This window comes from Hippopotamus amphibius, chromosome 3 (genome assembly GCF_030028045.1).
Source record: "Hippopotamus amphibius kiboko isolate mHipAmp2 chromosome 3, mHipAmp2.hap2, whole genome shotgun sequence".
NCBI lineage: Eukaryota > Metazoa > Chordata > Mammalia > Artiodactyla > Hippopotamidae > Hippopotamus > Hippopotamus amphibius.
The window spans coordinates 180,043,668-180,187,846 of NC_080188.1; the positions used below are offsets into that span (position 1 = coordinate 180,043,668).

General features: G+C 38.6%; 1 non-coding gene across 1 annotated transcript; it reads right to left on the reverse strand.

Moving 5' to 3' along the window:
- Nucleotides 1-69,221: 69,221 nt before the first annotated feature.
- Nucleotides 69,222-69,328, reverse strand: LOC130850680 (U6 spliceosomal RNA). The gene has a single exon (XR_009053023.1). It is a non-coding gene; the product is annotated as a U6 spliceosomal RNA (small nuclear RNA).
- Nucleotides 69,329-144,179: the final 74,851 nt, after the last annotated feature.

Consider the following 144,179-nt stretch of genomic DNA (forward strand, 5'->3'; position numbering starts at 1 on the left):
ACTATGGAAAACAATTTGGAGGTTCCTTAAAAAACTACAAATAGAACTACCATATGATCCAGTAATCCCACTCCTGGGCATATACCCAAAGAAAACCATAATCCCAAAAGAAACTTGTACCATCATGTTTATTGCAGCACTCTTTACAATAGCCAGGACATGGAAGCAACCTAAATGCCCATCAACAAATGAATGGATACAGAAGATGTGGCATATATATACAATGGAATATTACTCAGCTATAAAAAGGGATGAGATGGAGCTATATGTAATGAGGTGGATAGAACTACAATCTGTCATACATAGTGAAGTAAGTCAGAAAGAGAAGGACAAATATTGTATGCTAACTCACATATACGGAATCTAAAAATGGTACTGATGAACTCAGTGACAAGAACAAGGAAGCAGATACAGAGAATGGACTGGAGAACTCGAGGTATGGGAGGGGGCGGGGGGTGAAGGGGAAACTGAGAAGAAGCGAGAGAGTAGCACAGACACATATATACTACCAACCGTAAAATAGTCAGTGGGAAGTTGTTGTATAACAAAGGGAGTCCAACTCGAGGATGGAAGATGCCTTAGAGGACTGGGGCAGGGAGGGTGGGGGGGGACTCGGGGGGGGGCGTCAAGGAAGGGAGGGAATATGGGGATATGTGTATAAAAACAGTTGATTGAACCTGGTGTACCCCCCCAAAAAAATAAAAAAATAAAAAAAACAAAAAGTTTATGAACAAAAAAAAAAAAAAAAGAAAAAAAAAGAAAAAACCACATTGAGATATCACCTCACAGCGGTTAGAAGGCTACTATAAAAATCATAAGAGCTAATAAGTATTTTCAAGGATGGGAGAAAAGGAAATCATAGGGCACTGTTGTCAGGAATTTAAAGCTATGGAAAACAGTATGGAAGATTCTCAAATTTTTTTTTAATTAAAAATAGAACTACCATATGATCTAGCCATCCTACCTTTGGGTATATCCAAAAGAATTGAAATCAGGATCTAAAGCAATATCTGCACTTCCATGTTCCTTCCAGCATTATTCAAGATCACCAACACATGGAAGCAACCGAAGTGTCCATCAATAGATAAATGGATAAAGAAGTTGTGATATATCTAGCTATAGCTAGCTAGCTAGCTAGCTAGCTAGCTATAGATAGATGATAGATAGATAGATAGATGATAGATAGATAGATGATAGATAGATAGATAGATAGATAGATAGATAGATAGATAGATAGATATCACAATCATAAAGAAGAAGGAAATCCTGCCATTTGTGACAGCTTGGGTGAATTTTGAGGGCATTATGCTAAGTGAAATGCGAGAGAAGAACAAATACTGTATGATCTTACATTCATAACCAAAAATAAAAAGCAGTGTGCTGGTCACCAGGGGTTGGGGGTGGGGGAAATGGAGACATGTCAGCTAAAGGGTACTAACTTCTAGTTATGTGATGAATATGTTCTGGGGATCTAATATTCAGCATGATGACTATGGTTAACAATATTTTATAATGTACTTGAAAGTTGATAAGAGAGTAAATCTTGGATGTTTTCACCACACACACAAACAAACTTGTAATTATGTAAGGTGATGGATGTGTCAACCTTACTGTGGTAATCATTTCACAATATATACGTGTATCAAATTATCACATTTTACACCTTAGACTTAGTGTTCCATGTCAGTTATATCTCAATAAAGCTGAAAATAAATTAAGAAATAGATAGATAGATAACTAAATAAATATTCACTCTAATACTTAATTTTCCATTTGTATTTCTGCTTTCTTTCTCCTAAAACTGTTCCCCCAACTTTATAAACTTCAGGAACCAAAAACATCTACAGATATTGATGAAAGAAATCAAAGATGATACAAACAGATGGAGAGATATACCATGTTCTTGGATTGGAAGAATCAACATTTTGAAAAAGCAAACTACCCAAAGCAATGTACAGATTCAATGTAATCTCTATCAAATTACCAATGGTATTTTTCACAGAACTAAAACAAAACATTTTACAATTTGTATGGAAATACAAAAGACCCCAAATAGCTAAAGCAATCTTGAGAAGGAAAAATGAAACTGGAGGAATCAGGTTCCCTGACTTCAGACTATACTACAAGGTTACAATGATCAAGACAGTATGGTACTGGCACAAAAACAGAATTATAGATCAATAGAACAGGATAGAGAGCCCAAAGATAAACACACGCACACGTGGTCACCTTATCTTTGACAAAGGAGGCAAGAATATACAATGGAGAAAATGTAGCCTCTTCAATAAGTGGTGTTGGCAAAATTGGACAGCTACATGTAAAAGAATGAAATTAGAACACTGCCTAATACCATATACAAAAATAAGCTCAAAATGGATTAAAGATCTAAAGGTAAGGCCAGACACTATAAAACTCTTAGAGGAAAACATAAGCAGAACACTCTATGACATAAACCAAGGCAAGATCCTTTTTGACCCAACTCCTAGAATAATGGAAATAAAAACAAAAATAAACAAATGGGACCTAATGAAACTTAAAAGCTTTCACACAGCAAAAGAAATCATAAACAAGACAAAAAAAACAACCCTCAGAATGGGAGAAAATACTTGCCAATGAAGCAACGGACAAAGGATTAATCTCCAAAATATACAAGCAGCTCAGGAAGCTCAATATCAAAAAAACAAACAACCCAATTCAAAAATGGGCAGAAGACCTAAATAGACATTTCTTCAAAGAAAACACACAGATGGCTAACAAACATGAAAAGATGCTCATCACTAATCATTAGAGAAATGCAAATCAAAACCACAATGAGGTATCACCTCACACTGGTCAGAATGTCCATCATCAAAAAATCTAGGAACAATAAATGCTGGAGAGGTTTTTGAGAAAAGGGAACCCTCCTGCACTGTTGATGGGAATGTAAATTGATAAAGCTACTATGGAGAACAGTATGAAATTTCCTTAAAAAACAAAAAATAGAACAACCATATGACACAGCAATCCCACTACTGGGCATATGCCCAGAGAAAACCATAATCCAAAAAGAAACATGTACCATAATGCTCATTGCAGCATTATTTACAATAGCCAGGACATGGAAGCAACTTAAATGCCCAGCAAAAGATGAATGAATAAAGATATAGCACATATACACAATGGAATATTATTCAGCCATAAAAAGGAATGAAATTGTTATTTGTAGTGAGATGGATGGATCTAGAGTCTGTCATACAGAGTGAAGTAAGCCAGAAAGAGATAAACAAATACCCTATGCTAATGCATATATATGGAATCTAGGGGAAAAAAATGGTACTGATGAACCTAGTGGCAGGACAAGAATAAAGACGCATACCATATAGGATGGATTTGAGGACACAGTTGGGAAAGGGGAAGCTGGGATGAAGTGAGACAGTAGTATTGACATATATACACTACCAAATATAAAATATATAGCTAATGGGAAGCTGCTGCATAGCACATGGAGATAATTTGATGCTTGGTGATGGCCTTGTCGGAGAGGTGGGATAGGGAGGGTAGGAAGGAGGCTCAAGAGGGAGGGATATGGGGATATAGGAATAAATACAGCTGATTCACTTTGTTGTACAGCAGAAACTGCACAATATTGTAAAGCAATTATACTCCAATAAAGATCTGAAGAAGAAAAAAATCTACACTTTCCCTTGCCTCCATCTACCCCACCAAACATATCTTGGACCACTCCTCACTTTACTTACTGCACTCCAGACACATTCATTCTTATTTTGGTTCTTGATTAGTTCCTTCCCACTTTGGGGTCCTTGCATTTCCTGTTCCCTTTTCCTGAAATACTCTTCTCCTTTGCTCTCTGCAGGGCTGGCTTTCTCTCAATATTCAGGTCTCGGCTTAAATCTAAGATCCCTTCTAAAGTAGCCCTGCCTCACACATTTAACACAAACAATTCTGTTGTGTCACATGTTAGTTTCTCTGACATTACACCTCTGAAATCAACTGTTGTCCACTTTTTTGTGATCATCTCACTCTTCTCCCACAACCATCACCCTACCTCCTTCAAGCTGGTTGTGTGCTTTGTGATTGCAGAGATCGTGTTCAATGTTGCATCCCTGCTGAGTGGTACCATGGCCCACAAATACTTGAATCAATGTTTCACATCTGAAATTCTGATTTTATTCCCAAGTTTTCCCATATAAATGACTTTTCCTGCTAGTTTATATTGGCAGAAGTGTGACCAGGAGCTTGGTACTCTGGCTTGGTGTCATTCTTCCACATTCTAAAGAGACAGTTTCAGAAAAGGAACAGAGCTTTGAAAGAGCAACAACAAATGTTGTATAAATAAATGAAATAACAAACATTCCCCTTTTCATCCTCACCTTGCCCTTCTGTCTTCTTGTTCACAATTTAGCAAACATTTTGCCTGTGTCTGTCCTGTATCCTTGGATTATCATAATAAATGGCCTCAGTTTCTTTCTGTCCATATTCCCCTTCAAGCAACAAGGTTTCCAACATCTGCAGGGCTGCAGTTGGAAAACTATGGAAATATTAATTTCTTTTAGTATTTTGTCATAGGTAGACCCTGATTATATCATCAATTGTAATACAACTATTTACTATGTGTATAATTATATATATAAATTCATAAATGTTACAGAAAAGGGAATAATAAAAGGGAAAACACATCTTTTTAAAGGCCATTTGTTTACATCTTCATTGCTCCTTTTGATCCCCACTAGTCTATTTTCTGGTAAAGGAGGTGAACTAAAGGTGTTTTCTCTTACTAATTTTTCCTACTCATTTTTCCTCCCTAAAACTAGGAAGTAAGAATCAGTGAGGCTCATAGTAACTGAGGCTCGGAACTCACTTCTGATAGGATGCATGAAAACCTACACGTCTCCTTTGATAATCCCTTGCCCTGAATGCACTGGGTATGGAAGATTTACTCCTTTATTTTCATAAAAATGAAATCAATTCTTCATGTTCCTTTGAGGAAGTTTTTTGTATATGGTACCTATGTGTGTAACAACCCATACTATCAGTTTCTGTTGATTCCACTTATAAATTGTCCCAATTTAATCTGATTTTACGTTTTCTTGGATTTGTTTTTGGTAGTTGGGTGATCATTTTTACTACTGATTCATTCTGGCAGGTTGCCTCAATCTGATTTCCCTCCAAAGCATCCTGCCTAGTTAGTGAAACTGATTTTGTGCCATTTTATTATTAAATCAGCTCATCTCCCAGTGTGCTCTGAAACTGCCACCCAATGCTCTAAGACCTGATGCCACATTTTACTTTATCACTGAATCAGAGGACATGTGGGAATAAAAGATCATTTGTTACAAGTCATTGCATTTCCAGCTTTTTGCACACTATTACACAGAAGCATGGATATGCGAGAACTTTAAATACTGAATAGATTATATTCCATTTAAAGTTACTACAAAACTATGGCTGTATTTCCCTGTGCTGTATAATGCATACTTATTGCTTTTCTATTTTATACATGATTGTTTATATCTCGTTTCCATACCCTTTCATGCCCTTCTTCTCTTCCCTCTCCCCACTGATAACTGCTAGTTTGTTCTCTCCATCTGTGATTCTGTTTGTGTTTTGTTATATACATTCATTTTATTTTTTATATTCCACACATGAGTAATAACATAGAGTATTTGTTTGACATATCATTAAGCATAATACACTCTAGGTCCAAACATATTGTTGCAAATGACACAATTTCATTTTTTAATAGATGAGTAATATTCCATTGTACATATTTAGACTATGGCATTTTTATCCATTCAACTGTGATGGACTCTTAGGTTGCTTCCATACTTTGGCTATTGTGAATAATGCTACTATGAACATTGGGGTGCACGTACTTTCTTTTTTTTTTCTTTTTATAAATTTATTTATTTATTTTATTGGTTGTGTTGGGTCTTCTTTGCTGTGCACGGGCTTTCTTTTAGTTGCGGTGAGTGGGGGCTACTCTTCGTTGTGGTGCACGGGTTCCTCATTGCCGTGGCCTCTCTTGTTGCGGAACACGGGCTCTAGGCATGTGGGCTTCAGTAGTTGCAGCACATGGGCTCAATAGTTGTGGCTCACGGGCTGAGTTGCTCCGCGGCATGTGGGATCTCCCTGGAGCAGGGATCGAACCCATGTTCCCTGCATTGGCAGGCAGATTCTCAACCACTGCTCCACCTAGGAAGCCCTGCATGTACTTTCTTGGACAAGGATTTTCATTTTCTTCAGGTACATACCCAGGAATCAAATTACTGGATCATATGGTAGTTTTATTTTTAGTTTTTAAGAAACTTCCGTACAATTTTCCATAGTGGCTGCATCAATTTACATCACCACCAAAAATGTACTAGGGTTCACTTTCCTCCACATCCTACCCACATTTGTTATTTGTAGATTTTTATGATAGCAATTTTGAAAAGTGTGCAGAGATATCTCATTGTGGTTTTAACTTATCTTTCTCTGATGATTAGCAATATTGAAATATTTTTCATTTTTACTTTGGCCATCTGTATATCTTCTTTGGGAAAACGTCTATTCAGGTCTTCTGTCCATTTTTAATCATGTTTTTTTAAAATATTGAGTTGCATGAGCTGTTTATATATTTTGGATATTAACCCCTTATAGGTCATATGGTTTGCAAATATTTACTCCATTAAGTAGATCATCTTTTCAATACTATGTTAAATAGATGTGATGGGAGTAGGCATCCTTGTCTTGTTCCTGATTTTAGAGGAAAGGCTTTCAGCTTTTCACCTTTGAGAATGATGTTAACTGTGGGTTTGTCATAAATGACCTTTATTATGTTGAGATATGTTCCCACCATACCAATTTTGATGATAGTTATCACGGATGGATGTTGAATATTGTCAAATGCTTTTTCTGCATCTACTGAGAGGACCATGTGGTTTTAATTGTACCTTTTGTTAATGTGGTGTACCACACTGATTGATTTGAGACTATTGAACCAACTTTGCCTCCCTGGAATAAATCCCACTTGATCATGGAATTTGACACGTTACATATTGTTGGATTTACTTTGCTAATATTTTGTTGAGGATATTTGTATCTATATTCATCAGCAATATTGCCCTGTAATTTTCTCTCTTTTTTTTTAGTATCTTTGTCTGGTTTTGGTATCAAGGTAATGCTGGCCAACTAGAATGAATTTGGGAGTGTTCCATCCTTTTCTATTTTTTGGAAGAGGGTGAAAAGGATAGGTATTAGCTCTTCTTTTATGTTTGGTAGAATTCTCCTGTTAAGCTGTCCAGCTGTGGCCTTTTGTTGGGAGTTTTTGTTTGTTTGCTTGTTTTGTTTTATTACCAATTCAAGTTCACTACCAGAGATTGATCTGTTCTGATTGTCTATTTCTTCCTGATTCATTCTTGGCAGTTTTTGTGTTTTTAGAAATTTGCCCATTTTTTTCTAGGTTATCCAATTTTTTTGGCATATAAGTGTTCATAGTATTCTCTTATGATTTTTTTTTTTGTACCTCTGTAGTTGTTATTTCTCCTCTTTCATTTTTTATTGTGTTTATTTATGCCCTATCTCTTCTCTTCTTGATGAACCTGGCTAAAGATTTATCAATTGTATTTGTCTTTTCAAATAACCAGCTCTTGGTTTCATTGATCTTTTCTATTTTTTCAATTTATATTTTGTTTCATCTTTGATCTTTATTATTTCCTTCCTTCTGCTGACTTTGAACTTTGCTTATTCTTCTTTTTCTAATTCTTTTAGCTAATAGGTTAGATTGTGGGTTTGCAGTTTTTCTAGTTTCTTGAGGTAGGTTTACGTCACTTAAATTTCCCTCTTAGAACTACTTTTGCTGCATCCTATAGGTTTTGGAAAGTTGTATTTCCATTTTCATTTGTCTCAAATTATTTTTTAATTTCCTCTTTGATTTTTTCATTGACCCATTAGTTTGTTATTTGAATACTGTTTAGTTTCCATGTATTTGTGCTTTTCCAGTTTTCTTTCATGATAGATTTCTGGTTTCATGCCATTATGGTCAGGGGAAAAAATGCTTGATATGATTTCTATCCTCTTGAATTTGTTGAGATCTGTTTTGTGGCCCAGCATTTGTTCTATCCTGAAGAATGTTCCATGCACACTTAAAAAGAATGTGAATTCTTGTTTTTGGATGTAACGTCCTGTAGATATCTACTAAGTTCAACTGTTCTATTGTGTCATTTAAGATCACTGTTGCCTTATTGCTTTTCTGTCTGGATGGTCTATCCATCATGTCAGTGGGGTGTAAAGTCACCTACTATTATTTTATTATTGTCAATTTCTCCCTTTATATCTGTTAATATTTGTTTTATATATTTAGGTACTTCTGTAATATGTTCAAAAATGTTAACAACTGTAATACCTCTTCTTGTATCAATCCCTTTATCATTATGTAATGCCCTTCTTTGTCTTTTGTTATAGATTTTGTTTTGAAGTCTATTTTGTCTGATATATGTATTGCTACCCCTGCTTTCTTGTTGTTTCCACTTGCATGAAATATCTTTTTCCATCCCCTCACTTTCAGTCTATGTGTCTCTTTAGCTCTGAAGTAGTATATGGCTCTGGATTTTTTATCCAATCAGCCACACTGTCTTTTTATCTGGAGTATTTAGGCCATTGAAATTTAACATAATCATTGATAGGTATGTACTTATTGCCATTTTATTACTTGTTTTCTGATTGTTTTTGCAGTTCTGTTTTTCTCTTCTTTTTGTTTTTTCCCTTGAGGTTGTCATATTCTCTTCAGTGGTATCCTTGTGTTCCTTTCTAGTTTTTGTGTATCTATTGTAGGTTTCTTATTTGTGCTTACTACATGTGGGGTTTATACATGTTGGCCTATAACCATATCTATTTGTTTAAATAAGTCATTTAAGTTCAAACACATTTTAAAAAGTCTGCCTTTTTACACCCCTCCCCAATATTTTGTCTTTGATATCACAGTTTACTTCTTCATGTCTATCCTTCCACTGTTTATTGTAGTTATAGTTGCTTTTACAATTGTTTGTCTTTTAATTGTCATAATAATGTATTTAAGAGGTTGATCCTCAGTTTTTACTATATATTTGCTTTTACTAGTTGGATTTTTCCTTTCCTGTAATTCCTTTCTTTTTTATTTTTAAAATTGAGGTAGAGTTGATAAACAACACTTTCTCATAGTTTCTTACTTCTTGATATAGCCATTTCTTTTCCATTCAGAGAAGACCCTTTAACATTTCTTTTAGGGTAAGTTTAGTATTGAATTATTTTATTTAGTTTTTGCTTGTCTGGGAAGCTCTTTATCTCTCCTTCTATTCTAAATGATAATCTTGCTGGGTAGAGTATCCTTGCTAGGTAGGTTTCAAGTTTTTCCTTTTCAGCACTTAGAATATATCATGCCATTCTCTTCTGGCCTGTAAAGTTTCTGCAGAGAAATCAGCTAATATCCTTATGGGGATTCCCTACTTTATGATTCTGTTTTTCTCTTGCTGCCCTTAGAATTCTCTCTTTATCTTTCACTTTTGCCACTTTAATTATAATGTCTTAGTGTGGCTCTGTTTGGGTTCATCTTATTTGGGATCCTCTGTGCTTCCTGTACCTGGATATCTGTTTCCTTCTTCACTTTTGGGAATTTTTCAATCATAATACCATGAAATATATTTTTGGCCCCCTCCTCTCTTTCTTCTCCTCCTAGGACCCCTATAATGCGATTGTTAGTATGTTTTATGTTATTTATTTATTCACTTATTTATTCATTTATTATTTGCTGTTCTGATTAGGTGACTTTCATTATTCTATCTTCCAGATCACGTATCCATTATTCTATATCATCTACTCTGCTATTAATTCCTTCTAGTGTTTTTCATTTCAGTTATTGTATTCTTCAGTTCTGTTTCTTTTTTATATTGTCTAGTTCCTTGTTAAAATTCTCACTGTTCATTTATTCTTTTTTGCATCTTTATTACAAGTGTTTTGAATTATTTATTTGGTATATTGTTTAATTCTGTTTCATTATTTGTTTTTAGGCATTTTCTCTTCTGTTAAGATCAATTACTCTTTCTTATTATGCTTAACTTTTTTTGTCTCTATGAAGTTAGATGAAACAGTTACCTACTGCAGTCTTGAAGAAGTGTCCTTATGTTGGTGTCTGAATGTGCCATTGCTTTGGTGAGAGAGCTGGATTTTGAGATTAACACAAATCACATCTTTCCTTAGGGTGTGCTGGCAGCTAACACCTTGGTAGGAGGTGGGGCTATAGAAAGAGTAGCTAGAACCAGAGACAGGAGTGAGCTGGGGCTTCCCCTCTGCTCAGCGGCTGTCACCACTGTATCAGAGGTGGGGTCAGGAAGGAAGTTGCTGAAGTAGAAGCCCCGAGGGTTGGGTCCAAGCTGGTTCTGTTCCCTTTAAATGTAAGTGCTCCTCCCACCCAGCACAGGCACCCTTGCTCTTTAGAGGAGCATTATTACAGCTAGAGGGGTGGTGGGGCCTCTTGACATGTGATAGGGTGTGGGTTGCAGCAGTCTGTCCACAAAGTTTAGGACTGCTTCTGATGTGCTGCCTATGCAAGTGTCAGTAATAGCTGCCCCTGCCCTGCTCAGATGCTGCTCATGTCTGAATCTCCTTTACCCCTCAGAGTCAGTCTCTCCCCTTGGCCTCTGCTATCCCCACCCTGGTGTAGAGCTGTGCACAGGACAGGCAAGGCCTATGTGGTCTCAAGGGGCAGGCTGTGGCAGTCTGGCTGCAGCCAGAGGTCAGGGCTGTTTTTGATGTATTGCCTGTGTAAGCACCAGTAATGGCTGCTCCCCTTGCCTTCCCACTCAGAAGATGCTTTGAGTCTGATCAGTCTTTGTGCCTCATGGCTGAGCTCTTTCGTTGGTTATGGTGGCTCTTGCTCCAGTGTAGAGCTGCAGCATGAAGAAAGTAGGGTTGGAGACTTCACTCAGTTTAGGCTGAGGTGTTTGCAGGAAACCAGTCAACCACCTGCACAGTTTCAATCTGCCCTCTTTGCCCTGCTTCTGGAGCAAGGAAGTATTTTGGTACTCCTCCCGAATGGACTCTTCCCATAGCCCTTCTATTAGTCCTATGGGCCCTCCAATCAGCCAAGGGGGTTCATCTTTCCATGTTGGACCTCAGGGTTGAGGCTCCCAGTATGTGGCTCAAGACACTCCTTCCCCCAGGGAGGATCTCCACCCATATAATCTCCCTTTTGCTCTGAGCTCCCTCCCTGGGGTGCCACCTGATCCCTCCTCTTCCTTTCCTACAGCCTTGTTATATAGGAGGCTTTCTGCCAGTTTCCAGTTAGTTTTCTGTGAGAAGTGTTCCATATGTAGATGTATTTTTGATGTATTCATGGGGGGAGATGAGTTCCACATCCTCGTACTCTGCCATCTTGATCTCTTCTGGCACAACCTCTCCTTTTAAACTTTTACAAATGTGTTTGCCTAGAAATCTTTAACTCATCTTTTATTTCTCAGCTCAGGTATTTATCCCATCATATTTCCTGCTTAATGTCATTAAATATATTACCTTATGGGGTTAGTATCATTATAATCATTTATTTATATCTCTGTACTTCCCATTCCTTGAGATTGTGCTCTTTACCAGTTTATCTTTGACCCCTAGAAGAGTTCCTGTCACAAAAAGTGACTCAAGCTTAAATGTTTGTTAAATTTGCAAAGCACTTTTATGTATTTTATGTCATTTCATAACATAACAATCCCCATAACAATTCTCTGAGGCATGTGTTATTATCCCATGTAAGAGTTGAGGAAATTAAGGCTTAGGGAGATTAAGTGAGTAGGACAAGGGGTATACAGTTAATGAATGTCATAAATTTGACTGTAGCCAAGATCTTCTAAATACCAAAGCCTGTATTCCTTCCATTATGCACAGTTGCCTTTTGAGATGTCATTTCTCTCTCAACTGAGGAAATAACCATCATCACCATTTTGCAGGTCAAGAAAAGCAGACCCTGAAATCCTGCCAGGTAATTCAGCTCTCTGGCAGCAACAGGAACCACGAATAGGAAACAAGCATTACTCTTCTGCCTCATAGCCACTTCATTTGCATATAACTAACACTATGTGTTTCTTTATCAAATGAGCCTTCAAATAAGATGAACATGGACCAACATACCAGTCTAAGTCTTCCTCACAATTTGCAGAGCTTAGTATTTGTGCTGGACATAGAAGAAGTATTTATAATAAACTTTGTTTCCTTTTTCTTTTTACCTAACACACTTAGGAAAGTAACAATCATGTGCTTGTAATGACTTCTCATCCCGTGATATACACATTCTCCTGTCCTCATCCCCTCTAACTCCACTTTCATGTATATTTCACCTTGGCACCACTGGGCATGAGGAACCTCATTCTGAGTTTTAAAACCTCTGAAACTAGCTTCTGAATTCCTTCAGTTTTTATTTAAAACTGGGATTTATAACAAAAGCAGGTCTATTCTATTCAGTTCCTTAGTTGGGGGATTCTAAAGAGAATATTCAGGGATCCTGAAATATTCAGGGCGTGAAGAGCATTTTTTTTTCTATCTAAACCATCAGAGATCCTTCTAGAGTAAGGCAGAACTCCCTGGGGCCCCACAGAGCCCCAGGACCCACTTGAGTCCACTCTCACCTCAACTTCCTTAGACTCTCGGCAGTTCCTGGCACCTGTCCTCTGTAGCTCTGTCTCAAGCCTGATAATCAGTAAGTTCATCCCTCTACTTTGACTTATACAATGGCCCAAAGGGCTTAGCCCCAGTCACTGCTACAATGGTCAGCAAGAAACATAGGAGCTACATGGTCTCATTAAAAATCCATTTTAAAACAAAAAGTGGTCCCACACATCTGCCTCCTTGGCTTTCATTTTGGAAATTAGACATTGACTCACTACTAATTCTGAAGAATATGTTTGGCTTTGGGGTCAGAGAATTTCCAATGAAAAATTGAGACATGGTTTCCAAAACATAAGAGCCCTGAGTTATTAGTTAACATTTTGCAGTAAGAATGTAATGAAAATTGGCAAAAATTATCCAGAATCTGGTAATAAGAAAGAGAAAGTGACAAGGAACAATAAGATGTTCAAACTTAGGAAAGAATAAGTGATCATCATGACCATGACACTATGTTTTGTCAAAGACATCTAGAAAACAGACTTCAAAGAAATCCTGGAATCCACTAGAAATTTTATAATTTCAAAAACTGAAAGATTTGAGAATTGACCAAGAATGTGAATGACAGACAAAGATGAAAGATAGTTGTCAAACAAGTGTTTGGGGGCATTCCACTCCCAAAGCTCAAAGGTAATATGATTCAGAATAAAATTATAATATCTTGAGAAGGATGAACACATTTTATGGTGCCTAGTTCACAGAACCTCTTGTCTTTACACCTGGATTGGTTTAGTGAAGTGATTGGCCAATGCCCTGTATTGTGAAGATCTAAAGGATTCATCAGATTTATCTGAGAACCTGTTAGGAATTCAATAAATGTTTGTGAAATAAATTAGGGAGTGAATAAATGCAGAAGGGTAAGAAATTCTGATCCCACTAATGAGACAGTTCTCTGCCTTAGGAGGAAGAATGTAACTAGTTAGTACTTGAATACTGATCACCACTGTGCTTAATAATTAATTTTAGTTCTGCCTATATTACTTTCTGTTACCTTCATCACATGAATATTTGTTTCATATGCTGGAAAGCAAATGTGTTGCATCTGTTCAGGACAATGTTCACCAAGCACCTCCTATGTATGTGTCACCAGTGATACACAATGTTATCTTTATACTGATTACACTTTAATGAGTAGAAAAATAAACAGAATATCATCATAATAGCGGTTAAGATCTATAATAGCAGTAAGAGCACTGTTCAGTACAAAACAAAAGAGAAATACTTAGCCCATAATCTCACTCAATTTTGTTTCTCCCATGCCTAGTATTAGAATAAAAATTTTTGACAAATGAACGGAAAAATGATCGGTGTTGAATTTAAACAAGCCACAAATTTATGCAAATATGGCTAGGGCAGTCTTTCTTGGGGAATGCTGGGACTCCTATTGAATAGAAGGTCAATTCAGAGGCCTCACGTCTCACCCTAGTTCATTGGCAGTATCTGGGGTAAGAGGCATTGGTTTTCTCCTAAGACCCCAAGGTGGTAAGGTAGGGAAGACTTCTCCTCAAGGGAACCTGAAGGTTCACCAGACCCCTGCCTCTCCAGGAAAGAAACCAAAGCTGAATCCGTCCTGGAGAATCCTCTACCATTTAAAATTCTAGATGACATACGTAGAGCAGTATTCATTTCTCAGAAGCTCTAACAGATATACAGCTGGGCTTGTGTGTCAGGCCTTGTTGAAATCCATACATTGGGAAGCACCCAGAAATTAAAGGATCCCACAGAAGTAAATGTGAATCCTGGAGTCTGACTTGGGTAAGTATGCCATTTTCATCATCTCTTAATTGAGGGCTGGAGGGAAGGGATCAGATCAGTGACTCTTCACATTTCCAGCACCTCCTAATGACCTTTAGCAGATATACTGGGGGTAGAACCAACCCTCCATTCCTTTTCTAAAATTATAGAATCAATGTCACATCAATACCACAACATGCGAATATGAGCTCAGAAAGCCACTGCTTATCTAACAATCAATCCCACCCCTGAAATTATAATTTTGACTAGATGACTAAACTGGTTCCAGGCAAGTATCCTGGACCACTCCCTTCTCATGCTCTCATCCTTATTACTCTCTTCTACTCACTTATGATCTATTCTTCTATCCTCCCCTCATCTTTGACACATCTTCTAATCTCCTTGGCTTTGCAGACTGTCACATTCCTTTAAGAATTTGTGACCTTCTGATCCCCCTCAGTTTTTAATACTAGCTTGTTCCCACAGTTTTGGTGGCCTTTTCCTCCTCCACTCTTTCCCACCTTCTACCTCACCCCAAAATCTGGAGAGAGGTCTGGGGTACCAGGAACCACAGAAATGCTTCCATAGCAGTCTGTTGGTGGAACTCAGGATCCCAGGCTCAGAAGTAGTCGTGGTCCAGTAGAATCAGCAGATAGCAGATACTCTGAGACAAAGGACCTGGGTTAACTGCTGGCTAAATCAGTAGCTGTGTGACCTTGGGCAAAGTCAAGTTTTTTTTCGAGATAGAGTGACCTCATGCATAAAATAGCAATGATTTAATAATAATAATAGGTCCAAAAGATCTCTGCAAAAGAATAAGATGTATGAACATGCTTTCTCAGAAGTATTCACTCTTATTTGGTACTCTGACCAGCTTGAAATAGAGATTATGGAAACGAACATCTGCACATTTGGTTTTGATAGGGAAGAGCAGGTAGTAGGATGCCCCTCAGCTGATATTAGGTGATTTTAAAGTAAGATTAGAGTGAACAAGCTGGACAGAAGAACTATACTACATTGAAATAGACTTCTATGAAGAAAATTAGAAGAAACTATTATTAGAAAGATTAAGGAAGGAGAAGAACTAAGCAAACGTTTTGAATCGACCTCCGGAAGAAGGAGCAGATTTGCAAACAGTGATTAGCACAACGGCAGACCAATGTCAGCCCCCAGCAGTGGGGCTAGAAATAGAAATTACCTACACCGTGATCTCTTGAGACTCATCCACCTACACAGAGTAGAGACATCAGAAATGACATACCAAAAGACAAGCGCTCTGTGATGGTGGAAAATCAAGGACTAAAATTCAGGAAGCTGCTGTGCAGCCCCAAGGTTGTCTCACGGGCTGGGCTCAGAGGGGCCAGCTTCCAAGCCAGCACCTTTGCTTATCATGCCTGGCTGCAGCCAGCACTATCAATCAACCATTTTGAGAAGCCTAGCCTCACCATCAACTTGGAAAAAGAATTAATGTGGTGATGTTTGCCACTGATGAAAACACACTGGCAGGTTTGAGCGATTTCATCTCAATTTGCCTCTATTGAGTTCACATGTGCAGCAAAGCAGTTGGCGCCTCATATCAGTTACAACATATGGATTTTGGAAAGTGAGAGCATGGCAAAAAAAGGGGGGGTGGGCATTAATTGTAAATGTGCTTCGTAAGCAGCCCTGAATCATAAAGGAGAATTATTTCCCCACTGGGAATGTGTACATGGGTACACATGTGTGCACATGCATGCATGCACCCTTGTACGCACACAGCCCCATGCACGCACACACACACCTTAAAACACACGAAGTATACTGCATCTTTGACCTCTCTCCTCAGAAGGAATATACCAAAGAAATCTTTTCCCCTATTGCCTACCTGGTTCAAAGTTTCAAAGCAGCATCACAGGGGCAGGGAGGGAAGCTAAACACAAAATGAAAGATTCTATTTTCTTAATGGTGACCTACCGTCTGCACGAAAGCTTAGGTGGTTACATCACCACCCACCATGTCACTTTGGACTTTTGCTTATGTCCTTGTCTTACACCTTCTCCACCAGAAAACAATTTAGGGTAATGAGCAATAGTTTCAATTCAGGCTGGAAAAGGAGAGGGCCACATTTGATATTTGACAATAAGAATAATGGTTTGGCTCTACTCAGAAGACAAAATGCTTTCCATGTTATCAAGAATCCTTGAACAAGAATTAAGTTTGTTGAGGAAAATCCTAATGACCTGGGCAGAATCATGTCTACGTAGCTGAAAGTGTGAGGAAAAACATTTTCTGAATTTGGTTATCACTATTAGTATGCTTCTTAGGCCCTCAGCCTCAGAAAAAAAGCAAAACACATTATCTTCTGGGTCAAAACCCCTCTCATTCAGTGTATGTCCCTCTGTAAATTTAATACTTTTACATAATCATAACATATCAACATTATTAATAATAAAAGCACTTATTTTCAATGCTTAAAACATGCAGGTGCCACGACTATCACTTTATATACATCATCTCTTTGAATCTTCACATTAACCCCATAAAGTAGATGCAATTATCGACATTTACAGATGAGAGTGAGGTTCAGTTAAGCAACTCTCCTCTGGCCACACAGCTAGCAAATAGCAGAGGCAAAATTTGAATCCACAAATTTCCAGCGTTAAAGCCTGTGCTCTTAAATACTACATAATTCCACCTATAAATACGTTGACTAATGATGTGTGGTTGATTATATGTAACACATAATCAACAGTCAAAAATGAGAACAGTGAGGAAGCCCACGTTGCACGTGTGGTGAGGTTATTATGACCTTTTGGCTCTATGATTACATTATGGCAGCCAGCCGTCAACCCCACGGGAAAGAGAGTTTCTCACTCCTGGTGCCTGAGTCTGAAAACCTGGGGAGGACATTGGCCAGAGGAGCAATAGACAGCAACTCCAGTAGGGTGGGAACAGTTTGGAGCCATCTCCAATTTGTTAGTCATTTCTTCTGGAGAGCCATCTCCTGGCTTGGGGTTTACTTCCTCTGAGTAATGGGCTCACAGTCTGGTGATGCTTGTCCTGGGTGCCAGAACAACCACTATCTGCTTCCATGTACTGACCCCAGCAAGCTTGTTACCCAAGAAACAGAAACTTTGACCTCCCTAACATTCCTCCTAAGAGGCTGGATGTCTTGATATTGACTACAATTGTAGGCATTTCATAATTGAGTGAAGGCAAAAGAGTGATGAATGAAGATGAATGCTAAACACAAATATTTAAATATCAAGAGACTGTATTTGTAGCAAAGTTGTTATCAGCACATGGTGTCTGTGTATTTTTTTTTGGGGGGGGGAGGTCAGTGCATTTCCTTAGTAGGGCAAGATTTGAATACTACCATCATTGTACTGTGACCAGAGGCAACTAGCTAGTATTCATCAGAGAAATATTAAGACCCAGGCCCAACGAGAGGCTGAAGAAAGAAATGGATGTAACCAGTTGGTGCCAACCCCCAATTCCCCAGGTTGTTGATAGAAAAATCAGTCAAATGACTCTCTGTTGACCTAGTATTTGAGAGGGAGGTATTGGATGGCAGTTATTCCTAAAACGAGATCAGTATTAAAGATGAGGAAAGGCAGCTGGTTGAGTCATTAACCACTATGGTTTCAAAGCCTTGGTATTAATATAAAGCCTGGTGCTTCTTTCAAATGTAACCTAGAGTTCTATAAAAGACTAAACAGTCTCTGTAGAATTAAGACAGCCCTGGTTGAAGAGATACATATTCACAAATAAAAAGGATAGTTTTTACCTATTACAACTATCAGCCAGGAAGCTCATAGAATATATTTTCAAATCATTTTCTTTAAGCACTTCAGAACAGTTCACAGCAGGTGTGTCTGATTATTACTCTGTGGCAGAGAGGCAAACCCAAAACCATAACTCTAAATAAAATAACTGTCTCTGAATCTCGTGGTGACAAAAGGATACTTCAGAAAAGGGATACCATATGACACGGAGGGCCTGAAGCATCTGTGAGAAGCAATCTTTATTTCTTTTTTCTTAATTGGAGTATAATTGCTTTACAATGTTGTGTTCGTTTCTGTTGTACAATGAAGTGAATCAGCTATATGTATACATATAATCCCTCTTTCTTGGACCTCCCTCCCACCACCCCCATCCCACCCACCTAGGTCATCACAGAGCACGGAGCTGCACTTCCTGTGCTTTATAGCAGGTTCCCACTAGCTATCTATTTTACACATGGTAGTGTATATATGTCAATCCTAATCTACCAATTCATCCCCTTCCCCTCCCTGTCTACACATCTGTTCTCTACATCTAAGTCTCTATTGCTGCCCTGGAAATAGGTTCATCTGTACCATTTTTCTAGATTCCACTTATATGTGTTAGTATATATTTGTTTTTCTCTTTCTGACTTACTTCACTCTGTGTGACAGACTCTAGGTCCATCCACCTCACTACAAATAACTCAATCTCATTCCTTTTTATGGCTGAGTAATATTCAATTGAATATATGTACCACACTTTCTTTATCCATTTATCTGTCGATGGACATTTAGGCTGCTTCCATGTCCTGGCTATTGTAAATAGTGCTTCTATGAACATTGAGGTACATGTGTCCTTTTGAATTATGGTTTTCTCAGGGTATATGCCCAGTAGTAGGATTGTTGGGTTATACAGTAGTTCTATATTTAGTTTTTTAAGGAACCTCCATACTGTTCTCCAACAGTGGCTGGATCAACTTACATTTCCACCAACAGTGCAAGAGCGTTCCCTATTCTCCACACTCTCTCCAGAATTTGTTGTTTGTAGATTGTTTGATGAAAGCCATTCTGACTGGTGTGAGGTGATACCTTATTGTAGTTTTGGTTTGCATTTCTCTAATAATTAACAACGTTGAGCATCTTTTCATGTGCCTATTGGCCATCTGTGTGTCTTCTTTGGAGACATGTCTATTTAGGTCTTCTGTCCATTTTTTGATTGGGTTGTTTGTTTGTTCTTGATATTGAGCTCCATGAGGTCTTTGTATATTTTGGAGATTAATCTTTTGTCCATTGCTTCATTTGCAAATATTTTCTTCCATTCTGAGAGTTGTCTTTTTGTCTTATTTATGGTTTTCTTTGCTGTGCAAAATCTTTCAAATTTAATTGGCTCCCATTTGTTTATTTTTGTTTTTATTTTCATTACTCTAGGAGGTGGGTCAAAAAAGATGTTGCTGTGATTTATGTCAAAGGGTGTTCTGCCTATGTTTTCCTCTAAGAGTTTTAAAATGTCAGGTCTTACTTTTAGGTCTGTAATCCATTTTGAGTTTATTTTTGTGTATGGTGTTAGGTAGTGTTCTAATTTCTTTCTTTTACATGTAGCTGTCCAGTTTTCCCAGCACCGCTTATTGAAGAGGTTGTCTTTTCTCCATTGTGTATTCTTGCCTCCTTTGTCATAGATTAGGTGACCATATGTATGGTGTTTATCTCTGGACTTTCTATCCTGTACCATTGATCTATATTTCTGTTTTTGTGCCAGTACCATACTGTCTTGATTACTGTTGCTTTGTAGTATAATTTGAAATCAGGGAGCCTAATTCCTCCAGCTCCATTTTTCTTTCTTAAGATAGCTTTGGCTATTCAGGGTTTGATTTCTGAATATGAAGAGAACATAAAAAATATCATGCTATTTTGCAGGACAAGAAATGAGCCTTGAAATCAACTTACATGTTAAACAGTCCCCAAGAGATAGCACCAATGAAGGAGTTGAAAGGGAGTCCCAAGTTCTCCAGGACTGACTGTGTCAAGTACCAGATCTCAGCTTTTTTTCTGGATCCTGATGTCAGAAAAAAAAAAAAAAAAAAAATCGAGTGTTGCATATGGGGGTGTGAAGATGAGTAAATAAGAGGGAAAATAACCAGTGACTTTTGGATTTGGAAAGGACAGTCGTGTTCATGAGTAGGAAGAGAGAGCAACAGAATGAAGCAATTTATCCATAGGGTTAATTAGTGACAGGAGCAGTGGCCTTGTTTGCTGATATGCCCCATCCTTAGTCCAAAACAATTTCCAATTTCCACTCTGTTGGTTGCTTCTGAAGCTTTTCTAGAGAAGATGATTCACAAAATGACCCAGAATTCATCCTGCATGGGTGATAGGACAATTACGCCCTCTGTTTCCCCTCAGGTCTCAGCCCATGAAAAAACAATTTTCCTTTCTCTGCCTACCCCACCCCAAACAACCAAACTGGGTTTTGGCAACAAGTGGAGCTGTTCCCTGTGCCTGGCACTGAGAGCTCAGGGCTTCACAGACACCCCTCCAGTCCTCCCCCCACCCCACCCTGGGAAGGAAATGGAGAATGGGTGCGATACAGAAGCAATTCTCCTGGGAGCACCTAAGAACTCAAGATTTATAATTTGTTTGGTTTTTATTGTTGTTTTTTCAAACTCCTAACCCTTAGGCCACTGGCTAACTGATTTATCCTCTCTGGGCCAGAGAACAGCTTCTGTGGCCAGAAAGGGGAGGGCCTGCTTCATGAAATTGGAATGTTGGAGATTTTTAACATTTTATCTCTTCACCCTCTACTGTAATCTCTATCTAACCACAAACATGTGGCAGCTTTGATGCTCTGATGTTATCTTTCTCCATCTTTCACACTCTCAGGAAGGAGTCTTTAGTTCTCCAGGCTTCACTGACATACAAACTAGCTCGTCACCAGCATAGATTTTTCAATCCCTTTCCCTCTGCTCCACACAAGCATCTGACCTCTGGTTCAAGGGCTTTCTCCACTCAATTATCATTGCTTATTTGGCAGTGGGGATTTTAGTAAGAATCTGCAGAGCCCTCCCAGAGATCCCAAACACACACCCACACCTCTTACACATCTTTCACCCAAGTTCTCTCTGTTGGGAAAGGCAGCGGACCATCACTGATCGTATCTGCATCACTAGTTGGGGACATTGTAAGACATCCCCAGCTCCCCATGGAATGCATGGGGAAGCATTTCACCCTGGACAGCAATGTGAATTGCTCCCAGGAAGATGAGCAAACAGAGAAGTATTTGTATTCAGTAATTGTTCCCCATTCAGTCACCTGCTTCCCTACTTGGGCTCAGGAGCTGGCTTGGCTCCCTTTTGTCACCATACTAGTTCAGTTTCCCCTGGGAAGATTGCCCAACAGCCTTCCTGAGTGGTTTCCTAGGAAAAGGAAGTAGTAGTTTCTTAGGGCAAAGGGGTGCCCTAGAGATCTTACTTACAGAGGCCAGGGTCCATGTGCCCCTGTAGCCTGTTAAAGAGATCTTTTCCTTGATGGGATGCGAATGCCTCTTTTTTTTTCTTTTATTCCTTTTTCTTTTTTTAAGAAATACTACAAACTTGTAGCTCACAAGTCTGATGAAGTATTTACAAAAACCTTCCCCCATCCCAGGAAAGCTGGTGCTCATATCTTAACTGTTTGTCCAAATACTTGACCTCAACTTCCTCTTGGCATGTACTCTATCTCAAAGAGAAGGAAAAAAATAAACCAAACAGTTCATTGCTTATAGGTTGGTAGGAAAAGGCCTTCACATGATAAGCCCAGACTCCTATTTTAAGGCTTTATTTTTCCAAATAAATCCATATAAACAAGGGCTTTGGAACCTAAACTAGTCATCGAAAAGCTACGCTCCATGTGGTGGCTGAAGCCAAGGCTGGGGTTTGCTGGGCAGGATTCTGGTAAGACAGGCTTTAAGCTGCAGTAAAAAAAAAAAAAAAAAAAAAAAAAATCCAAAACCCTCTCTCCCTGTATCCTCATTCTGAAGTCTTCCCCTTTAGCTGGCAGAGGAGGCTGGATGAGCAAGAACAGAGGGTGCTCCAGCTCTTCTCTTTACGGATGCTGGATCTGTGTGAAACTGTGTGCTTGTGGGGGGTGCTGTCCCTCGGGATGAAGGGGTGTTGAGAAAGGACAAAATGTGGGTTTTCACAAAGCCATCAGTGGGGCATCCTATAAAAATATTGTTTATAAAATGGAAAAATGCCCATGCTCATATCTCTCTTCAGTTCTGCCCTCCCACCTCCCCCCTCCTTCTCATTCCAGTAAAGAAAAATAAAATTAGTTTGGGGAGACTGCCTTTGCTTTACTGTGAAGTGCGTACACAGAAACAAAAGTGAGAAAGCCATTCTCCTCTTCACCCATCCACCCAAGTGATGACTTCACTGTGGCTTCTTTTTGTTCCAAAATCTTTAACTTGAAAATTGTAAAAGTAAGCTCCTGAGGTAAAGTTACAATTATCTGTGCATTTTGAAGAAGTATTAGACTTGAGTCCTGCCATCAAGGAGGTTATTGTCTAGAATGGTTACTCTCTTTAGTATGTTCTAGGTGCTTCACATGCATTTGCTCATTTTATCTTCACCACAACCCATAAGGGTTTTTTTCCACATTATCCCAGAGGAAACGAAAACTCAAGCTGTATAGGTTACTTACCTGAGGTTACTCAGGTAGTTCCTTAAAGGAGCTTGAAACTCAAACTCATGGCTGTCTAGCTCCAAAGTTGGTATTTTTAAAGTTTTAGTTGTGATAAAATATACATGACAAAATTTACTATTTCAACCATTATTAAACATACAGTTCAATAGGGCTAAGTACATTCACACTGTTGTACAACGAACCTCCAGAACTTTTTCATCTTCCCAAACTGAATCTCTGTACCTATGAAGAACAGCTCCTACTCCTCCCTGTGCCAAGGCTCCGGTAACCACCATTCTACTTTCTGTTTCTATGAATTTGACTACTCTAGGTACCACATATAAGTGGAATTTTATACAGTGTTTACCTTTTTGTGACTGGCTTATTCCACTTAGCATAATGTCTTCAAGATTTATGCATGTTGTAGCATGTGTCGTAAATTTTATTTGTAATGTCACAGATTTCATTTTTACAAATTCTGTACCTATTAACATAGATTTATAATTATGTTTATGCTTTTGTCTTCTAGATCCTATAAAAGAATAAAAAGTCGAGCTACAAACAAAATTCCAATAATATAAGATTTTGTATTTATCAGTATATTCCACTTTGCCAGAAATTTCATATTTTGTGTGATTCTTGAGTTACTGTCTAGTGCCCTTTTGTTTCAATCTGAAGGATGTTAACATTTCCTGTTGGACAGGTCTAGTGGTAATGAACTCCCTTAGCATTTTTTTTTTTTTTTTGTGGAATGTCTTTAATTTCTCTTTCATTTTTGTTTATTTATATATATATATATATATATATATATACACATACATATATATATATTTTGGCCTCACAGTGCAGCATGTGGTACCTTAATTCCCCTGCCAGGGATCAAACCTGCGCCCCCTGCATTGGAAGTGCAGTGTCTTAACCACTGGACCGTCAGGGAAGTCCTCTCCTTCATTCTTGAAGGACAGCTTTGTCATATTAAATTCTTGGGTTTCTTTGTTTGTTTCTTCATTTGTTTTCTTTCAGCACTTTAAATGTATCATCACATTGCCTTGTAGCCTGCAAGTTTGCTGCTGAGAAATCTGCTAAGAATCTTATTGAGGAAACCTTGTACATCACAGTCCCTTTTCTCATGCTGCTTTCAAGATTCTTTTTGTCTTTGACTTTCAACCATTTGACTATAACGTATCTGTGTGGATATTTTTTGACTCAACCTACTTGGAATTTGTTGAAATTCTTGTATTATAACTCATATCTTTCCTCATATTGGGGGAGTTTTTAGCTAGTATTTCTTCAAATAAGCTTCTCTCCCTCTCTCTCCCTCTCTCTCCCTCTCTCTCCTCTCCTCTCCTTCTTGGACTCCCATATGCATATACTGGTCCACTTGCTGTCTCATAAGTCTCTTAGGTTCTTTTCACTTTTTTTCGTTGTTTTTTTCTTTTTGTTCCTCAGACTCTATAGTTTCAAATTACCTATCTCCAAGTTCATTTATTCTTTCTTCTACTGTTAAAGTCTTCTGATGAGCAACTCTAATTAATCTTTTCAATTCAGTTATCATACTTTTCAGCTCCAGAATTTCTATCTGGTTATTTTTTACAATTTTTGTCTCTTTATTAACAATCTCACCTTTCTCATATGCCATTTTTGAGATTTCCTTTAGTTGTCTGTCCACGTTCTCCTTTAGCTCATTGAACAAATTAACATAGTAGTTTTAAAGTCTTTGTGAAGCAAGCCTGAGGCTTGTATTTATTTAGGTTGGTTTTTTGGATATGTATTTTATTCCTTTGAATGAGCCATGTTTCCCTGTTTCTTTGTATGTTTTGTGATCTGTTGTTGAAACTTGGGCATTTGAAAGAAAAACCAGCCACTGCCCCCAATCTTTGTGAACTAGTGCAGGAGAATACCTTCACTAGTCAGCCTGGCATGAAGGCTGAAGGTCCTCTCAGGCCTTTCTGGGCATATGTCTTCCCTAGGCACATGTATGTGCATTTTACCCCCAATTCCCCTGTATACATGATTGCTTTTATTTATTTATTTTAATTTTAATTTCTTCTTCATGGATTTATTTATGTAAATGTAATTATTTTGAATACATGGCTATCACTTTTTGGCATTTCTCAATTATTTGGGCTAGGTTCTTATCCAAAAGAGTAATTATTATGGTAACTTCTCAATACAAAAGGTTAATTATTATAGTTATTTCAGTGTTTTATCCACCAGATCAACAGTTACTTTTGTCTTTAGTGAGCGTCCCAAGGTCTTTTTTGAACTTACTGATTTTCTACTCCAGTCTTCTTTTTCATTTAGTCTCTCAATATTAGAACCCACCAGGAAAAAAAATCAAATCTGGTAATACATTCAGTGACTTGTTTTTCCTTCTGACTTATCTAAAGAAACTCCTTTCTGTCCAAATGCTTAGCTTTCCATTCTGTCCCTATAACTGAGAATTCCACAAAACGCTCATCATCTATGTAAACTATGAATCTGCCTTAAACTGCACATTTACACACTACATTGCTAAATGCAGGCTTTGAACACTCATGATGTTATTCCAAGAGCAATGAGTGAAGATTTTTAAAAGTAAACCACTGACACACATGATTGCTTTTGAATATCTTAATTTCCCCTCAAGTCTCACCCCTGCTTCTTCTTAGGGCGTTGGATGTTCTACTGTATCCTTCCACCCCGTTATCTTTGCGCCCAGGCATCCACAGATCTACAGTCCCCCTGCAGATCCCATGTGTCACAGAAACCACCACGGCTTTCAGTGCCCTCCAATGCAGTATCTAAACGATGCCCCTGTTCCCACCAGCACTCTACATCAGGTAAAACAGATACCACTCCCTCGGGTAGCTTCTAGACAAGCAAGAACATTGTTTAAAACTTCCATCCTTTACTTTCCATCCTGAGGGAGGCACTGGGAATCAGGGGGCTTGTTCCTGATTGTGACAGCTGTGTCGGGGAAGGAGTGGGGCAAGGGTGAGCAACAATGCCACAGAATCTGTTTACCATTTGGAAGGCTTTTGGGGGGTTTTCATTTTTGTTTTTGTTTTCTTGGTTAGGAATTTGCTTCGTTGCTGAAGATTCTTAACTGTTTCCTAGCATTCTCACAAAGCTACTTTGGTCTGTGTGTTGCTGTTTACTTGGTATTTCCACTGGGGAACAAGGACCCAAAGACTCCTAGTTTGCCATCTTGCTGACATCACTCTCAAGCCCATAATTTTTCAACTACCCTATGTCGCTTGCCATCTGAAGTCAGAGCAACACAAAACAGAGCCACTTAAGCCGCTGTGTAATTAAGAAGAAAATCATGAGGCAGTACGGGGTTGAGGAGAAAGAAATGATTAAAGCTAGAATAATAAGAATAAACTTCATGGAAGAAAGGATAACTGGCCCAAGCCTTACAGACACAACACACACACACACACACACTCTCAAATGCACATCACAGGAACAGGTTTTGATTGTTGAGGATCTTCCATAAAGGAAGAAACCCTGAGTCTCCAGATCCTTCTAAAATAATTCTGAGATATTTTTTATCGAGTCCAAAGATGAGGAAAGGAAACTGGTTTCACCATAATTAAAGGGTGGGACCAATTTGTTTGTTGTTTTGCTTTGTTTCGTTTTTGTAGACTGGCAATTGACATCTAGAAGTAAGCTCTAGGGTCTTCAGTACCTGTGGGGACATAAACATTATGAAAACCCGTCACTCACCATGCAAGAAACTCTGTCATTAGAGAGGCATGAGTGGCTGCAGTATTATTGCCTGACATATTTTCAAGCATGAATAAATTGCTTGGACTAAGGTTGAGCTGACATTTGGAGTCTGAGATGGTGCTGTGGTTGGGGTTTGACAGCTACTTTGAAAGGCTTGTGTTTTACTTCATATTGTTTCTAATTGTTCCATTTTCCAGATGTTTATTCCTAGATCTTTTCCCACAAAAATAGAGGAACTCCTTTTGAAAACCTGGATGGCTCAGATCCCTTTGGGCCCGAGGTTTTAGACTAAACTAAATAAAACTAGGAGGGAAAAAGGTGCTTGCAATGTGTTTGAAGATTCTGAAGAAACCCTCTGTACAAAAACAACAAAGGCGGGACCAGGAAACAAAGTATTAATTTCATGTTCCCCCATTAGCTTACCACCTGTTCTTTCTGATCTTTACTCAGCAAGGAGAGGGGAAAAGGCTAATCTGTAGCACATTTATATCAACAAACTTGCACAAAACTCTGCCTAATTATCCCCTTGAACCTGTGTCCTCTCAGTGGAGGGCAGGTCCCCCACCTGGCGGAGAGCCAACAGCGGCAAGCTGGTAACCATAAGCATGGCTAACGACAGCCCACTTTCACTCCAGGAGCGCGGTAATTGCCCAGAGCAGTTTACAGATCCATTATTTTATGGCCATATTTCAGAAGAAGGAGTCGGAGGTTGGCGGAGTGGGATTCCTAGTAGTGCAGTGTATGGGACCAGCTTCACTTTGGACCCCAGATCATTTCCTGGTGAAAATCCCATAGCCTTCCATTCCCCAAATAGCTGCTTTCCTGACAAAAATCTATCAAGGAGCCGTGGTAACCGGGAGGTGATATGTGGGAATAGAAGGAGCACTTGACAGGGAGTCAGAACCCCTTTATCAACCACTCACCAGCCCTATAAAACCTGAGTAAGCCACAGAATTGTAGAGCTCAAAAGCTCCTTTACTTCCAGACCTGTAGTTCTGTTAGATAAGGGATTTAGTGAGCAGAAGCAACGGAATATCTGTTGTGAAACCCGTTATGTTCCAGAGACTGAGCTCAATACCCAGACTACAAAACAGAATCCCTGTCCTTTATGGGACATACAGTCTCATAATAGACAATAAATAAACATAGACATGATATGATGTCAAGTATTGTAGCGCTATAATTAGTGATGTGAGGAAATAAAGGAGACTAAAGGGAAAGTATAGAAAGAGAAGGGGGCTGTTATTTTAGACATGGCTCTGAGGGACATCTCCCAGAGGTGATATTTGAACAGAGACCCAACCTAAGGAGAGAAAGAGCTATATGCGTATATAAAACAGAGGGAACAGTCTTTGGATTCTGTGACCTGAGATACCACGTCTTTTCCTAAATGTTTCCCATGATTGTGCAAATGATGGTTGCTGTGCTTGAGACTTTCTCCAGGTTCCTTATCTCTGTTCTAAAGCAGTGGTGATCACAGTGCCCTTTAGTTATACAGTGCCCTTTGGGATGCCAGGTCCAGAGATGCCATGGTTTTGATCAGTAGCCATATCAGCTCAGTTCAGCTGTTGTGCCCTTCTAGAAAAAGATATTTTGTGGCACTTTTGACTGAGGTCCCACAGTGAACTGATTTCCTCAAGGACGGTCTTACAAAGATACCCAACATCACTCTCTTGAGTCGCAGCTGAGACTTGTTAGCAGAATCACCACCCTGTGTTATTTGTCACAGGCCAAAAAGACCAACAAAAATAGGTTGCAACATGTGTGAATGACACTTTAACAGTGAAGAAGAAACAACTCAAATTGTAGAGTAGGCTACTGATGTGTCATTCATTGCTACTCCATGGAAAAAGAAGTGCAGTTTGACATTTGAACTTTTGTCTTTCTGTATCAGAATATATCTAAATCTGTTGTCATCTGATGATCTAGCTTTACAACAATATTCATTCACAAGTATTTGTGTGAGTCTAGGTACTGGGTATGCTGATAGACAAATCATTTATATAACCTGGGGTGTATGTACAACATGGGATCAATTACATTACAACAGCAAATTGAATTGTTTGAAATTTCCCTTCCCCTCCCTTTCTCTGATATGCATTCCATCTACTAATAATGCTCCTTAAGTTGCTTAAGAAAATAAATCCATGTTTCAAGTGTGAGTCACTTATTCTTCTGGTGTCTACTGTTAACAAGCTTCACACTCCACTCTCCTGTCAATCAAGGCCTCCAAATCATGGAGTATGACAGCCTCTCATGGGAACAGACAAGAAAATTACCCTGTTCCAGGCTTATGGATGAATAACTGTGACTCCTTCTCTTTCTCCTGGATCAAAAGATCATGAACCCCAGGTTCAAATGAACTACTGGGTCATTTGCAGCACTTCTCAAAATGTCAGAATTCCTTAAAAATAAGCCTCAGAGATGGAACCATGAGGAGAAGGAAGAACTTTTCCACAAAATAGGAAGTCAGTTTCCTAAGGTAACCTCTAACCTGTTTCAACCTGTCTCCAGGAAAGAGAAACACAAAGTGCAGGTGACCCAATGGTTAAGGTGGAAGCTCAGTAATTCTCGGTCATCGCATCCTTGTCACCCTCTCCCAAAGATACCAACTTCTCAGAGGAATCCAGATAAGAAGAAGGCATTACAGTCTCAGCCCTTAAGGCATTCACATTTTTATTGAAAATAAGCACCTAATAAGTGTACTAAAACAAGGCAACAACAGTGATGTGAAATTCGTAAGACCCAGTATAAGTGCTGCTGAAGTTCCAAGGAATCCAAAATACCAGGATGATGTACAAGGTGCTCTGACACTGAGTCTACACCTTCTCTGGCCTCATCGCTGCCATCCCTTTGTTGTATCCTGTCATGTTCTAGGCAAACCAAATGAGTTGTAATAGTGCCATAGAGCTGTCTCCTATATAGGTGGCTGCTAAGAGATGGGAGATGGGGGCAAAATAAATGGAAAACAAGATTCGTGTCTCAAGGAGTTTGTGCTTGAGTGGCAAGGATAGGTCTAAGAAGGAGATTCCCAAAATTTCAACTGGCACGTTGGTCTGAAAAAAAATTCCTTTCAAAATTTGGACCATCAGCTTTATGGTTCCAAAATGCAGATAGGAAAAGCAAATGTGATGTCTACGTTAATCTAGGGGACTTCCCTGGTGGCACGGTGGTTAAGAATCTGCCTGCCAATGCAGGAGGGGGTTTGAACCCTCGTCCAGAAGGATCCCGCATGCCACGGAGCAACTAAGCCCGTGCACCACAACTACCGAGCCTGCACCCTAGAGCCTGCAAGCCACAACTACTGAGCCCATGTGCTGCAATTACTGAAGCCCACTCTCCTAAAGCCCGTGTTCCGCAACAAGAGAAGCCCCTGCTCACCACAACTAGAGAAAGCCTGTGCACAGCAATGAAGACCCAACACAGCCAAAAATTAATTAATTAATTAATTAATTAATTAATCTAAAGGCTCTGCACCTTGGGTTAATGTGGGTAACGTTGATCACTTTTTTTGTCTTTTAGGAAATGGACTCAGTTTCAAGAATATTATTTCCTTCTGGTGAACTCAAGTCTCAAGTTAAACCAAAAACAAACCTCTCCTTGCAGCACGCTACTGATAAATTGATAATTTCTCTGGATATTGTCTAGTCAGGTTAGATTTCAGATCAAGTTAACCTTGTTTTAGCTCAACATTCTCAAGAGTAATACCAAGCAAAATAAGAGCAAAATGTTTTTTGTTTTTTTTTTTTTCCTAAACCACATCAGACACTCAAATGCCAAAATCACAGGCTTAAATATACCATTGAGTATAGGAAAGTCTGAAAAATTCATCAATATCCCAAAGGTATTCCAAGATATTTTCTCTCTTTCCTGATATTTTAAGCCAGGGTTTCTACAAGAAGTTTGAGGTAGTGCAAAGGGTGACACTTTTCCTTACAGCCCATCTTTTTCCTTTGGTTTCATTCCACACTGATTCTGGTGAAGTCATAATAATTTTACTGGTAAAATGCTTCGGTGTTTCAAGAATACATTTGGGTCTATATCATAGGAGATAACACCTTAAAGAATTGGGAGGTGAAATGTTATTTTAATGATGATGTATTCAACTTTATTTCAAAAAGTCAGATTGCTTGATGAAAATAAATGTTTTCAATAAACTTGTCTTTAGTTTTGTATTTCAAAGTATCCACCATGAAATGATCTCTTTTGTCTCTCTGCACTCTGCTGGGATTATAGTTACTATAGTAAAACTCCAGGAGTTATGTACTGTACATAATAAAACTGATAGTTTATTAAGTTCAATAATAAAGCTATGTGCAAAACAAAGGCTGACATATTAGAGAGGTAAACCAGGCTGACCCAGACTATACCTTTATAGATTTTTAGCATCTGTAGGTAGTTATGGGGGCTTTTACTATCTCCAGTTCAATATAGTCTTCTGATTAAAAACCTACTTACTACTATCTGGTTATTCTTTTATTAGCCTGCAGTCAGCATGCGTTTCAGAATGTAATTTAGTTAGACACCTTGTCTAGGAGCAGATGGAAGAATGCTTTGAAAAAAATGAGCAGTTATTCATTTACAATATAAAAAAGAAAGTTGAGATGCCAAGGGGAGTCATGATCCTTTGAGAAGTTTGGCTTTAGGAGAAATCTATCCTTTGGATCGGGGATCTGCCCTCTGCAGCATGAACAAGTTCTTCAACTGTTCCACTGGGACTAGGAAGAGAGATGTGGCTTACATTAAGCAACAGCTGAACCCAAGATGCCAATATTGCATGCTGGCACTCAGTCCACATGCCCCAGTGTCTCCACACCTGTTCTTTCTGCCAATGTTCCTCGTGCACACTTAGGGGTGAAAATGAGGGAGACTGAGGTCTAGTGGGAAAGTCACCAAAATAAGACTGTACCTGTAAATGCATGTGTCTATGAAATGTGAGTCTAGCTTTCAAGGGCAAGATCAAGGAGGCTGGTCAGCCCAAAGACCCCCTGCAACAGACCTGGGGATTTTTTCTTTATGCAGATGAGAAGGGAGGAGGTGTCTGCAGAGAGAGAGGGAGAGGGAGAGAGATTTCTTTTAAGGAATTACTCTTACAATCCTGGAGGTTAAGAAGTCCCATGACCTCCCATCTGCAAGCTGGAGACCCAGGGCAGCCAGTTCTACAATTCATTCTGAGTCCAAAGGCGTGAGAACCAAGGGAGCTGATAGCATAAATCTCAGTCCAAGGTGGAAGGAAACTAAGGTTCCAGCTCAAACAGGCAAGAAGGCAGAAAAAAGGATGAACTCCTCCTTCCTCTGCCAATTTGCTCTATTCAGGCCTTCAATGTATTGGATGGTGCCCATCCACACAGGAGAACAAAATCTACCTTATTGATCTATAGATTCAAATGGCAGTCTCACCTGGAACACTCTCCCAACACATACAGAAATGATTTTTAATCTAGACACCCTGTGCCACAGTCAAGTTGACATGAAAGTAACCATCAAGGATTTTAAAGCACATTTACCTCTATTATTAAACACTTGCATCAGCCCTTAAAGCTACATTTCAGCTTTTTGATTTGAAATTGAGATTCAGGTAAGTTGCACACGTACAAGCGTTATTATTTTTAAAAAATCATAGAATTTAGTTAAGAAAATTTGAAGAAATTTAAAGATTATCTACTTCAACATCCTTAAGTTACAAATACAAAATCTGAGCCTCTCCTCATCCCCCACTGGAGAGCTTAAGGATTTATGGTTAGATGGTCTGTGATCTTGCAGTGACCTAGTGATTGATCCAGAATGGAATCCAGATATCCACACACCCTGTCAAAGGATCTTTCTGAGGCCAGAGACAAGGTGATGTGTAAGTGCTGGCTACGTACATACTCCCTTTATCCTGGCCTGAGAAATGGCATGGGCTTGATCAGGAGGTACTACAGGAGATGGTGGTGGTCAAGGGATCATTCCAAGTTCCATATTTGCCACCCACTCAGAAATAGCTCTTTCATGTGGACACAAAAACTAAACTAACTAGAGTCCTGCCTTTATGGTTGCATAGGTCAAGTTCCCAGAGATGCTGACTCAAAGATGCAAATTAATATGCAGGAAGTGCTCCCTGGACAGATACACCTGTGAAAGAAGGGAAGGCAACAGGGCTGGACCAAGGGAAAAATTAGGCTGTGATGCAGTCACAACAAAGGCCGTAGCCCATCCCACAGGGGACCCTGCTGAAGCTGCAACAGCCCTGCAACCCCAGGCTGGGGTCAAGGGATGAAGGTTTTGTACCCTGCCATTGTCTGTCTAATCATTGGAGGTAAGCTGTCAGCGAGCATAGCAGATCTCTTTAGCTGTCATCCATCCCCAGAGAAGGCTGATAACTGAGGGCTGTCAGCCAGCAGCCTAGGAATAAGCCTGTCAGTCCTGAAGGGGGCAGGAGTGAGGGCTGGGTGATGCATCACAGTGTCCACCACACGAGATGAGTGAAAAACCCCGAGCATCATCCACTGCCCTGTCCCCACATTATCTTTCATGAGCTTGGCTTTAGATGCTAAAAAAGCCTTAAACACTTTCTTTGCTGATTACATGACATGGTACATATTATGTACTTAGACATGTTTCTTGCACATTGTAAGCACTCATTAAATACATGGTTACTATTACTGTTATTATCATTATTAATAAATGCCTTCTCAGGACTGCAAGTTGAGTCAAAGGAGGAACATGGACTCACTGGTAGCCCTATTCTCTTTATCATGGGCTCCAAGTGCCTATGAGTGAGAGAACACACAGGTATATGACGATAAGCTATTGTGACAGCTGCCTATGTGACTTTGAGTTTATATTTCCATTGAATGGAGGAAGAGGTACAGATCACTGCTTGTGTTTAGCTATATTTTTATTTTGTGAGAAACAGATTAGTGGAGATAAATTAATTCACTTTATGAAGCTATAGTCAAATACATGCCAGGAAAAGCACACATACAACTATTAACTACAAGTTCCAAAATGCCCTTTATTACTGGGAAAGCATTTGTTTCTGTCCAAGTGTGAGCAAACACTTAGCAGGGAGGGGCCATGCACTAGGGCTTAAAAACCCATACTGTACATCTGTTATTTTTGACTACCCACCATCCACTCCCCATTTTTCTGGTACTGGTGCCCTTACTGTGCTCTGGGAAAAAAATCCTCTCATTGCTCCTTATCACTCAGTCCATCACAGACACCTTCCCTTCCTCCAGTGAGGCCAAGGCAGGAGGTCCAAGTCAGGCTAGCCCATCTCTATTCTTCTCCAAGGAATTTAATCTACAGATGAGTGAGACAAGGGCAGAAAGGGTTGGAGTTGATTCATCTTATTTTTTTTTTTTTTTTTTTTTTTTTTTTTTTTGGCACACAGGCTTAGTTGCTCCGCGGCATGTGGGATCTTCCTGGAGCTGGGATCGAACCCGTGACCTCTGCATTGGCAGGCGGATTCTTAACCACTGCGCCACCTAGGAAGCCCTGATTCATCTTATTGGTGGTTGCCCAAATAAACATTCCATTAGTTCCTATTCCCTAAATCCCTTGTTCCTGACATTTCTGAAGCCTGGTTGTCTAACATTCTTATTGATTCTGTGAGAGTCCTTGTACCCTTCCAATGAGTTCCTCTTTCTCTCTTAAATTAACCAAGCTTAATTTGTATTGCATGCACCCAAGACTGTAGGATGAAAAAACTAGATTTCTTAAACCAATCAAGTTCTTCCCTAAGGCTAACACCTTGGAAAACATACTTTCAATAAAGTAAGGAAACATAAAATTGTAGCTTATGCTTGGCTTCTTCATCTGGAAGATTTTATAAGTAATCTGAAGTGAGGGCCTGAAAATACAGGACACCACCACAAAACCCTTGAATGAAGATAGACTTTAATTATAGCATGCATTTTATTTAAACAAATCAGAATTTTTTCCTTTCCCCATGTACAGCAAAATCTATAGATCAACTGATATTCCATTAAAAGGGCCAACACTGCCCATCAACAGTGCAACATTTTGTGTGTAAAACTTCAGTTGTATCTAAACTGGTCTAGATATAGACTGGCTGGAATTCTGGAGCGTCTGGGTTTACCTATTAGAAATGGGCTTTTTCCAGAATGTCCTTTGCTTAGGAATATGCTTGCATCCCACTATGGATTATTTAATTTCAACAACCACATTATCTGAGACAAGACTTGTTGTAAAGGGAAGGTTCCAACATCAAAATATCTTTCCAAACCCTTAACCTGCAACAAAATTCAATTCAGTAATCTTTATGGAGCATCTATGACCTGTGTACAACTTGCTATAGTAGTTTCTTTGGGTGGTTTTAAAGTGTATAAGACAAAATCTTACTTTAAATAAATTGCAAGATGCATATGAAAAGTCAGGATTGTAAGAAACTAAGACAGGTAAATCAGTATTGTCTTCATGAAAGAAATAGCATTTGAGCTAGGACTTGAATAGCATTTGAGCTAGTACTTGCTGAATAAGCAGAACATTAGGAAATAGAGAAAAAGGATTAGAGTTTCCAGAAATAAGAAATAGCATAAGGAATTACATGGTGTTGAAAAAAAATCCAGTCCTCTGGATTATCTAGTATATGCAGGAAAGTGATGTTAGGTTAAGGTGCAAGAGCAGATGGGCACAATCCTGAAGAGGGTCATAAATGCCTCAGTGTTGCTTTTGGATGCATTTCTTCTTCCAGTTAGACAGGACCTGGGGTGTCCACAAGGTTGCATCAGAACAATTGATGCTAGTTCCTCTGGACGTAAAATTTGGGCTGAGGGAAACAGGCCTCTTTCTCTGTCATCACACACAAAAATTAATTTGAGATACAACATAGACTTAAATATAACAATTAAAACTTTATGAATGACCAATTCATATATTAAAAGTTACATGACACTTTTAGTCATGAAGAAATGCAAATCAAATCCACCAAGAGAGAATACTGCGTGCCTATTAGGATGGCTAAAATTAGAAAGACTGACAACACAGAAAGTTGGGAAGGGTGCATAAGAACTGGAACTTTTATCTATAGCATGTGAGGTGTAAAATGGTGCAACCACTTTGGCAATAACATGGCAGCCTTGTATAGAGTTAAAAACACACCTACCCTGTGAGTCAGCAATCACACTTCTAAATATTTATCCGTGACAACTCAAAACATAGGTTCTTAAAAAGATATATCTAAAAAAGCCTCTCCCATCTTTATTCATAACAGCCCCAAACTAGAAATAACCCAACAAAAGAATATATAATATGGTACTTCATTTAGCCTTGGGACAATTACACTATACCCTCATGAGAGGATTAGTGAAAAGGCAAATGGCATGTTTTTATCATTATAAAAATAGTTTTTTAAAGTTTTTTTTTTTTTTGATGTGGACCATGTTTAAAGGCTTTATTGAATTTGTTACAATATTGCTTCTATTTTACATCTTGCTTTTTCGGCCCTGAGGCATGTGGGATCCTAGCTCCCCAACCAGGGATCAAACCTGCACCCCCTGCGTTGGAAGGTGACATCTTAACCACTGGACCGTCAGGGAAGTCCCTATAAAAACACTCTTGACTTCATGGACCCCCTTGAGAGACCCTCAGTCACTGAGAGTCCCCCTCCTGGGGACCCTCAGTCACCAACTTTGGGAAGCACTATTGACGCAGAAAACAACATGGATGTTTCAAACACATATTGAGCCAAATAAACCAGACACAAAAACGACAGATTGTATTTCTCCATTCATGTGAAGTTTTAGGCTAGGCAGAACTACTTTATAGTGACAAAAATCAGAATGGTTGTGGCCTATGGAGGGTGAGGATTGAGCGGAAGAGGAAATAAGGAACTTGATGGAAATGCTTTACATCCTTACTGGGGTTACATCAATATAAACATTGAATCTATGTATGGATAAAAACTTATAGAATTGCCCACTTAAATCTGTGTACTTTACTGTATATTTTACCTTAATTCAAAAAATCAAGAGAAAGCCAAATACTAGACTATAGTAGAACATAAATGTAATTGAAGTTAAACATTTTCTAAGGTCTCTCATAAGGAGGGTAAAGAGATTTGTTCAATCTCATAATTAAAGGAGGGTACAGATATTAATCTTGCACTTTTAAAGTAAAATATGCATGTTAAAATTTCTAGAGGAAGCATTAAAAGAATATAGGTAGAGAGTGTAGTTTCCAAAATAGCAGGGGGTTGGGGTGGAGAATGGAACTGGTGAGGATGGGATGACACACCTGCAGGCTCCTGATTTTTCGATACATTCAAAATAAGCAAGGCGGGGGAATGGTAGAGGGAAGAAGAAAGAGAAAACAAACGACAAATAGAAAATACAGAATAACGTGGTAGAAGTCACATCACTGTGGCACAATGAAATGAGCTCAGCCCATGTCATTCCTTAACCACAGGTATGAATTTGGACCCGTCCCTTGAGGTCCCTTATAAAATAGAGTTTAAACAAATTCATCTCTAAGTTGTTGTGCGTTTGGGGGGTTTTTGTTTTTGTTTTTCTAAGTTAACTCAGGGCCTGATTCAGGACAAGTTCTTACTTAAAGAAGACAAAAATCTCCATGCAGACAAATAATAACCATAATTTATATAAAAATATTCACCCTTGTAAGCTTCAAATTGCCTTTTTTTTTTTTTCCAGAATGTAAACGCTGAAGCCCTTGGTTTATCTGAGATTCCTTAACGTACCGAAAGATTTGGCTTGAAAATGCTTTCAACCAAGATGAGAGATCGTCACATTAACACTCATTTAAGAACCAGATAAATAAATCCTTCACTTCCTCACTCACTCAGTCTCACTGGGTCTGCACACACCCCTCCTCCTGCGCCCTCTTTCCTAATGTTTGGCTCATTAACAAATTCATTTGATACTTTCCTTGGGAATTTGCCACCTTTGCTGGGTGACTTGGGGCAAACAACTTATGAGAGTCCTGCCTCCCTCCCGGGTGGTTCTGGATGGTGTTTAGAGGGCAGCCCAGCTCCCTCGAGGACCCCGATCTGTCCTTAATTAGTAGCGTTAGCGGAAAGACTGTAAGCCCTCCCGGATGGTATCAGGAAGTTCAGTGAGTACATCTAGCTGCTCACCTTTCAAGGCAAACTGGGGAAAACCGAATGGTTCCCTAATGGCAACTCAAAGGAGAAAACTTACAAGTGTTTGCTATGAGCATTATGAATTTTTACTGGATTTTTCTTTTGGGTTATTTCTTTACTACAAAGAAAATGCATACACATCAGGGAATCACAGCACAGTGTTACATGAAGAGATCAAATATTTCACTTATTTTCTTAATTAATTAATTTATTTATTTATTTATTGGTTGTGTTGGGTCTTTGGGCTTTCTCTAGTTGCTGCAAGCGGGGCTGCTCTTTCTTGTGGCTCACGGGCCTCTCATCGTGGTGGCTTCTCTTGTTGCAAAGCACAGGCTCTAGGCGTTCAGGCTTCAGTAGTTGTGGCACATCGGCTCAGTAGTTGTGGTGCACTGGCTTAGTTGTTCTGCAGCATGTGGGATCTTCCCAGACCAGGGATGGAACCCATGTCCCCTGCATTGGCAGGCGAATTCTTAACCACTGCACCACCAGGGAAGTCTCTTATTTAATTTCTATTTGCCTTTCTGGGAAAACATGGCTTAATCTTTCATGCATGTTTCCCTACAGAAAAGATTTACAATTGGGATTGCTGGGAGATTCCCTAGGGATCAGCTCTTCTCAGAAAGCATTAGTAACTACCAGTGTGAGTCCCCTCTTCGGTGAGCAACAGCCTGGCTTCCACCAGTATTTGTCTTATAAATTCTAGTATATTCCATTTAGTTAGCATATCCCATTGAGTTTGAAATTAACACCACCTAATCAATATCTCATTCATAGGGGAGGCAGCCATCCTACTCATTCTGGTAACAGTCTTAATGGGGACCCGCCAGGATCAGGTGGTCCAGAAAGTCTTTCCTCTCATCAAAAGTAATCTCTAAACCACAAAGCCTTAATTATAATGTTTTCATCAATAACTGGACATCTTACATTAAGCTATGATTAAAATATATAACAACAATTTACAGTAGGTATGGGTAGTTGATACTTTTTTTTAGCTGCTTTTAAGCAATGTAATGTATTTACAAACTTTAAAAAGTCAAATTATATTACAAACTTTGTAACAAAAATATCTACCTCAGGGCCACTGACAATACTATGGCCAAAAAGTTAATTTGAAAGAAATGTGGGTACCATTCAGGGAGCAGATGCAGTGTGGCTGCCCCTGGAACGCCAGTGTGGGGAGTGAGGGCTTAGAGGGTAGAGGGCAGTCTGCTTATAGTGTTTCCATGCCCTCAGCCAAGAGGACAGGGTCAGCTCAGATTCAGAACCAAAGGGACGTGTGGATATATTTTCTTCTTTCTTGCTTTTACAGTAAGAGAGCAGCTTAACAAAAAAGCCAGAGGACATACAGCCATAGAGATGACTGCACTGACCTGTTGGGTAGAAGGGTGTGTTTGGAAGAACAATGGTTTCCGTACACAAGCCAGGCTGTGTGCTCCACACCACAGCACACCTCACAGTTTCTCAGCCATAGCTGCCTGGCTTCTCGGCTTCACTGCTATGTGGCAAGCATGTTTTCGGGCTAAAGAACTATGTAGATTAAACCCAGCTTCTGACTCAATCATTCATTGAGGAGTATATCAGAAGTTGTTTCTTTTTTTCTTTTTGCAGGCTTTATTTCTCATTGTATATTAAATCATCAAACAAACACCATCCCAGGTGGGAAGAATACTCCAAAATTTTGCCAAATACATTCTCGTTGGAATGGATATTACTGTCAGAAGCAAAGCATCCTCTTTTCCCTTGGTCCTTACTGTAAATTCTACTCTATCATACAGTTCCATATTTGTATATGCTCAACAAAGCACTTAAGGCACAATGATAAATAGATCCCTGTCCAAATACATGCCTTTCTATTCACATCTTCCACCCATTCACCTCCCAGGGTGTCTTTCTACCAGCTGATGAATTTTGTGATTTTTAGCACTATAGTGCTGTACAAAGCTGTTTAAACCAATGATGGATGTGTCTACCTACCCTCAAACTCACACTGACAGGCTATTGTTCATTCCTGACCACAGTTACCAAGGCAATGAGAAGAAATCTGAACATGACAGCAATTCTCAAGACCCTCTGATAAGAGCTACACAGGTCTGGCTGTTTCTGGGTCCAGTAGGAGCTTTTTCTATCAGACCATGAAAAGCTACTGGGAAAATTCTTCCTGGGAGGTGTGGATATCTCCGTGCACTGATTCTGTTCTAGGTAAAATAGAATTAACCAACTACACCTCAAATCTCTGAGTCCAATGGTTCCATTCCAAACATCTACATCGTATGGACCAACAATCAGGAGAAGTGAGAAAACAGGATGTCCTGTCCGTCTTGACTGTCCTAACACTGATCACAGTTTTAGTTCTCCACATCATGTAGTTAAGCACATGGGGTTTCATGCATAGAGCTGCTTCCAGTAGAAGGAATCTTGACTCTGTGATGTGAAGATAACAGCATTCACAATGGAGGACTGCTTCTACTCACCTCTTCAGAGTGTTCAAATTGCTTTCACTTACGTTTCCTCATTGCTTCTGATAACAGTGCTAGAAGAAGGTGGGTATTACACCCCACCGCATTTATGAGAAAGGAGGACAAACTATTCAAGTGATCTGCCTTAGGCTACACAGCTTCTGACAGGCACAACTTTGGACCCCAACCTGGGAAATTTGAGTCCAAATTCAGGCATCTTTCAACTGCACCAATAATTCCATTAAGGTTTATCAAGCACCGGATAAGTGCCAGGCACCCTACTAGGTGTTCCCAGTAAGGCAGTTCTTAAGTTTTCACAACCCAGAGAGGACTAGTGACTCTACCTAAGACCTCAGAATGTGCTTTATTATAACACTTAGCATCTTCTACTCACCTCATTATTTTCCTGTCTTTCTCCTAGGACCTTGTGATTTCCTCAAAATCAGGCACCCTGTCTTATTCAACTGTGTATCTTGAGCATTTAGCCCAGTGTCTGGAACACAGGAGACAAGAGATGTGCAGAGTAATTAATAACTATGCTAATAAAATAGACTCAAATATAAACAGAGCTCACATAGAGGCATGAAGAAAGTCTTACGGAAGCAGAAAGGGGAAAGTGACTAAACTACAAAGTAGCTCAGGAAAGCTTCACAGGGAAGGTGACATTTGAGCCAGGATTTCATGAAATAGGAGAGGGAAAGACATTCTAGATGTAGGAACTTCATACACATGTCAAACTCATTAAAAGTGGCCCTGTGTGGCCTAAGAGGGGGTACCGTGCCTGAAGGGGAGGCCCAGATGAGGACAGAACTGTAACTACCATAAAGAAATCAATTAATTAAACAAAATAAAGTTTAATCTAAGTAACTAAAATAATGTAAGCAAATCAACAAATTTAAACAAATGAACATATTTTAATTTACATTGATTTTCATCAGTCAGTTAATTAGAGTGAAAAAAAAAAGTCTCGAATTACATACAGCTTCAAAGTATATTAAGTAGGACATTTAATAAGGGGGAAAAAATCCATATGCTGTAAGGCTGAAGATGAGGAGGCAGAAGCAGGCAGCCTGTGGCACCAATGCCCCCTCCCCCCGCTTCCTCCTCGCTGGGGCTCCGCCCCTGCCGCTGCCTGGGAGGCGTGGTCCGACCTCCAGGTTGGCCGCGGCAGGACGGCCACACCTGGCACGCATTCCCGGGGCTGCAGCCGCACCTCGGGGGCAGGCCTGCGTCTGAGCTGCAGCGCCTTTAGGGATCCCCAAGGCCCTCTCAATCAATAACCCCCGGGGTTTTTTATGAGGGTTGGATTATGAGGATTTGAAAAGGGGACGATTAAGCAGCACTTCAAAGACGAGCTCCAGCCGCACCTGCAGCATTTATGAAGATCTATTAATAGAAAGCACACGATTTAGCAGTAATCCCTAATTCAGAGAAAATCGATGATTTATGCGTTGGGGCCCAGGAGGCACCGAGGACTTTGGTTCATAGGCTGCCCGGAGGCAGGCTGTGCTGGCCCCACATCTGGACACGGCTGACATTGGGTCACCGAGGGTGGTGTGGGACACTTTCGGTCCTACCAGTAAGTGAAAAACAGTTCTGCAGACTCGCAGTCAGTCCCCACAGGACAAAATCTTTTTCTCTCTCTCTTTTTTTTTTTTCCCCAATCCTAGAATGTCATCCGTTTTGGTGCAGGATCTAGGTAAATGGCTCAGGCCCTGGCGATAGTAAGTTTAAGGCCAGTTTGTGGGGAACTCGCAGCCAGGCCGGGGGTCTGTTTCTTGCCAAGCTCCCTTCCCCGCCTCCTTCCTAACCTGGACCTCCGTTTTGTGGTCTGGAGAACTGTGGAAGTCGCACCAACAGTCATCAGAGTACCTTGTGAGCGGCATGGGCATTCTAGAATTCGTCTGGGTCCTATTTGATCCTAAAGGTTTATGTTTTTGAATTCCTTATTAAAAGAGTCATAGAACAGTTTCATTAATTAATTACTTAGTTCATCTCAGAGAGTCAAAGACCAGCTGCCCTTTGGGGATACTTTTGGGAATATAACAAAAAGAGATAAACGTTTAAATCATGGAAGGAAGGATTCAGGTTATATAACACTAAAAAGAAAATTCCTCAAATAGCAAGGATAGTAAAATAACCTTTTGTCAGTTTTTAAGAAAGAAATATTCAACAGTAGGTGAGGGGTAGAGGAGTGGATATTTTCTTACTGAGACCAGAGGATTGTTCATATTCACAGTATGATAGAGTACAAAAAACGCAAAGATACATTTCATCAATAATCCATTTAACTGTTTATAAATGAACAGGTGTGTATGGACAATTCTATTATTTAAAGTCTTCATATCCCCCCCCCCACACACACACATAAATATATTCTCTACCTCTTACCGTTCATGTTAAATCCTTTAATTAAATCATCATGTATATCTTAATTCAGCCCCCAGGTAACACCTCAGTCTTATGAACAGAAATCGGATACACAATACCAAAACTTCAAAGCATCATAATTTAGGAAGTGATTAGCCTACTGCAAAGAAGTCTGCACCATCCGAGAGTTCACCACAGGGCTCCTTTCTATGGGCGGAGGTAAGTTTATAGAGCACTGATATGGAACAGGAGGGAATTCAGGGGTTGGTGGAGGGGGGCAAGTAGAACCCCCAGGCCATGAAGAAGAGCAGCCAGCAATGAGAACAGCAGTCTCAGGATGCAATGCACTTAATGGGAAAGAAGAAATCAGATTCCATCACATCATCTCCCTTCACAGTGAAATTTTTCCTTTGTTATAAACATTTTATTGCAGACTGATTGAGAATCAATGGGTTAATATATGTAAAGTGGTTAGAACCTGAAAGTAACACCTGCTACATCATAAAAGTTATACAGTTTTTGGTTGTTGCTAATATAATGAGGCAAGCTTGCCCAGCTTTTTTCTGATTTATCTAGCTTTCACCCTGGCACTGCAGCCAGGCTGACGTTTCAGAGTATTTTTTTATGTATTTATTTTTTATTGAAGTATAGTTGATTTACAGTGTTGCGTTAATTTCTGCTGTACAGAAAAGTGACTCAGTTATACATATATATGCATTCTTTTTAGTATTCTTTTCCATCATGGTTTATCACAGAATATTAGGTATAGTTCCCTGTTTCAGAATATTAGTCATTGGTCATCCTCCACACTGGGTGCAGCTGTGGGTACCAGAAAGGTGGCAACCATGGGGCTCAATTACCTGGACTCCCTTTTCCGTGACACTGTCATCCTTTTTGGTGTTTAGAGGTTCACAATCCAAAATAACATTACTGAAGACAGAAATCCACAATCATTTCTTCCTTCCTTTCCTCTCTCCATCCTCCATCTCTCGTGGCCACACCCCCACCCCTTCCAGCACAGGTCTTCCTCTTCTCACCACACACTAAGATAAATCCTCAATCCCAAGTAGATCCAGAGGAAAGAAGTCAATCCTGGGTCCATAAGACCTATCTTTGGAGTCATTTCTAACCATAATGTCCAAGGGTTTTTGTTACTTTCTCATACAGTGTTTCTTTTGTTCTCCTCAGGGCTGTGATTTATGCTTTAGGCTGAATTCTATTTGGGGGACATTATGCCTCCTTTTACTGAAGGGATTGGAGGCAGAAGAGGAAAAATATACTATACATGACTATCTACAGGAAATGAGGCGGGCTCTCTCTCTCTCTTTGGAGAGCTACAGTTTGGCAAACACCTCACCTCAGGATTGCTGACATTAATGAGGTAGCAAGGAGTGGAGGACTGCCTGCTGAGAGCCAAACTTCAGGGAGATTGCACAGAGCATCTTGTTCAGCAGAACTGATAAGATTAAACCAACCATAACCCAGTAAACAAAGCACTTGGGAAAGACAAGAAATATTTTATGGTTTTGCTCCAAGAAACATAACTTTGGTGCTCTGTGTGTTGGACGAATTGAGTTATGTGGAAGAGGACTAGGTCAGAAAGCAAACCAAGGGCCTGTTTTCCTGTTTAAAACTCTGCAGCCTGGGATTAGCTTTTATAATCTTGTGGAATAAAACTCACAGGAAAGGAGACTCCTAAAATAGTACTGCTGAGATCACTCTTTCCTCTCTGCACTCTCTCCCTTCTCTTTCTTTCTTTGCCTTCTATTGAGTTCCACACACCTCTCTGCAGGCCTAAGGCTAAATTCCCAGCTGGCCCTAATCCAGGCAGATATTTTTATAGGGTAATTCTATACTTTAGGTACTCCTTTCTGTCTAAATGAGACAGCAAGCCTTTACCAATGTTCTGTTTATTTGCCTGCTGATAAAGGGGGTCATGTTCTCTCTTAAAGACATGTGTAGATATCTGTGGAGTGGCAGAAGGGCCTGTACTCAAGTGCTGTTTCTGGCTCTACCAAGAATGTGGCAAGGGGAGGCCACCAACCCTCACTTACCCATCTGTAAAATGGGACTCCTGCAAGCCAAGCCTACTGTATAGCATCCTTGTAAGGGATTAAAAGAGATCATGTTTGTATGAAGCGCTTCATAAATTGGAATGGGTTCTTCCACATACCACACCAGCTATTCCTAAAACCAGCTGACTCTTCTGGGTCAAGCAGTCCTAAGGAAAATCTTAAATTACCTTTCATTCCTGGCCAGATGATATGCCCCAATCATTTGTCCAGTCTCAGTCTTAACTCGCCGGCTCTGTGGGTTGGGCTTCTCCCTTCCTTTCCTGAAATTGTTTGTCCTTAATGCTTTTCAGAGCATTCTTTCCTTCTGACAAAATTAAAAAGTCATCAGAAACAACTTAGGTCTATATTAGCTTTGAATGTCAAATTTGCTGGTCAGTTGACTTCAGAGGACAATGTATCTACACACCACGGAAGAGAAGTTAGAAGTAAATATGTCTAGCTCTGAGAGGCTAATTTTCAGAAGCGCTTTTAAATTCTCTTCTTGCCTGAGACAGTAATTGGATGTCTTGAGGCCAAAAAATTAGCAGTAAAGCCATGGTCACTTGTCAAGGTACATTCAGGGGAGTATAAAAACTCTGTGGGTCAACAAGCTGATGATAACAGGAGATGCCTGACTATTTACCCTTGAACATTTATTCCTACATCTCTTTCCCATCTGAGCCACTCCCCAACCTTGGTAATTATAAAGTCATTTGATGAGTGATTAAAGGTAAATCCAGGAACAGAAGATTTGCTTGGTCGAATGAAAGCAAATGGAGGTAGTTGATGATGTTTTCATAGTACCAAGGGCTCTCCAAACTGGATATCATGATCTTCCCTCCCTTTTAATTTACAAGGAGCGACAGATATAACATGACTTAACCTTTTTACCCATCTCTGAAGAATGCTACCTGATTGGGTACATGACACGCCCTGGGAAACATGAGTTTTCAGACTGATATACTTATTTGCCTGAGGAATGTATCCACTGTAAAAACACACAACCAACCAAAGAACACAAGCCTCTAGTAACAGAAAAGTTGGGATGGACAACCAATAATATAAAACAAACACAATAAAATACTACAATAGACAAAGATATTAATAATAAAAATCAGAAACAAGCAATCATAACAAGAAACAAGTAGAAATATTAAGTATAAAAAATGTAATAGCTGAAATAAGGAATCCAAACAGGTGAAATCAATACAGAATGAATAATGCTTTGGGATTAATTAGACTTGGGTAATCAGAAGACAGTAAGAAAAGATTACTTTCTTTTATACAAAATGTAAAGGAAAGGCTAAAAGATATGGAGGGCACAAGTAGAAGTATCAATGTACAGATAATGAGGGCACCAAAATAAGAGAAATAAATACAGGGGAAAAACATTTTAAAAAATCATGATCAACTTTTCAGAATAACAAAAAATGAAGTAATTTAGTTTTAAAAGGCTCACAGAATGCCTAAATGTACTATAATAAAACCTAAAAATATCAAAGATAAAGAAATTATTCAAAATGCTTCCAAGAGTAAGAAAAAATAACTTAGGAAAAAGTCAAACATATCATCTTATTTGGTAGCAACTTGGATACAAGAATTAAAAGAATTTTTCTAAGGAAAATGACTTAGAATCTTAAATTTCATGTTTGGGGTATTTTCACTTAAATATAAGGATGTAATAAAAATATTCTCATGTATATGGGCTTTAGAAGTTCTTTCATATTCTCACTTCGAAAGAAATTACTGAAAATGAAACTAAGTAGGGCCCTGCAAAACCCTCCAGGGTACAAAAGACTTTCCATGCCTCTGCTTCTTGTTTGCAGAAAAAAAATTTCAGCCTCCTAGACCCTCCCTAAGTTCCAAAGGGCAGATTCAAACAGTTTCTTTTTTTAATTACTTTATTGGAGTATAGTTGATTTATAGTTCTGTGGTAGCTTCTGCTGTACGGCAAAGTGAATTAGTTATACATATACATATATCCACCGGTTTTAGATTCTTTTCCCCCATAGGATATTACAGAGTATTGAGTAGAGTTCCCTGTGCTATATAGTAGGTATAGTTTATTATACCTTAAAATAGATAACTTATTAGTTACCTATTTTATATATAGTAGTGTGTGTTAATCCCAGTCTGCTAATTTATACCCCCTTCTCCCTTGGTAACCATAGGCTTGTTTTCTACATCTGTGACTCTATTTCTGTTTTGTAAATAAGTTCATTTGTACCATTGTTTTAAATTCCACATGTAAGTGATATCATATATGTGTCTTTCTCTGTCTGACTTACTTCACTAAACAGTTTCTAATTAGAGAAGTGAGGGAATGCAGAAACAAAGGAAAAGCAGTCAACAAACAATAGTGCAGCAGTAGAGCTGTCTTAGTTCCTTCTCACTGGATATTCATAACAGTCTGATACATATCTTTGAGTTCTTCTACAGGAACTAAAGTCCCCACCCAGGTAGAGGAAGGTAAGTTCAGGCTGAGGATAAGATTCCTCGAACGTTACCCTTGTACCTCACCATGAACCAATCAAAAGAAAGTCATGCAATCTACAGCCTTCCCCCCAACAGTTTGCCTTCGGGAGTTCTGGTCCTTTAAGTATGAGCCACTCATATTCCTTGTTTGGCTCTTGCAATACACTTTTCTCTGCCCCAAACTCCAACATTTTGGCCTCATTGTGCATTGGGTACACAAACTTGAGCTTGATAACATAAAGAGTATGCAAATAAAAGGATAAATAAATCAGAATGATGCTATTAGGGATATAAGAATTAAAGCTGATCAGATAGATGGTTTACTTAAGTGGGAAAATTTTTAAAGAGTAACACAGAAAGAGAAAGAGATACCATATCCATAACAATCAGAATTAAAATTTTAGACAAGTCAATATAATGGAGCAGGGACAGGTGAAGAATTTCTTTGAGGTAGTTAAGACACACCAAGATATTTGTATTATTGATAATTCTGTAGCTTTACATACAATTATCATGAAATTTTAAAAGTTGAAAACATATTAACAAGGAATTCTACCCAATGAAACAAAAAGGAAGGATTTAAGAAAGATAAAGATAAAAATTAATTAAAATGGATGAGTGAAAAAATGGAAAAAAGACAAAAAATAGATTAATAAAAATAAGCAGGTTCTTTGAAAGAATTAATTAAAAACAAACTCTATCAAAACTAATAGAAAGATGATACAAAATAAAGAAGAAAGAATGGAACTATAAACCAAAAAGTATTAGAATAATAATGCTTGTACATTTCTGGAAAAAATAGAATGTGGCAAAATTGAAGGAAGAAAAATGGAAAACATAGTCTAATAAGCATTAACACCCTCAGTTTCAGACATCTTTACAGATGAGTGCTAGCAAACTTTGAATTGGAAGATTTATTCTTGTTTTATGTAGTATTTTCCAGAAATTAGAAAAAAAAGAAAAAGATGTGCAGCTCATTTTATAAGTTAGTCTTGATTCTAACACCAAATAAGGAAATCAGACAAAAAGTCCTATTTCACAGGCCCATTTCCATGTGAACATAGCTATCAAAAATCTTAAATGAAGTATTAACTAACCAAATCCAACAGTGTATTTTTAATTACATCAAGATTAAGTAAAATTTATCTCACATAGGCAAGGATGGTTTAACAAGAAAAAAATTCAGTCAATACAATTTACCCTATTAATAGGCTAAGGAGAAAATTCGTAGGGTTATGTCAATTGGTTGGGGAAAAATATTGAGTAAACCTCAATATGGATTTATAATTTAAAAATAGCAACAAATTTGGAATAGGAAGAAACTTTATTTCTAAAGGTTATGTAGCAGAAATGCAGCAAAAAATGTTATTTTATACAGAAATTTTAGACACATTTGATCAGTAACAAGAATAGAATGCCAAATATCATTGCTACTATTATCTGACATCTATAATGGAGTAGATACTCACTGTTATCCAGCAAATTATATGATGCAATAAAAAAGCAATAATAGGTGTAAGAATTGGAAGGGAAGAAATGTAACAGGCATTATTTGCAGAAGAGTCAACGTCACGGGCATGCCGCCTCTGCAGTGGCACAGGGCTCTTCACTCAGAGGGGCCCCATGCTTGGTTTAGTGCTCTGCTCATGCTTGAATTCTGAATAATTTTGTTTATGAACTATTAAGTGAAATCTAATAGGACAATGGGACATGCATGGATCAGAGGGGTGGTGTGCAGTACACTCTTTCTCCCACTGCATTTGCACATGGAGTTCACGATGCCTCACGTGCACAGAATTCTGGAGCACCCTTGATGCACAGGAGCTCAGCAACACTCACAACAAGTAAAAGGTAAGTGTGTGATATCGATGACCCAGTAAGTGGGGTCCTGACAGCCGGGAGAACACGTGCTTTCAGTTCAAACACAGAACTTACTTTAAATGCAGAAGGAAGGCAAAGATGTTCTAAGAAATGTGACTGGCTAAAGAAAACTATACCCTTTTATTCATGTTACTTCCCTGTATTCACTAAACACTCATGCTGAAAATTATGACACAGAAGAAAAGGAAAAGATAGGGCAACACATAGTTCCTTTTCCTTTCAATCCTTTCTTACCCATCAGTAAACAGAAGGCCGAGAGTGTTGGTAGAATGCTCAGCACATACCGAGAAGTGAAATAAAAATAGATGAGTTGTTTCTGTGCATATCATTTCCACTGTTCTGGTACCCTATGCACGTATAAGCTGTGAAAAAATGAACTGTGTAATTCTGAATACAAATTAAATGCTCTTATATTTGCATTGTAAATTGGCATTGCACAGTATAAAGATGAATGGTAAAATCTGTGCTGATGATTAAAAATTTTATCTTCACTCTACTTAGAACAACATTCAATAGCGAAAGTAAAATACTTTGGCAAACCAGAAGAAAGACCATTGGAAAAAAATCTTACATTTTTACTATTCTTATCCGCTCTTCTCTTTTTTCCTGCTTTTTACATAAAGGCCCATGAATTTGCATTTTGTGCTGGGCCCTACATGTTATATAGCTGGACTTATTTGCATATAATATGATTATTTACATAGGGAAAAAAAAGAATCTCCAGACTCTTAGCAGTAATAAAAGAATGTGGGATATAGGATGAGTTTTTTAAGATCATTTTGCCAAACTATCAATAATCAATTAGAAAATGTAAAACATTTATATTTTATAAAAATATATTATTTACAGAAACTAATAAAATATCCAAGATCTAACTTAACCTAAAGTACACAAAGCTTCTAGAGATAATTTCAACATCCTAATAAAGGATCTAAAAGAAAATCTGATTAGTTGGACAGTCCAAGTTCTTGGGTGAAAAAACAAATATTATAAAGATACCAATTCTCACCTAATTAATCAACAAATTTAACACCATCCTCATCACAATCCTTGCTGGAGATTTTTACAGGTACTTAATAAATTTGTTTTAAAATTATATATGAAGAATAAAGTTCCATGAATAGCAAAGGCGAATTAGTCAAAAGTGAGAACTAGCTAGAGTAATAAAAACAAAAAAGAACAAGCAAATAACAGATCAGTGGAACTGACTAGAAAGCTCAGAGAGATCCATGTAAAACTTAATATGTGAGGGCTTCCCTGGTGGCGCAGTGGTTAAGAATCCTCTTGCTAATGCAGGGGACATGGGTTCGAGCCCTGGGCAGGGAAGATTCTACATGCTGTGGAGCAACTAAGCCTGTGTGCCACAACTACTGAGCCTGTGCTCTAGAGCCCTCAAACCACAACTATTGAGCCCATGTACCACAACTGCAGAAGCCCACATGCCTAAGAGCCCATGCTCCACAACAAGAGAAGCCACTGCTCTCCACAACTAGAGAAAGCCTGCGCGCAGCAACGAAGACCCAATGCAGCCAATAAATAAATAAATAAATAAATAAATAAATAAATAAATAAATAAATTTATACTAAAAAAAACTTAATATGTGATAAGAATGGTACCATGAAACAATGAGGAAAGAATAGGCTGCTTAGTAGATGGCTTGGGGGAGTTTTGCTCACTGTATGAAAGAAAAAAATATGAAAAACTATTTTACACTTTATACAAATGTACACTCCAGAGAAATTAAAACCTTAAATGTGAAAAGTAAAATAGTTATATTCACAGAAGATGACATCAGAACACAGCTGGCTTCATGGGCATGGGACAGGCACAGGGGCCAATACGCAGAAGTGCCCAGTGCTAGGTTGAATGCCCTACTGTTACCATCTTGAAATTCTTAATAATTTTTGCACAAAGTGTTCCATACTTTCATTTTGCATTGGGCTGACAATTTATGTAGCCAGTCTTGCATAAGACTATATATTTGTGACCTAGGGGTGGGGAAGGAATTATAAAATTATAAAGCAAAAGTTGATTTTTGCTCCATAAAGAATAACATGGATAAAGTAATTAGACATCATGACAGATTGGGAGAAGTTATTTTAAGGTCTAAAACTCACAGGACACTTATACCTAGAATGTACAAGGTAGATGGTAGCCACCTACCTTAATTAAGTCTTTCCAAACTTTCAACTTCGTTTTCAAAAGAAACAATAATTGTTTTATATTATTGTTTGTGATGGGTTTACATACTATTTAATTAAATTACCTAATTCCAATAGCAATTACAACTGACATCCACACACTTGAGAGTAATCATGCAAGCATTGCACTCGACTGGTGAGAGCAGCAGTAAGAGGGCATTCTGAAGTGTGACTCACCACCTAGAAGTTCAGTGTGCTTTGGGCTTCAGAAGTTAGATTTTACGGAGGGACTAGAGTGTCAGTTAATCCCATGAGTCAGTTAAGGGGAAATCATTTAATACTGTTTCAATTATAAGTCAAAAAAATTTTAGATTTCTAAAAGCTTATGCTGGTTCCCAAAACTTCCCCTTAGAGATTTTGACTTGTTTTTAATTTTCCATGAGTCTGTTGACTCCCAGTATGATTACATTAGACTCTGGGTCCCATGGTCAGTATCAACTGCATGGCTTCCACACAGCATAAGAGCCCACAGAAACATCCAAGAGTGCATTTGAACTGTTTTCCTGCAATAAAATATGCACTAAAAGCCAACTATGAATTTGTTCACTCAGTATCACTTCCTCCTGTGAGCTATGCTCCATAGGAATGTTTTAGCAAATTACAATTATGTAAAAAAAAAAAAAAATGAGCATTGCCTAAAGAACAGTTTTCCTTCCTTAGAAGGGAGCATTTTTAACGTCACACACACACACACACACAAACAGGTAGTTACTTTGGTTAAAATGTATGCACAAGTCTCATTTGGAAGTTACGAATGGAATAAGAATGCTTTGTGGAAATCCTGGCTGACTCAATGCTTTTTATTTTTCCAGTCAACAAGTTGTCTCTTGACAAATGTCATTTTGGTGGCCTCTCATGTATTATCCTTTCTTACTGCCAACGGGAATGCTTCTGAAGTTCACGCTGTAGTTTGATGTTTACAGTAGTTTCCTGGTAATTATCCTTTATCAAACTAAAGATAATTTATTTATATTCTCTTTTTTTCCCTTTTTTTTTTTCTTTTTTTTCCAAGCAGCATCTCACAGCATGTGGGATCTTAGTTTCCAACCAGGGATGGAACCTGCCCCTGCAGTGGAAGCTGGGAGTCTTAACCACTGGACCACCAGGGAAGCCCCTTTACATTTTTATTAGGATTTTTTTCAGGTAGGCATTGGGGTCTCTATTAAGATTATTATGTATTTTGGGGGTCTTTTACTCTAGAAATGTAAAACATTGCCTTATACTCAACTTTTCCTATGTTGAGCCATTCTTGCACAGTATATTCCTCTTTATTTTACAAGCTGCCTGATTTTACTTGCATATATTTATTCATGATGTTTACATCTATGGTCATGAGTGACATTTATCTATTAGCTTTTTGATACTCTCCTGTTCAGTTATAGTGTCAGAATTATGCTAGTTTTGAAAAATGAGTTGGAAAATATTCCATATTTTTCTGTGCTCTAAAAGAGTTTAAATAACAGAGAAATGACATGTTTTTTGAAGCTTAATAGAACATGCCAGGAAAATCACTTCAAACTTTTCTGTAAAGATAAGTAGATCTTAATAATTACTTCAACCTTTTTTATGATTATTGTTCTTTGCAGGTTTTATATGTATTCTGGAGTCAGTTTTCTTGCTTTATATTTTTCTAGAGTCATCAGTTTCATCTACATTCCAAATTCAATGATGAAAAAATAAGTATATATATTCTCTAAGTTTGAAATCTTTTTATATCTGTTTTTTCCTTTTTGTTGATTTATAATGTGATTTGTGGGGTTTTTAATTAACAACTGACATGTATGGATATTTTACAATGTACAATGTACTAATCCATATTCCAAGTACTTTTTGGGTTTTATATCATTTAATGTTTAAAATAACCCTATGATTTATGTTGCAAGTGGAGAAAGGCTTAGTCACATTCAATAACTTGAACTTAGTAATGTTCAAGGTCCCATAACTGCTAAATTGCCAAACCAGGGCTCAGATATTAGCAATCTAACCCTAGAGACCATGATCTTAACCTCCAGGTTATGCTACTTCTCTTGTCTGAGTTTTCTTTTTCTTTTTCTCTCTCTCATAAATGATTTAAACACTACACCTTTTATTTGTATACCTCTAATGATAATATGTAAATTTTCATCAATCATACTTCACCGTATTTTCAAACAAAATGGATAATTACTCAGCATCTCAACGCATCCCTTCTAAAGTATGTGAGACTACCAGCATGCTTACTCCATTGTTCCTATGCTTAAAGTTTTGTTGGCATAATCTAGCATTTTTATTTCAGGTTGTCATATTGTTATTAATTTTCCTGTTCATTATGTTTTTTCAGATTGCTGGCCAATAACTTCTGCCTTATATTCTGGACAGTTTTACCCACTTAATTCCTCTATGACTAATATTCTTTGTCCATGTCCACTCTGTTACTTGACCCCTTTCATCTAATTTTTGGAAATTGATTGCAGGCCCATTAATGTTTTAATTTCCTAAATGTCTTTTTCTCCTCTGATTTTTCTTTTTCTGTCATAGCAATATGTTCTTGGTTTGGATGATATAGTTTTTTTTAATTTTCCCAGTGTTACTTGGTAGAATTTTTTTCTAGTTCTCTCCTTTCTTATGCACTATTTCTATTTCCTCCAATGCCAGTTATGTTTCTTCATTGTGTCTTGCTTAACTGCTGTACATTGTTCTCAAATAGTTTTTTACTTTGCATTCAGATTTATGACTAAGATAATTAGTATTGATATCTGCTATGGGTTTTCTCTGCCTTGTGGATGTTTGTTTTACCAACCTGGATAAGGGAAAGAAGACTAGTCTTTGTGTAAATGGGTAGGTATGCTAATAAGTAGGCTTCCCTTCAGGTGCACGAATGAGAAGCAGGAAATCCCCCATTATCAGAATGAAAAAGACTTTCCTTGGAGAGTGTAGTGTTTTATGGACTATTTCACTCCTGAATATAATTGAGTTTCCTTTTGTCACCCTCTGCATCATTTTGGATTTCTAAAGTTAACTCAAGATCTGCTCCACTTTTCTCCTGAATGTTTCCAGTGTGGGTATACTAAAATGTCCCCAGATGATACATGATATTAATCATGATGATGAAATAACTTTGAGCATTTTCTCTAGAACATATGTTAAGTGCTTTATTTGGATGATCTCACTTTAGTCTTAAAACCACTCTATGAAATTTGTACTTTTATTGCCCGTGTTTCACAGATAATGAGACCAAGGCTAAGAGTGGTAATGAAACTCATGAAGATTAAATACCTCGTCCAAGTTTACATACCCAGTAAAGGAGGGAGCAGAGATGTCTATCCAAGCAGGCTGACTTAAACATAGGTACATACGGCCTCTCTCAGACATGCTGCCACTTTTCTCTAATGTAGTGTGGAAAATGGAACTCTCTTTAACCTTTGATTGGGTCATGAGGCTTAGAGGAACATTCCAAGAAAAAAAGTCTGGATGAGACAAAGGAATGGGTTATAGGAAGGAGTGCCTTATGCATTGAGGCATGGAATCCTTATATCTGCAAAGGCCGACTTCTCCTAATAGCTTACCCAGGCCACACTTTGGAGATTTAGGGGTCTGTGATAGCTCAGTTTCAGGCTGTTGTTATGATTTATAGCCGGGATTCGGCCCTGCACATAGCAGTTATGTGCCATTCTGTTTAGACTCGAGTGCTCAAAAGATTGCCTCTTGTCATTTCAACCCCGGCTTAGTAGGAAACACAAGCCACCCTTGAGATGACAAACCTATTGACTGGTTGGATGTTCAACTCCTCAATTCCGCAGAACTTGAGCTTTCTATTTTTAGAGTTTAGTGCAGCTGAAGACACGCTGGGTGAGCTTTGTTTAAGGCCTCCTGCCAGACTTGGCTTGCCGCACAAACCATCCAAAGAGGCAACACAGCAGGCCAATTAGCCAGCAGCTGTCTGTCAACTGAATAAATGAGGTGAGTAGACAGCAAAGGGCTGCTCTGCCACAGACAGTAAGCAGAACACAAGGATTAACTCTTCTGGTCTTAGAGCTCTGTAGGGTAACCTGCCATTTATTCTATCAGACTCCTTGATGTTTATTAGAGAAACCTGATAAAACTACCTTTGGCAAAGTAAAGAGATCTCACCTTAATTGCCATAGAGAAAATCTGTTTTCCAGAATATCACAAGATAATGCTAACATGAATCTGCTATTAAAACTCTGGTTGTGAGAAATGATTTTTATCCAGAGATACTTTAAAATTGTATAATATTATAGAATAGAATGCTTTAAGAGGATGAACTCCACAATCTATCTGCCTGGGCTAATTATCTCAACTCCCTTCTTCCCTAGTTTTGTGGTTTTGAACAAATTACCTGACCTCTCTAGTTTAAGTTTCCTAGTTGGTAGATGGGAATAACAGTTCCCACGTAATGGACTTGCTTTGAGGATTAAATCAGATAACCCATGTGAAGTGCTTAGAGCAGTGCCTGGCATAGAGGAGGAGTTTAATGGAGGTTGACTGTTGTTATTGCATATTCTGAATTTCAACCAAGTATAGAACCAAAAAGGTAGTATTATCATCACAGCTTTAACAAATGATCTAACTAAGGAAGAGGAAGTAACAGGATCAAGTTCACACATTTTGTGTTTAACTGAACCAGGACTCAATCCTCAGCTGTTTGATTCTAAAGTCTTGGAATTTTTCATAAGATTTACTGAAATTTACTCCTTGTAGAACAGCTTTTACTGACTTGTTCTTTGGCATTATGCCAACTACCCACAAGAAAGACAGACTCGTTACATCTATGATTGGAGCTACTGAAAGGATTGTGTTAGGACTATTGTCTACCACATCACATAGCAGTTTATGCGTTCATGGGAGAAATTCCTTGGGAATCAGTTTTCGATAAAATTGTGCTCTTTCTGAATAAGTGGTTTGTTTTATTTTTCTTACAGAGAACTGTGACTAATCATGATCTTTCTTTGTTTTGGCTGTTAAGAAGCTCAGAGTCAAATTTGTTGCCTTTCTCTAGTACTTCCAACTACTAATCTTATTCCAGATTTGTAATATCCCCTTTCTTATTTCCCCTTAACTCTCATTCCCTTGATAATATATTTTATCCCATTGAACACTGTATATTTTTATACACTTCGACAGTGCCTTTTTGGGATAAAACAAAAATGAATGTACAAAAAATTCTTAAAATATAACTCAATATATGTTCATCTCATTTCTTGGGTTTGGTCTTTGCTAGTCCTGTTGGGTCAGATGCCATTATTTTCCCAGGGTTGGAAAAGCCCTACTGGAACATATGAACACAATTACTTAGAGCATCATGATATCTAGTGCGTTAATAACAAGCAGAGGCTAGGCTGATTAAAACTACTGAAGCTGATGAAAGAAAAAAAATTTCATAACCAACCATATGCTAATGTATTTCATACACAAATGATTGGCTGCTAGGGGAGTAGAAAATCAAAGATAGGGAATCAGAAGAGGAAGCAATTACATCAACTTATGAACAACCCTCTCTGTCCATTCAAGGCTGGATCAGGTTCCCCTTCACTGTGCTCTCTGCTATCTTGGTATTTATTACACTACAATGTAAAAAAGTATTGTTTCTTGGTTTTTATTACTTTCCTAAGGCCCGGGATCATGCATAGTGATCCATAAAGAGATGATAGACACAGATAATACAGATTCAATACATGTTTCTTGAATGAATGAACCAAGGATGCAGAGAAAAATACTCAAGAGAGTAGGGTAGGAAGGAGACTTAGAGTATTTCTGTCTTAACAGAGACATATACATTGTGTCTATTAAGTAAAAATATGTAAGGCAGACAAAGAATAATAAGCAGGAAACTCTAAGCAAAGGAAATAGTGTGTGCAAAGTCACAAAGCTGTAGAAAGCATGATGTGCTGGGGGAATTGCAAATGATTCAGTTTGTCTCTAGTCTGGGTTAAGAGGGACTAGAAGAGATGAACTTGGAATGTGAATTTTATCTTGTGCCTTATAGAGAGTCATTGATGAATTTTAGGTAGGGGAAGGGGCAGGTTATAAGATGTTCACATATGTGTATTAGAGAGATTACTTTGACTCCAGTGAAGACTGTGGATTGATGGCAGACATTTAGGAGGCTATTACATCAATCCAGGAGGGAAATGATGAAGCTTTTAATTAATTAGGTAGTGGGAGTTGTGATGGAGATGCCGGGTATACTTGAGAGGTTTTAAGGTGGTAGAATCAACAGACTTAGTGATCAATTGCATAGGGAGAATGTAGGAGGGGGAAGAGTCTGTAATGCTTCCCACATTTCTATGTTGGTTAACAGGATGGATGTTGGTGTCATTTTCCCAAACAAAAAATTAAAAAAGAAGGTGAGGGGAGGGTGATTAAGTGAACTTTGGACACATTGCACTTGTGATGCCATGGGTAAAGCCAAATAAAGCAGGCTTTTAGACACAAGGATCCAGAGCTCCAAAGATTGATCTGGCTAGACACTGCATGGCTTGGGAGGCATCAGTGTATAGCTGATTGCTGAAGGCATGAGCAGAATGTGTTTTCGAAGCAGATTAGAAAAGGGCAAAGGATAGAATACTGTGAGACATTAACCTTTGGGAGATGAGCAGAAAAAGAAGATCCAATGAAGAAGGCTAAGAAAAGAGAGCGAGAGGGAAAAATTAGTGAGATCTCAAGCCAAGGGAGAAAAATTATCAAGAAATCAGGAGAGTCTGGAATTTCCCACAATTTGACAGACCAGATATCTGGAAAAAAAAATAATGGACAAAATTTTTTAAATATTTTCAGATGAATTGCTGAACTGGTAAGTAAGGAATCCCCAGAAGCAAAAATTGCAATGCAGGCTTGGATCCAGAGAGGCAAGCTGGCACTGAGGCCCACTTTCTTAGAGAAATAACAATTGAACTCCAGAGACCTTGAGCTTTCATTATAATAGCCATGTAGGGTACACTAAGTAGGAGACAATAAGAGGAAGAGTCTAATAGGAGATGCTGTAGAAATATGAGGATCCTAGTATAAGAGAGAAAATAAATAAATCAGCCCAGCAGAGGAGGAAACCCAGAATTTTGCCTAGTTTGAGTTGCTTCTCTTCAGTAAGAAGGGGAAAATATATCACCCTGAGAAAAAAAGTTTCTCCTAAGAATTCAGAATTGCAAACTAGACTTTACATTGTTTGAATATAAAATCATTGTAAGACAAAACCACAAAATACTAAAACACAAAGTAAACATCACACTGAAACAATAATCAACAGAAATAGCAGAGATCTCAGGGAGGGTTGGGGGGGAATGAATTGGAAGATTGGGATTGCCATATATACATTACTAATAAGAAAAAAAACACCAAATTTTACACTCTAAATATATGCAGTTTATTGTATGTCAACTGTATCTCAATAAAAGTTCTTAAAAAAATATATATATATAGTGCAGATTAAAAAAAAGAAAAGAAATAGAGATCTGCTCTCATGTTAACAAAGATTATATATTCTAAAATTATCAAGCAAAGAGCAACAACAAGATATTTAATGTATTAAAGAAATGAAAGATGTATTAAAAATACAATAAAAAGTCCACAATATTACTATTCAAATTTATGGAAGGAGGCAAGTAAGCGGCTGAAAGAGAGGTAATATTTGAAGATATTATGGCTAAAATGTTAAAGAATTGATTAAAGAAACCAATCTTTAATTCCAGGCAAGCTACAAATTTCAAGCAGAATGTGTTTTAAGACACAGTAGTGATATGCAATATACAAAAGACAAAGAAAACATCTTAAAAGTAGACCGAGGGAAAAGAACATTCATAAAGAAAGAGGGAGACCAACATCTGAATTCTCAGTAAAAATAGACAGTAAAATAATATACTCAATGTACTGAGAAAACAAAGTTGTCATTCTAGGGTTGTTTATTCTCTTTCAAGAATAAGGACAAAATATGAAATTTTCAGATAAGCAAAATAATGGTTTGACATCAATATGGCTATATTTAAGAAACTTCTAAAATACATGTTTCAAAAAGGAGAAGGAAGTGGCTCCAGATGGAAGGCATGAGATACAAAAAAAAAAAAAAAAGTACAAAGAACTAAGTATGTAGGTAAATATAAATTATTTATTCCTTAAAAACAACACTAATATATATTTATAGGTTAAAAAAGATAAAACTGAGATAAAGGACCAAAAGATGCATACAAATTTGATGAGACTGTTTGGAGTGTTCTTAGATCATTCTATTACCTGAAGAGAGATAACAATACTGATTACCTTTACAGTTTGTTAAGTACATATGTTAAATGCCTAGAGAACCTCTAAAACACTTTACAATTTTTACTTTATCTTTTTAAATTATTTGTAATTTGACAGGACACTTTACATTATTTCTGGAACAATATAGATAACACATACATAAACCAACAAATGTAAGAGACTTAAAAATAAGAGACTGACCAACAGTGCTAAATGCACAAGTACATCAAGTAAATTAAAGAGTAAAGTTCTCCTTAAATTTGGAAAGTAGAAGATTCTTGGACAGTTCTTGTTAGAAACCTTCTAGTTAGAAACTTGGAAGGAAGGAGTGTCAATGCTATGGAATGGGTGGATATTTGACTATATGAGGGGGCAATTGTAGGTAAGGAAATAGAGACAGAGAGTGTCAATCATTTTTTTAAAAGAATTTTGGCTATAAAATGAAAATTAAATAGAAAAGTGACTGGAAGTGTATTCAGGATCAAGAAGAACTTTGTTTTAAGCTTAGAGAGATTTTGAGTTTATTTATAGGCTAAGAGCAACAACCAATTGGCTGGGATTAGTTGAAGATGGAAAAAGAAAGATAATTGAAGAACATGATGCAGAGTACAAGTGGAGAGGATGGACCAGAAAGATGACACCTCTCTATTAATACAAGGATACAAGATAATATGAAAACAAATAGACTAAGAAATGAAAGGGGAGATATTATAAATGAGGGGAGCTATTATAAATGATACCACAGAAATACAAAGGATCATAAGAGACTACTGTGAATAATTATACACCAACAAACTTGACAACCTAGAAAAAAAGGTATTAATTTCTAGAAATATACAACCTTTCAACATTGAATGATAAAGAAATAGACAATATGAACAAATTACTAATAAAAAGATTGAATTGGTAATCAAAAACCTCACAAGAAACAAAAGTCAGGACCAGATGGCTTCCCTGGTGAATTCTATCAAATATTCAAAGAAGAATTAACACTAATCCTTCTCAAACTCTTCCAAAAAACAGAAGAAGAGGGAATGCTTCCCAACTCACTTTACAGGACCAGTGTTACCCTGATACCAGAACCAAACAAGGATGCCATTAGAAAAGAAATTTACAGGAAATATCCCTGATAAACATAGATGCAAAAATCCTCAACAAAATACTAGCAAACCATCATATTCAACAATACGTTAAAAAGTTCATACACCATTATCAAGTGGGACGTATTCTAGGGATAAAAGGATGGTTCAACATCCACAAATTAATCAATGTGATACACCACATTAACAGAATGAAGAATAAAAAGTCTATCTCAGTGGATGCAGAAAAAACATTTGACAAAATTCAACATCCATTTTTTGATAAAAACTCTCAACAAAGTGGGCATAGAGGAAACATACCTCAATACAATAAAGGCCATGTATGACAAGCCCATAGATAATACCATACTCAATGGTGAAAAGCCAAAAGTTTTCCTCTAAGAGTCAGGAACAAGACAAGAATACCCACTCTCACCACTTTTATTCAACATAATATTGGAAGTCCTAGCCAGAACAATCAGGCAAGGCAATGAAATAAAAAGCACCCAAATTGGAAAGGAAGAAAAAACTGTCACTATTTGCAGATGGCATAATATTATATATAGAAAACCCTAAAGATGCCACCAAAAAACTGTTTGAACTAACAAATGAATTCAGTAAAGTTGCAAGATACAAAATCAATGTAAAATTTTGGTTGTGTTTCCATAAAGTAGTAATGAACTATCCAAAAGAGATTAAGAAAGCTGTCCCATTTATAATTGCATCAAAAAATGAAATGCCTAGAAAGAAATTTAACCAGGAAAGATCTACACACTGAAAGCTATAACATATTAATGAAAGAAATTGAAGAAGACACAAATAAATGGAAAGATATTCCATGTTCATGGATTGGAAGAATTAATATTGTTTAATCATTCATAACTACCCAAAGCAATCTATAGAGTCAATGTAATCCCTGTCAAAATTCAATTTTTTCACATAGAGAAAACAAACCTAAAATTTGTATAGAACAACAAAAGACTCCAAATAGTCAAAGCATTCTTGAGAAAGAGGAATGAAGCTGATTTCAAACTATGTTACTAAGCTATCATAATCAAACAGTATGGTATTGGCATAAAAACAGCCACATAGATCAACGGAACAAAATAGAGAGCCCAGAAACTAACCCACACTCATATGGTCGATTAATAGACAACAAAGAAGTCAAGAATATGCAATGGGGAAAGGGACGGTATCTTTAATAAATGATACTAGAAAACTGGACAGCCACATGCAAAACAATGAAACTGGTCCAGCATCTTACACCATACACAGAAATAACTCAAAGTTAATTAATGACTTGAATGTAAGATCTGAAACCACAAAACTCCTAGCCTAGAAGAAAATATAGGTTATAAGCTCCTTGCGCAGGTCTCAGTGAGGATTTTTTTTAATATGACACCAAGTGCAATATAACAACACAAAAGTAAACAAGTAGGACTATATCAAACTAAAAAGTTTCTGCACACCAAACATCAATGAAATGAAAAGGCAACCTACTGAATGAGAGGAAATATTTGCAAATCATATAGCTGATAAGGGATTAATGTCCATGATATATAAATGACTCATACAACTCAATAGCAAGAAAACAATCCAATTAGAAAAGCAGGCAAAGAACCTCAATAGACATATCTCCAAAGTAGACATAAAGATGGTCAATGGGCACATGAAAAGATGCTTATTGCTGATCACTAAGGAAATGCAAATCAAAATCACAATGAGATAGCACCTAATACTCCTCAGAATGGCTAGTATCAAAAGACAATTAATAATATGTTTTGGTGAGGATGTTGAGAAAAGGGAACACTTGTGCACTGTTGATGGGAATGTAAATTGGCATAGCAACTATGGAAAACATTATGGAGTTTCCTCCAAAAACTAAAAATAGAACTAGCAATCATAGATCATGTGATCTAGTAATTCCACTTCTGGGTATTTAACTAAAGAAAACAGAAACACTAACGTGAGACTATATATGCTCCCCACCCCCATCCATTTTCTGAAGAAATACATGTATATATGTATTGTTGGTTTGGGGTCAGAAGTACAAGGAAGTTGAGTAGGAGTAGAGAGACGTTCATAGTGAAGCTAGTGAAATTTCAAGTCCAGGGTCTCTGATATGCATGCCCACAAAGACCCACAGAGCATTCACATGGTCATAGGGTTTCTTAAATCTTGCAAAAGTAAAATACTTAAATGGTTAAGGCCAATCTCTTTTTCCACTCTATCTTGGTCTGTCACACTTGCCCTCCTGTCAGGTCATAGGCATTTTTTGTGATCCAGCATAAGGGAAGTCAAGTTAAGGGTTAGGTTTTGTAGAATACGCTTATGTGATTCACAAACACTTAGACATATAGTTAATTCCAGGGTCAGATCGGCTTTCAGAAAATTCCCAATGCTCCTCATCACCTGAACTGTGATATAGATTCAGGGCCAAGAGTCCTCCTGGGATGTGTATGTGTCCTAGAGTGCCCGGCACCTAAAGGATATGGAAAGTGATTAATGAGTGTTGACAGTTCAGAGAGCATTGAAAATTAGTCATTGCAAAAGAAAACCTGAAACACCAAGATATCTTAAAGCTCATAAATGAAAGAAGCTTGATAGAAATTTCCCGCAATTTGTCAAAACTCCTAAAAGTTACATGACATTACCATAACAAGTTATAAAGCTCAAAGAAAACTTTCTAGACTATTAATGATTAAAAATAAATATTGATGAACCAAACTAGGTCTCAGCCTGCATTTGTAGCTCTCACATTCACAGTGATTCTACCTGCCAGCAGCTCACTACTTTATTTTCACACTATTTGTGCCTGCATAATTATGTATTGAAATTGTTTTATTTTAAATGTTTCTCTTTTATTATAGTTAGGGCATTATATTGATTTTTTTAAATTGTGTGTTATCTGAAAAAAAGAGTACAACTGAACTTATCTACAAAACAGAAATAGGTACAGATATAGAAAACAAAATTAGGTTACTAAAGGGTAAGGAGGGGTATAAATTGGGAGATTGGGATTTGCATATATACACTACTATATATATAATAGATAACTAATAAGGACCTACTGTATAGCACAGGGAACTCTACTCAATACTCTGTAATGATCTATATGGGAAAAGAATCTAAAATGGTGGGAGGGAGTCGCGGGAGGGAGGGGATATGGGGATATATGTATCAATACAGCTGATTCACTTTAATGTACCTCAAAAACTGACACAAGAGTGTAAAGCAATTATATTCCAATAAAGAGCTTAAAAAAAAAAAGAGTGAGTATATGTATATGTATAACTGATTCACTTGGCCGAAACTAACACAACCATGTAAATCAACTATACTCCAATAAAATTTTTTTTAAATTATATATTCAGATAGGTTATATTATTTATGATGATTTCAGGGTAATGAATGGGGTCTGATGAAATATTTGGTATAAAACAAAGCATTGATTCTCATCGGATTGAGAGCCACTGGTCTAGGCCAACCAAGCACCTGGGGCTTAGATTCAATTCTCAGGATTCTGCTCAGTGTCTTTTCACCTTCACATGTGCCTCCTTTAACTTATGACCTTCAACCAACGTCTCCAACTTGGGAAGGGCAGGGCTGTGTATAGAGGTCTTCCTCAGGACATTCTAGTCCTTTCTTCCAGTTGATATAAATCCATCTCTAACCACTTTTCTCTCACTCTTTCTGTCCCTCAAAGACATTAATTTGCCCCAGGATGTTTGCATACTCTTCTCCCCAGATTTTTGCACATCTAATATCTTCCCATTTTTCAGTTCCAGCTTTAATATCACCATTGGAAAGCCCTTCCGAATGCCCTATTTAAATCTGCCCCCACATACTCTCCCTTACATGATCCTGTTCTGGCTCCTTCATCACACTTACCACTCTTTACAATTAACTTATTCATTCACTTACCTTTTTAGTGACCTGTCCCTCCCGCTGAAATGCAAGCTCTATGACAGCAGGGAGCCAGTTTGTGATTTTCAGCTCTGTACTGCCAGCAACTACACAATATCTGGCACATAATAAATGTTCAACAAATATCTCTTGAGTGAATTAATAAGCCCATGTGTGTTAGTCTTCTTGGAGCTCTAACAAAGTGCCACAGACTGGGTGGTTTAAACAGTAGAAGGAAGTTCAAGATCAAGGTTCCTGCAGGGTTGGTTTCACCTGAGGCCTCTCTCCTTGACTTATAGATGGCCACCACCTGGATGACTCTTCACATGGTCTTCCCTCTGTACATGTGCATCTAGTATCCCTCAGTGTGTGTCCTAATTCCCTCTTCTTGTAAGGACACCAATCATATTGGATTTGCGCCCCACCCTTAACAGCCCTATTCTAACTTAACCTCTTCCAACCTTACCTCCAAACACAGTTACATTCTCACATGCTGGGGGTTTCGACCTCCACATATGAATCTGGGGGGCACACAATTCAGTCCATAACACCAAGAATGGCCCCCTCCCTGTCCTTAATGCACTTTCAGTGTGGGAGGCAGGAATCACTTCAACCTCAGGAAGCCTTAGCAAGCAGCCTGAGCCAGCTAGTATTCAAATGTTTCCAAGAACCTAGGATGAGAGCAATGCAGTCTTTAGGAAATTTCTTTTTTTTTTTTTAATTAATCAATTTATTGGCTGTGCTGGGTCTTTGTTACTGTGCCCAGACCTTCTCTAGTTGTGGCAAGCAGGGGCTACTCTTTGTTGCAGTGCTTGGGCTTCTCTTGTTGTGGAGCATGAGCTCTAGGCGTGTGGGCTTCAGTAGTTGTGGTACGTGGGCTCAATAGTTGTGGCTCATGGGCTCTAGAGCACAGGCTCAGTAGTTGTGGCACACAGGCTTTGTTGCTCTGCAGCACATGGGATCTTCCCAGACCAGGGATCAAACCCATGTCCCCTGCATTGGCAAGCAGATTCTTAACCACTGTGCCACCTGGGAAGCTCTAGGTAGTTTCTAATTCATCAGACGCACAGCTAGAAGGGATTTTGTAGAGACAGTTCTGAAGCATAATAAGGAGCACCACCCCTCCATTCAACAGTTGTCTCCTGGGCTGAAATCCATAGATCTTTGCCCCTGGGTGGCTCTCTGTGTGCTTGACCATCTAGTGATATGTTGTAAGGGGCCACACACTGCAGAGAGCTGCCCCTGGTGGGGAGGTCCAGCTGGCAGCGTGCAATCAGCCTGCACCGTCTGCAGCTGTCTAGGGATCGGGTTTCCAAATCATCTGCTCTGGCCCAGGCTGCAGGAACTGAGCTGTCAGACAATGCCTGGTAATTACCCCAGACTCATCTACACCTTCCCTGTCTATGTCCTAATTGAGGTTTAATGGCTTTGGTCACAGGAGGGGGCCTTTTCCTGCCTTCTAGACTTAGATTCTTTCATCTGAGCATCAAGCCAATTAGTTTAGCATCTGGGGTAATTGACAGAAGTCAGGCCTGACTGCATGGAATTCCCAGCCTAGACAGGTCTCTGTGGTTTCTGTTGGTGATGTGCGGTGTCTGTTTTCAATGTAACTGGGGTGCAGTTTAGAAGATAAGGAAGGAGGCAGAGATGAGGGAAGTTGGAGGATATGAAGCATTTATGATTTAAGCTGCACACGACCTTTATTTACACCATCTGTTTCTATCTTAAAATGCTTCTTCTACTTTGTAGGCAATAGAGTCATTATATAAAATTGAGTATGACTCATTTGAGTGTCCTTCAATTTTATCATTTTAGCATAATTTATAATCCATTTAGAGACACAATTCAGAGACCTAATTATCACACTGAGTGGGGTATCTTCTTGAAATTATTTATCTTCATTATTCTGTCCCCTTGCCTTTCCCTTTTGCCACTCTCTCCCCTGCTGCCCAGTCATGAACCCCAGCAAAGGCAGTTCAACTAAACACATTGCTTGAAATTAGATGAACTGAACCCCGGACTAGAAGGAACCAAACTCTAACTAAAAGGCCTGGAGACAGAGACCTTGATCTCCTAAGTTTTCTTACCTGCAAGACAAGAACATCTGTGGAAATACTTGGCCTCCTAGAACCTTCGAGTCCCCTGTGATGAATGGAGTCATTGGCAAGCACGCATTTGGGGTTCATACCAGTCTCCTGAATCCCCTTTGTTTGGGTTGGATTGAATCCACACCAGAGACAGGCAGCCGTTTGGGAGATGGATTATTGCTGGGTAAAGTGATGCCCTGCAGCAAGTTCCTGATGAGATTTTGGTTCTGTTCTATTCCCTGGAACCCACACTGTGGGTTTAAGCAACTCCTAAAATAGTCTAACCAAGAGTGAGATGATTATCACCAATAGAATTTGGCTCTGAAGCAACTGGTTAGCTCAGATTTTCCTTCAAGTGTGAAACAGAAGATTATAACCCTCAGAAATACTTCTTTGAGAACAGGGAGGTGAGCACGCTCACTGAATTACTGGGTGATGTTCCAGTACTCAATGGAAAAAGGAAGTGGTGGGTGGGCTTCGGAAAGCCTGTGAATGAGTGTGTCCTCTGCTGATACACATATTTCAAATTTGAGCCCAAAGTGGCTGTCTCATGGGTCATGTTACAGGAGGAAGGTAACAAACACGCACGGGCTTCTTGTTTAATATTCAGACATAAATGAGTAAAAAACCATGAGGGTCATATAGTTAATTCTTGAAAAGACCATTCCAATCAATCAACCTATAAGTATTTCCTAACGTATTCGAATATACTTGGGGTGCTACAAAGCAAATGAAGAAGGATAGCACACAGTACCTGCCATGACTGTGTTTACAACATCACTGGGGAGAAAAGACTAGCTAGGGTCAGTTAAATGTTGAATTATATAATTTACAGCAAAAGTACTCTAGGGAGTTCAGGAGGAAGAGAGAGATGACAATAGTTGCTAATATTTATTGAATGATTCCTACATGTCAAACACTTTGTAAATACCTGGCAGGCATTAACTTATATTGTTAACCCTCACAACTTTCTATAAAGTGGAGACTATCATCATATCCATTTTACAAATGAGGCATTGATGCATAAAGAAGTTAAATAACTTCTACAAAGTACACACTTAATGAATGACATTCCTTTTCTTCTGTGAAATAATTCAGTCATACAAAAAGATATAGAGAACTATGTTTAAAAAAATACATGTATATCTATCATCCAGCTTGAGACCTGTTACTAATAGATGAAGTCTGCTGAACATGCCCTCTCTAATCATACCTCTTCCTTCTCTTCCTAGAATTAACCACACTCCTAAATATAGAGTTCAGATTCTTAACTACAAACTTAAACTATATCCCAAAGAAATCAACAAGGATGCTAGCCCTCAGAAAGATAACATGGAAGTGGTTCACTTGAATGGTGACTGGGGCAGAGAGAAGGGACTTTTGGGCAGGAAGAAAGTATGAGGAAGGACCAGAAGGTAGGATTAGGGGAAGGAGATCTGGTACAGGATTGACTAAAGGAGCTGGGACAAGTTGGCAAGTGGTCAGAATTACAGAATTTGTAGAAGAAGATATACACAAAAAGTCAGATCATGAATGGGCTCTATTGAAGCATATGTATTACACAGGAAAAAATGACAGAGCAAAATGAAGGACTTATGAATAAATTATGCTTCCTCGAACTTCACCGGCCAATCATATCACTCTTGTTTAGCACTGTACAGAAGGCCTCACTCAGGACCTGACACATAGAATATGTTCAACAAATGTTTGTTCCATGAAAGATTACTTAAAGAACTTCTAGAAAACCTGTGTGTTCCTCTGGTTCATCAGAGTTGCCAGACATGAGAAAGAGAAGGAGGGAGAAAGAGGAAAGGAGGGGAGGGGAGAGGAGAGAAGTAGAGGGGAGGGGAGAGGAGGGGAGGGAAGAGGAGGCTTGCATTATTGGATGTGAGGAAATTTATTGGGCAGTCAAAGAAGTTTGCTAAGAGGCAGATGCAGAAAATCTGGACCTTTTCCTGGGAAACGTCATCACATCTCAAATGTGAATCTGAAAGGGATGAGTCTTTATTCCATTGACGGAAATGACTTGACAGCCTTTGGCGACACCTGAGTTCAGCTCCAAGAATTAGGCTTCTTTGCTCCCTAGAAGGACCTAAAGAGCAGATGCAGCCATTCCCAAGGGGCTCCAAATCCAGATAGTTCCAGTCTATGGTCTCTTGTACTTTCCTTAATATTCTATCATCAAATTATCTAGCAGGACCTTTAGCCAGCATCTTACCTTCATGACTTTCCATTGTTAATGGACTAAATTCCAAATTTCCTAGCATGGCATATAGCATGAAAGAATCTTTACACTTTAGCCCATGTTTACCTTTGCAGCTTCATTGTCTCTCATTAAATTTAGGCCATGCCAGGGGGCCTTACTCTTTCCCAAGCAGGCTAGATTCATCCTACCTCCAGATATTTGCTTATATGACTGTCTCTAGCCAATATGTCCCCCACTTCCTTTAACATCTACAGCAATCCTATATCTTTCCCAAGGTATAAATTGGATGACACAGCCCTTATGATGTTTTCCTAACATTCCTCAAAGTTTAACTTCTCCCTCCTCTGGGAACATATTTTTATTATAGCATATATCCCATTGCATGATAATTATTGGCCCACATGTCTGCATAGCTAGACTATGAATTCCTCAAGAGTGGAGATTAATATCTGAAACACCAATAACTCTTAGCATATAAAACATTACACTTATTTCTTTTTTTAAGCTCTTTATTGAATATAATTGCTTTACACTCTTGTACCAGATTTTGAGGTACACCAAAGTGAATCAGCTGTATTTACACATATATCCCCATATCTCCTCCCTCCCGTGACTCCCTCCCACCCTCCCTGTCCTGGCCCTCTAAGGCATCACCCATCAAAAATATGGAACACTTCACGAATTTGCATGTCATCCTTGTGCAGAGGCCATGCTAATCTTCTCTGTATCATTCCAATTTTAGTATATGTGCTGCCGAAGTGAGCACTACACTTATTTCTAATTAAATGTATTGGCACATAATACACAGCATACATACTAAGTTCTACGGCAGTGTTGAAGTACTTAGACATATATCCAGAATCACTCTTTACTCACTTGATCAACCTTCAGTCTACTCCAAGAATACCCCCTTTCTTGTGGTACCGGCTTTGAAAAAATGTTACCATAGCCTGGTAGAGACTGCACCTGGGAGTGTGTATGTCAGAAATTTGACGCACAGACTGCACCACCCCACCCTATCAGACACAGATGGGTCTGAGACTGTCTTCCCCCTGAGTCAGTGCACAATGAGGGAATTATTCTCCAGGGCACAGTACATGATTCAGCTCCATGAAGCCATAATTCTGATTTTCTAGAATCCTCATGAAGGCCTGGGATTTGGTTATGATCAAACAAATGCAAACAAACTACAGAGTCCAACTACTCACCAAATACAACATCAAGGTAACAAATGTTAAAAACCATCTGTATATGATGCCAAGCAACTTGTGCTATGCATTTCCCCCCAGTGAATAAACCTATATAACCATTTCTGGGGGCTCTAGCTATAGCCATAAATTCTTAAATTTTTAAGGACAAAGTTTTTCAATTGCAAACACCTAAGATCTTTATGGAGGCAATTGAGATAGAGAACTGTATAATGGGAAGTACAAGGTCAGTAAAATACAGATCACCTCTGATTTACCAATGACCTCAGTGAACATAGTAGGAGCCATGGAACTCCTTTTTTTATTCTCTCCACCTTTGGGAATGCCGTGCACTCTTCCACTCATGCCCCATCAGCTCTTCACTATCTTGGCAGTAACTCAAATTTTGGAGGCCTAAGGAACTCAGTGCTGGGACAGAGGGCTGCTTAGGTAGATTAGTGGCTCTAAATTATAAAATTTCAGCTTTGCTTTCAGTAGATTTTCACGGGTGATTTTGGGAACCTAACCTGGGCTTGTGGCACTGTCACTATTGGAAGATGCCTTTTCAGTTGCAAACAATAGGTTTATGAATTAACCCTTTAAAAAACAGAACCCATTTCTAAGGCTGCCTGCATCCAACCACATAGGAAAATAAATGCACTTGCCTCTTGCACCCTGTACTGAAGAAAACTTTTCTTTCTTTTTTTAATATTTATTTGTTTATTTATTTATTTAGACTGCTCTGGGTCTTAGTTGTGGCACATGGGCTCTTAGTTGCGGCATGTGGACACCTAGTTGCAGCATGTGACCTCTTAGTTGTGGCATGAGGGATCTATTTCTCTGACCAGGGATTGAACCTGGGCCCCCTGCATTGGGAGCGTGGAATCTTACCCACTGGACCGGTAGGGAAGTCCCTAAAGGAAACTTTTCATAATACGACTTACAGTAGCTGACTCCTGCAGTGCATTTGTATGACAGAGAGTTGTTCATTTTGGCAGCAGTTAGTACTTCTGCCCGGGAACAGATTTTTACATTGCTAATGAGACATGTGACACAATATTGAGGTTCCTGAGATTTCAGTAAGTCAATGTCCTGTTATATAGCTAAATGCAGGGTAACCAGTTCAAAATAAATGACTCTATTTGCGGTTGTGGAAGATATGCATTTTCAGAGGAAGACAAATGGTTGATTAAAAAAGAATGAAGACATCTGGGCATCTGGTTCCCCTTTGGGAGCCTTCTTAACGTCAAAAATAAACATCTTTCAATTTTCAATTAGCAATAATTTTGAGATAGAGTGATCTGTGTGAGGACTGAAATAATGGGTTCAGAACTGTCACTCTGACTATTGCACCCTCTGTCAAAGGTCCTCCTAGGTGTCAAGGGAAAGACTGTCCAGAGATTTGGAAGTTACTTACCTTGTGTGAGAGGAAGACAACATGTGAGTAAAGCTTCTTCAATCATAATTTCCAAGAGGAGAGACTGAGGTTGTCTGGCTCAACTTGGGAGGTGCATCGCCTCTTTCACAAGTCATTGTAAATGATTAACCAGGAGGAGGCAGGAGAAGGAAGGGAAAAAGAGGATAAGGAAGAGGAAGAGAAAAATGCAGAGGGAGAGGAAGGAAGAGGGAAAAAAGAAAACTGGACCACAAATAAGAATGTTTAACCAGGACTTTCCTGGTGGTCCAGTGGTTAAGACTCTGCACTCCCAATGCTGGGGGCACGGGTTTGACCCCTGGTTGGGGAACTAAGATCCCGCATGCTGGCATGACACGGCCAAAAAAAAAAAAAAGAAAGAAAGAATGTTTAACTATAAACTTCTTCATACTTTTCATCTGGAGAATGTAACTAAATAATATAATATTCCTCACTTTTCAGGCTCTATCTTATTTAAAAATTTTCTAGGAGTTCATGATTTTCTTTATAATCCTTAGGAAGAAAGCTTGCCATTGTGACTTGATGTGTTTAGTTCTGGTAAGTCATCGTTGGTTGTAGAATAGTTGAGTCCCTTATTTTTAGAGAGGGAGAGTGTTTTCAGTGAGGTCTCAAAGCTAGCTAGTGGCAGATAATACTTTTTCTCCAATTAGATTGTAAGTTTCTTGAGGAAAGAACAGGTCTTCCAGTCATTTTTGAACCTGTCCCATGCGAGCACTGTCTCTCGTCTATCATATAGAACTGACCAAATCTCACTGAATGAGCAGAGATCCAATTCCGATTTGATTTACCCCAGAAAACTACCAAATGCAACTAAGACTGGGAAATTTGGCCCTTCCAAAAGTACAGGAAATTATCTCCCTAACTCATAACATAATATTTGCCAATATTTCTTATATGTGAGGTAATGTTCCAAGTGCTTAATGCATTCTAAAGCATTTAATCCTCACAACAACCTAGATGATGGGCTCATCCGTGTGAGGACAGAAATAATGGGTTCAGAAGTGTCATCATCACAACGATCAATATTATCAACCTTGTTTTACAAATTAGGATGTTGGGGGCAAAAAAAGAGTTTAAGTAATTTATCCAAGACCACATAGCAGGTAAGTGGCAGAACCGGGATTTGGACATAGGCAGTCTGGTTCTAAGGGTCTTGCTTTTAAATACCATACTATTGCCTCTTAATACAACACTTGTGAGAATGGAAACATTCTCAGAACAATGTTGCTGTTGCCAACAACACAATCTCTGGGTTTAAAAGGAAATAATCTAGTCCTGATGAGACATGGGCAGGTGCTCAAAATTATGACTCATTCTATCAAATTTGTCTACGGGAGTTTGACACATGTTGAATTTGTGTACTTGTTGGTTTGCTTGTCAAGTTTGCTATAGTGCCCAGTCCATGCAGGGCTCTGATCACACTCAGCGTTTACTGATTTAGGGAATCCGACAATGTCTCACACTAACAGACAAATACAGGCAATGTCAGTCCGTTTGACGCATTGTCTTTTTCCAAGGGATAACTTGAGAAACAAAAATATTAATTGCATGTGCCTCTTACATATGTAAATGTATCTTCATATGTATATTTTATCTTATATACATATATGTAACGTGTAATATATAATCTTTGCCTACTAGATATGGAGTGCTTGCACATTTTATCTTATTCATTCCTCACTTAACTAAAAGATAGAGTCAATTAAGTGATGCAACAAAGGATCAAAGTAAAGACTGGCTTCAGCTTCTGTGGGTCCCCAGTCACCTGGAGATACGGTCTTTATTAGTTGGTTAGCAGTCTGTGCCTCTTACTAACTCTGTCAGTTTAACCAAGTTACCTAACTTTTGAGAGCTCAAGTTTTCTCATATGCGACTTGTAGATGATAAAGGCTACTCTCTCATATTGCTGTGAGGATTACATAAGATCAAATGGAACAACATTTTGCATATAAGAGCCAATTAACAAAAGTTAGCCTTCTTATCAATAAGACATTTGAAATTCCCAAAGATCTTACTTTGTTTCCAGTGTCTCCCTCCATCTTGCTTCCTGATTCATCTACCCAGAAAAAAATAAATAGAAGGAGGGCTGAGATGTCTTTACATCTTCAGAAAACCGTTGAAAAACCTAGGCTTTCAATAGAGTTGTGCTCAATTGCATAACTAAAGCAGATGGTCCACAACTCTATCTTATCCAAAGGCCACATCATCCCCAAGTCAGCAGTTCAGTCAGCAGGCCCTGACTCACTGATGGGTCATTAAATTCATGTACTTCATTGTTACCGGCATTTTTTAAGAATAAAATAGAAGAAAAATGAAACCAAATACATTTTGAAATGTCAGAGTTTATGACACACTGGTAGATAAGAGAAGATAAGTTTCATTTTGTGCAACTCTCATTTCAGTTGTGTTTAGTCTATGTACACTGCACTGCAATGTAATTCTGATTTCAACTCATTGGTGGTTTCTTGGAGATGAGACCAAGGGACTGCTAAAATCAGGGGACTGTTAAAGAACTTCTTTTGTAACCTAGGCCAATACAAGTTGACATCCCTATATTAATTTGGTTCAGAAGTTGCCTAAATCTTTTAGCAGTACTGATTCACCGGTGTTGGAGTTTGAGATCCAAAATTAATTTATTAAAGAGTTGGAATCCAAAGGCCCAGGAGAATTGGTGTCTGACTTCTTATTACTGATTTCTGGTATAATTCCTGTCACTTACCCTCAGTATTATTCAGTAAATTTGAGAGGGCTTTATAACTTGATGGACCTGACAAGGATGTTATTGTTCCCAGTGCATTTAAGGTTCTTTCTTCGTGATGAAAGAATTTGGATGAAGATTTATTTAGAGAGAAACTCACTCCACAGGCAGAGTGTGGGCCATCTCAGAAGGCAAGAGAGAGCCCCAAAATTTGGTGTGGTCAGTTTTTATGGGCTGGGTAATTTCATAGGATTATTCCAATTATTTTGGGGAAGGGGCAAGGATTTCCAGGAATTGGGCCACTGCCCACTTTTTGCCTTTTACGTTGACCCCAGAACTGTCTTGGCACTGGTAGGTGTGTCATTTAGCATGCTAATGTATTACAATGAGCGTATAATGAGGCTCAAGGTCTGCTGGAAGTTGAATCTTCCGCCATCTTAGACCTAGTTGGTTCTAGACAATTTTTGTCATGTCCTATGACTATGTCATTCTTTTAAAGGTTGTGCCTTGCCCCCTTCCCTCCTGTTTCTTTATGAGAACTTAACAGGTGTCTGTTTAAGAAGTGCTTTAAAACCAAAACCCTTACGTTTCACTAAGATAATGTTCATGTTTTCTCAGTCATCCTTCATTCCCCACCACCACCCCACCCTTTAGTTGTGTCGCATTTCCAAATCCCAGCACAGTGCTTGGTACAGTCTAAGAGCTAATTAACATGTATTGAATGAATTAACAGTAAGTCAAGCTTCAGATGGCAAAACAAAATGATCGCCCCTAACAGTCTAATCCATTTAGCTACCTCAGTATATTTCTTGTTCCCTTAAAGAATGAAGAATTCAGCCAAAATTTTCTCAACCAGAAATAGCCCTAACAGTACAAGAACAAGTTAAATGACACCATAAGGAAGCAATCAGTCAAATCGAAAGTATGGTTCATTAAAAAATAAATTAATTAATTAATTAAAAAAATTTTAAAAAAAGGAAGTATGGTTCATTTCTACAGAAGATAAATAGGGGTATCACCAACAAACCTATAGCATAAAATTTTTAAAGGCGAGGAAGAAGAAGAAGGAGGAGGAGGAGAAGAAAAAGAAGGAGAAGAAGAAGTAGAGGAAGAAGAAGGAGAAGAAGAAGGGGGGGAAGGAGGGGGAGAAGGGAGAGAAGAGAAGGAGGAGGAGACAAGAAGGAGAGGGAGGGGTAGGAGGTGAAGGAGGAGAAGGAGAAGGAGAAGAAGGAGAACTACTGTTGTGGAACCAAAGAGATTAAGAAAGAAACAACTAATATAATGAATGGACCTTGCTTGGATTCTGAACTATAAAAAGACATATTTAGGGCATCTGGGAAAGTAAATATGGACTGGGTATCAAATGCTTTTAAGAAATTATCACTAAGTTTTTAGGTATGATATTGACATGGTGATTATGACAAAAATAGAACACCCTTATCAGTTAGCAATGCGCACAGGACTGTTTACAGGAAAAAAGACATAACATCTGTGATTCATTTTTAAATCTCCAAATAAAGAAGATGTGTATGTGTGGGAGGAGGATTAGGTAATATAAGATTAGCCAAATATTTGTTGTGAAAATTAAAGAACAGATACATGCAGGTTCATTATACTATTAGCTTTACTTTTGTATACATTTGACAATTTCCATAATAAAAGGTTAAATACAGTTAGCCCCAGCAGAGCAGAAACGACAATGTAAAATTTCAGGAGTACAATTTCATGCTTTCTCACACAGCCTTATTCCAGGGGGACCCAAGACAGCATTTACTGGGTTTTGTGCATTGACTCTGAACATGTTCCAAATGTGATAATCTGGTGCAATTCACTCATTATTTTTTTCAAAAATAAAAGATCACATGCACTGTTAGCAGCATCAAAACTTCATTCTATTCATCTTGAGCAAAGAGTTCCTCCCAGTACAGCTTTTTCCTTGAAAGAGGAGGAGGGCAGAGAGAGGCTGGGGTGAGAGGTCGGGGAGGAGAAACAACCATTGAGTTTTCCACGTTCGGGAGAATGGCAAAGTCCATGGGGAGACAGTAAATTGAAATTAAGGCTGTTTCAGGCAGCCTACAGGATGTGCCTGCAAATGTAGACATATCTAAATGGTGAAAAAGTCTGTTTGTGCCCATTCATATGAAGTGAATGCCTTGTAATGTGCTCCAGCCCCTGGGAATGGTGGCTGGGTTGAGGAACGGAGGCCGGAAGAATGGGATGGATTTGACATAAGTACTTTTAAGTGCTCTGAAGGCTGGGCTCCTCCCTGCGGTTTAATAGCATGGTCCCCTGGGAGCTACAAGGAAGGAGCCCAGTGAATCCCTACAGCTTTTCGTTTTAAGGATAACAAATCTTAAAACAGGTGTGAGCTCAGAAAGATCCTCTTACTCCTTATTTTCAGTCTGCTGTGGCTAGTCAGCTCGTTGTGTATTATTGTCATTCCACAGAATGAGGTCTGGGGTAAGGGAAGGGAGGAGAGGAAAGAGAAGCTGAATAAACAAAAATTGCTTGGAGTGACTAATATTCATTAAGTCTGCTGGTCATGCGCTATGAAATTTATTAAACTGTGGTTTCCAAGAGAATGTATTAGTGGAGCTAACGAACACAAATGAAAAAAGAGGCCTCCAGGAAATGGTTTCCCGGGCCTAGATGAGATTGCTGAGTAATGTGACAAGAGATTATAACGTCAAAAGCTTCTGGGATAGTCTAGAAGGCTGATTATTGGAAGGGGTTGCCCTCATTGGGGGAAGGGAGATAGGCAAGAGACTAAAAGTCTGACTTGTTTGAAAAGGGGGCCTAAAGCTTTTCATTTGTATTCGTTAAGGAAGGAGGCTCTGTGCTGAAGGCCAATGAACTTTAGTGCTGCCATCTGGTGGAAGAGGTGTTTGAGAGGCCAGGAGTAAAGGTGGCAGCCACCATCTTTAGGATGTCAGGAATTTGAGTCACAGTGGGGGAGATCCTTTTGGAGTCAGGAGCAAAGACTAACACTCCTAAAGTCATCAGCTATGCCTAATCTGATTTATACACTGTATAAAGAGAGCTCAGGTATCTGATTCTGCTGTTCTATTCCATCAGGAACTTAGAGATTAATTTTGTATGATTAATTAATTTTGTAGGATCCTACCTAAGGTATTAGACCTCCGAAGAGCATTTGTTTCATAATCTAGTTTAGTTTCCCCAGCCAGAAACCTTGGGGCCATCCTTGACTCTCCTCCTTTTTCCCATACCTGTCATCTAACCCACCAGCAAATCCTGCTGATTCTGGAGTCCCAATATCCCAGGACCACTTGTTACCATGTCCACTTCTATGACCCTGATTTGAGCCACAGGCATCTTTCTCCTGGATGATTGCAATTCCCCAGCCTATGCTGCTTGCTTCCAACCTTACAATCTACACTCTGTTCTCCACCAGCCACCAAATGAACCACTGGAATGTGTGAAATCATTTCACTTCTAGGCTCAAAACCTTCCCATGACTTCTAAGCTCTCTCAGAGTGTATCAGGCCCTGAATGATCTGACCCCAGCTCCCACAAACTGCATCTCTTATGCTCTCCACTCAGTCTGTTCTGGCCACATCCTCTTTGCCCGTCCTCAAAGAGGCCCTGCACATCCCTGACTCAGTTGCCTCCGCTTGGAATGCTCTTTCCCCAGACATTGCATGGCTCTCTTTCCCTTTCTCCCAGGACTTTAATCAAACATTACCTTATCAAAGAGGCCTTCCATTACCAACCCTTTTTAAAATAACACCTCCTCCTATTCCCCTCAGCAGTTTTTATTTCTTTTCTTTGATTTCTTTTTAGTGACGGCATTTATCACCTCCTAAAATGTTATATATATTTATGTGTTTATGTCTTTATTTTCCATTTTCCCCAAATCCTCTACAATAGAATTTAAGTTCCATGAAAGCAGGGGCTTTAGGGGAATATACTATATTTAACATGGTTCTTTTTTTTCTGAAACTTCGAAAGCAGACCAGCCTGCTCAAAATCCTTATAGACTTTTGCTAATTATCAACCCCATATGGGCAGGTGTTTTGTCTGACTTAGTCTCCCTCTATTACCAGTGCCTTGTAGTGTGTCTGACAAATGGTATATATACAATAAGATGTTTTCTTCTTTATTTAACACCTTTATTGAACTATAATTTAATTTTCTCACTATAAGTGTACAAGTCAATGATTTTTTTAAGTCATATTTATAGAGTTGTACCATCAACACCACAATCCAGTTTTAGAACATTTACAAAACTCCAGAAAGTGCACCCATGCCCATTTGTAGTTCCTTCTCACCATCCCCCTCAGCCCCAGGCAATTAATGTCCTGCTTCCTGTCTCTATACATGTGCCTTTTCTGGAGATTTTATTGATATATATCTGGAATCATACAGTATGTAGTTATTTATATCTGGCTTCTCCAAGTCAGCATCATATTTTTGAGGTTCGTTCATGTTGTAGCATGAATTAGTAGCGTCCTTATTTCCTTTTTATTGCTGAATAAGTACTGCCTTATATTGACATGTAATTTTTTTAAAACTGTAGATTCCTAGCCGTGAAATCGATGTCATGTAAGTTTATGTTTAGCTTTTTAAGAAACTACTAAACTATCTTCCAAAGTGACTGTGCATTTTATATTCCCCTCAACAAGGCACAGTGATTCCAATTTCTCTACTTTCTCACTAACTCTCAGGATTATCTTTTTTTGTAGCCATTTGCGTCGATATAGAGCGATATAACATTGTGGTTTTAATTGGCATGTCTCTTATAACTAATGTTGTTGAACATCTCCTTTGGTAAAATATTTACTCAGATCTTTTGCCCATTTTTATGTCAGATTATTTGTCTTCTTATTATTAAGTTGTAAGAGTTCTTCGTATATTTTAGATACTAGTCCTTTATAAAAAACACGACCTGCAAATGCTTTCTCCCTATGTGGGGCATGTCTTTCCATTAGCTTGGTGGTGTCTTTGGTAATACAAAAACAGTTCAAATTTTGATAAAGTTCAATTTATCAGTATTTTATGGATTGTGTTTTGGGGTCATATTTAATAATATTTAATAATTTTTAATAATTTTTGCCTGCTCACAAAGATCACAAAGATTTTCTTCAATATTTTCTTCAAGAAGTTGTATAGTTTTAGCTCTTACATTTTGGTCTATAATCCATTTTGTTAATTTTTGTGTGTGGTGTGAAGTACGGTTCTAAGTTCAAGTTTTTACATGAGGAATACAACTGTCCTAGCATTCTTATTGGAAAGACTATTGTCTCCCCATTGATTGTCTTGGCATCTTTGCTAAAAATCAATTACCCTTTAATGAAATGGATCATTTATGGACTCTCAGATCTGTTCCATTGATCTATTAAGTGTATCCTTGCACCAATACCACACTGGCTTTTTTGTTTGTTTTTACTATGATGTTATAGTAAGTTTTGAAATGAGGTAAAATAATGCCTCAAGTTTGTTCTTATTTTCCAAACTAATTTTGGCTATCTAGGTCCTTTGTATTTCCTTATACATTTTAGGAAAACTTTGTCAATTTTTACAAACATAACTGCTTGTACTTTGACAGAGATTGAAATGATTATATACACCAATCTGTTGAATTGCCATCTTAATCATATTGTTGCATGCTTTTGATTGAGTTCCAGAAACATTTGTTTTTATCAACTTTGTTCAGCTTGATAGTTGCCTTTAGAGAGAGGATTTGCCAACCCCATCTTGCAACCATGTATGTGAATTCTATAACCCCAAATAAACTCTAAGCTCTAGAAGGCAGCTACCATACTTTCCACCACTTTGACACTCATTAAATAAAGTACATTGCTTTTCTCTATCACATAATGTCCTGTGATGGAAAGGATTTAAGAGACTTTAGTAACATTGGAGAGGATACTGCTTGGAGATATGGCAGAAAGAATTGCAAAACAAGCATTGTCAGCATTATTATCTTCAGAAAGAGAGGAATGTCTGACAAACTTCACTAACTAAGGTCAGGCAAGGCCCAGGCAAGAAAAGTCATGGATACCAATCCAGCGTTCCAGAATTCGCCTCCTTCAAAGACAGGAAAAAAATAAATAAACTTAAATTTCTATGCAATGGAATTTGGTTAGTTTTACAGGGACTTCTGTAGAGGAAAAAACATAGGAATATTTTTCTAAAGTATGTTGAAGAAAATTTATCTAAGGCAACATTTAAGAAATGGAGCTATAATTTTGTTTCTGTCATGTTTCATATTGAGATATGTCTGAAGCTTGGGAATGGGTTAGAGGGCCTTTCAAAAGCCCCTCCTAAGAATCTTCAAATCTTGATTTATGTATCCTCCTACCACATCCATATCCATAATTGTATTTTCTGAGTTAAAGCACAGAAGATTTATCAGTTTTCAACATACAAGAACCTCACACATTTCTCTCTCAAGTGTCGTGATGGTGGACTTTTCACAAGGCCCAAAAGCTTGGCACAGACTTAGAACTGTGTTTTTATTTTTATACCTTTCCTGTATTGAAAGACACATCGTGGAGAGAAACACTAACTCTGTAAGAGAGAGAACACAGCTGATAACCACGCTGGGCCACCCAGAATGCACCCAGATTAATGACAATTTGGCCTGACAGCATCCTGACCACAAGAAATGAAGTCACCCTAGGAAATGTTTTGTAGAAGAAAATTAAATCCGCAGAGTGAAAAGGAAAAAAAAATTAAAAGCATAAAGTCTGAAATATACATTGTCCAAGTATTTTCCCCCATTAATTTTGGAGGCCCTTGAGTGCTTCCAGGGAAATTTAATCTACGTGTTTCTGAGCCATTTACGCTTAACTTACCACAACATTGTTTTGTAAGAGTTATTTGTTGTCCAAGAAGCCCTCTGAACCTTGTTCATAAAGGTTTTCATTGAAGTGATTGTTTTCTTTTTCCTTCAAATGAAATTATGCTTTTCCAGATTGAAATGAACGTTGAAATGAACCCTAAATTTAAAACTTGTTAGGTATAAGAGGGAGCCACTTTTGATCACAGTATATCCCCATTCAGGTTTCCAACACAAGGTGTTTTGGTTTTGGCAGCATTACAATAAAGGGTTGAAAAGACACAAGTTTATTACTCTTGGATAGCCAAAGTGAGCCCTCTCAGGCCTTTTTAAAAAAGCAAGGCTTTTAAGGAATCCAGCCAGTCTACCAATCAACCCTGCTTTAGAATCCATCACAAATAAAGCTCTGAACTTGAGTACAGGAGGTGAGACCCTGGGAGGACTAGAGATGCTTAATGATCTTAAGGGCTTTGTAGTCCAAGGGACTAAACTGCAAAATGAGGGCTGCAGTAGCTTCTACCTCACAGGATTGCAGTGAGGATTAAATGAGATCATCGTGTAAAGTGCTTAGTATTACCTAGGACATAGTAAGACTTCAATATATTTTAGCTAAAATAATAATAATTATAATTTATCTTTATGAGTGTTTGCATTGACAATCAAACCCTAAAACAAGTCATCTCATTAGGATAAAAAAGACCACTCTACATAAATGCTCATTCATGCATTTACTCACCTGCAAGCTCCAAATAACCCTTGTGAGAATAAATAACTTCTGGGGCTCAAAATCTTTTTGTATGGAATTTTTAAGCCATGATTGAAAATCTAACTGGAAAACCACGATGAGAAGAGCCATTATTGTATTATGAGAATCAGATTAATTTGGGCTCATGAATCAACTGATGTAATGTACATGTACGATATATCAAAAGATGACATGAATGTAGGACTATTTGTACCATTGAATTGTTAATATCAATAAAGAGTATTCAAAGAGCCCTTTGTTAAATCAACTATGCAATATTGATGTATTGTACTCTAATGATCATATCTGTGATAGTTTTATGTATCAACCTAGCTAGAGAAGGACTTAGAGTTGTTTAATCAAAGTCTAATCTAGGTGTTGCTGTGAAGGTATTTTGTAGGTGTAGTTAAAACCTCCAATCAGTTGACTTTAAGTAAATGTGGATGAGTCTCATTTAATCAGTTTAAAGGCTTTAAAAACAAAAACTGAGTTATCTTGGAGAAGAAATTCTGCTTAAGACTCCAGTGTCAATTCCTGCCCCAGTTTCCAGACTGTCTACTTGCCCTATGGATTTCAGACTCACCGGCCCCCACAAACTGATACAATATCCACCCATCTTTAAAGATGCTGATAATTTCTCTATTAGAGTAGAGCCATGACCCAGAAAGTAATACGCTGTTTTGCCTGTTAACTTCTGAAGCAACCTAAATTGTTTCACTTTTCCATTTGGAGGAAGCAGCATTGTCTTCATTGCCTGTCTGTCACCATTCTGATCCAAGGGTATAGAAGTTTGCCTGCCCAGTTTGTTGCACAGTATTACTGAACAGCACATGATACAACATTGATTCAATCAACAAATGTTTATTGAGTGCCTCCTCTGTGCCAAGTACTCAACTAGACACTGTGGAATAGAGCTGTGAAAAAAAATCAAAAAATCCTTGCCCTCATGAAGCCTTCTCATGGGCAGGGGGTGGAGGAGGGAAAACAATGTGTAAACAAATAAATAAGTAAAATATATTATCAGTCTGATGGTGGTAAGTCCTTTGGTGAAAAACAAGTCAGGGAGGAGACAGGCAATGCTAGAGGTACAATGTCACTTTAAATAGGTTGGTCAGTGGAGTCTTCCTTAAAAATATGGCCTTGGAGCAAAACCAATGCATCAATTATGCTATGTAATATTGCCAAATATTTCTATTTAAAAATAACAGAAAATTCTGATTCAATATGGGTTTAAACAGTAAGGAAGGCTATTTTTCACATCACAAAAATAATAATAGCCAGTGTTTGTTGAGCATCCATAGTGTGCCAGTCACTCTTTTGAACGCCTTATATATATGAGTTCACTTAAGCTTTATAGGGTGGGTAATTTTAGTACCCCTGCTTCATAGGTGGGGAGACCAAGGCTCAGAGAAAGTAAAAATTTTCCAAATGTTATGTGACTGGCAAGTGGCGTAGCTCTGCAAATTTGTCCCTTGCCAAGTTTCTTCCCCGACTCAGATGCCTGCCCACAAGAGGGAAGGCAGGTTCAAGGTAGAACGTATCAGGGCTCTGTCTCAGGTTTTCCATGTGTCTCTCTCCTAGCTCTGATCTCCTCTCTGTGTTGCCTCATCCTCAGCTGTAGTGAGATGGCTGCAACATTTCCATGGGTCACACCTAGACACAAGGAAGAAAGAGACTGTCCTTCCTGGGTCTCCCCAGGAGGCATCAGGACACTTCCCTTCACAGAGCACAGGCTAGCAGTGGGCCTTGGGCCCATTCCTAGACCAATCACTATTAAGGGGGAATGGGATTAACAGATTTAGGTCCCTAATTCTTTTCAGGAGTGGAAGAGGTGTTGGGGATTCAGAAGAAAGTCTTCTCCAGTGATGTATTAAGGGTTTGTGTTTGTGTTACTTTCATAAACTGAAGCCATCAAGAGAAAAGAATAAACATCAGGTCTTTCACAGCTAGAGTATGTGGCTGTATCTTACTGCCCACCTTGGAGAAACTGAATGTTTGATCCATTTGACTCTGCTGTAGATCTGAGACATGAATCCAGAATAGGCAGTGGTCATATAGGAAAGGCCACAGCTCCATTTGGCGCATGTGCTGCAAATTCTGTTCTCAATCCTCAAGATTTTAGTGTTGAGCTGCTTTTTAGTATCTCTCCTAACTGACATCACCAGAAGTGTTGATAACAAGAAGGGCTGTTTATTTTGACCTCATGCTTCAAAGTGGCTGAATTTCTTATCAATATTTTCAAAAGCTTTTAGTCTGACTAAAGACCATCAAGAGATTTTTGGCTGTATGCTAAAAGTGAGAGCAGAGAAAGGCCACTGGGTATATTTCTGAAGTCACACTTGGGTGAAAAAGCAGGAACTACACAAGTGGAAATTATTCCGAAATTTATCTGAAGATAGTACATGATTATTTCAACAATAACTTATTTTATAGACTGTGCTTGATACTATTTATCTGGTCCATTATAAACCCAACCATTAAAATTCCTAATCACCCATCCAATTTCATTTGATACCAAACACTAATAGGGAGATTTTCATTATCAAGCAAACTTGGGTTTTAGCCCTGTTCAGCATTTGTCTCCAATCAAACTTACTATCTCCCTTCTCAGTTTGGCATGGGAACATGAGTATTACAAATATCTATATTGTCCCAGCAACCTATAATGGTATTACAATGACAATTTTATTAGATCCATAAAAATTTTGCAACTTCCCTGCAGCACACTGTAATTTCACCAACAGTTGTAAAAGGTCTTAAATTATATTTGTGCAAAATTGAGATGAATGGGCTTGAGCATTAATGCATTTCTCATTGTGTAATAGGGACTTTTTCTTCCCTCTCTCTTTGCCAAGTACAGAGAAAAGGCTATCCCATTCAACTATTTGTCAACTCCCATTAGAAACATTTAATACTAATAAAATTTATGGATTCAGTTTCCAAAGGATACTGCCAGAAGACTTCACGATTACTACATCGGCACTTAAATACACCCATTGTTCACCTTATAAAAATCTATATGCGGCCTGACAGGTATAAAATGTAGCTTTGTGTGCTGAGTCAGCATCAGAGAGTTTTTTGGTTGAAGTAGAGTTCACGAAATAAAAGTGAATGTGTTCTCGAGCCAGTGAGGAAAGATTGATCTGAAAACATTCCCCCAATAAATATGAAACTGACAGGCTATGATGCTATGTGCCTATTCTCAACAGAAAAAGAAATAAAGCATGATTCAATTGACTCCATAGGTAGGAAATAAGTTGTTACTTTCTCTGAAGCTCACGTGCTGCAACCACTGAGCCCACGTGCTGCAACTACTGACGCCTGCATGCCTAGAGTCTGTGGCTCCACGACAAGAGAAGCCACCACAATGAAAAGCCCGCACACCGAAAATGAAGAGTAGCCCCAGCCCACTACAACTAGAGAAAGCCTGCACTCAGCAACGAAGACCCAATGCAACAGCAACAACACTTAATCAGCTATTTAATTAAACATTTTTTTCAAAATACATTTATTAAGCACCTACTACATTCAGGCACTGTGCTACTTACACTAAAATATGATGCCTGCCATCAGGGATCCTTTAATCTAGTTCTGTTTGAGTATAAATCTACATTCTATAGCCAGGAAATGTGAATTTTCAATACAGGAGCAAACGGATAAATCAAGTCACTGAACTAAGCTTGAGCCCAGATTCTGCAGCCTGATTATCCATTTCAATCAAATTAACCAAAATGCTAATAAATGTATACTTCATGGTCAGATATCTGTACCCACATATGACATCTTTTTTTAAGTAGAAATTAGTCACACAACTGGAATTCTTGAGAATGACACTTGCTTCTTAAGCAACATGATACAACACAATAGGTTGTCTTTAAAATGATCAGTAATTGCACCATAATCAACTTTCCCAAAAACTCTATGACTAGTGTCAAGCCAAAAATAAAATGTAAAAAATTTACCCCTGTTTAACTCAAATCAAATGAGCTGGAGGGCTGCCAAATCCTGCTTTGTTTTATGCTCTGTGGAGACTGACTTAGTCCCTCATCTTTTCAACATTTATGGGAAGTAGATCGCTCATAAGTATTATTCTCCCCACATAGATCCAGGGAAAACAGTTCTGTTCTTTGCTTCAGTCAGAGGATAAGTTGAAAATGTGGTAGTAAGAAAATCCTACCCAATTCCCTTCTTAAACAACAAAAACAACAACAACAACAAACAGGGCATCAAATGAGGAAGTGACCTAAGAGAGAATCAATCTTTCAAATTACAGATTGGGAAACAGAGGCTGCAGGAAAGTGACACCTCCCAGGGAACCAAAAGGCAGCAACACAGATGATTGGTTTTTTTTTAACTTATCTCCTGGTACCCAGTTCTTTGCTTTAACAATTTAATCCTCCTAGGCACTTCCCTGGCGGTCCAATGGTTAAGACTTTGCCTTCCAATGCAGGGGGTGTGGGTTTGATCACTGGTCAGCGAGCTAAGATCCCATATGCCACACGGCCAGAAAGCCATAACGTAAAAAAAAAGAAACAATATTGTAACAAATTCAGTAAAAACTTTAAAAATGCTCCGTATCAAAAAAAAAATCTCAAAAAAAAATTAATCCTCTTGAATCTAAGCGGTTAGAAGTGGAAAATTCATCCCAACAGTAACTTAGAATCCCATAGAGCAAAGCAAAGAAGTGACTGTTGATTTCAATGGTGGTTGAATGTGCTTACGACAGTCAGCATCTACATTGTCTGCTAGGAGTCTGGACAGCTGTTCCAATACCTTGTGACTGCTGTCCCTTTGGTGAGGAAAATCAGTAATGACAGCAGCTAGCAGAGACCGTCCCCGCATTTCTGAGGTCTTTCCCAGAGCAGGACTCTTTCTCCTAAAAGAGTACATTGACCATTTATGCCTCACTATTTGGGGGGAAAGAAGGTGGTCAGCCACAAAACAGTCTGTGGAATCCAAACTAGGATCCGAACACAAGGAGGAGGAGAAAGATGAGGCAGAAAGAGTTGCCCAAAACTTCCACAAATCTTCACAAACTGGAAAAACTAGGAAAAGAAATCTAATTTCCAGAACACGCTGGGGAGAGGGGAAGGGATGTAGAGATTTTCTATATGCCTTCCCAACCAAAATTCCACTTGCAAAATGGAGTTGTTACAAAAGTAGATTTAAGGATAATGGGGGCCTTGTAGTTGGGGGACCAGGAAGGTACAGCTGACCAAATTTAGAAATAATAAAGACTTTCACAGTGAGGTTTTTCTGTGTTTTTTGATTATCAATGACTACTCTGATATTTTATTTCCTTCTCAATATTCTCTACAGTAAATCAGAAACCACATGACCTTTCTTTCTCTTGCTGTAATTTACAGAGATGCAGTATAGCAAGAAAAACAAATGATACTGACTCAGATTCTAAAGGGCCCAAGGATCGGATTTCCAAGCAATAGTTATGAATAGCATTTATCCAGCCATATAATGTTTTTTCAGTGTATGACTCTGTGTGTGTGTGTGTGTGTGTGTGTGTGTGTGTGTGTGTGTGTGTAAGCCTGGATCTAGCAAAGAGAGGGTGGAAATAAGAGGGTAAAGGGAATAATAATTTTAGTTATCTGAAGAGAAGGTTTTTTTATGCTTTACATAAATGCTGTAAATCCCACCAAGTTTACTTGGGGCTCGGGAAAGAGAGAAGGGGAAGAAAGCATGAAAAAAGGAGAAAAAGGAAGGAAGGGAGGAAAGGAGAGAGGGAGGGAGGGAGGAAGAAGAGAGGAGGAAAGAAGGAAGAGAAAGAAAAGGGGCCCAAAACAAAAAGACATATTTAGGTGAAAACCACTACTTGGGAGACAAACAAAGTGAGGCCACATGTTGGGGAATAAATGTGTTTCCACATGTGAACGCCAATATATTATTGACTTACCCTGAGTCATAAATATGACAATTTGCCTCATTTCATAGTGAGGTCAGGCTCAGCCCAAATAAGCAGCCGTCCTCTGCTTACTTAATGTTCCTAAATATGAGCTTTCCCCAAAGCTCTCAGCGCATATAATATAACGCCATGTGCATATGCAGTGGGGGGGAGGGATCCGGGAGGTGACAGAAAGCAAGCTGTGAACACAAAGATACTTTTAAGCTGAATACTTGTACATGATATATAGAACAGAGGATCGTCCATCATGGTTATTGAAACTGTGACCAGCAAAGCTATAAACCTGACACGAAAGAAGAGAAAATATGACTTGTTAGGTTGAAAAAGCACCAAAGAGGGAATTATAAAAGGGAAAATTTCATGACAAATTAGTTTGTATTTTTTGTTTTCATTTCTGACACATGGTAGGAAATGCTATATGTTTGCTTAAGGAAGTGCAAATTTCTCCACTTCATCCATTTAAAATCCTCACCCTTAGGCCTTTTGTACTGAAGCATAAAGTTTGGAGACCTTAAATAGTCATAATGTGTCCCCGAAGAATTTGGCCTCAGAAACATACTGCAATTCAGAAGGGCTGAAAAGGAAAACCGTTTTGCAGCAACCTGGCGATGTCCGCTTCAGATGGCTCATAAGGAGCATCGATTCATTCTCATGGTTTCTTTACCATATTTGATGAAATATTAGATGCGATTGGAACAAGCGGCTCAAGCAAGAAAGCCATAAACTTGGAAACGGTGCTGTCAAACAAAAGAGCGCTAACGTGAAATAAGTCTCAGATTGGAAAAAATGCCCAGTGGCTTGCTCATAGAATAGTCATTCAATGGGCTGGAAGTTACAGATGCTGAGGGCCAAGCTGCTCTTTTATACACATTCCCCTTCTGGGAACTCACATTTGGAGTTTATGAATAACCATTCCCCAGCTCTAGGGAGCAGATAAAGCAGAGCAAATAAAAGAAGGAAGCTCAAGTTCAAGAGAGAGTACTGAAAAGTCCCTGTTTTAAATTTCTGTTGGGCGGGGGAGGTGGGTGAGAAGGTGGGGGTGAAGAGAAGACAAGATGATAACAAGGAAATTCCTCCAAATGCAACATATTAGTGGCTACAATAACAATAATACTGTATTATTTGTAGAATAATAATACCCTTTCAGTTACAGCTGCAATTTAATCTTTAGACGTCAATTCTCCCTAAATTGATCTACAAAAAAATTATGGAATTCTACAATACCGATCAAAATCTCAACAAAATGTTTTTTAACTTGAAAAATAATTCTAAAATGTAGCTAAAAGAATGAACAAGCAGAAATGGTTAGAAAAACTCTGACAAGGAGGATTAATGGGGGGAGGGGTACTTTCCCTAACAGATATTAAAATTAACTATAAAATCACTATCACTAAAACAGTCTAATTTTCAGGCAGGAATGGAGCTGAGTATAAAAATAGTACCAACAGTAAACTTAGTGTCTATCAAAGATGGGGTTTCAGATCAGTGCAAAAAAGATGGCATATGCTTATAATAATGTTGGAAAAATCTGTTAGTAATTTATAAAATAAATTAAGCTGCATCCCAACTTACTCCTGATTCCAATATAAATTTTAAATGAATCAAGTATTTAAGTAAAAAGAAATGCAAACATAAAATCACTAGGAAAATATGGGTGAATACTTTTATAATTTTGTGATGGAGAGAGCTGTTCCAAGCATAACAGAAAATTCAGAAACCATAAAATATAATGAAATTTTGCTGCATAAAAATAAGATAAAATGTTGTGCATAAAAAGAAATCAATAAAGCCAAAATATTAAAGACAACAAACTGGGAAATACCTAAGAATATTATATTTTTTATTTTGGCAAATTATGTTACATAAATGAATTCATGCATTTAAGTTAATAAACAATATATAAAGAGTTCTCAGAAATAAATAAAAGGATGACTCAATAGAAAAACGTATGAAGACTATGTACATACAATTAACAATGGACATACAAATATCCAATGTAATTTAGAAAAATATTAAACTTCACTATTAAAGAAATGCAAATAAAATGCCAAAGAGACATCATTTTTATCAACCAGATTAGCTGTGATTTTTAAAATAATTATAGGATCATTAAAAATCTACCAGCAAATCCTTCTCACCACCTTGACAGCTACCAAGTCCAGCAATGCTTCCCTCTAAGCTCTTGTAATAGCTTCTGAAGTGTTCTTCTATGCTTGCCCTTCTATAGGCAATTCGTCTTATGAGGCATCATTTTAAAATATAAATCACATAATCCCAGGATCTGGAGCCTGACTACTTTGGTTTGAATCTTAGTTCTGCCTCCAACTCATTGTGTGAATCTGAGCAATTCATCTAATCTTTTTGTGCTTGTTATGTTATTCATAAAATCGAGTTGATACCAATAGTATCTAGTTCTTGCACTGGAAGGATTAAGTGAATTAATACATGGACAATGCTTGGAACAACATCTATCATATGGCAACCACTTATTAAGTATTAGTGATGAAGAAGCTGCTGCTGCTGCTACTGATGATGTGAATGGTGATGGTGCCACACCCCTGCACAGAATCTTTCAGTGGCATCCCGTCCGACTCAGAATAAAATGCAAAATGCTCTTTGCAGCCTAGGAGGTGCTACAAGATCTGGCCCCTGCATATCTGCAATCTAACTCCTGGGCCTCCTTTGCTCAGTTGCAGCCACACTTGCCAACACCTCATACACCCCCTATTCTTAGTGTTTTGTAATTGCTTTTTTCTAGCCTGGACCCAACCATGGCACATTGCCTCCCTCCTCAGGTCTCTGCTCAAGTGTCACCTCTACAGAAAAGACTTCCTGAAACACCCTATCTAAGACAGTCCCTGCCTCCACCCCAACCATGCTGAATACTGCTATACATGATTGCTTAAAACATAAATTTTCCAGGGAGCAATTTAGCTATATATGTTATAACCGTAAATGAACATCCGGCAATCTCACTCCCAGGCAATTATGCTAAGGAAATAATCTGACACGTATGTGAAGATCTATATAAATATTTTTCATCAAAGCATTGCCTATAATAAAGAAAAACTAGAAGCAATCTAAAGGTTCATCAACAGGGTCGTCAATTATCAATTTGCTGTAAAAAAGGCATCCCAAAACTTAGTGACTTCAACAATAACCATTTCTTCAGCTAGTGCATTGTGGGTTAGCAAGTTGGGCAGAGTTTAGCTGGATGGTTCTTCTGTTTGGCTGGCCTCACTCATAGATATCTATGATAGCTGTCAGCTGGGCTTGTTCACGTAGCAGTTTGGCAGGACTGCAAGAGAACAAATAGAAGCATCCAAGGTCCCTCGAAGCCTAGGACCAGATCTTGCATAATATCATTTGTATTTCATTCTTTCAGCCAAAACAAGTCACAAGAACAGCCCAGATTCAAATGATGGAGAAATAGACTCCGCTTCTTCATGGTAGGAGCGGCAAAACCACAGTGTAAAGGAACACAGATATAGGGAGAGAAATTATGGCCATTTTTCAATCCACCAAAATTAAAACCTGATTGAATAAATTATGGTAATAATTACACTAGACTATTTTGCAGCTATTAAAAATGGTGATGTTGATCTATAGTTATTGGTTAGGAAAGCTGCTTATGGCATCCTTAGAAATAAGCAAAGCATATTGCCGAACTTCTGATTTACCCTACATACAAACATACCTATACGTGTAAAAGATATTGGGAAGGATGTTTTCCAAAATATTAACAGTACTTAGCTTTCACTAATAGAATCTGTTCGTTCTGCCTTCTTTCCTTCCTTTCTTCCTCATAGCTTTTATTCATTCCTGATATATTTGTTCTTTTCTTCCTTCCTTCCTTTCTTATTTCCCTCTGTCCTTCCCTCTTTCTACCTCCTACCTCCTGAATTCCTAGATCCAGGCATCCCTTCCTAGGTTAATGTGACTAGACTCTGCTTCTTATGCCTTATCCTATAGTAGATTAATCTAAAAATTTTCTTTATGACACAAGAAGAACAAAAGTATTAGCATAAGCTTGCAGGCATGTTTCAATGCTCTGCCTGTATCAGAACTACTAAAGGAAGTCTCATGGCCAAACTCAGAATCATGGAGTGAAGAAACAGTCTCCACCTCTTAATGAGAGGAGTTACAAAGGTACACGACAAAGGGTGTGAGTAGGAAAAGGGTAAAGAATAGAGGTCATTAATGCAATCAACTACAACAAGGATAGAATGTTAATCTAGTTGGAAGGAGAGGGCTAGAAGATTGTGTCTTAAAGTTGTGTTTGCCCAGCAAACATACTGCTTTTCTTAGAAAAGTTACTTGCTTAGGAAATGGTAGAAGGCTAAAGGGGATTATATAAAGTAAAGCATCCCTACCATGGTTTGATGTCCATGTCTGTTCAGTGTTACTATAAAAATAAAATGAGATAAATTTTAAAGTGATTTGAAAAACTTAAAAGCAATGTACAAAAAAATAAATAAAAAATTAAAACAATGTACAAATGATTATTCTGTGTTGATTTCTAATTGCCAGTTCATTCTTTTGGGCCTCCTTTCCTTTCCTGGGAATATTTAGGCAATACAAAAATCATTTCAGTAATAGAGTAAGCCAAACATGATTGGGTACATAAATCTCTTGCTGCAAAACAAAGACAACATCACACAATGTCTCCCAAAACCAGACACAAATTACTTTGGGAAACTTTACAACATTAGTGTGAATAATTGAAATTTACCTAAATTATTATCATTATCCTTTCTAATACTTGCATCTTATGCCTACCAAAGATCTTGGTGATATTTAAAAATCACATAAATTCCATTAAACTATTGCTTCCATTAACATGAGTCTCTTTGCCAGCAGGGATTCTAAAATGAGTCATTCTTCCTTGAAATACGGCCAGTTGCTGTAGCAGCTGTAAACTGTGGGAGTTGATACTCCTTAATATTGAGGTGAAAGAGTCACTGAGCCCCACCCTTTGGAAACTACTTTGGCTACAACACTTATACAAAGTTCAAGGCCTTCATGATGAGGCCTAAAGCCTTTAATTAATCTATTTGCCTCTGCAGCTCCTGTGGTCTCTGAGTACTCCACCACTGCATAGCAACAACCTCTTGTATTTACTTATCCTTTTTCTCTGAGCAACAGTACACACTTTTAGATGTCTTACCCAATGTCTAGTCGTGGAAAAATAAAACTCTGCAAAAATATCATCAGGAAGATTTGTGCACCAGGATAGGAAACACAGAATTTTTTTTTTAAAAACCCTCCTAAGATATGAGTTTCTCCCTTCACCCCAGATAACTATCTAGCCTTCAACTGCTTGTCTTTTCCATTCATTTTCTTTCTTTAATTAATTCAACAAGTATTTATTGAGCACCTTCTCTTTGCTAGACAGGGCGATAGGCACTGGCAGTAAAATCCTTGTCATAGTTTAAATTAAAGCCTAGGAAGATTTCTCAGATCAGTTCTGTCTATGTTGTCACTCAAGAATACAAAAAAGTTTTATCCCTTTTCTCTAATGCACTGTTGCTTAAAATTTTGTAGAATGTAAAGGGCAAGGTGTTACACTTTTCTATACCTTGTATGAGTAACCAAGGTGAGCTAGTAGCCAAGGGGAACTAGTGCACTAGGCAATGTCATAGGTATACTGCCTCTCACATCTGTCTCTCTGGATCTGCCTGTATTTAGTATAGCTGCCAGGAAAGGGAAGGGAAGGGAAGGGAAGGGAAGGGAAGGGAAGGGAAGGGAAGGGAAGGGAAGGAAAGGAGGAAGGAAGGAAGGAGATAGAAAGGAAGGAAGGAAGAAGAAAGAAAGAAAGAAAGAAAGAAAGAAAGAAAGAAAGAAAGAAAGAAAGAAAGAAAGAAGAAAGAAAAAGACAGGAAGGAAGGAAGGAAGGGATGGAAGGAAGGAAGAATAATAAGTGATCCAGCTGTAAGTATTAAAGAGAAGGTAAGATAAATTGAACAGGTTAAACTGCTTTGGTTTGAGATTATTTGGGACTAGCTATCATAAAATAAAAAGAGCCTCTCATGTGGTTGAATTTTCTGATTAGAGTTCTGTCTTGGAGTTTAGAGCTAAGTTCTGTCTAATAACAAAGTGTTGCCTAATCCCCTTACTTGTCAGTGTTCTTGGTATAGATTTTACCTAGAGACACATTGTCTGAGATCTGGAGCAATTCAGGGTGTATAATTGGTGGTATAAAATTGGTGGTATAATTCCATCCATAAAGGCTTTAATCTCACTATCATTTCTAACACTATGAAAATCACTTCCTTCTGTACATACCTCCTTTATATTCCACCAGCACATATATCCTAAATGTCTTTATTTTATGCTATGATTGAATGAAAATTTAGCAGGATTTACAACTCTAACTAGAGTCTCCCACCCCTTCATCCCCCCGTTTTTTGAATATATGATCCCATCTCTTTCTGGCTTCTACTGATGCTTGTGAAAAGCCAGCTGTTAGCCTAATTATCCTACTTTTGTGGATAATCTTTCTTTTTCATTGCAGCTGACTTTAAGATCTTCCCTGGAGTTTAACAACGACATATTTAAGTGAGATTTACTTTATATATCTTACCTGGGAGATTTACATCTTTTACTAACTATGTAACATTCTTGCCTTACCTTTTAAAACACTGCATTTCCTGCATGATGTTGAAATATCCCATCTCATCTTCTAGGACCCTTCATCTGTGTGCATATATATATATATTTTTTTCTTTTCCAATTTCAAATTTTTATCTTATTGCAGTGTCTCTGGCAATTTCTTCACATCTATCTTTCAGTTTACTCATTTTCTTATCAGTTATATCTAATCTGCTGTGTCATCTATTCAATAGCTACTGAGCCTTTTTTAAATTTTTCTAGAATTTTTATTTGATTCCTTTTAGAATCTATTTTGATAATGCTTCCATGTTTATGTTTTTAATTCTTTCTTTTTAATGTCTTTCATCCTCTAAGACATACTTTTTTATTATCTTTACAAGATAGTTTTGTTATTTGAGTATTTTGGTAGCCTAATTCTATTTTTTCTTAATCTGATTCTTATTTATGGTGGATCTGTGTTTCATAATTTTGGATTGTTAACTGATCTTTGGCAGATATTATTATGGGAATCTTGCACAGTCTAGATTGAGAGCATGTCCCTCCAAAGAGGTATTTTACCTTCTGCAAGTCAACTTAGGCACATTATGAAGCGCAGACCTGCTTTATATTTATGTCATAGTCTGGGTATACCTGGGCCATATTGGTAGTAAAAATATTGAACTGTAATCCCACATGCACATAAGTATCTATTTATTTCAAGGGAGACATTTTGGAGTTTGTTGTGTGTTTATTCCCTAAAGAGCTTTAATACCCAGTCCCTCAGATCTTGAAGATCAAACTCCTCCCCATGGCCAAGGCAACTAAAGCAACACCTCAAGTGCTTACTATCTCTTTATTTGTTGTCTCCATGTTTTCCCTTGAAAATTTTCTTTCCTTTCTTTCCTTCAGTATATATTTAATCAATGTTTATTCTATTTTATGTTTATTATGTTTTAGGGTATATTTTTAAGTATTTCTAGAAGAGGATTTTCCTGAAACTTAATCCAAAATATATCCAGAAACTAAAGTTCTCCACCATTATATTTTCTTGATATGGTCAACTAAAAATGTCACCCAAGCAGCCTGACGTATGTATGAATTTTAATATAGAGTATTCACAATTGCAAATTAGTGAGCAACCTTCTTATAGTTAGAGGCAATGTCTGTGTCCTAGTTCAATTGTGTCAGATAGATGCTTAATAAATAATTCTTGATGAATTAATTAATTAAAATGTTTTTACTGATAAGCTTCTTGTCTGTTATAACTACCCCTTGTTTCTCTATGGCAAGAATGTTTTTATTATTATTTTAAAATATGTAAGTGAGAGACTGTAAAGTAATAAGGCAAATTCCATAAACCATGCATAAAAATTGGTGTTAGTAATTTGCCAGTAGTCACTCCTTCTGTGACAAAGAGTTACTAACAATTCACAGTCATAGCTTGCTGCTGTGACAAGGAAATATAGTATGCAGACCGTATGTACTGCTTTTAATTTTTTAAGTAATCCTTAAATATATGTTGCACAATTTATTAGTTTTCAAAGATCACCATAAAACCTAGCTTTAGAAATAAAGATTACTCATCTCTCTGGTAAACTGAAGACACTAAAATAAGTTCTGTATACTTGATTCCCTATGAGCTGGAAGCAAAATAAGTCAATTGGTAGTCAAATAAAATAAAGATTTTAAAACCCATGTTGTCTTCACAGCACATAGGCCTATAACTTAGTCACCAAGCAAGTCACTGCTTAATTATTTCCTTGATCTGCATATTCTAAAAATAGATCCCATATTTCAGGCAGGATGGCAAGTGGAATGACTGCTGTTTCTATTTCCCAGGGTTGTGGTGACAGCCCAGCATGTAGATTGCTGCTTCTTTGCCAACAGGATGTAAGAGACCATCAGTTTACCTCTAAACGTGGATGCCAGAGAAACAGGGATATCTTGTAGGCAATGCCCTAGTCCAAGTAGGAAATTTCACTGGAAAAGTTCAAAAAGGGTCAAACAAAAAAGGCCAGAGTAGTGAGGATATATAAAACTTTCAATGGCTTAACTTTGAGATTCAACTTGCCCATCTATTAAGATATTTTTTTTTAAAAAAGCCCATTCATCTCAATTTGATTTCCAAACTCAAAAAGCATGACATTTAGAAATAAGTCAGCCTGGGACAAAGCCTTGTGCTCACTTACTATCTGAGTGAACTTAGGGAAGTCTTTAATATTGGTTTCCCCAACCATAAAATTAGAATAATAAAAATACTAATCTCATAGGATTGTTATTATGGGATTAACAAGATAATAAATATAAAACAATTAACACGGTGTCTGACATTAGTAAGTATTCAAATATGTGCTATAACTATTATGTCAACAAACATGTAAATACTTACTGTGAGCAAAACTTTTGCTAAATACTTTGATGACTACAAAGATAAATCAGATAGATACCCTGTCTATCGGAAGCTTAGATTCTAACAGAAGAGATGAGATAAGATGAAGTTATAAATTCCATGAGAGCAAGGACTCCATGTGTTTTATTCACCCTTATGTTCCCAGTACCCCAAAAGTTTCCAGTATAAGGTAGGTATCCAATAAATATTTGCTGTATGTAAAAATAAATAACTATTCTACCTTACAGAAAATGCTAAAAGTGAACAGTAGAAATATAAGAGAAAGTCCAGGTAAGAATCTGGACCTTGAAGGCCAGTCAAAGAAACAATGTATCCATAGTTTCTCACCTGTCAAAGGACAATAATAATTGTACTTGGTTTGCTGCCCTCATATAGGTTATTGTAAAGCTGAAATAAGAATGTGTTTACCTGACAGCCACAGATGGAGGAGCCAAGCAACAAAAGGACAATGAATTAACCCAAGGAAAATGAATGATATTTACAAAGTGTCCTGCAGGGCTTAGTATGTGCTAGAGACTGTTCTAAGCATCTCCCACGGGGTAACTAATCTTCGCGACAACTCTGTGAGATAGATCTTACTATTATCTTCATTTTGTGTAAAGGGAAACTGAGACCAGAGAAGTTAAATCATATGCCCAGGATCACACAGCAAGTACTTACTCACAGAGACAGGATTTAATCTCTGGCAGGGTAGCTCCAGAGCCTGCATTATGAAGCAAAGGGTGCTCTGTCTCCCAACCAGCACAGCCAGGGGCTCAGACTCTCCTCTGTTATTTCTACTTACCAGAAAACGGTGGTCCTTTCAAAGCAAGACCCTCTAAACGCTATGCTCAACTTCTGTCTCTTTCTAGCAACCTTCTCTAACACTTTCTACCAGAAGCTTAATTTCATTATCTGGCTGCTTCCTGGGAGGAGGAGGAAGGGGAAGAGTGAGCTATAAATATCACTTCCTAAGGGGCCCCCAAAGTGAAACCACCTGCTGGGCCTGTGTGAGGTAGAGGGAGAAGCAGAGCCTCATGGTGGAGAGAGGTTTGCATCCCATCACTCAACAGGGGGTTTTTAAGACCTCTTGCCGGCCTGACCGCTCCAAGCAGGAGGAAAGTAAATGCCATAATGAATGGTGTCATTACAGGGTTTTATCATCTACCTGCTTAGTGATGTCAGTAAGAACTCAAAGGCAAATGTTGGGCAGATAAAGCATTCTGAGAAAGCCAGTCTCTAGGGATACCGCACCCCCAAACACAGCACATTCTGAGGTCCTGGGCCCATAGGCACTTCTTAGGCATATCCTGTTTTCTTGCACCACATCTTTGGGTATGGAAACACTTCGTAAACTGGAAACAGAAAAAATGCTTCTATGACCAAGTAACACAGAGAAAAGGCATCGATGGGGCCCGGCTTTCTTTTGAACTGAACGAAAAAATACGTTTTCTGCAGGTGTCTGGAAGCAGCCCTTTATACACTGCAAAAGACAATTGGTCCAAGGTCAGAGAGTACGTCAGTGATTAAACTTTGCCTTCCAACTCCATCCTTAGCGTTCTTTAATTTGCAGCTATCTAAGATGGTCACGGGGTTGAGCCAGCCGGCTCTTCTAAGGATCCGCTCACCCTGGACAGACCACTCTGGAGGTCAACTCTAGGGCAGAATTGAGCAAGATTTCCTTTGAAACACCCACACACAATGGCGGGGTGAACCATGCGTGCGCGCACACATGCGCGCACCCACCCACACACACACACACACAGACAACCACAAGGAATTTTTATTTTCTCCATTCCCAATCCAGAGTCAGACACAGCTGCCAAATGAGTCCCTCTGACAGCACCTCCTACACAACGAGACGCCCGAACTGCAAACTGTGCTCCGCAGGCGTTTTAATTGTGAATCCAGATGCTCTATCCCTTCGGTTCTCCGCACTGACCTTTCACTTGAAAGTCAATTTGTCAGTCTGCTCCATGTGTCTGAAGAAATCATCAAAGCCGCCCTGCCGAGGAGCTCCCCATAAGTTTCTCTGAATGCAGCCGCAACACAGCTACACTACACTGGGGGCGGGGGGGAACGTGGGGTGGGGGGACGAGAAAGCTGGCAGCTCCCCTCCACTCAGGGCTGCTTGGGCGCATTCTGTTTCTCAGGAAAGACTGCATCCCCGAGCGGTGGACGCTGAGTATCTTCGGGGAGGGAAGAAAGAAACACGAAAAAAGTTGCCTTCCCATCCCCCACCCCCTTTTCACCATCAACTTGCCAGCAGGACCCAGTGAAAGGGGAGAAGAGATAGATTCTCCAGAATCTCCAAACTCCAGGCATGTCTGATTTTCAGTCTGAGTTTCAGTATTCTGCCAGCACAGTCAAGGGCTCGAGTCTGGAAATAAATATTCTTCTGCACAGAGGTCCAAGGGGATAGGTATCATCAGAGATACTCTAAGGGTGAAAACATTTAAAGAGGCACAAGGGTCTGACTGAGGACAAATCCATCACCTTAAATTAGGGGACACTCAGGGATCTACTCTCTAGTTGCTAGGAAGAACTAGACAGGGCCAGCCCAGGAGCACCCCTGCCATCACCAGGTACTTAGAGCTCTCTTTCTAGTTCCTGTCCACCCAGGGCAACCCCGCACCTCTATACCTTACTCTCCTACACCACCCACGACTACATTCCACCTGCCGCCACACATACAAACTGCACATACACACACACACACACAAAGCACCATCACCACCACAACCAAAGTGTAGCTCTTTATCCATCCTATTGAGCTCTGGTGAGTGACTGGTCAATTTGAGAAGTTACCTGTTTGTAAGTGTGTGTCCTGGAAAAGCATCCTTTGGGAACCAAACAATCAAGATTATAGCTAGTTCTACCCCTGGCTAATTGTGTGAGCTGGGGTGTATCCTTTACCAAATTTGAGCCACTGGTTAGTTGCCAAAACATAATGGAATGCACTTGTCTTGCTTTGCTTTGCTTAAGTTAGAGAATAGCCATTTGAGCAGCCCTCCTAGCCATGTTAATATAGAGAAAGTAATCACCCATTGCACTGGAATTAGGACTTGATAGGACTTTTTGTTGTTTGTGTGTGTTGTTGTTTTGTTGTTTGTGTGTTGCTTATTTGCTATCTAGAGTAGTGGAGAGGGGAGCCAGTTTGCATTAGAAGCCAGGACATTTTGGAAGGAAAGGGACAAGAAACCTATAGTTGGAACACCATGATTTGCATCTTGGTAGGTGATTTGGAGAAGGTGAAGATAATCCCAAGGAAGGTCCAGTAACAAAGAACTGTAAAACTTACAAAATAAAATTTCCTATAGGAAAAAAAGGCTACTTTGTCCAGGCAAAGAGCTAGTACATAAGGTAATGTGGCCCACAGACCGACAGGGTTAAAACCATGAAGGAGGAGGAAGGAAATCTGCTTAAAGGGGGATTTCTTTGCCTCTGGCCATGACAAAGTAACTAGTACCTGACTAACCCACACACTATAAACAACTGTAAAACTAGAAAATATATAAGCAACTGTTATCAGGCTTCGGACAGCAAGCAATGAAACACAATGATCCCTGAGGTAAAAAGATCACATGATAAGCTGCACAGTTGTGCTAGGGATGTATTCACAGTCCTAGTGCATTGAGCTGAAATCCACACAGAGCGGGGCAGTCCCAGTGAATTGATTAAGCAAATATCTGAGTTTAGGGTAATGAAGCAGCTAGAATCTAAAGACTAGGTAATCAGAGAGGAAGGAACTATTCAAAAGCCCAAGTGAGAGAATCTGTGAGTCCTTGGTTGAGGGGTGCTGGGCTGAACATGCATAGGGCAAGACTACATGAGGCTATCAAGAGAATGGCTACTGTGTGTTTGAGAGTAAAACAGAGCTATGAGAGGAAGAAGTACTTGGGGATGCTGGGTTTCTGCTACACCCAGAGTGAGAAACATTGTTAATCCCTTGTTAATATCCTGGGCAACTCGCTGAGATGTCAGAAAGGCCAAGCCTTCGGAGTAAGGAACACACTCTAGAGTAATTCCTACTCTGTATCTGCCCTAAAAATGCTGCACACTGAGCCCTGACAAAAGCCTCAAAGGAGATGGAGTTTGGAGATTCTTTCTCCAGCCCCAAGATATAGGCAGTTGGGAAACACTTTGGGCTCTCCATAGATCTGCCATAATAAAGCAGAAAACGAAGACTTTACCAGTTCAGTGTAAACAGCTAGTCATTGAATTGCCTACTAAAAAAAAACTCAACACCCTTCAGCGATTCTACAGGGTAGCATTCACTAAGTTGAACACACAATCAGGAATATTAACATATGCAAAGAAGAAGGAAATTGTGACAGTCAAGAAAAAAAAGCAAGCAATAGATATCTATCCTGAGAAGGCCCAAATACTGGATAGAGCAGACAAAGACTTTAAAGTGGTTATTATAAATATTGTAAAAGAAATAAAGGAAAATTGGGGACTTCCCTGATGACCTAGTGGGTAGGATTTGGTGCTTTCACTGCTGTGGCCCTGGGTTCAATCCCTGGTTGGGGAACTGAGATCTGCAAGTTGTGTGGCAAGCCAAGATAAAAAAATAAACATAAAATAAAAAATAAATTTAAAAAAAGGAAAATATGTTTGAAATGTTAAAGGAAAATATGACATTAATGAGTGAAGATAAAGGGAATATCAAAAAAATTGTAATTATAAAATAATCAAATAAAAATTACTAAATAGAATAATAATTACATTAAAAATTCAATGGAGATGGCAGAAAATAGCAGACTAGAAATCACAGAACAGAAAAGTAACCATTGAAGAAAAATAAACATATGCTCAAGTACTAATGTGCAATTAAAACTAATACACATGTATTTGGAATCCCAGAAAGAGAAGTAATAACTGAAAATTTCCCTTATTTGTTCAAAAATATCGATTTACAGACCAAGAAGCTCAACAATCCCCAAGTAGACTAAATATCCATCCCCCCCCAAAAAAAAAGAAAATTCACATCTAGGCACATCACAGCCAAACTGCTGAAAATCAAAGATAAAGAGAAAAGCCCTGAAAGCAGCCAAAGGAAAAACACAGGTTATATATAGAAGAACAGTGATACCAATGACAGCTAACTTCTCATCAGAAACAATAGTAGCCAGAAGATCATGGACTGTCATCTTTAAAATAGCAAAGGGGAAAAACCCCACTATCAACACAGAAGCATATAAACAATTAAAATATTCTCCAAAAACGAGGGTAAAATAATGGCATCTGCAAATAAGCAAAAGTTGATAGAATTTATTACAAGAAAATCCAAAAGATTTTCTTCAGGTTGAAGATAAATGATACCAGATAGAAACAGAAGTCACAGGAAGAAATAAAGAACACAAGAAATAATAAACAAGTGGTTTGCTATAAAATATCATGTTTCTTCCTCTATAAATTCCTTGAAAGAAATTGACCATTTAAAGAAAAACTGATAACATTGTAAGGTGAGGTTTATAATGTGTATAGAAGTAAAAGATATAGCTAAAATTTTAAAAGCTAACACCAAATTTTCCATAGCATGTAGAGCAAATGAGACTCTTTTTACATTGCTGATAAGTATAAAATGGTACAAAACTCTTTGAAAAAGTATTAGGCATTTTCTTCTACTTTTAAAGACATATTATAACACAGGAATTGCACTTCTATGTAATATTTACTAAGAGAAATGAAAACATATGTCTAAAAACGTACATGGCAGGAGTATTCATGGCAGCTTTATTAATAATGGCAAAAATAAACAAGGAAACAAAACAAACAAAAATAATCCAAAGAACTATCAATAGTACAATGGTTAAATAACTTGAGGTACAGTGATGCAATGAGATCATATTCAGCAATTAAAAAGAATGAACTACTGATTTGCACAACAACACGAAAGACTCTCAAAAATAACATGACGTTCAGTGAAAGAAGCCAGCAACAAGAGAGTAAATACCATATGCTTCTATTTAAATAAAATTCTAGGACAAATATAACATTTTTTGTGATTTAAAAAATTGAAATAGTGGTTGCCTAGGGGCAGAAATTGACTGAGAAGAAAAATTAGAAAAAACTCTGCGATAACAAAAATATATTTTATTCAGAGGTATTGGTTCTATGAAATGTATACATTTGGCAGAATCACCTGAGAATACACTTAAAATTTGTGATTTCCCTGTAGGTAAATTTTACCTCAATTTTTAAGAAATGTACCTGTCCTTGCGAAAAAAAGCTGTCAGATAATGTCATTCCTTGGTTTAAACCCTCAAACATCTTTCCATCTCAAAACCAAAGCATGAATCCTTACGATGATCTTAAGGTCCTGTAAGTTCTGGTTCCCCACTACATCTAATAATCTCCCTATTGCTCACTCCACAGGTACATTGCCCTTTTCACACTTTTTTGACATGTTCTTGTCACACCCCAGGGCCTTTACCCTGCTCTATTTCTCTCAATAGTACTTAGCACCATTGAACATAACTCTTTATAAATCTGCTCCCCCAAATAAGTGTAAGACACTTTATTTTGTTCACGTATAAATCTCCAGTGACTAGGGTAATGCATGGTGTGTAATAGCTGTTCAACAAATAGTTTTTGAATAAAAACTTTAAGTGAATAAATTATCATTTTTTCCATTAAGAACATTTCATGCTTCCATTATTCTCAATGGGTCTAAGCTAAATTGCATCACTGAGTGGAGCTCTGTCTAGCCAAAACTATGGATCTATGGCTAAGGCTCCCAAATTCCCTGTGTTTCTATTGGGGCTGGGGTTAGTCTAAAATGTATTAGAGTAAGGAACACTAAGGAGACAAAGTGTTTAATGTCCTAAGGGGTGGTCTGGAAAGAAGAAGATCAGAGAAAGTTGGAGTTAATTGCTAGACCCACGAAGTGACTTTACATTATTAAAATGGAAGGTAAATTAGCATACCTTTGACTTCATGGGAAAGGAACTCACCTTGAATTAAGGTAGTCAAAGTTCATCTAATCAATTCTCACAAAAGAACTGGGATTAACTTCTAGGACAATTTTGCTTGGTTCATAGTGATAATCTCCTTACATTATTTCCTAATCCAGCCCTAAGAAAAAACATGCCATGCTCTAAAAGGGAAGGCTTCTTATATTAAAGAAGTATGGACAGCCACGACATGGAAAGCCAGAGTAGTAACAAGGCTTTGGTGAAAAGAGAAGTCTTGTACCAAGACAGTGACCAACCCCAGAGTGACCACAGTGGCTGTCAATTTCACGAGACAAGGGCTAAGTGAGGTAATCCAGGTGGAATGAATGGTATCTTGAGCCAGTATACCACTGCACAAATAACAAGAATTGACTCTAGCCATCTCAAGCAGGAAAAGAATTCATTGGAAGTATATTGGATAGCTTCCAAATTAACATGAAGCCTGGAGAACCTGGCTCAGAAAATGAATGGCAATCAAGGAAAGCTGAGCAGCTAAAAACATAGCTGAGTTCACAGCATTGAAACAATCCGGTTAAAATACCTCCAGCTCTCAACATGTGCTGTTGCTTTCATTGTCACCACATCCAACTTGGACACTAGCTGATCCCATGTCAAGACTCAACTCTGCTGTCCCTGGCATCATAAAAAGCTTCTTATCTGACCCTTGGTCTATACATCACTCCTTCAGATTTCAAAGTCCTGGGTGATGGACCAAATGTAGGCCACATGGCCACACTGATGTCAGGAGGCAGAGAGAGGAAAGAGCTACCTCCTTTGTTTTCCTAGTGGAACGTGGGGTCCTGCTTTCACACCTATTTGGGGATTCTGCCAAAATAAAGAGAATGTCGAGATTCTGGATAGTCAAGTCTATTATAATTTATTCCTTTGTCTGCCTTACATCCTCATAAACACTTCCGCCCAAACTTACACTTCCAAAAATATTTTTACACAATATCAGTAACCCATCTCATGCAGCCAAAAATATACTCACTCTTTCCCCCAAACAGAGAAAATAGTAAGTTTTATTATTTATTCCCTCCAGTTTCAGTCCAAGTTCTCTGGCCATTGCCAATTCTTCCTATTACAATCCCATCTTGAATTTCTAAAATCAAAGATTAAATAGTAATTATAATCACCACTACCAACACATTCTATACACAACAGGCATCCCTATATGCAGACCGTACCTAGTATATGCAGCTTTTCCCTCACTGCCATTCCATGTTCTCCGCTTCAGCTAGCACACAGTAGGGCAACTTAAACTGGAAACTTCACTCTTTAGAAATCTGAGCCCTTATCATTCCTGCTTGAATAAACTTTCAATAGTCTTCTATTCATCTTTCCCACCCAAAATAATAGTACAAGAAGTGCCCTTAGGTTGTGTCCATGGTCCTTCCTTTCCTTCTTTTTAGTAGTCAGAATCAATCAACCCAGCAAAAAATTTAACTGCCTCTTTTCACAATTTGTCAATGGCATGAGAATCCCTGAGTGTCCAAGCGAATGTTTCAGCTCTCAATTTGATAGAATTATTGTAATATCTCTTAGTTGAGTCAAATCTCCATTGGGGACTAAAATTATTAAACCATCAGAGCCTAGGGACAGAATGCAAAATTTTGGTAGTGGGTTATTAGATGTGACTGTGAGTGGTTACGCATATTTCCTCCCCAAAGCTCCTGCATCTGTGTGTTCTAGAACAGGGAGAAAGAGGGTAATTTAGTCACCATTAACTCAAAGTAAATGTTTCATCCTAAGGGACAGCACCCCAAATGTGCAAGAAGTTGTCTACCAGTTGGTAGCCAGTGGTATGATATCTGAGTCTTCAATAGATCGTTCCATCTTTCTATAAGGTCAGTTGCTTCTGAATAGTGGGACACACGCTTAGAACAATGAATTCTATGGCCACTAGCCCTATGCCTTATTTCTTTCTCTGTAAAGTAAGTTCCTTACAGCAATCTACTTACAATTTCAATTTTTACCATAGGTCAGTTATATAGAGGCATCTTAAATGTTATTTCAAGAGATTTAGAAAATACATGTCAAGAAAACCACAATGATTTTATAAAACAAAAGTATGTAGAGTAAGGATTTCATTATGATGTTTAAGAGTTTAAGATGTTTAAGAGTTAAGATGGAAGTATTAGCAGAAGCACGGTGGGGCAGTAAAAACAAACCTACATACAGAATAGATTATTTCAGTGAGGGCAATTTCTGCCACTTCCATGATGGAAGTGTCCAATATAATCAGTTTCTACTGTGTAGTTGACTGGCCTCCCAGATATAGTGCCATCTTGGTATTTAGGCCTTGTTACTCTTCCTGGCCAGTGGGGGACTCAGCTGAGGAACTAGCCATAAGTCACCATAATGGGAAGATGTCCTTGTCATTAGTTCATGTCATTACATTCATTTATGCCAACATAGCTGTTTTATTTCTGAGTCCATTGATCAAACACCAGGAAAAGACCCTGATGGATAACTTCAGTGAGGGTCCTCCTGATTATTTAAAATTCTCTCCACAGTGGACCATTTTGGTGAGCCTGCAGATTTGGTACAAAAGTTCTCATATTCTGGGCTTATTCTAAGAAGTGTATCCAGCTTTTTCCCTAAACTTCTGCATCACAAATTCTCCAATATTTTTCCTTCTGAGCCTCAGGTTGTCTGGCCAAACCATTAGCCACTGTCTAGGAATTGGATCTAGATCATTGACTTAGGCAACCTCTCCTGGATAATTAGACATACCACAAAACATCTGCTCCCAGGGGAATTTTTATTCTCCGTTGTGCTTTGGGACCACCCTTGAGTGGAGTTAATGCACCACAGCAATTTATATCCAAGAAAATTGACTGGCCCATTGCCATTAGTTAGAGAGGAGAATCTGACTTGCTACAGGGAAACACTGAATCTCTGCAAGACCCTATAGCCAGTGGCACTGGGATGGGACCTGGGTGGAGCACAGACTTGGGATTCCTACAATTGCACTTGAGGGAAACCTGGAGCAGGGCTACGGATGTTATAGCTCATATTCCCTTTGGTTCTGCCCTAAATTCTGGTGTCACTGGAAAACCCCACCAAACTACTCAACACACTTGGGAGGTGTACCCACCAGTCTTCATCCCAGGTCTATACTCCAACACAAACAGAAGCTGTCAAAATACATCCTGCCTCTGTGGTGGGCAGAAATCTGGAGAAATTCAGGGGGAAAAAGTGCTTTGGAAATGGTTTTATTTCTGAGAACTTTAATTTCCAATCTTCCCCCCAACCGCATTTTCTTGGAGTTCAAGATCAGAGGTTGGCTACCCTGGTGGCCTTTAACCCTAATTAACCCAGGAGCCCATGTGGTGCCCCCACCTCACTGAACTGCGTGATGCAGCTTATAAAAAGATGTGGCCTCTAGTCTGTCAAATACTGCACATTCCACAGTTCTTGCTCAGGCCACTTCCTTCCCTATGGAGCTGCTGCCTGACTTTTCCAAAGCTGATATTAATATCACAGACCATTATAATATAGTTATTTTCATGGAAGGCAGGGAGGAAGTCACGTGGCATTAATTGGTCCCACGGGGTCCTGAAAGTCTCCGTTTAGCATGTTGTTTTTACTCACATAAGCAGCAATGAAGTGGAAACAGTGAGGAAGTCTATGTGATTGTATTAAATGAGTATTTTTTTTTCTAGGACTTGTTTGGTTAATGAGTCATTATTCCTTTTTTAATTGTATGAACATATGTAGTAGCTAGGTCAAAGGTACACGTGCATTTTCTTAAATGCAAACGCACACACTCACACACACATAAATGCATATATCTTGGCCACGGTCTGTTTTGCCTTATTTTAACCTCTGCTGTGATGTCAGCTTATTGAAAGGCTGGGACACAGAGAAGCTAACCAAAGTGTATGAGTGTTGGTAGTTTGGGGGAAAGGAATTCAAAAGTTCCTGAGCATATTAAGATATATTTCATCCTCTTTAATTAAGTTACTGAACCAAGAGGGTTTCATATCGAAATGTTAATATCACCAGAATCCATTACTTTGTGTTTGTATCATAAAGTTTACCTTTCAAAAGTCCATCATGTACATCATCCCTTTTGACCTTTATAATGGACCTGTGAGGTAGGTAGGGCTGGAATTATTATCTCTGTTTCTAAACTAGGAACTGATCTCAGAGAGTCACAGTGGCTTTTTAAAGATCCCGTAGCTAGTAAGTCATGGCCTGAAAATTAAGGGAACCCAAGAAAGCAGTGGGGGCTCCAAGGAGACTTCACCATGGCTTAGAGGCCTTCATGAGCTGTACAATGGATGTGGCAGATTTTGGAGAGTGAGCCTGAGCTGTCACCAAGTTCTGCAAGTCTTCCTCTTCTCCCCAGGCCACTGCACATGACCTATTGACTCTGTGTTTTCAGAACTGTCTCCACTAACCGCAGTGAAGAAATTCTATTTTTCAGTCAATAAGTCACGTGAAGGTGAACAAGAAAGCAAGCAAATGATGAAAAACCCGATTGAAACATTGTCTGTTGGAAGGTATTAGCATAACTTGTGGGTTCCTTGGGCATGAAAAATTTCTTTTGACAAAGGTGCACCAGAAAGACATCTATCTTGTATCCTTCAACACGGCAGAGGTCGTCAATGAGGAACTCTACTTCTCTCGAAGATTCTGAAATAAAAACAAGGTAAGATTATTTGTTCAGTCAAGAAGAGCTTTAGTGTGGTTCACCCTGACGGCTGAGTATTAATATGGATAAAGTTTCATAATTCTTCATACCATACTAATAAAATTTCATTCTCATGGCCAATGGGTCCTTCCGTCAGGTAGGAAACAAGTGCACATTTACTTAATTTAGCTGGGTCAAGCTTCAGCTTCAAAAAGCTGTTCCGTTACAAGAGCCAGTTTACTTCAGATGAGAACCACCCACAAATAGATGAAAACTGCTCCATGACCACAGGTGTGACACCCCCGGCACTCTGTCCCCCAATCTTTACACAAATGCTCACAAGCATTCCCACCAGAAGCCAGGGCAGAGGAAGCATGGCTCCACTTATGTTATCACCCTTACCAGAAGCATAGACGGCAAGGGCTGCTCCTACAGATGGTTTCTAACTGCCTCACCTTTGCAGAGGAGAGCAAATCACCACGCTGAGCTTTCAGAGCCCACAGAGGTTGCGCCCCTCTAGAGAGGAAGTCCGGAATGTCCAGTGGCACTGCTTGAGATGAAGCTGTAAACAGGCAATGGGAAATGAAGGACAGCTTACTAACCCAGCTTGGGAATGGACTAACGCCATTGATTCTCTTTCTCCTTGTCCTCCCTCCTTGCCATCTAATTGTTCACAAAAGCTCTATGAGGTCAGTTGAAGGAGTAAGTGAAAAATAAACTCATATAGTCTGTATGGTTTCTTCCTAGTCATTCTAGCTGAAGTGTGTTAAAAGGAGAATGTCAAGTCTACTGACTGGCTGGCTTGAGGATGGCGGTCATGGGTGGATTTTGATCGCCTACACCATCCATGTCCAAACCAAAAGGAGAATCACAGGAGCAGAGAATGTGGAGCTATAGAGACAGAGTAGAATTATTTTTCAGTTCCTCACATTTTACAGATGCAGCAACAATGTCACAGAACTCACTATCAGTGCTAGGATAAAGCACACAAGTCATTTCATATTTGATAACCAGCATTAATTATATTGAATATATACGTTTATTGAATATATTATATATATGCTCAATATATTTTATTTATGGAACATAAATATTCAACAAAAGTTTCATCTTTGGCTTAGCTTCTTAATAACAGTTCTTTTCCATCACAGAACCGCAAGGATGATTTTCATAAGTCATCTGTTAATAATATTTTGTTTCAGGAGCACACTATTTATTGGGCAATCATAATGTGTGCTGTGAGGTGACACACCTTTTGTTTTACAGAAGGGAACAGAGTGAGATACATCTGATGACTAAAGCAGGAAAATGCCTTTGAACCATTAGCCAACCTGCTCCTGCTTCTGCAGAGAGATCTTAAAGGCCTATACAGATTGAAGGCCAGTGTTCCTCTTGGGAGGTAAGAAGAGAGGGAGGGGGAAGGGGAAAAAGAACCGTGAATCTCTCCATCCATCCATTTTCTTGTCACGGTGCAAACCCTCCCCTCATATCTGGAAGGTATGATTTTAAATTTTTGCAAAATCTTGAAGAAGAAAAGTTTTCTGTTGACACTGGAAAGGCAATAGGGCTTGGCATTGGGAGAGATGAAATTCTAGTTACACTGGGGACAGCTTTAATTTCAATTTATAATAAAACTCTAATTCAAGGCTGTACTACAAGTCAGTAGAAAACTCAATTCAAAAAAAAGAAAAGAAAACTCAATTCAAGAACAGAAAAGGCTCTGGGTAACATAGTAGGCACAGGAAGTATCCGTTGGATGGAAAAAGGCAGGAAGAATATAAGAAGAGGAAAAAAGAACAACCTCCAGCAAATAAACCAGGTTCTCCCCAACCCGTGGAAAAATCAAGAAATGCATATTAACTGTGCTGTGGATTGAAGAAAAAGCCACGTAAACAATCGATAATGATAGCTTGCCCTATAGATTCACCAAAAGTAACCACTGGAGAAAATGACAGGACCCGCCTAATTCCAGAGGAAACTGAAGGAAGAAACATACCTTTCATTTTCTCTTACAGACACAGAAAAATAGGCTCTGGCAACACTGGGTTGTCTCAGAAACCTTACTGGCCAGATTCACTCCTCTCATTGAAATTTTGATACGTGTGACATGCAGTATTTTCTGGTAATTAAACCTCTTAACATAACTTTGTGGGAAGAGTGCTTGTCTGGTATTTCAGACATTCCTAAGATTCAAGGGAAGAAGATTCTACAGCCCTGCAAATTTCTGAGAAACTAATTACCTGGGAGAATTCACCAACTGTGCTTGCTTGTGTGAGGAAGCTGCCTCTGGCTTTCAGAGCAGGTGAGAAACTTCTGAATGGTCTCCTGTTGTTCGTGGTTTTCCCTTCCTTCTCCTCAGCCCAGTTGGCTCTTTGGCAAATTGTGGGAGGGGAGGGGGAGGGGCATTGGAGGATGTCAGAGAGTGTGAAGATGGAGGAAAGAGGACAGAGACGGAAGAAGACAGTTTGCTCATGGCCAGAGAGAGGGGGTCTGTGGGAGGCAAGCTCAAAACCTCATGAGAAGCTCCTCTCCCACATTCACCCAGTTTATCACATCCAGGAAAAGTGTTCAGAAGAAAGAACAAATAACAGTTCCAGTTTCCTTCAGTCTTAATATAGAAAGCCCCCAAAGGTCCAAAATAATTTTAGAAAGAGAGCTGCAGGGCGGGGAGGAAAGAGTATTGTGCACCTCTGAGGAAATGAAAGGGAGGACAAACAATATTGTTCAACGTGACTGCTACAATCTTTGTGGGCTCTCAGCGCTGATCAACCGCATCCTTCTGACCCTGAGACATGTATTGTTAAATTTTCTAAAGGGAAAAAAAAAAATCCACTTTGGACAGAACACCCTGAGTTATTCTATTTCACAACAAACTATTTAAGGAGGCTAAGCTATTAGTACTTTGACGCATTTGTCTCCTCGAGGAATGAATAGGCAAAATCAAAAGCCTCGTTTCCCTTCTCACTGAGTCTATATATAGTTAAAGGGATAGAAGGAAGACTATCTGACTTGACTTTATGGAAAAGGAATTTGGTAATGCTCAGAAGAATATCATTCTGGAAAAGTCATCAGAAATCAATAAAAAACCACTTCAAAGCTGGTTTTCCTTCCATTTATTGTTCAGTCATCTTCCCCTCCTTTATATGATGTCGGGGATGACCCACATCTCATGTAAAATGGGCATTATCACTAGACATGCACAATGTGCTCATTAACACTGGAACCAAAAAGCTCTAGATACTGGCCAGAGGCCTGGCTTATGTGCCTGCCAAAGAACACGGATCACCATGGTCAGTACTTGAACACTGATCATGCCTAGGAACAGTATACTTTGTGATATTTAACCACCAACAGAGGTAGGCATATGTATGAGTTATCAATTGCTGTGTAACAAATTACCCCAACAGTTAGCAGTTTGAACGATATCTCATAATTCTGTGAGTCAGGAATATGCATGTGGCTTCCCTGGGTTCATTCTGCTGCAGGGTCTCTCACAAAGCTGTGATGAAGGGTCAGCTGGGGCTGCGGTCATCTCAAAGTTTGTCTGTGGGTGGATCCACGTCTAATCTCACTCATGCAGCTGCTGGCAGGCTTCAAATGCTCCCTGGCTGTTGGCCAGATTCATCAGTTCTTTGCCACGTGGGTCTCTCCATGGGGCAGTACACAATATGGCAGCAAACTTTCCCCAGCATGAGGCTTACAAGAAAGAGAGAGCTCAAGAGAGGGCACCCAAGGTGGAAGCCAGTCCTTCTGCAACCTGATCTTGGTAGGCTCATCCCATCGCTTCTGCCATATTCTACTCATTAGAAATGAGTCAGTAAGTTCAACCCACACTGAAAGGGAGAGAATTGCATGAAGGCCTCAATACCAGGAGGAAGGGGTCATGGAGGGACATCTTAGAGGCTGCGCTACCACACAGTCCCCTGACCCACAACAGCAGCCTGAAACATCAAAGCTTCACAGAATTAATATATACAACAGAGTAACTTCTATTAACAGAAACAATACCAGCTGAGCTGAATTTAGGGTGATTTATAGACAGGTAGCTTGTAAAGGCCATCATCTGAATGATTTGCCAAATATTGAAAACGAAGTCTGACAAATTCCCTGTTATCACTATCAAATTAAGAGACTAAAGCTAAATAGCGCATTCACTCTGATGCATTGGTCATGCTACGTTGGTTATGGTTACACTTCAGTCATTTGGTGAATGTAGCAACTTGACATATGAACTGCCTTTCAGGGAAATTTGGTTTAGAAGCCTCAAGACGTCATCTCCAAACAATTTATCACTGAACCTACACAGTATAAATGTAACCAATCCTACCTCGAATTGCATGTGTGTGTGTGTGTGTGTGTGTGTGTGTGTGTGTGTGTGTTTAAAAGGCAAAAAGGTTAACAGTGTTCTGTATATGAAGTTGAAGATCTTTTCAACCTATTGCAGCCAAAGGCTCTATATCATGATAAAAGCTTATCAACCACAATTCTGAAATGTGGATCTTAGCCATGCCTTCCTAGATTAGTGGGGATTGTAAAAACCAAATGGAATTTAGAAGTAGCTAAAATATTTTTTTTAAATATTATTTTTAAAAGAGAAAGAAAAATAAACAATTCTGGAGAACTTACTAGCCTACCAGAATGTGATTTCCTAATCTAGTAAGGAAATTTACTCTCTCCAATTTGATTTTCTACTGAAACTTTGTTGCTTAGAATTCATCTTTTGATTCTCCAGAATGTTTTAGGACAAGGCTAACACAAGCACAATATATTTTCTTATGGATACAAAGATATCACATATCCATAAAGTGAAGTGTAATATGTTTGGGGCTCATATTATCTTTGGGAAACCCAAGAGCAGGAGAATATCCAGCCATTAAGTACAATCTGGCTACCTGTTCTAACTACCAACCATCCCTCTAACCCACACATTTACACTTTCCTTAACCAGGAGACTCGCTGCCTCCACTTCTATAAGTGTAACATGGTTACAACCCTGAGAAGTCCTTTGTTCTCTAGTGTTTGGAATCCTTAAAATTGTGTGAAATTGCACAGTTATGAAAATTGTTGGGAATATAAAAGGGTTTGGCTTCTTTCCCCTGATCCAGAAGGTACTGTGTGTTCTTTGGATCTCAGACAACTTTTTGGGCAGTTCCAGATAAGGTATCCAATAACTTCACTTTGTGTCCCCGTTTTTCTTGCCCTCATTCCAGAAAAAGTTGGAGAGCTGCCTCCCAAAGAATTTTATTGTGAGGAAAGTTATTATGAAAATGTACTCCACTGATTTTCACTGACCTCCAAAACACACTCCCTAATTAAGTGCAAATGGGAAACTGACTTGGAGCAGGTTGTCTCTGATTTTGGACTTGGGAGAAGTATTAAAGTTTATGAACTCGATATGCAAGCTCCATCTGCCAAACGAGGAATTTCTTATTTCATTTGGTAACTGCACTGAGATTATATAATGCTCCTCAGAAAGCTCTAAATGCTGAAGATGGGTAAACCATCTGTCTGTGTTGAAAAGTCAAAAAATACACCACCCCCACACTGTGTCTCCGGGCATAAACTAATTATTTATCCAGAGAAATTTCATCAGAGAGTTTTGGGTTTTTTTTTTTTTTTTTTTTAAACCTTGAATTTCTACATAACCATAAAATTTTACAGCACTAAAGAGGCAATAATTATATTCATGCTCTCACATCCTTTTAAAGGAAGCGAGGGTTATTCAGATTTAATATTTAAAGGAATCTGAAGACCTGGCAGAGAGAAGTGAAAGGGAGTAGGCAGGAAGGCAAATTGACTTTCAGCTGCTCCACCACCTCTTTCCCTCCCCAGCCAGCAGGGGGCAGAAGTAGCAGAGGAAGTGAAGCTTGCTTTCCTCTCTGAATGTGAAGACACATAAACAAGGAGAGAGGGTGAAAGTTGCCTGAGGTTTCTCTTCTCTCCAGTGGCTTCCTACTGGCAGGGGCAAGCGTCAGGTGTAGTTCTGAATTTCAGTTCCGTCACGTACTAGCTTAAGTTATAACAAATATTTACGATAATAATAGTAACTAACATTTTGAGACTGTATTCTGAGCCAGACACTGCATTAAAGTAGTTTATGTTCATTGTCTTATCCCATCCTTCAGCAAAGTAGGTCGAGTAGGTTTGGGTATTTATTTGAGAAAACTGAGGCTTAAGAGATTAAATAACTTGCTCACGGTTACATAGTTCAAATTACAATAATTATGAACAAGAACTAACTTATTCATCTTTAACCCTGGCATCAGTTCTCAACTTTATTCAACTTGTTTTTGTGTCCTTTTCTTTTTTTCATTTGCTCAATTCTTTAACCTGACCAAGCAGATGCAACTATTTTTAGTGATTTTGTTATTACCCAAAGTGTAATACGTGAAATACACAATTATCAGGTGAATGCGAATGTGTCTGTGCTGCCAATCAGAGTAATTCAAGAAAGGGACAGTTTTCCCCCAAATTACCAAAGTAGCCAATAACAGTGATAGTTCTGAGTAGTATTTTTCACTTAGATATTATGCAGTCTCCCTTTCTTTGCATTGTGTAGCCACACATTGGATCCGTACCATTTGTTGCTCTGACCCTCTACAGTTGTTTTGGCAACAATATGGGATATAGTTTACAGCCGGTGGTTCCTAACAGACCAAAGAGATCCTCCCCTCCACTCTGCTCTTCCCTCTCTGAGCCGCAGAACCTCATCTGTAAAATGAATATATTCATCATTCAGGACTCATTCACTCGTTGAAGGTTAAATAAGCAAATGCAGGTAAAATATTTAGCCTGGCTCTGGCACATAGGAAGTACTCAGTAGCTATTATTATTCTGACACGATGTCAAACTTGGAAAACAAGCGTCGAAGTCCAACAAATGTCCAGATGTTTTGGTTCTGGGTGCCAAAAGTCCAGATGTTTGAGAAACCTCAGATAACTAATTGTGAGTGTTCACTGGTATAGTTGGCACAATATGACCACAGATTGTGTTCGAGGGCAAATGGGGGTTAATGTTCTCCCCATTCATGCACAGTCGCCCTTTGTTAGGAACTAAAAATACAAAGGCATAAAGGCTTCCCCTTTCCATGCCTGCCGAAGAGATTACCGACGGTCAAAAAGCAACTTTTTTTTTAAGGCACTTAAATTCCTTTTAAAATATTAAATGGAAGGGGGAGCATTTCTTTATTTCCTACACTTTCTTTTCAGCTTTCCAAAGTATCACAAAAATATAAATATAGTGCAATATTATTTTCTTTACTCTCATCTTAGCAGCCCTGCATTGAAAATAAAGATCCAAGGTTTATCATCTCCCTTCTTGTTGTTTGTACATGTACATGCTATTTTAAATAGCTGGATCCTCAAAAATAAATAACTTTTATGAAACATAAATTCCTTTCAGTAGAAAGTTTCATCCTAAAACTCTGCCCACATAATAAAATCTGACATAAAATCAGAACTCACACATTAAATACATTAAAAGGTAATTGTATGATAGAAGAATTGGACAAAGGACAGAATTATGCACGTATTTGTCCTAATAATCGTAAAAATATTATTTGCACACACTTACATTTCCTTAAACATTTCTGTTTTATTGGCCTATTTTTATTTTTCTCACTCTTCTCCTTACGTATTCTGCATAGTTTAAAATTTTTCTAAATGCTTTTAACCTCACAAATTTTTTTTCATGCTCAAATGAGACAAAGTTATTCCTTTTTTTATGATGTCTTGGAGTATGAAAAAAATAAAATGTTGAATTTTCCTAAAATCTATCTCAAACCCTAGACGCTATGGCTACTCAAAGGGAAGTGGGTGGATAGCTTTGAAAGTGAGATTTTACAATAGTTTTCTATAAAAATTATAAATTACCCAGTTCCTATGAGGTCAGTCCTTTGAAAGTTAGAATCTACTCCTGTTTCTGCTTTTAAACCTCTCCAAAGGACTATCCTGGACAAATCAGCAGACAAATCACTGCAGTGACCCCAGAGTCAAGCGATGAGCTGGACACCATTCTAGAATGAAAAGGGCTGCACTGTAGATCCCAGATAATCAGTCCTTAGTAGGCTGGCATCACCTGGGAACCAAAGTGGTCATCTCAAATATTCTTTGAAATCACTTTGTTATTGATCTGTTTGATCAAGACTGGAGAAGAAGACCCCGTTTATCTCCTATCATTGTAGGTTAATCTGGAGGAAGAACCAACAGGGCAAGGTTGTAAATAAGAGCAGTCTTAATCATAGAGGATGAGAATGAGGGAATGCCTTTAACTCTCTTATACCCTTCGCTTAGACTACTCTGTGGGACTCTCTGTGAACTTAATGAACAAATTAGTCAACTCTGTGACTAGCACCTAGCACATAATAAGTGTTCAATTAGCCTGATGAATTAACAAATTCAGTCCAACCCTGTCATTTTTTTCTCTTGATGGCCAATCATCTGCTGAGTCATAGAGCTGCCTCCAGGCTTTCACTCGAAGACTTGCAAATTCTCTCCCATGTCTCCTTGTTTTTCTCCTATTGAGGGGACTGGCAAAGAGGGCAGTGGGGGTGAAAAGTGAACCTAGACCAAAGGGGAGGCTGGGGAGCTGAGAGCCCCGTTACCCCCTCTCTGGCTCTTCTCTGGTGGCTTCATCCCATGATGATGCAAACTTGCTGCTCTCAAAGGATCCTAGAAGCATCAGTGTCCTTTCTGAAATGCTGAAATCCAAATCATCTGAAATGACTTACAAAGAGCTGTGACAAAAATAAAGATGCGTTTAAAGATAATTTATCAAAATCTGAGTAATTCTATTACATAAGGCAGAATAATAACAATCCTCAGTACAAGTTAATATAAAGGGAAAAGCAATACATTTCCTAAAAGACTAAAAATCATAATTATTTCATTGAGATTAGGCTACCTGTCACCGTAGGAAATGACAATGTTGGAAATTTCATTTTCCCGGTTTTCCAGAAATTCTATCTAGGAGGATCTTTTAAATGCACACATAAAAAACAACCAATCAAACAGCAAAACAATTAATATAATAGTCTCCTGTTTTTAAAATAGGTCCTATTTTTAATATAATAGTTTCCACCACTTCTTGGGTAGCTAATACATGTTGGAGACTTTTTAAGCATTCTCTCTAATCTCTGCGTAAGCCCTGTGCCAGGATCGTGAATTACCGTTGAATCCTTATTCCAATTTTAAAAAGTCAGGAAGAGACACTTACCCTCTGCAAAAGGTTAAATGCAGCAAATGCATCTCCAACTTCTTTAAACTGTCTAGGCTACATGAAGAGGGAAGAGAGGTGGTTGTTTCCTGCAGATAATCCACTGCTCTCTCACTGCTATCAGCCCCTCAACAGTCTCAGCCAAATCAAACAGGATCAGAGTCAGGAGCCCCAGCAAGGAGTCCTGGTTCTGTGGCCTTGAGGGAGTCCTTCAACTCTTCTGGGTGTCAGCCTCTGCACACATGTAAACGAAAGCATTAGATGGTAACATGACTGCTATCGGGGTCCATTCACGCCCTTGTCTTCTCTAACCAAGATATGTGGCTACTTGATCCAGTGGGGAGATGTAGATGAACTTGACATGGTACCTGAAGCCCATTCCTCCAAGGACAACTCAGAGGAGAATATATCAATACCATGCATTTCATACTAAAGAACACAGGTGCACCCTGGTCTTTGGCCTCTTGGTAGCAAATACGTAAGCCCCAGATACACACGAAGTATCTTCCTGGTGCATTAATTTTTCTTGAACATGTGTGAGGAAAAACCATTCTTTAATGTCAAAACAAAGAACTTATGGTGTGGAATTTAAAATTCTCACAAACACATAAGATAAAACAGGAGGCAGTAAAGATGTTTGTCCCTAAGGGAGTGGTTCCTTTGATACTCTTTATATCATCTGCAATAGGAGTTCTTTGGTGAAATGTATGTGACGTTGCCAGTGGTGATATTTGGAGGATAGGTACACACTGTTGCATAGCTTTCTTTCTGAGTCCATGGCAGTCACTGAGTGGGAATTTTGTTCTGAGACAGCAGAAAACCCCAGAATAGGGTGGAGATCTACCAAGGCCTGGGTAGCACTGTCATTACTAAGGGCATGTCGAGAGGAAGGGCTCATCAAAATGGGCTGTTTCTTGATTTTCTTAAAGGCAAATTCTTGGAAATGATGCTTAGCTTCGAAACTCCATTCCCTGAGATTTTTGACTAAATCTAGATTTATCCCCAAAGTCAGTTTCTAAATGAATTTGGTCTTCTCCAACATCCAGAATTGATGTTTTGCAAACCATAAAAACCATCTTCCATAACTGAATCATTCCCTTTTCTGGGGAACTACAAACACATACGATTATCCCTTTGCTATTTCCTTGTCACTATGCTAGGTGAGCGTATCCTATATAACTCAGCTTCTAGCCAAAGTCTCACAAGATCTCAGGTCTCTTTCCTTGTCTGGTAGGATTGGGAGATGATAAAAACGCTGCTGAATAATGTGAAGGAAAAGAAGTGTGTGTTCTGTTCATTCCCTCTAAAAATCTGATGGGAGGAGGAGGTAGGAGAAGGAAGGATGGCATGAGAGGGGCTGGGGACTGGGCTGCAGGCTGGCAAAACTATACAATGTGTAGACAAGAGCAAGCTCATTCCCAGGGCTCCCATCCTCTGGGTAGATTTGCCAGGTTTGGCCACAGCCCCTTATCCATTTTCCAAACCCACAAGTTTTTTCATTACTCATTTGGTGGCAATACTTCACCTGATCTGAACTCATTTGGTAGTGAAGCCTGATCTGAACTGATGTGAGGCTATTTATAGTCTTTATTTGTGTGACCTAGTGAGAATATTCATTGATTTCACCACAAAAATACCCATGTATTTGACTACAGTGGTTGCATCAAACCGTGTTGAGGATTTTGATGCAATGGACCATGTATGCACCATGTAGCTTTCTAAAACTCCCAAATTCTGAATCCTGAAATTCGCCTGGCCCAAAAATTTTGTATAAGAGTCAGTGACCCTTTACTACCCCAGGCACCACCTGGAGTAGTGCAGATAGCCTAATTCTAACCCCTCACAGCATCTTCCAGGATGTGCTGTCATGTAGTGCTAGGATGCAGTGTGAAGGGGCAAGAGAGAAAGAGGTGCAACATGGAAGAAAGAGTGACGGCCCAAAACTAGTGTCCACTATTGATCTCATTCTTTCCCTGAAACCAAATCAGCACAAAAAAACAATTTTAAATCAGAGCACATCTGCCAACCTTCTCTTGGCAACCAAGACCCACAATAATTCCGCGAGCATCATTATATTTTTTTACTTTATCAGTGGAAGAAGTCAAAGTTCAGAAAACCTTTTTGTGATCAGAAGTTAAGGCCCTTGGTCCCTTGATTCTAACAATAAAATTATAATAACTTTGTATGTACCACCAGACACTGTTCTAAGTGTTATTTGTATATTACTTACTGCATTTAACCTCATAACAGTCATATGAAGTAGATTGTACAGACTGAGGAAACTAAGTCACAATTAAATTAAGAAACATGCTCAAAGTTACCCAGAACTAGATTTGAACTCAGGTAGTTTCGCGTACTTAAGTACTTTGCCATGCTGCCTCTTGGTGTAGTTGCTTCTTTTTTTCTTTATACCTGCAAAGGGTACAGGTTACCTCTGTAATAATGAGCTGGCAAATAGTTAATCAACATCTCTCAGAAAATAAAAATATATGTATATGTATACACATAAATTCATTATAAATTTTGCTGCTGTAACAAAATGTATAGGACATAATTTTAAAATAGTAATAAAATATCCAATATTCCTTATTGTAATTTCCACATAGCCATTTGAGTCTCACAGAACGCCTTCATCAATTTTTTCCTAAACTGTTTTTAACATAGCCAACCTATTGTTTCAATTAATCCACCAGTGCACTTTTCACATGAATGTTAGTTATTAACAGTCAAAGGAAAGTGAACCAATTAGGACTTCTGTCAGAACTTCATACTTCGTCAATTGCTTGAGTAACTTCTCTACTGGATTGTATTACAGTCGTCAAATCCTGGAATTGTTCTTGCATCGAGTTTTTCGTCCTATTCAGAATCTAAAAGCTAAAGACACTGTTCACTTTTTAATATAAATTTATTTTAAACGAATTATTATTTTCTCCATCACTTTCCTAAGGTGAGACAGTCAACAAAACAATGAATCAAGCTCTCATTTGCATTATTTGTCTATTTCCATGGGGTAAATACTCAGGTTTCCATCATGACATCATTGAGTATGGAGTAGAAAAGAAATACTGAATATACACCATTATACAGTATTTCCACCATAAAGTTATGATAGACATAAATAATCTCCAGGGCTTACATAATAGTGAAATGTGGTAAAACAGTTAGGAAGTAAAGAGTTTGGACTATTTATTAGTTTGCTTTACATATAATTTATTCCAGTGTAAGCTTTTATAATTTAAGTTTTAATAATGGCTGTGTATAACAACCAGCTCACAGAACTCTTGAGAATTTAACAATAGGCTCTCCTGAGCTGCTCTGCTCTGGCTTTGGCACCCGTCTGCCTCCAGCCGCTGGACATTTGGCTGGACCTCGCCCACTGAAATTCCCAGAAGCCATTTGACTCAAGGCAGCCTTTACCACAAACTACTTCTCAAATAACTGTTTGCCCCTTTTTCTGGTGCCAAGAGCCTTCCAGGGCTGTTGTTTTTTCCTTTATTCATTATTAAGTCCTTTTTTAGAGGCTGTTCTAATCTTTTCAGTATTTGAAATCATATTACTTAAAATAAGATTCTTCTGAGATCAGTAGAGGTTTCCATATAATCCTTTTTGCTACCATGCAGGGGCGACTTACATCCATGTCCAATATTTTAAAACACATAAGTGGACTAAACAATAAACTGTTTCATTTAACTCTGCTCATTGCTGGCAGGGGGTGACTCACTGTTAAAGGGGAGGTTACTTCTTGGAATATAATCTGGGCAAAGCTTTTTTCTTGCAATAACTTTAAAAAGCCTGACATCCTTAGGGAGGCCCCTCTACCACCCACTCAGAGCTGTAAGATGTCGCTAGAGTCAACGTCCTTCCTAATTCAGGGTCCCCTGACACACTCACCCTTGACTTTGTCACCTCATAAATGTGTCACTTCTAGCACCACCTTTCTTCTGAAGAAAATGTTCTGCCCACCCCGAAGATGTGGGTGTATCTGAGAAACACTGAACCTGACCCAAGATAAAGGAGTTAATTTACTTGCCCAACTTACATTAAGTGGCTCTAGTTCCCCAGGCCCTGTGATAGACCCAGGAATAACAAGGAAAAAGCCCCAGCTTTAAAGAGTTTACAGACTCAACCAAGAGGCACTTTCAAGCCTTAAAACCTACCAATGTCCAGGCTTCACTCCCACAATTAAATTACAGTTAAATCACAATTCCTCGGGGTAGGACAGACGCAATAGAATTGCTTCAAGCCTCCTTATGAGGTTCTAATGTGAAGCCAGAATTGAAACCCACTGGAATAATAGTTTCCTCCCTTTGCATAAGCACCATTAGCCACATTGTTCTGGATCCTGAAAGCACCAAAGAACACAGAAAACTCTCGCTCCTCATTGTAGACCAAGAACATATGCCATGAGCATCATCTGGGAGCTTGTTAGAAATACAGGATCTCAGGCCCCGTCTCAGACCTATTGAATGAGAATCTGAATTTTAACAAAAAGTCCCCAGGTCATTCGGATGCATGTTAATTTTGGAAAACACTAAACTGAGGCAAAAATCCTGTTTTTGAGACGTTTCCAGTCCACAGGGGAAAATACATGTAAATAAAGAGAATTATAAAACATTGTAATAAGTTCCATGCTGAGAGGTGTCCAAGTTATTCCAGGAGGACCGACCTCTAGGACGATGGATGGAGTGGGTAGTGCTGAGCAAAGCTGTACATGAAGATACAGATTAATCAGGAAGAACAGAGAGCAGCAAATAGCCCCGTGCTCCCTAAACATAAGTGGACACAAGGAATGTGAGAGAGGCAGGCTGCGCTTGCCCAGATCCTAAAGTAACCCTCCATCAACCTCAGGAGTCAAATCTTAGTCATCCCCTCCTCCTCTGAAAGAGAATACACTTCTAGGCTAGTGATCCTCCAACTTGTCAAGGTAAAGTTTGCTCGCAAAGTGCCTTGGAAAGAGAAAGAAAAAAACTTACTTTTAAAGTAGTGGAATATACACACTACTATATATAAAATAGATAACTAATAAGGACCTACTGTATAGCACAGGAAATTCTATCCAATACTCTAATGACCTATATGGGAAAAGAATATAAAAGGGTAGATAGATATATATATATGCATAACTGATTCATTTTGCTGCACAACACTGTAAATCAACTATACTTCAATAGAAATTAATTTTTAAAAATTTAAAAAATAATAAAGTAATAGAAAAATGAAATGGGCCTGTTACACCAGTGATGCTCCCAAAATATTTCCTTATGCTACCTGTATTAGTCAGCTAGGGCTGCTGTAACAACAAGATACTATAGACTTGGTGGCTGAAACAAAAGACATTTATTTTGTCATAGTTCTGGAGGCTGGAAGTCTAAGATCAAGGATCCAACAGGATTGGTTTCCAGTGAACTCTCTCTGACTTGTAGATGGCTGTCTTCTCACTGTGTCCCCACGTGGCCCTTCCTCTGTGTGTGTGGAGACAGGAGGAAATCTCTGATGGCTCTTCTTCTTTTAAGGACACCAGTCCTATTAGATGAGGCTTTCTTAATATCCATTCCCACACATATTCCTCAGATTTCCATCTGTATAAATTAGAAAACTCAAGTAGTTCTTTTGGAGAATAGCACACCTCTTTCTCTTGTTTATACCTTGTTCCTCACCTTTAAGGGTCTGCTGGGACGTGAGACTAGTTATAGGTCTAGAAGCAAAGAGGGGCCATGGGGGTGGGTCTTGAGGAAAATCGGCAGTGTCTTGTAAGGCAACTGCTTCATGGAAGGGCCATTATAATTTCCTCAGGCAATTAGGGGTTAATCCCCTCAGACCCTCAGATAGGGGTGGAAAGTCTTCTACTGGCAAAGAAGACTCATTAGAATTTAAGGGCTTGATGTCCCCAGGTCCATCAAGGTCTCCCCATGTGTTCCCATCCCAACTACCAGGATCCCATTCCTTCCCAATCCATGCCCTCGCTCTACCAGTAGACACTCCACAAGGCTGGGGATTCAATTTGCATTGTAATCCAGCCATTAGCAGGAGAGATGCTAATTTTGTTTTCAAACAGCATTCTCAGTCCTGTGGCTATAGGAGATCAGGGTCTCTATCAGAGCAAAGGTAGAAGTTTCCAGGTCACTTATGCGGCGCTTGACCTGGGACTTCAAATCCCTGAGGCTCATCCCATTTTTTTCTTTCCCTACTTTGTCCAGCAACATTACGAGCAAAACCAATCTCCTTAAACTCATTAATTTGACAAACATGTTTGAACGTATCATATATATCCTTGCTTCTTACACATGTTTGATCAGGAGTATCTATGGTGACATTTTGCCTATCTCTATTGCCAGATGGAGCCATGGAATCAGTGCTCTTTACTACTGGAAATAGTCATTAGTGTTTTTAAATCTAATGCAATTAAAGACCCAACTCCAGGGACTTCCCTGGTGCTCCACTGGTTAAGAATCTACCTGCCAAAGCAGGGAACACCGATTCGATCCCTGGTCGGGAAGATTCCACATGTCACGGAGCAACTAAGCCCATGTGCCACAACTACTGAAGCCCACGCGCCTAGAGCCCATGTTCCACAACAAGAGAAAGCCATCGCAATGAGAAGCCTGCACATCACAATGAAGAGTAGCCCTCTCTCCCCACAGCTAGAGAAAGCCTGCGCATAGCAACAATCTTGATCTTGGACTTCCAGCCTCCAGAATTAAGAGAAAATAAATGTCATTTAAGCCACCCAGTCTGTGGTATCTTGTTATGACCATCTTAGGAGACTAACACACCACATCACCCTTCTCAAGAAATCATCAGTGGAAAAGTTATCAGACCTTAAAAAAAAAAAAAGTGGGTCATCCCCCCACCAACTCTGGCAAAGCCAGATCACCATGTCAGTGACTCACCTATTTAACCATTCATCTATTAATCCAGCTATTTCTTTAAACATTTCACCAATTTTATTGAGTGCTACTCTATGCCAGACACTGTGCTTATGTTGGAAATGCAAAGTTATTTGTCCTGTTCTCAAGGAGACTGCAATTCAGGTATGTTCACTTACTTTTTAAAATTCATTTTTAATTATACAAGTAAAACATAAATATAGTCTACTTTAAAAAGCTACACCCAGACAAAACCATAACTCAAAAAGACATGCACCCCAATATTCATTGCAGCACTGTTTACAATAGCCAAGTCATAGAAGTGACCTAAATGCCCATTGACAGATGAATGGATAAAGAAGATGCGGTACATATATACAATGGAATATTAGCCGTAAAAAGGAACAAAATTGGGTCATTTGTAGAGACATGGATGGACCTAGAGGCTGTCATACAGAGTGAAGTAAGTCATAAAGAGAAGAACAAATATCGTATATTAACGCATATATGCGGAATCTGGAAAAATGGTACAGATGAACCTGTTTGCAAGGCAGAAATAGAGACACGGGTGTAGAGAACAAACATATGGACACCAAGCGGGGAAAGTGGGGGTGTTGGGGTGGGATGAATTGGGAGAATGTATATTTTATACATATATACATTAATATGTAGAAAATAGATGACTGAGAAAAAATATCAAATTGTACGCAATAAAAAAGCCACAACAAATAAATTTAAACTCCTCTTTTACTTCAACTCATTGCTATCCTGTTATGATTTTTAAACTGTTATTGTGTTTCTAATTATACATGTACCCATAGAAATTACTATAAGTGATAACCAGTACTTACTTTTTTTCACTCAGCAATACATTTTTTAGCGCTATCCATTTTATGTTACAAAGATCCAATCTATTCATTTTAACTGTTGTAGAATAGCATGTCTTATGACTGCAATGCATTTTTTTGAGCATTGCACTACTTGTGGTTTGTTTAATTCACTATTACTTTAACGAACACCTTTGCACCTGTCTCATTAGACACATATGCAAGTGTTAGATATGAAAAAGGGAAATTACCGGGTCTATGCATTTTTAATTTTAATGACTAGTGCTCAGTTGCCCTCCAAAATGATATATAAGCCACATTCCCAGTAGCAACATGTTGGAGTACCTGATTCTCCACAATCTTCCTGGTATTTGCCATTCTTTACATTTTAATTATATGTTTGTTCGCTCAATTTCTGCCTATTTGAAGGGTTAAAATAGTGTCTCATTTATTGTTTTATTTTGCATTTTCCTAATTAGTAATGTTGACCTCTAAAAAACAACAGAGCCAGTTATTAAACCAGCAAAACGAGTTTGTTTGGGAATAGCAGAGAATTGCAATTCCAGACAAGCAAACTATGGCAAACCATAGGCAAGTCCAGAGAACAGAAGAGAGGGGCTTGCTTTTATAAAGGAAAGGAGAAAACTGGGGAGGGCTTTGGTGGTTCTTCACTGGCTGCAGGCACTGGGCAGCTTGCTGTTGGGTCAGAAGGCTGGGGTCTGTAAGAAGTAGTGATATGTGTGTGAGAGCTCCTCCTTCAGGACTTCCTGACTCCATTTTAAATGAAGTTTTCTTTATTTATTTTCACAGTATATATACTTAAAATGAGCATCTTTTCATATTTTTTGACCATTTGTATTTTGCCTTCTGTGTAATACCCAATTATATATTTTGCCCATTTTTTATGTTGAGCTGTCTGTTTTTTTGTAATTGGTCTGTAGATAGTCTTTATATATTTAAGGGGCAAATATGTTGTCTGTGAAATGTGTAGTAAAAAATCTCCCAGTCTGTTGCTTGTGTGTTATCTTTGCCTATGGTATCTTTTTATTATACAGAAGTTTTCTTTCTTTTTATATGGTCAAATTTGTCAATATTTCCTTTTGTTTTTGCTTTTTTAACATAAATCTTTCCTGAGGTTTTATAACATGTATATAAACATTTGGGTCTTTAATCCATTTAGAATTTTTTTTTGCATAAAATGTTAGGAGGTTGGAATTTTTTTCCTTATGGAAAGCCAATTGTCCCAGTACCATTCTCCTCTGACTTTCAAACATCACTTTTTAGTCCAATTTTTTTTCTTTTTTTTTTCTTTTTTTTTTCTTTTTTTTTTTTTTATGCTTGCAGGATCTTAGTTCCCTGACCAGGGGTTGAACCCAGGCCCTCAGCAGTGAAAGTGTGGAATTTTAACCACACAATGAATACTGCTCACTTGCCCTCCAAAATGGTATATAAGCCCCACTCCCATCAACAACATGTTGGAGTACTTGGTTCTCCACAATCTTCCTGGTACATGCCATTCTTTACATTTTACTTATATATTTGTTCACTGGACTGCCAGGGAATTCCCTCCAAATTCTTGTGTATGCATGTACTTGTTTATATATTCTGGTTTCTTTATTATTTATTCTGATCTATTTCTCTCATGCTGTCCCATATCAACACTACAAACTCATGATGTTTTAATATCTAGTAAGACCAATTCTTTTTTTTTTTTGCTATCAATTTTATCTTTATTAAAACTCTTACACATGAATTTGAGAATGTATGATGTTCTATGAAAATTCTGGCCATCACATTAAATTTATGAGGCAATTTTGGAAGAATTACCATCTTTACAATATTGAGTCAAACTCTTCATAACCAAATTACTTGAAATATACTCACTGACACCCCTTACACTCTGAATGCACCCAGCTAGAAGAACACTCCCAGAATACCCACATATTTCAAATGAGATGAGAGCGCTTACACACCCTTCTGTGACAGCTGCTCTAGTTAATATTATTATGCAATTTCATTAAATATTACACAAACCAACGGCATGCAAAAAGAGAGAATTTTAATTTCTCCCAAAGCTAAATTGAATGCTTTGAAAAGACTCAATGAAGAGAAGTTGCAAAAATTAGATGTAAATGAGGAATTAGTCAAATATTAGGACAAGCAAATTGTGAAATTCTAGAAGGATTCCGCTCTCAGATTGCTTCATCGATGCTTTCAAATACTAGTCTCACTTCAAAGAAACCGAAACTGCACATTAAGATGTTGCCTTTACGGATATGAGTTATGCAAAAGCTCAATGAGGAATTCCAATCAATAACCTTGTTTAAAGACTAGACTTGCAGTTCAGCTCTATGGAAAAATATTGGTGAATAAATGTAAATTTATGTGTTGAAAGTTGCACTAAAATATTTTAGGTTTACATTTATCTTTGTCTTTAATTATTCTATGCCTGAAGAGGCTTTTTCTCATCACCTGACCAATTATCAGTCCCAATCATGACAGAACAGAGGCTTTCTAGAATATTTCTCTCTACTTATCCAGGTCTTCAATGTCCTTCAGTAAACATTTTTATCATTTTTTCAAAAAGATCCTGTGTTTTCTTGTTAATTTTATTTGTAATTGCTTTATAGTTTTGCAACTATTGTGAAAGACATTTTTATTAATAATATCTTCCATTTTTTTTTTTTTTTTTTTGCTGATAAAGGAAAGCTACAGAGTTTTGTACATTGGCCTTGTATTGGTCTACTGGTTATTTTGATGGGCTATTTTATTAATCTTAATATTTTGCTTCATAATTAATAAATTTTCTTATAATTATTTGGGAAAGGTTATATTAGGTCACGAAATTCTTAGTATGGGTTTCAGGTCAAGTTCCCTAGGAAGTGGACTCTGAGATGGAGATTTCCATGGAGAAAGTGTACTAGGAAAATCTTTCCAGATTTCCCCTGTTGGAGAAGGGAAAGTCGCAGTAGTGGGCAAAAAGAGAAGTTACGGTGCTGTTACAACAAAGGCCACAGGGTTTTCCCCCAGAGAGCTTTGTGCTGGGATGGCTCTGAGGAGTTGCAGTGATGAGGCAATAGGACCAGACCTTTAAATCCTCACTTTATCCAGTCTTTGCATATGAGCCACACCCAGGAACAGCATGTGACCTTGAGTAAGGCAGCATTCTTCAGCCAAGAGCGGACCACCAGGAGGGGGAATTCAACTAGCTGTGAGCCTTCATCCATCAAGAGTCATAGCAACTGGGAAAGTGAGTGTTCCAGTCTTGAAATACAGCTGGCACACCACAGCATCCACTGCAGTATGAAATAAAAATTTTGTTCCCTTTTCTTAAGAATTTACATCTCATTTAATTATTATTGCCTTTTAGCATGTGTCTAGACCCTTGAGTATCACACTGAATTAATAAGAGCAGGCACCCTCATCTTTCTCCTAGGCTTTAATTGGACTTTTAATGGTTCACTGTTACATCATATTTGCTGTAAGCTTCTAGTAGATACTCTTTTTAGACTACAAATATTGTCTTTAACTCCAAAATAAAATGATAAATTTTTTAGCATACATAAATATTATAGTGTATCAAAGCCTTTTGTAACAACTAAGGGAAAGAATGCATGGTGTTCTCCTTTAATCTGTTATTTTTTAAAAGTCTAAATATAATTTGCTACAATATCAAACAATTCCTGCATTCCTAGGGTAAACCTTAAATGGATATAAGTTATTCTATTAAAATATTGCTATATTATTTTTTTTCCTAATAATCTCATTTAGGATTTTCACACTTGCACTTATAACTGGGATTGATTTGTGATTTTGTTTTCCCTTTTTCCTATCTTTGTGTTATGGTCATATTGGCCTCAATAAAATAACTGAGTAACTTCCCATCCTTTCTATGCCCTAAAGTTATTTGTATAATGAAAATTAGCTGGCCTTTAGATTTTTAGTCAAACATACAACTATCTTGGCACAATGGTATTAAAATCTGGGAGGTGAGCAGATCTTTACTGTTTCAATTTCTTTTGAGGTCATTTATGGTTGCAGGGTTTTTCATTCTCCTTGGAACAATTTTAATAATGTGCATTCTTCTAAAAAGTTGATCAACTCATCTAGATATTAAATTTATTAGTATAATTTGCTTTATTCTTAGTAAACTCAAGTTTACTAAGAACTCTAGCACTCAAGTCTGCTGAGTGCTAGAGTTATATATATTTTATTTACTTCTTTATGTAGTTTATTACTTTTTTTGTTTATCATAGTTCCCACAGTCTTTGCTGAGGTCTAGATAATAGATTTCGATCAACTCTATTTTGATTCTTGAATTCCTGCTCTTTTCTTTACTACGTTTTTCTTCTTTTTAATCACTTTGTGTTGACCTTGTTATTTGCTTGTTGTTGTTTTTTTTTAACTTCGTAAGTTAAAAGCCTAGTTCATTTATTACTTTTTCTTTTGTAAATGCATTTCGGAGTATAAAATTTCCCCTAAGAATCATTTTGGCTTCGTCCCCATAGATATTAGAAACTATAATTATTTTCCTTTAGTTCTAAATATTTTATAATTTCTGTTTTAATTTCCTCTTTGCTCATGAATTTATTAATATGTTTAAATTTATAGATAAATGATGTTGATGTTTTGGGGAAAACAGGATTGGATATCTTTCTGTGTTCACTTCTGAATGTATTGAATTGTGATTTTTTTTAATGTTTGAGACTACTTTTGTCTTATATACACATATATATGTGTAAATAAATACATAATGCATGACTTTATATATATGTTTACACTCCAAGAGAGATATTTATGTTATTCAAATACTCTCGTTATGTATATACTTTTGTTTGTTTGGTTTTAGTTGACGCTGAGTCGTTTTGTGAGAAAATTTGGTTAAAATCTCCCACCATGTTATAGATATAGGCATTCTCCTTATAGTTGTATTCATTTTTGTGTTACATAGTTTGCTTGTTGCCTTTTTTTGCCAAAAATTCTTAATTTGTAAGCCTCTTGCTAACAAATTCAAAGCACTTATTTTATATCATAATAATCACAATTATAACTTTCAAGGGTCACTCAAGAAGCCAGCCCTAAAACCTCAACTTCCAATCAGGCTTTTTACCCAGACTCAACAGAAGGACACAGGGAACAAAAAGACACCATTAGTCACCAAGTGTTCTTAAGCGCCAATCTGTAAACCCTTGGCCCTTCTCCACTCTCCAAACTGCCATCTCCGTTTTCCTCTTTTCCTCTTCCCTCATCTCTCTCACCCAAACACACACACACACACATACACACACCACTCCAGGAAATATTCAGACTATGTACTTGATAGGTTGTATAATCTAGCCTAACAGCAAAGAAAACACAAATGAGAGGTTTTTAAAACAAGATATATCTATGAGATTAAAGTGCTAAAAAAAGGACCAGCAGAAATGCAAAGCTGGTTCAACATTTGAGAGTTAATATGATTGACCATACTGATAGATTAAGAAAAATGTGACTATCAACAGATTAAAATAAAGCATTTGAAAAAGTCAGCATCCATTCATGACAACAATTCTCAAACTTAAGACTGGGTCACTTCCTCCCCCTAACAAAGGGCATCTACAAAATCTTACAGCTAAAAATATATTTAATGATGAAAGACAATACTTTCCTCCCTAAAATCAGGACTAAGATAAGGGTATCTGCCTCATGACTTCAATTAAGTATTATCTTGAAGGTGCCAGCCAGGACATGAAGGCACACAAGGTAAACAAAGTGCATACAGAATGTAAAGGAAAAAAAAACAATTCTCTCTATTGCACAAATGACATGCTCACCTATATAGAAAAGTGTTTGAGATTGGAATCAAAATTATTTAATTTACCTTCTTTTATCTATAGTTCTTTCATTTTCAACTACTCTCTCCTAGGGATTTTTCCAGAAATTCTACCAAATTAATATCAAAAGGAAGACTAAGCCATAGATTTGGGTAGTCAAAGGAAATGTGAGTGACCTAAAAGCAAAAATCATAATGTGGAAAATTGATATATTTGATTAAAACAAAATCAAAAATTTCTGCTTAATAAAGGATACCATTGACATATTTAACAGAAAATGATAATTAGGAAAAGGTATATTCAACACCTAAAGCAATAATATGATTAATACTTAGAATACAAAAAGCCTTCTGAAAATCAATATGCAAATGAGAGAAACTTCAGTAGAAAAATGGGAAAAGGGTATGAACAGGCAATTCAAAAAATGTGAAATTCTAATGGCTCACCAGTATTTGAAGTGATGTTAAAACACTTGACTAATCAGAAACGTTTCAGATTGACCAAAGTGCAGAGGTGGTTTAATGTTAAGAGATACAAACTCTAACCCCTGCTGCTGGAGGTACGGCCTGGTACAGTCTTTCTGGAGGGCAACGTGGCACTGTGTATTCAGATTGGTTCCATATAAATTTTGTGACAGAGCAACTCAGTTCTGAGAAATCCACCACAAGAAGCTGCTTACACAGGTCCACAACACACTATGATGTGCACTGTGATTGCACCGTGGATACCCATAAACTAGAATTACTTTTCCAAGAATTCTCTTCTCTGTGTAATTCTGAAATACTCTAGGTCATGGGGATATTTCATGTGATTTGGAAGGCGGAAGAGAAGCAGCCAACATAATCTTTCACATTTGAAAAGTCGCGGTTGTTGCATCAGGCCCTATAGTAGTTCGTGCACATTGTTGCTGATCTGCTAGCTCACCTTGCTGGCCATCATTTCCCACAGTTCCTGCCAGATTTCCTACTTCAGCTTCTCCATCCTACACTAGCAATAAGCATCTCCTGGGCAGCAGTTGAGCCTACAGCCTCTCCAACTCTTGTTGAGTCTCCTTCTAATTCTCCAAATCCTGGGCCAGGTGTGTATTTAGTTCCATGCCAAAGGTCTCCAGCTTCTCCTATAGGAGAAGCAAAGGCTTGGAGGTAGCAAGAGAATGATGCAGGTTCCAGTCATCCTTAAAGTTTCCAATTTATCTTTGTTCTCTCTGCTTCCGGTCCATCCTTCCTTGCCAACTATCTGCCCTGCTGACTTCAGACCCAGTACTGGATGCAGAAGCAACAGCCATACATAAACTGTTTAACTCTTCCTAGTGTTTCTGCTTCTCTGATTAAATGCTGACTAACACAGAGGAGGGTATTATTCCAGAGTTTTGCAGTATCAGGGACAAATAGGCAATCTAGGGGCTTGTTATCAACTTAATGCGTGTGTACACCAAAATTTGTATTCTGAAATCCTAACCCCCAATGTGATGGTGTTTGGAAGCTGTACCTTTGGGAGGTGATTAGGTCATGAAGGTGGAGTCCTCATAAATGAAATCAGTGCCCTTATAAAAGAGGCCTCAGAGAGCTTTCTCATCCCTTCTCCCATATAAGGACACAGCCAGAAGATGGCCGTCTGTGAACCAGGAATGGGGCCACACTAGATACCTAATTTGCCGGCACCTTGATCTTGGACTTCCCAGTCTCCAGAACTATGAGAAATAAATGTTTGTAGTTTAATCAGTACAGTCTATGATATTTTTATTGCAGCAGCCTGAACAAACTAAGACAGAGCTTATCACTCAGGGAATGGATAAGCAAAATGTGATACATACTCACCTTGAAATGCTATGCAGCAGTTAAAAGTGGTACATGTTATACATGGTAACACGAATAGGTCTTCAAAACAGTGCTAGTCAAAAATTAAGTACAGTATGAAATCTATAGCATAATGACTTTTATGAAAATTTTTAAACACATACATACAAACATACAGAAAACAACACTATAACAGGGTACATACAATCTCAGGGACACATACCAAGGCCCTTAGAGGGGGCCTGTAGGGAGTGGAGAATAAGATAAATGGGAAAAAAAAATAACTGGATATATACAGACACACCTCTTTTGATCAAAGCAAGAGAGAACTTTTGTCCAGAGCGTGATCTGAGGACTAAGATTAATTCACCACTTTGCCCCTAAAGTAAAAAAAAAAAAAAGAAAAGGGGAGGGGAACTGTCATCTGAGAGTTTCATTGCTCCCTGTTCCTGTTGACCCTCTGCCACTTTCCCCACTTTCAAGTGTGATCCAGGCTTTGTGAGCTCACCTGCCATCACTATCCCTTTAAAGAGAGGTTTTACTCAGCTGCCTCAGGCCAGTACAGTCCTTACACAGTGAGCAGAGTCATCCCTGCCAGGTTTCCTCCCTCCCACCAGCTTGGAAGCAGACCATTTCAGGACCACTAGGAACAATACTTTCCTGCTAGTAAAAGCCCCAGATGATGGGACATAGGAGATGAGAGAGGAAGACAAGAGTTGGGGTGGAGGTAGGGATGCAGTAGGCCTGCCTTCAGACTGCCTGCATCACTGTTTCTGAGTCTACAGGGTCTTTGCACATGCCGTTCTTCTGTCTGAAACATGCTCCCTTCCCCACCCTCAGCTAGTTATCCCCGACCCACCCTATATCTCAGGCGCATTGTCACTTTGTAGTGAGACACATCTTCCCTTAACTCCTTCACTATGTTTAATAACCTTATATTTTTATAAACACATGTAAACCCTCCTTCAAAGAACTTATCACCGTTCTGGTTTTACAATGTCTTCTTGTGGTAGTTTGAAATTTATTCTACCATACTAGAAGCTCTGGGAGGACAGAGACCATGTGTGTTTTTCTCATCATTGCCTGCCCAAGTGTGGCCTAGTGCCAGGCGCTTAGTTAATGCTCAATAAAAATAAATTGACTGAATGAATGTGTTTATATTTCTTTGGTTGGTTGCTTGACTAGTTTAAGTTCATGGCTCAATAGTGGAGTAGAAAACTGGCTTCAGAGAGAGCAGATTCTTACCCGTCATCTGGCATTCTTTAATTTAAGGCCGTGTACATTCATAGACTAGATTCAGATTTATGTATCCTAGTCCTGGGTTTTGCAGTTTACAAAACTGCTGTCAATTGTGAAAGCTGTCCTCTCTCTGCCCCTCTCTCTACGCTTTCTTTTCTCTTCCTCACCCTCCTGCCCTTGCTCTTTCTCCTCTCCTCTACACAAAACTCTGAAGACATCCTTTGATGAGTTTTGTTAATAACCCTCAGGCTAAAGAGACTATTCAGACTAATCAACTGAATAACTCTGCATGCAGGAGATGGACCAGGTTATATTAATAATCATTTCTAGACACATGATCGGATGATTGCTTGTCACTGTTTTAATGCTCCTGCTAAAAAAATTATAAATTAAATCCCTCTTTATTGAAAAAAAAGATTACTATTTCACTAAGCCTGCTGTTAAACTGAGATTAATGTTCTATATCTAAAGTATAAATTACCTAATAATTCCTCCCACCACACAGCTCAGGAATTTAGAAATCCTGTATCAGGATTTCCTCTGTAAATGTATGTCATGAATCTCTGCCTCCTTAGGACACATACCAAAATGGCATTTTAGAGTTGCGTTGTATTTAATTCCATCCCAAATGTCTCAACCTTGATAAAACTCAAAGCTATCGCACACCAGAGATCTTTCCTCCCCACTTTTCCTTTATTTTCTCCCTCTCCTTGTTTAATTCTTGAGGACACACAAAAATACATATTTATATATTTTTATTTATTTATTTTTGCTTTTTAAAGACAGTTAAATATGATAGTTTTAAAGCACTTGAATTTATTATTTCTTTATAAACCAGATCCTAAAATTAAAAAAAAAAGAGAGAGAGAGAGAAGCTCCTTCCATTCCTGATTTTAAGAAATGTGAAGACATTACCTGGACTGGATTTCAAACCCTGAATCCAAGGCTCTCGGGGATTTAGGCTCAGAATTCTTCTACTATCATTCATGAGAAACAAATCAGTTAAAATTTCACAGGAAATGTTAAAGTATTAATCCTACCAAAATATATGTTGATGTGTGGTGACTCATGCATATTTTTACTACAATTATCTTTCATTCATTTCATATATACTAAGAAGGTTTGCTCTGAAAGCTGGCAGTAAATTATTTGGTAAAATGGGAAAGTTTCTGGCAATGCAAATGATTGTATCCTAATATGTCTTTTAAAAAGCAGAAAGTATTGAAACTCCTCCCCTCTTTCTTCAAGCTCCAGGGCCAACTGTTCTATTGATTGCTATGTAACAAAGCACCCCAAAACATCATGGCTTGAAACAAAAACTGAATATTGTCTCTTAGAGGTTCTACAGTTTGAACTCAGCTCCGTGGCTTTCCCTTGGGATCTCTCCTGGGTTTGGTTGAGTCACATGTCAGCTGGGGCTGCAGCCTGAAAGCTCCGCTGGGCTGGACGTACCAAATGGTTCTCTCCGATGGTTGGTAGTTGATGTTGGTTGTCAACTGGAAGCACAGCTAAGGGATTTTGGTTTCCCCTCCCATGAGCCTCCCATTGGAGCCCTGGGCTTCCTCACAGGAAAAGGAAATCCAAGCTAGCAAGAGATCCAAGTGGAAGTTGCAAGGCTTCTTAAGAGACCTAACCTCAGAAATTCCAGGACAATGTTTATGCTACATTCTATTGAGTCACTAAGAAGAGCCATGATTGGTGAGGGGAGGAATTAGATTCCATGTTTTCATGGAAAGTGGCAGAGCCATGCTGCAGAAGAACATCTGGGAAAGGAGATGCTTTAGCAGCCATCCTTGAAAAATACAATGTTTCACTAACTCAGTCCATCTTAAACTTAAAGATAGAACTCCTTCCCAATAGTAACTCCCATTGATCAGAGACAGACAGTCTGACTACTGCATTTTACCTAGGACAATATAGATAGACAATGTCATGGAGTACATTGTGTCCCCCAAAATGTATGTTAATGTTCTAATCCTCGGTACCTCAGAATATGAACTTATTTGGAGATAAACCTTTAAAGAGATGATCAAGTTAAAATTAGGTCATTAGGTTTGGCCCTAATCCATTACTGGTGTCCTTATAAAAAAGGAATGTTTGAACATTGAAACAGACACACACATACAGAGGACACTGTGTGAACATGACATTGGAGCTTGGGGTGATGTATGTACAAGCCAAGGGACACAGAAGATTGCTAGCAAAGCACCAGAAGCTGGGAGAGAAATAAGCAGATTCTCCGTCACAGCCCTCAGAATGAACCAGCCCTGCTGGCACCTTGATCTCAGAATTTTAGCCTCATAACTGTGAGACAGTAAATTTCTGTCGTTTAAGGCATTCAGTTAGTGGTACTTTGTTACTACAGCTCCAGGAAACTAATACAGGTGACAGCATGAAAGCAGCAGATCTGACCTTCCCCCAGGAATTACCCACACCCTCTCTAATATTGACCTAGTTCTCGGTAGGTACTAATCACAGGCAAACTCAGAATGAAACAGAATATTTAAAGGGGTTTTCTTCTGAACCCAATAAAAGATCTGAAAATTGTCTAGCTACACTTTTGCCCACTAATCCTGAATTGCATGGTTCCTTTTTTTCTTTTTATTCCTTCCTTCCTCGCTTTTCCCCTTGCTTCCTTCCTTCCTTTTCCTCTCTCTCTCTCCCCTTTTCTTCTTCCATCCTTCCTCTTTTTTTCTCTCTTGTTCTCTCGCTCTTTTTCTTTCTCCCACATGATCTCAGGAAAAACTTTTTTTTTTTTTTCTTAGGCTTTCAGGCTGATGTCTTTAATAGGGACTTTGCTTTTCCTAATTGAGTTTCACAGGATAACTGTGAGCCATGGTTGGGCAACCTGCAGATAGAGACTCAAAGATGAAGCCTGAATTTAGGACACCAAGGTTTGAGGAATCAACATTAAACTCTGGCAAAGAAGACCAGAGCCTCCCAAGAATGTACATTTAGTACCTGGCAGTTTCCTGTGGGTAAGTCTTTTGGATCTGGTGTTACAGTTGAGATTCCTCCCAGATGTTATGGGGGCAGCATTCTCCCAGGACCTGGAGTCATTTCAGCTGGAGATTATTAAAAGTTGTCGGTGTGCGTGTGTTGACAAGACTTTGCAGGTGTGTTGATTAGCACCTGCAGGCCATTGTATAGACACCCAAAGGGAAGACCTCAGCAGGATACCTTCCAAACCCTTCCCTTTAGAGCATGGGAGAAAGCCTGACTTGGCAGAGCTGCCCCAGAGAAAAACCTTGCCTCTCCTCAGCCTGGCTCCTCTATTGTGTCAGGGACAGTGACTGGTTGCTGGTCAAAGCAACTCTTGTATGTGCACCCTTCTTTAGTTCACAGTAAGTCCTCTACATATGAACCTTCAAGCTGCAAGCTTTCAGAGATGCAAACATGCGTTCTGTCAATGTCAGGCCTGAGTGAAACTGCAGCTTGCCCTCCATCTTCAGCTCCATCATCTCCCACCTCCTCTCCCTTCTCCAGTCAGTAACTCCTTTTGCCTGTTCACTCAACGCCAGCCCCTGTATCCCAGCTATTGTACTGTACGACTATACTTTTCAAGGTACTGTACTGTAAGATTAAAAAAAAAAAATGTTTTTTTAATTTTTTGCATTTGTTTGTTTTTATGCATTATTTGTGTGAAAAGTATTATAAACCTGTTGCAGTACTATATAGCCAATTGTGTTAGTTGGGTACCTAGGCTAACTTTGTTGGACAAACTGGAGTTATGAATGTGCTCTCGGAATGGACATCATTTGTATGCAGGGGACTTACTATACTCTATAATGACTGTGCTGTTACAAAACTATACATTAAGAGGACATTAGTATCCAGAACCCCTTGTGAATCTATTTCTTATAAATATTTATTGAAACCAGTAGGGTCTAAATTAAATACACTACATAGGAATGGCAATTTTGCATCTTCAGATGAGTGAAGAGACATCTCTCACACAGGAAGATCGTTTTTCTCCAAAACACAGGCTGAGGGACTCCAGAATGAATCAGATAGTTACAGACTGTCAAGGAACCTAACAGATCCTCTTGTCCAACCTCTGCATTTTATAGATGAGGAAACAAAGGCCCAGTGAATAATAAAGTAACCCCACATCACATAGCCAGTTGATGGCAGAGTCCTGAGGGCTGGGAACTTCCACATGTAATAAGATCTTCTGCAGACAAACTTGGTTCGAATTTCTCAATGTCCACCTCCACAACATCTGCCATCGCTAAAAGACTTGTTAGGAATTAAGGCAGCTTTATTTTGTTTTGAGAAGCTGCTACAACCAACCTTACATGGGGGCATAAATAGTGCAGGAGCTTAAAAGGTAGCTTGCAGTGGTCATGACAGCATGACTCCTTTGAGATAAAACACCCTCTCCCAATTTGCCTTCCACATCTATATGCGGCGAGCAGCCTTGTTAGAAGGATGCCTTCTTAGCAGACTTTCACTGAACCTTATTGTTTCATGTGAGAAAATGTCATCTATGGGGTAGATCTCAAAAGTGAGCCTTGTAGAGTTTCCCAAAAATGTGGAGAAGATACATGTGCAGCTGTTGTTATTTTTCATAAATGGAGAAAGACCTTCGGTTTGCCAAGATCAAAGCAGTGGAGTAATTTTGCATAGTTTGTGCTCCTGCTATTTTAATTCTTTTAAAAATACTCAGTACTGTTGTCATTCCTATGCTGGAAGTCCCCCTCTACCCCTACAGCGTGACCCTTCTTTCTCCCTGGCTAAGGTTCTCCTTCACGGTCAAAATCAATAGATGATTAAGAAAACACTGTTGGTGTGGAGCAGCAGTCCTTCAACTTGGGCATGTGTTGGAATCCTGTGGGGGACTTGACAAAACAGACCACCAGGCCCCACCTCCAGAGTCCTCTTTCAGTAGTTCTGGGGTGGGGGCCAAGAATTTGAATTTCTAACATGTTCCCAGGTGACGCTGATGCTGTTGGCCTGGGACCGCACTTTGAGAACCATTGGTGTGAGTGTTCAATCCAGAAATCACGTGCCAAACCACCTTTTATACACAGTCACATGCGTGTCGCTTATACCTGAAAATGGTCTTTGTTAACTACAGCTCCCTTTTTCCTGTGCCCCTGATTCCTTTCAGTTGTCCCTTTATATATCTTTTCCTTTGGCCTCGCTGCACGGCACGTGGGATCCTCGTTCCCCAACCAGGGAGAACCCACATCCCCTGCATTGGAAGCTCGGCGTCTTAACCACTGGACCGCCAGGGAAGTCCCTCAGTTGTCCCTTTAAATTCAGGGAAAGAGAGAAAGAGAAAGAGATTTTGGAATCCTGAAAATCCACACCTGAGCCAGGGAAGTCAGATCTCAGTTTTCTTTGTGTGCTGTGTGTTTATATATTCCTCAGTCCCTCCACAGCCCAGTCTAGATAAGAAAAGAAATGTATCCCATGAGCAGATTCATCCAAGCAGCCCCCCAATCCTGCACAAATATCTAATTATTAAGGAGGTTAGAAGGAGAAGCAGAGGAGACAATTTCTTCTGAACTACCTTCCTTCGAGAAAAACTGAGTGTCTCTTAAGCATCCGGCAGGAGCCCACAACCCACCTTCTGTGTCTGTGAGGAAGTTGGTAATGAACAGGTTTTCTGTCTTTGGCCTTAAACCTCAGCCTTGGTGGTGAAGACCCCCGCCCACCCGCAGTGCACACGGGCTGCTTCTAGGCCATCACTGTCTCCCTGATATTTGCCATTTGGAATCATACTCTGCAGTGGCCAAAATCAGACTGAGAGACGGCAGGGCCCAAATGGAGCCATAAATAAAAGAACAAACATATTTCAAAGGGACCTAATTCTGCTTCTGCTTGGATCCCGATAGAGCCATGTGAGCTCCATATGGGCCTGGGACCCGCACGCTCTGTCATTCTGCGCCGACCCGGCTGGAGGGCCGCGTGCACTTTCAAATCCGACAGGTGCACGGCCTAGGTTGTTTTTCTTCTTCAGCTCCCGAGGAAATCATAAACCAAATATATTACTAGAGGATGGTTTCTGGGGTGTCCTGTGAGCCAACGGAGAGGAAAAATGGATCAACAACTGGCCAACAGGGACAGGAAATCAACAGACTAGAGGAGGGGTTTGAATAGACTCTCACGGGCCTCCGGGGCTCAGCCAAGGACAAGTCCCCTGTCAGTCAGGGCCTGAGCACTAATGTCAAAGCCAGCTGGTGCCGGGAGCCCGCGGGCCCTGAGGAAATGATTGAGCCGTCTGTCAGCTGCTCAGGGGCCACTAGAGGCCAATGTGATGCCCAGGAAAGGGTGGTGTTCCTCGGGCCTGAGCTGCTCTCCCCCCAGAGCCCGATGGTTACATTCATGCAGATCCCATTTGCTCAGTGCCTGCCATTCTCAGCTCCTCCACACTCAGCTGGGAAAAGAGATGAAGACTCGTTCCTACATCAGAGATGTGACGGCTTCAAGATTGATGGGTTCAGGTCACACCTACCCCTTCCAGGCAGATGAAAACCATTTTCTGCCCAGATTGTAGGGGAGCTCATCACAGGGGGTTAGTGGAATTAAGGGAAATTGGGAAAACAACCAGAGAGGGCTTTCCAGGAAGCCCTCTCCTTACACAGTGGGATTTGATTACACACAAACTGTTGGAGTCTTGGATACAGCTTCCATGCTTTTCCCAATTGCAGAGATTCTCCCTCAAATGAGAGCATCCACGTCAATCTGATCATTTCTTAAAGACATGATTAGATGTGTGATCAGAAAATCAAAATATCTGTGATGTCTGTGATGCTTTCGTCTCCTACTTGTGCAGAATGGAAGCGATCACCCTAACCATAACAATAATTACAATTACATTGTGTTTTCTATGTGCTGAGCACCATACTAAGAGTTTTAACTGTACTGACTCTCAACCCTCATGACCACAACAGGTAAATATTATCCTTATTCTCATTTCGCAGGTAAGAAACCTGAGGCACGGGGAGCTTTAGTAACTTTGTCCAAGACTAACTCCATGCTCTTTATCACCCTGCTCTGATGTCTTCATTCATCTAATCAAGAAATATTTATTGAGCTGACACTATGTTCAGAAACTTGCTAAACACCTGCTTTAGAGCACTGTTGAGGAGATGCAAACTACCCTTCAGCAAAGTGGCCCTTTGTACCCTTTGTGGAAAGGCATCCAAACTATACGTAAAAGAATCAATTAAAAAAAATTCCAGCTATTATAAGAATCACTCATTGTTTCCCCGCTGCTTTCTGTTTTATTTACACATTTAGTTTTTTCAATAATGATTTTACAGTGGAAGAAAGCAACCTCAGCTTTATTTGTCATGTTGACAGAAGTCAGTTTAAAAGTGAAGGAAACAAGGAAGCATGAAGGATGTGGCACGTCAGGAACCCTAAAGACGTTGCCTCTTAGTGCAGCCCAAAGAATGCAGATACATTTATACCATATCTCACACACACACACCCCCCACCACCACACACCATATAACATACATACATACCACACCACACACAACACACACACACCCCCCATAGTACATACACACACAGAACACGCATACACACATACATGCACACACACCCCCCACCCCCCACCCCCCCACATACGATATGATTCTTTATGCCTTTCCTAGAAGCATCAGTGCAAGCTCTTGAGTTCTCTGTATTACTTTGGTCACAGTCATTTCTGGGACCAGGAGATCACAGTATCAATGGACCATGTAAACACTGATTGTAACAACCCCAGTCTTTGGCTCATGTCCATTTTGAGAAAGTTTTTCAATAATTTGGAACAGATTTCTGATAAGCCTGAAGGAACTGAGCCCAACTGTCCAGATCTCTATTCTTTCATTGTGTGGGGGTGTTTGGGGGAATTTGGCTACAAGTGGCTGTCGGCAGTAAGTCTAAAACTGAGAAAAAGAAGGAAGTCCTGATTTATGACTCAAAGCGCTGAGTCTCATTTCAGAAATGTAAAGGGTGTCGGCATACACAGACCACATGCACACGTGCACACGTACGCACACACACCACTCAGGTACATACACAATCATGAACCCCTCCTACATATACCTACATACACACACACACAGCACAGATATACATGTATACCCATACACACACATGCACACGCACACTCAAAAAACACACTCTGATATAGATGTTCAAAAAATATCTAGCGGCAGTTAATACTCAAAAGAAGATGAACTGTTCAATGACAAAAATGCAGAACTTAACCTTCATCTTTCTTTGTGATTCCAAGTGAAATTTGTAGAAAGACTATCTCACAAGACTATCTCATCCACGCAAGAGAAAACAATATTCTTCAGAGTGAAATATAAAACAGTATTTATCACTTATATAACCACATACCATGTGCCAGAAACCAGTAAACTGAGCTAGGTTTGTCCTTGGTTGTTTGGAGGTTTGTGTTATGTGAGAAGGGGTGACAATTACTTTCACTGAGCTGCTGAGATAACTATCTTATAGACAGGATAAAGGAGTTATTACTCTATCAACCCGATTCCTTGAGGTTTACAAAGACACTAACCACGTTGAGAATTGCATTACTGATCAAAATTGGGGAAGAAACTCCCGGAATAAGAAGTAATGTAGCTTCTACCTTTTTGTAGGTTTCAGTTACATTATGAGATCCTGAAATCCTAAATATCTTCTCTGTCACCTTTTACGGTTTCCTATTTCCTGTATATATTTCAAACTTTTGTTTAGGATTTAAATTTTGTAAGCATGAGTATTTAAAGTTCACAAGCATGTTTTATAATCTAGGTCAGATCATTCCAAGATCTGATACCTGTGCTGACCGATACCTGCTGCTGCCTGTTGTTTCTGCTAGTTCTTACGCATTACCTTGTTTCCTTAGGTGCCGAGTTATCTCTGAGTGCATACTGATCATTGCCCTTGAAAAATAATCCACAACTTAGGATGCATAGTTTACCACAGAGGCTTTGTATTTCCTTCTGCCAGATATCTGGGACACTTCTAGGCAGGAAGCACCTTAAACTAAAGTTTGAGATTCTAGGGTTCACCTAGAACATAAGTAACATATGTCCAGGGTGCACATCTGTACCATGTTAGGGATAGGTTTTGTTTGTTTGTTTGTTTGTTTGTTTGTTTTCCTTCCTCCTTTCCTTCTCTTCTCCTGCTATACTCAGCACTGATAAAGTGTTTTTTATATTTCCTAACATTAGAGGGAAGAAAATGGGTATAGTTCTGGTTCAGCCCTAAGTATAAAGCTTTTTGTGTTTCCACTTAATTAAGGAAGGTATCCCGTAAGACTCTTAATCTTCAGAATATCTTGGGGCTTTACTTCTGTCCCTCTTACTCCACTGAGCTGTTGACCCAAAATCCAAGTATGCTGAATGGGCAAACATTTTAAGGGCATAAGTAGCCTTTCTGAATACTGGTTTTCATCCATAAGTTGAATTTTCTTATTATTTTTTAGTACTTCAAAGATTTTAAGTTGATTTTTAAATAAAAATTTTAGTTAGCATTTTTCGTTGTTTTTGACAAGATCTGACTAACCTAGACCACAATTACCAGAAATAATTTATAAGAGGGCAGTTTTAATTTGGAAGTTGCGTGGGAAATCTATTTAAATGAATCTAAACTGTATGTCTCCCTCCATATTCTGAGTCTCCTCAGAGAGCTTTGTAGTGTACTGTACATAAGTTCATGTTTGTATCATACCTGAGACCCTCGACTACAGTAATTATAAATGATTTATAGATAAATGGATGGGAAAACCCCAAAAATAAACTTCAAAAAGGCTCTTGCATTTACTATATTTCTCACATTGTATATCACCCGTCACACAATATCTAGTTTTATTGACAGAGACCCTCCAGATTATTTTCCACTATGGGAGATTTTTGAAAGAACAGTGTGAACACTTTGCAAAATGGCCTGTTTTAGGATAACTTATATGCTTAAGGCTTTCTTAGCTTTATCTTATATTTTCTCATATAACCACACATTGAAAAGTCAGACTCTATAATTTTACCTTACAAGCAAAAAAACTTTTAGCGTTTTCTGGTTTCTTTAAAAATGAACTAATTTTGGTTGTTTGGTTTTTTTCCCAGTTCTAATGTCAAAAACAATAGTCCCTGAATAAAGAAAATGCCAAAGAATTAAAAACAAGCCCATGCATTTAAGTTGTGGAATTACTTTTTGAAAATAATACTGAACTAGACTGCAATTTTACAACTGAACCACATTTTAATTCTATCTTGCACAAGGTCATTGCACACATGATTTGAGTTCTCCTTAGAGTTTTCACATATCTTCCTAGGAGACTGAAGAATTTATAGAGACAAAACAGGCAAGGACATTTCTTAGAGAATATGCAATGCAGTTCATCCAGAATGACATCTTGGAGGTTATTTTGTCCTCCCTGGTCTCATATAAGTCATGCTGAAGCAGTAAAATATTTGTGAAATTCATAACCAAAGTGTTCTCTTATATAAAAAAATTAAGTACTTCCAGCCAAAGTCCTAATGAGACC